Below are 117,008 nucleotides of genomic sequence, written 5' to 3'. Positions count from 1 at the left end.
GTATTCCGGATCGCGTTAATTAGCATAATTAATCAAGATTTGACCTCGAGATTGTTGTGGAGAAAAAACTGTCGTCTTTGTTGTCTCGAAGCTACTACTACATTTTCTTCTGACAGAGGCAATGTGGCATGCTGCATGTGTGGTAGGTATAATTAACGCCAAATGACATGCTAGCAAGCCGTATGGACTTAAGTAAAACTTGATGATAAACTGCACGTGCAATTAGCCACAAGTTAGGAAAATGTTTTTTTTCCCAAAAGAGCATACACACCGGTGACTGTACGCCTAATTGACCTACGTGCACCGGAGTAATTAATTATCGTAGAAGACTGAAGATTTTTAGAGTTTGAACAAAACTCCATACAACTAAGTGGGTGGGGCTAATAGGCGAGCATTTATGGGTTACAAACGCATACTGACAGCCCAGCATCCCATTACCCTAATCTCCAGCTCTCTCTCTCTCTCCATCTTAGTATTCTCCAAACTTGACCGTGAACGAGCGTACAAGTTCAGCGATAGGAGCGGGATGTGTCAAAGATGGCCTTTCTCTGGCGAACTCCCTTCTCTCCCCTTTGGTGTTCTCACCTCCTCCACTGCAACCGCCAGCCTCGCGAGCATCGAAAGGCACCAAGCATGCACTGTGGCCCCGGCAGTTGATCTCCTCCCCCTCTCTTTCGTCTCACTTTGCCCCTGCCACTATCACCAATCCTTTGTCTGGGCGCATTCGTGAGGTGCCCACGCGTGTTCGGGAATTAGGCTTTTCGCAACTAAGTACAAGTGATGTATATCCGAAATATTCCCCCACATAAGAGCAGGTTTAATAAGGTAGATTAAGCCGGTGATATGAGCTACACGTCAGATTTGATGATGATATGGGCGAGAGAAGGGAGGAAAGAGGGTGCGAGCGGACGGTAAATTAGTCGCCAGCGCACACGAGCTCCTAGACGTCTGTGCATTGCTTTTTATCAGTGTTGCAGCGGAGTGAGAGAGGGAAGGGTAAAGAAGAAAGAGATTGAGGTGATTAAAAAATTAATAAAGATATTACTTGTTTAACGTATCAACAGTTTATTATTGTACTCTCTAGCTATAAGATGACATGGTACACATTTATAGCTTGTAGCCGGCAATACTATTAAACCTGCTCTAAAAGCTAGGTGAAATACATTTACTCCCTGCACGTTCATACATGCATGTTTATTGGTTGACCGGAGAACTTTAACTATTAGTTTTTAACCGATAGGAAAGCAGATAAATTTAAATATAAGATATTAGTATAGTAATTTTGATATAAAATCTAAGGATACATCTTTTATGCTAAACTATTAGAATATTTTGAAAATATTATTGATCAATGTAGGATATATAACCCAATGTCAAAACCTACAGTTATTTGTTGTCACGGTTATCTTGTAATACCAAATTACCAATAATGTGCATACTGCATGTAAGTACATATACTACCTTTTTTTTTTCTACTGCCTCCATCCCAAAACATAAAATTTATAACATACTGTCAAATCAACCTTTTTAACTTTGATAATTAATAGCAAAAATAATTAAAAAAATCAATCATGTAAAATTGATGTTACTAGATTTATTATTAAACAAACTATCGTAATAACTCTTTTTATTTAAGATATCTTATTTTTATACTTATTGTTGGTCAAAGTAGAATCTAAAAAATTGTATCTAAGTCCAAAAATACTTATATTTTAGGACAAAGGGAGTAATAGATAACACTATTGATTTCTGATACATGTTTGACCATTCGTCTTATTCACTTTTTTAAAATTATCATGTACTTTATTGTTAGTTGTTTTATCACTTAAAATACTTTAAGCATTATTTATATCTTACGTATTTGCACAAAGTTTTAGAATAAAACGGAAGATCAAATATATGTTTAAAAGTCAAATGTGTCACCTATTAAAAAACCGAGTGAGTATATGGGCATGTTTACTTTGATGCTATTTTCAACCATATCATTCTTTGGTAAAGTTGTTAAAATTTTGGCTACGTTTAGTTTGTTGCTAAATTTTAGCAAGCACATATGAAATCTTGCCAGAATTTGACAACCTCATTAATATTTTGTCAACTTTACTAAAATTTGGCAATGCTAAAACTTGGTAAGATTGAAAATGGTATTAAAGTGGACACGCCCTATATCATGTATGGTCAGGCCATTTCCCACGCGCGCCACAATTTTTGGATTCGCCAATAATCTGTGTTACCGTGTCACGTATACACATGCATATATGCGTGCGTGATGCACGCGGCTCTCTTGCAAATATGCAAACCTGCAACGCCGAATGTGACGTTCGATGCGCGTAAATTTCGCTGATCGATACATGGAAAGCAACGTGTGTTTTGGGCATCGATCGATCGGTAAATCGCACTCGCGCGAACGTTCTAGCTAGCTGCTACGAACTCCGTTCCAAATAGTTGTCGGCATCGTTTTAATTAATTTTGATGTTTTTTTATTGGTTAGACTGTAATGAACGAAAAGTTAGTGCTTAAGTTTAGGATGCAAGGGTATGTTTAGATTGTAGCTAAAATAAATCTTACCAAATTTTAGTAATTTAGCAATATTGCTAAGTTTTGGCAGGATTTTTTATGTATTTACTATTTACTAGAGTTTAGTAAAAAAACCTAAATGGAGGTAATTTTCGACAACTTTAAAAAATGATATGGTTTAAAATGATATTAATTTGAACAACCTCTGAGACGTTTTATGAACACCAGAGTATTTATAGTTTTAAAGAAAAAGACAAGTGCTTAAAATTTAAATATGAACATTATGTAGTGACCAAAGTTTTGAGAAAGGAGGGAGTAGTTAGCAACATCTTGAAGATTTTATATATATATATAGAAAGGAACGAAACTCCAGGGTTTTCGACTCTGCGCTCGCTTCGGTCGCAGTGGTTCTGGAGTCCATCCGTTCGGAAGGCCAGCTGTGGTCTTTAGTCGGCGTTGCTTTTTTGGGATTTCTTGGTAGTGTAGCGTGGCTCTGCCCCCTCCCGCTGTTTGGAGTTGCGTTTTTAACCGTCGTAGTAGTTCCTAGCTTCAAGTCCCCCCCCCCCTTTTAGGCATAAGCCAGTCTGGCTGATTGCTTTGTATAACAAAAACTCCTTTCCTGCTAATATATTGACGTGCAATTTTTTTTGTGCGTTCGAGAAAACAAATATTCATGTTTCAAATATCGGAGAGACCGAGAGATAGATCATGTGAACTGGCATTGCCTGCAATATCCATATGTTGTTGAGTTGTTCTAACGACAATATTTTAACTAAATGTCAGGGTGTTGATGACTATTTTGTCACTAGTAAACTTCACCGACCCTTTGTTTATCTAAACCATGCTGACACGGTCTAATAGTAGGAACAAATATGATTAGTAGAATATGGTTGAAGTACACGTGTATGGCTCCAGTCTAATTAATTAGTTTTGTGATGCACGAATTAATAATCTGCCATTTGAGCTGATCTAATCTTGCAAGAATTTGGAATCAACAATCCCCACTGTCTTTTTCGTCCTGTTTATTATATTGTCACATTGAGGCCGTAACTATCAGAGAAATTGTGCTGCAATGCAAAACGACTCCAAGCCTGACGAACCTGATGCGTGATGGAGACTCCTTGGAATTAGCCTATAAGGTTTTGCTTCACTGCTACTGTAGTTGTAGCATTACGTGTTTCTGAAAAAAACCAAAAACATAAAGACAAAAAATATAAGAAAATGACCAAGGGGAGAGAGACCACACGATCGAGCCACAGGTGGGTGTGAACAATGTGTAAGGAGAATTCATGGAATATTGCATGTTCACAAAAAGGGCAATAGGGAAATTAACCAACATTTCGTTACATGTACGTATGAAACTCTCACGTAGGAAGGTGACGGTGTGCAATGTGACGATGGTTTTGAAGACACGGTTTTATTTATATATAGATCGAATACGAGAGTTATGTGTCTCCAAAACTATGGATAGTTCTGGAGACACTGTTTCGAGTACATAGAATGTACGTGAGAATTCCTGCAAAGATATATTTTTCTGTATAAATTTTGCTCATATTTCATATAGTAGTCGTCACGTCCAGAAAAATGTGTTTCTACTACTCAGGATATGGTTTAGGGTTTGAGTGAAAAAAGTATATTTATATGTGACTACAATCTTGATCTTAGAGGTGTTTGGCTCTATACTTCAGCTCAAAGGCCGAAACTCATTTAAAAGGTTACAATTTGGTTTTAAAAGAATTTTTGTCCTCACTTTTTATTACTAACTCTTTTTCATGACTAATAAAAGGAAACAGAAAAGGAATATCCAATAATACTACTCCCTTCGTCCCATAATATAAGGGATTTTGAGTTTTTGCTTGCTCTGTTTAACCACTCGTCTTATTCAAAAAAAATTTGTGCAAATATAAAAAAACAAAAAGTTGTGCTTAAAGTACTTTGGATAATAAAGTAAGTCAAAAAAAATAAATAATAATTCTAAATTTTTTTTGAATAAAACGAGTGGTCAAACAGTGCAAGTAAAAACTCAAAATCTCTTATATTATGGAACGGAGGGAGTACCATTCTTAGAAACCGATCGAATTTTGAAAATTCGAAATTAGCATGTGAATCAGATCCTTAATTATTTAATCACTATATATAGAATCACATGCCTAGCTATTTACCCTCAAAAACAAAAACAATCATGCACGTGCGCTGAACTTTGCACCGTGTTTACGCAAAAGCGATTGAATTGACGAGCCGTTACATTTTGGCTCGTCCAGTGTCGTGTTCTAACGGTAGCAACGTGGTTGCCTGAAGTGAGGGTCCTGACATATGGGCTCCAATGCTACAGAGGATGTAGATTGGGTTGCTTGCATTGCCTACTACGCATTTGAGAAACGAGCCGTCAGGTGACGTGTCTCCCAGGGATCAGTGCTCTTGTCCAGCGCGCGGATGTGCGTCGCCGAGTCAACTGTTGCGTGGCAGTGACATCTACTCCCTCCGTCTAAAAAAAGACAAACCATGAATTTCCATGTCCAACGTTTGACCGTTCGTCTTATTTAAAAAAATATAAAAAAATTAAAAAGACAAGTCACGCATAAAGTATTAATCATATTTTATCATCTAATAACAATGAAAATACTAATTATAAAAAAAATTTTATATAAGACGAATAATCAAACGTTGGACACGGAAATCTAAGGTTTGCCTTTTTTTAGACAAAGGGAGTAGGCTGCCAGGTGGCACTGAGCTAGAAGCAGCTACTGCACTGAGTATAAAAATGGAATATCATGTACATCACAAAATATAAAAACTTATAATTGGTACCGAATGTGGCACACGTAGTACTATGAATCTGAATAATTCTTAGTACTGAATAAGACATATTTTAGTACTATTATAAATCTGAACAGATCATGTCTAGATTTATAGTATGATAATATGACTCGTTTAATACTAGATTTATATATTTTGGGACAATAATTGTTTAGCGTTTGATTACTTGCTTTTCTCAAACAGTGGCAATTTTGACCATGCATGTAAGCCAAGATGAGAATCACTAGTTGAGTGTAATTATTGAGTACTTTGAGCGAGACAAAAATAATTAAGAACTGAAGAAAGTTTTTTTCGTGAACGCAATTAAGAAGAAAGTGACGTGGAGATAGAAAGTAGAGAGAGGATCGGAGGGAAAAAAAAGGTAATTACTACAGATTAAGCTCGTGTTAAAATCATGCAGAATGATAGTGATATCTACCCTCCCATCATTTCTTGGAGATTCTGCTGCCTGTAAATATTTCAAAAAGGGATCCATCCAACTACATTACATGCATGTTTCACTCATGGTCTCAGGGATATTATAATTAAGAGAATATGATACCAAAAGCTGTTTTTACAAGTAAGTTATAGGTTAATTTCAGCATAAAGAACGTTGCAATAATTCTTTTAGACAGTTAAACTTCTAAAAGTTTCTGATCTGAAGACGTATTCGCAACATTTTCTCTGAAGAAACATTAGAGAGTTACTAGTAGTATGAACTATGCATCATGAGATGCTGCAGTTAGCAACCGCAACAAAAACACAAATAACAAACTAATATATACTTAGGAGTTCATTTAGACCTTAAACATAACAAAAAGACACAATTAGTGACCTGATTGATTCTGTCCATGATGAGGCATAGATGATGATAGATCATAGATTGAGGTTGGCAGCAATCAACTCAACTGGTACGAAGAACATGGCTGGAGTTCTAGCTTGTCTCCAGTGTCCAGCTGAGCAAGTCAAACACGCATAGCAAACATAAGATTAAACAAAAATTCCCCAGGACAATAGGTGTCAATACGATGTTCTAAAATATGTCATCTCTTTGTCATTATTAATCCCCATCAGTGTTGTCACCTAACTGATCGAGCCATTAACAGTGGATTCTGCACGTAATACGGCGAGCTCAAAATCACACTGACAGATCATAGAATGATTAATTAACCACGATTTGTGACAAAATTGTTGTTACTCATTTCATTATTGGAGCTAACTAATGGACTTGCAACCAACTGATTGTGATGCCAAACTTTATAACAAACCGTTCGAAATGTCAGAGCCACACTGAATAGCAAAATACCATTTCTACTGTTGATGTCAGAGTTCTTTGGATTTAGCTCCAACTAATATAATTCTACGAATCGATATGTTATCATAAAGCAATTCAGGATAATCAGTTCCACAGACCAACAAATGTCAACACTGCCGACCAAACAGCGCAGAACACGCGGAATCAAAAAAGAAAAAGACAAGTTCTTTGAAGCAATTACTAATTCATATCCAGAAACATCAGCTGTAGTATTATGGAAATGATTAGGTAGGCATCAGTGATTCAGTGGTAATTGCGCGGTGAAAATTGCATCAAATACTGGTATGGTCAAAACTCAAAAGAAGTAATGCACACGCGTGGCTTGGGTTAGGCATAGCTGGCTGGAAAATTTTAAAAAAATAGAGCGATTTATTAGCACATAACTAATTAACTATCAGCAAAAATAATTTGAAAAATAAATTACTACAATTTTTAAAGTTACTTTTGATAGAATTTTTTAAAAAATAATACATCGTTTACTGTAACGTGCGCGTGAAAACAAAGTGGTCAGTTCGATAATTTTCTCGGATGAAGGGCCTGTTTACTTTGATGCCAAAAAAAACCTTACTAATGCTAAAATTTTGATATAGTTGCCGCCAAAATTTTGGTAGGATTTTTTATATAGTTACCAAAATTTGATAGAAAAATAAATGTAACAACTTTTTAGCAACTTTACTAAAATTTATGGCATCAAGCGAACAGGCCGAAATGAGGCAGCCGGGAGGCAACCTGCTTTGTCGGATGCCCACATTTTTCCCATTGATAATATTATATTCTATTATTCTATTCTATTCTTGTGGTTTGCTTGGCGCCATCAGATGGCAATGCGTTTGTTTCAGAGCTTAAAAACCACCATGTGCTCCGTTCTCTTGTCCTGCCTATCTATCTAACAAACATATCACTGCTCAACTCACGGGTGCTCGTGCAAGAGGCCCCTCCATTTTCAGGCACCTAGCTAGCTCAGGCCATTGAAGATCGCATCCAAGAAAGGTGCGAGAAAGAACAGGAGCAGAGACTGATCAAGATTCAGTGATTCAGAATTGGAGAGGGAAGGAGAGAAGATTCAGAGAGAAACAGAAGCAGTGTAGATTTGGATTTCTAGTCCGTTTTGTCTGAATTTTTGGTGTGTTTGAGGCACGAGGAGTAAGATGGTGGTGCAGAAGAATCAGCGGAAGCCAGGAGAGGTAGGTGAATGCTTGGTTCAGTTCAGAACAGGTTGTTCTTGGTGATTCATCTGGCAGCTTAATTAACAGGGATAATTTTGGCTAATTTGGTGAATTGGTTGTGTGTTTTTGTAGGCTTCTTGGCCCAAGGTTGTGCTGAAGAAATGGCTCAACCTCAAGAGCAAGGATTCGGAGTTCAACGCCGACGAGGAAGACGACGACGACGGGAGCGACGTTGATGAGCAAGGTACATACTGTTTCTGAAAAACAAAAAACCTCTTCTCAGATCAAATTATCCATCTGAATTTAAGTGTTCTTGAGGAGAATTTAGTTACCAGTCAGGAGTCACATTTTTTCCTCCTTCTGATTGGTTCGGTTTCAAGCAGAGAACTGCGGCTGCGACGGCGGCGAGGAGCGGCGGCGAGCCGACGGCGATCTCGCCGGTGAGTCTTATGTCTATGTGACGGTTTGATGACATTCCCATGTTTGCGTGTTGCTCTTATCCTAAAAGATGGGGAGGAGAAAAGTGCAGCTTTGGACTGTTCAGAGTCTTCAGAGTGATAGTGCTGTTGTTTAGTGCTTTGCACCAAGCTTCCATCAAATCTTGTCTCCAATCACAACAATGGCTTACCTACAATTGCTCAAAGTGGCACCTTTTCTTTTTGGATTTTGGGATCCATTCAACTGACAGTACCAAAGTTGGGTTTTGTCCCAAAATCTTCTTGGCAGTAAAAAAAAGGTTCAATTTCTAGAAGGGAAAAGAAGCTACTAGTACAAACTCTGTGTTGTCTGGCCAATGAAAATGTGGAATCCAAACAAATCAACATTTTGTACTCCAAAAAATAACATTAGGAAACTGAATTAAAAAATTATTTTTGAGAAAATGTTACATTCCACCATTGCTCTTTTTTTTAAAGAAAAACTTCCATTGCAGAATTGGCGTTTTTTTCAAGCTCAAGGCTCTTTTGAAACGCATGGATTTTACAGAATAGAATATAAATCCTTCAAAATGTTGTGTGGTCTTTATCTTGTTTGGTTTTTATTAGTTTGTATCTGTTTTTGGTTTTGTTACTTTGGCTACATATTCACTGTGCGAGTTTATTTTTGTGTGAACCTTATAATAATTGGTTGTAGCTCATTGAGTAAAGACCCGAATGTTTTATTCCATGATTAAAAAAAAATTAATCCTTCAAAAATCCCTCAATTTCAAAGGAGGTCTCAAAAAAAAAAGGAGAAAAAAAAGTTGTACAGAGTTGCTCATCACACCCTAACCATTTGTAAAAATGCCCAGATGAGAATGTGGAGGGCGGCGCGCCGTACAGGCTGCGGCGGCGAAACTCGGAGACGCTGCGGGCGCAGTACATCAACACCAAGGAGCTCAAGCTCTGCGTCGGCACCTGGAACGCCGCCGGCAAGGTCCCCCCCGGCGACCTCGACATCGCCGACTGGCTCGGCGCCGGCGCCGGCGAGCCCGCCGACGTCTACGTGCTCGGGTTCCAAGAAGTGGTGCCGCTGAACGCCGGCAACGTATTCGGCGCGGAGGACGCCCGGCCGGCGCAGGCGTGGGAGGAGCTCATCCGCAGCGCGCTGCAGCGGGCGCGGCCGCCGGCGAGTAGTCGGCCCCGGTACAAGTGCTACAGCCACCCTCCCTCGCCGTCGCGCGGGGACGCGACGGCCGCCGCCGCCGCCACCGATGACGACGAGCTCTTCCCTGGCACCGATACGGACACGGACACCAACACCGATGAAGACTCGCTCTTCAGCTCGCCGGCGGAGTCCGAGCAGCAGAACGTCGCCGCCACCCCGAGGAGGCTGACCAGGCTGAACCATTTCACTGCCGCCGCCGACGCCGCCGCCGCCATGGACGACTCCGGCGACGAGCATCAGCAGCGGACGCTTCTCAAGACACTGAGCAGGTCGGACAGGGTCGGCCTGGCATGGCCGGAGCAGCCGCTGGACCTGCTCGCCAAGCACGCCACGGCGACGGCGAGCACCACCATGCCATCGTCAAGATCCTTCCGAACCTACAACTCATTCAGGCCGTCTCGCGCCGCCGCCGCCGCCGACCAGTCGAACGACGACCTCGCCATGATCGCCGACCTCGACATGGACCTCGCCGCGGCGCGCAAGAGGCGTTCGCCGTACGTGAGGATCGTGAGCAAGCAGATGGTGGGCGTCTTCCTGACGGTGTGGGTGAGGCGCGGGCTGAGGAGGTGCGTCCACAACGTGGGGGTGTCCACCGTCGGCGTCGGCGCCATGGGCTACATCGGCAACAAGGGCGCCGTGTCGGTGAGCATGTCGATGTACCAGACCATGTTCTGCTTCGTGTGCACCCACCTCGCCGCCGGCGAGAAGCCCGCCGACCTCCACAAGCGGAACGCCGACGTGCAGGAGATCCACCGCCGGACGCACTTCGCCGGCGTCGGCATGCCGAGAAACATCTATGACCATGAGTAAGAAGCTACTAATCCGCATTTTTTTTAAAAAAAGATTCAAAATGCATCCAAATCATATCTGATCTGAATTTGAATGTCAATTGTGATTTTCTGCAGGAGGATTTTTTGGTTGGGTGATCTGAATTATCGCATCGACGTCGCGTACGAGAGAGCACACGAGCTGATTTCGACGATGGATTGGACTCAGCTGGCAGAGAAAGATCAGGTACACATCTGAAGAACAAGATTAATTAGCATGAGAGCCTCATCGTTTGCCCTATATAGAATCGTCTGTTACAACAAAAAGTTCAATTCTAAAACTTAATTTTAAAGTTGATTATAAAATATTTTAAATAGTTTCTTCTAGCATTGGGTTTTAAGTGACTAATTCTATGTGTATAAAAGTTTTATTTATAAAATTTGTTTTCGTCGCTAATAAACCGTTTTAGCTTATAATTAGCTCATAGTCAATCGATCGGGCCCTAAAGTTTCTGTGTGGCACATCTGAATCTTGCTGTTTGATCTGAATCTCTCTGATTATTATGTCTGAATAATAAATCAGCTGAAGCGAGAGCTAAGGAAGGGTCGGGCGTTCGACGGGTGGACGGAAGGGGTGCTGGAGTTCGCGCCGACGTACAAGTACGAGCTCAACTCGGCCAAGTACATCGGCGACGACCAGCGCGGCGGCAGGAGAACGCCGGCGTGGTACGTTCGTGCAGCTGCTCACTGCAAAATGCACGTCACTCTATTTCATATTATAAGTCGTTTTAACATTTTCTTAAGTTAATTTTTTTTAAGGGAGAATAGCTAATATGGTCGTTAAAGTTTCGCTTCTGGGTCATTTTAGTCCTTAATATTTTATATTGTCCAAATAAGTCTTTTAAATTCGTCATGTGGACTGAGTCCTTGGTCCCACCAAAATCGCCACATGGAAATGCCATGTCACCTTCCTATGAAAAATCTATATGATTTGTTCAATTTACCCTTACGCATAGGAAAATAAAAAACAAAAGGAAAAAGTTAAAAAAAATACATGGTATATGTAAGAGCAAAAATATACCTCAAAAGGGTGAAAAAATAGAGTATTTTTTTCCTATGGCTATGTCTAATTCACCATTATATTTATTTTTCTATTATATACGTAAGGATAAATTGGACAATTCGTCATAGATTTTGCATGAATGATGACATGGCATATCCATATGATGATTTTGGTGAACCCAAGGAGTATTCTAGGCCTTATGATAAAGTTTAAGGATTTCTTTGGACCATTTAAAAGGTTAGGGACTAAACTGATTCTACAGAGAAACTTTAAGGGCTAAAGTAGCTATTCTCCCTTTTTTTAAGTTTGATCAAAATTATAAAAAAACATAGCAGCATTTTACAATTTTCTTTTGCTCAAATTCGCACATTTTGCGTGTGTAATGCTGAGATGAGAGTGCGATTTTCTGTTTGTTTGTTTGTTTATGAATTTTGGATGATGTGTATGATCGATCAGGTGTGATAGGATACTGTCGTTCGGGAAGGGGGTGAAGCTGATGAGCTACGGGAGGGCGGAGCTGACGATGTCGGACCACCGGCCGGTGGTGGCGACGTACGCGGCGGAGGTGGAGGTGTTCAGCAGCAGGAAGCTGCAGAGGGCGCTGACGCTCACGGACGCCGAGGTGGAGGCCGGCACCGTCGTCGCCGTGCCGGACCACCTCGCCGGTTTTTGAGGGCGAGAGAGGATCGGTTTCTGCAAGGATAACTTGTAGTTGTAGCGCTCCATGTGTAAACACTGTAATCGGCTAATCGCCCATGGCCGTGAAGGATTCTCTTCTTTCTCAAGCTCACAATCCACTGGTGCATTTGCCATTTTGCTTCATACTGAGTAAACCCGGAGAAACGTTCGTGTAAGCTCATGTATTTTTTTTTCCTCGCAAAAACAAATCTCATCAATTTAACATCAGTGTAGGGAAATGTAAAAATTATATAACGACAGTATATGAAAAGTGTAAGCTCATGTATTTTTTTTCTCGCAAAAACAAAACCTCATCAATTTAACATCAGTGTAGGGAAAGGTAAAATTTATTTAACAACAGCATATGAAAGGCAAACAATCGGGAAAGGTAAAATTTATTTAACAACAGCATATGAAAGGCAAAAAATACTGAAAAAATGCACCAGCCGGGAATCGAACCCGGGTCTGTACCGTGGCAGGGTACTATTCTACCACTAGACCACTGGTGCCCTTGATGAAGTAAAACTGACTGGTAATTTTATATAGTTTGATAACTTGCATTTGCTCCTTATTGCAGGATACAGATTTGTTGTGTTGCTTTCAAATATCTAAAGGTTTCGGTAACCATCAGGTAGTGATGCCTATTGCTGTAGTGATAAACAGAGAAACACCATCAGCCAACATGCTCCCTTGTACAAAACGCAAGGTGCAAATACAACTGAACGAGTAGCTATGCATTTATGCAACCGTGCTCCAGAATGATGATTAAGCAATAGCATTCCCCAGAGTGGTCACCAGAGGAACTGAATCTCAGCACGTAATACTGCTGTAAATGTAGTGCTACTCTATACTTCAGCACTGACATTAACAAGGCACCAACAGCCGACGGCTACACCGTTGGGGTCACATGCACATTTGGCCAACATATCACAAAAGATTCAGAACAAAATTTGGGTGCTTACTTCTGTGCACCATTGCCTCATGTGCAAAAGCCTATGGTTCACAAGGAAGCAGATATGACATTTGCCAGCTACACGATACAATGCACACTAGTGATAAATATGAGGTTGCAGCAAACAAAAAGAAAAAGAAAATTCTGTGCTCCATTGTCACTGCCTACTCTTTGCGAACCGCTGCAAGGCCTTTGGCAGCTCAATCTCCTCGCTGACCCGCTGTTTCTTGTCAGGCCTCCCATTGTTTTCCTTGTGTTGCTCCAGGAACGGCCTTTTGGCTTTCAAAACTTCTTCCTCCCTCTTCTTGGCCCGCTTGCTGGCTTTGCTCCTACCCTTGGTCTTCTTCTTGAACTCGATGCTCTTGGCAGCCTCTACGGCGTCTTCCATCTCCTCCTCAATCTCCTTCTTGGTCTTCTTCTCTTTCTTCCTTGAAGGTCTTACGGTAGCTATCATGTTCGGATTAAGCATTATCGTCTCTGGCTGGAGCTTGTTAAGCAGGGATTGCACCTCCTTCTCCCTTCTCTGCTTGGAAGTCTCAACGGGGTTGTCAACAAAGGTATCGAAGTTTGGCTCACCAGATCCAGGAACAAGAATGGCAGAAAGGCCCATGGAGTGACCAATCCCCAGAACATCCTCGTAAGGACGGAACAAAACCTTCCCAATCTGGTATCCCTTTACCATTCTATGTTTCATATAAATTTTATAATCCTGTCCCCCGGTATCCCTGAATATCTCTACTTGAGATCCATTGCTGCAGGCCAACAAACCTTTCTGGCTGAAATCTAGGGATTGTGCACGTGTAGCGTAAGAATTTATAACCTCATACTTCCTGAGATCCCAAATCTTGACCTTCCTGTCAACACCTGCTGTTGCCATAAGATGACCACCCCTGTCAAATGCAATGGCTGTCACAGGGCCACTATGGCACAGCATTGTGACAAGGGGTTTCACACTGGTTGGCTTCCACATGGTAACTTTGCCACCAGCATGCCCAAGGCCAATAACAGCATTGTAAGGATTTACCCGCATAACATCAGTACGTCCCAGACCTGTCCTGTAATTTGCAACCATCTCACCAGTGCTTATATCTTGGTAATGGAGCTGCCCAAAGCTGTTTATTGATGACAAGAGAAAGTGCTTTTCCAGAAATTGGAGCTTCAACGATTTACCATGTTCCTGTGGACACAAAACATTCAGAATCCTAAACAAGATAAGATATACATTCAAATCTTTACTGAACTTTGAGAGATACCAGTATACCACATCAAAGCATAGACATACATAAAGTAAAAATTAAATAGCTATAAAGTTTTAACTTTCCTGCATGTTAACTGAAAACATGTGAAACAACAACAAAACTAACAATTTCTCAAAATCATCAATAGCTAGGCACATTCATTCAGAAAGCCAATGTGTTTACATCATAATTACCTTTAAGCAGTGAATTTCTGTGCCATGTCGATTATATATGTAGGGGTACCTGTTAAAAGAATATCACATGAGGAAGTCTAAAAATTACATGGAAAGGTAACATAAAATGTTTGACAATATTTGGAGTTATGCCCACAAATTTCATCAAAAATAGACATGGAAAACTGTGGAGATAAGCTATGTATTACACGCTAGTGAAAAAAAAAGAGTAAAATATAGAAAATATTTTAAAAACCAAATTTTGGTGTGGCTCCACCTCTGGGCTGGCCAAAAAAAAAAAACAAAGGTTCCCTGCCATGTACAGGAATGATCATCATTTCCAGGGACAGATCAATGACTTATACTCCAGTAGGGCAATCAGAACTCAGAAGGCAATTCTACCCCAGCCTACCGCACATTGCTCAATTTGCTCATCCTCAATCTATGTACTAGCAGTTCAAAAAACTGCCAGAAATTAGGCTTCTTGTTCACGGAAGTAGCATAGAATTATACCACTCCAGCAAATTTTTATAACGAATCATACAGGAAATCATGTTGCATTATTCTATAGCCTAATTGATCCACAAACCAAACCATAATGTGCTAGAAGTACTTATGTGTGTTTAAACTTTAAAGCTCTGAGCCTCTGAGCAATCAGCCTAGTTTGATTCTTGCACTGTTTGCTTCATTGACCTCTCAGTTTGTTTATATAGTCAGACTAGGTTGATTCTTGCATTTTTTGCTTCATTGACCTCTCAGTTTGTTTATATAGTCAGCCTAGGTTGATTCTTGCACTTTTTGCTTCATTGACCTCTCAGTTTGTCTACATCTTTGTCAAGACTCAAGACCAGAATATGGAACATGTTGACCTATGTTATGAGCATTGGAAAAATATTGCAAAGATTGAGTATATTAAGGAAATTACTTTTTCTGGGCGACAGCATAGAGTTGCTCATTATGTAAGAATGCCACATCGCGCACAGTTTCCCTCACCTGTGCAAATTAAAAACAGTCATGTTGATTACTATAGCCAGGGAAAAGAACTTGAAAGAATAGGGGACATGGTAGGAATTTGACCAGGATAAAGATGGTTCTGTTCTTTCATAACCAGAAACCTCTACTACAACAGAAAGTGCCATAAACGCATGGATAGAAATGCCAGTAGGAAGACGTAAAAAATATGACACATATAAGGAAAAAAAAATGCATGCTGGGAAAAGTCTTGAGTTCTGAAAAATGACCTGAAACTCCTTGACGAGTTCCAAATTCAACATATCCATCATAGCGACATGACCTTTTCGTCCACCTACTACCATATACCGGCCATTTCCCGTGTATCCTAGAGTATAAGGGCCAAGTACTGCATCAAAAGAGAAGAGCTAGTCAATCCCTCATAACTTGTTGGTTGTCATCCGAAAAGTTAATAGCAGCAAGTAGATGAAAAGTGCTATCTAGCAATTATTCCAAAAAAGATACATTGTTACATGATGATACAGAAATGAAGATAAATAAATGCTATGGTTATATATATTTAAACAAAAAAAAATCAGCATTCATCCAGATAAATAGAGCAGTGTACCCCTGCCACAATTAGAAGAAGTGAAGAAGGGGGAATTTACAGAAGAGGAACAGGGAAAGTTTTATAGTGGCTACAAAATAAGTGTATTGGAAATAAAATAATTCAATTGAAAACACTAATGGTGTTCCTTCTACACTTCTTTTTAGTTTTTTTTTAAACCAAAATTAGTAATGGATAAATTAAGCAAGATGATGGTTTCTTGAGATAGGGGTTTTCATTTATCAAGATCTAATGTAGCAGGGGAAAAAAATTAGGGCTTGATTTAACAAGCCGCCTATGATATCACAGCTTCAAAGAACAAAAAAACAGATTTAGACACTTACAAGGTAAGATCATATCAAATGGCTTTCTTGAACTCAAAAGATCCACGTCCTCCCGGAGCGAAGTTTGCTGATATCTGTACGTCTTCTCCAGACCATCATCATCAGGCTCTAAATAGCCGCCCTCGGTAGGCAAGAGCCACTGCAAAATTGGAAGCAAAAACAAAGATCAACAAACGACAGATTCTCAATTCTCCCATTGTGTTGCATATGCTCCCAGAAACATTCATTACAAGAATCAACAACCGCACCTTCTCGGTCTGAACGGCGGCTTTGGCGGAGTGTCCATAGAGCTTCTCTCTTGCGGCGAGCTGCCCTTTCAATTTCTTGTCGCGAAGAGTCTGATAAACCCAACATAAACCACACATACACATGTGAATCAAACAGGGACGCAGATTTTTGAAGAAGAAGTAGTTTAGCAGCAGTCTCACCCCAAGGTAAGCAGCCTTCCCCCGCGAGTACTTGTGCACCTTCTTCTCCATTTCATCCAGAGCCTCCTGCTCGCCCCCTTCCATAGCCTTCTGTTCAGCGGCGGGCTTGGCACTGGCCATGGTTACCTTCAACAGCGGCAGCAGCAACAGCAAACAACAAAAAACAGTCAAGAATCTGAGTGAACTTCGGTGCGCCATTGTTCACATAATATACAGATAGTAACCTAAAAAAAAGGCAGAGCAAAACGAACCGCGAGGGCAAAGACCGACTCACGAGAACAGAAGGAATCGACCAATCCAAGCTCGGATCCACACAAGCCGCGTCAGTACAGCTGAGTGGGGGTGGAGTACTAGTACGTCGTCGCCGACGGCCGCCGCCGGCGAGAGAGGAGAGTCCCTTGTCCTCGAGGAGGGGGGAGGTGTGTCTGACGGGCAGAGGCGGCGGCGGCGCGGCGAGATGGGGGGGGGGGGGCAAGAGGAGGAGTCGGCGGCGCGCGGATGTATTGGCCTAGGGTGGGGAGGAGATGAGGAGAGATAATTCGGCCCATATAGAGTAAGGAGCTAAGTCCATGGATGGAGGCGAAGTTTTCTGTGTGGGCTTTGAAGAATGAATAGTTGGGCCGTTACTCCGCCGGTTAGGGATGCAGGTCATCTGCAGTAACGGCAGGGAATGATGTTCATTTCACTTTGTCTTTATATTCAGGGAATGGTGTTCATATCACTTTGTTTAGAAGGGAGAGAGAGAGAGGGAAACCCATTTTACTGTCAACTACCTTTGTACTGTAATACACTGGTTTATACCGTTGGATGAAGATCCAACGCATCAAAACATGAGCTATTGCTAGATACTGTGGCATCTCTGTATTTTCTTCTTCAATGCAAAGGCCTTTTTAATCACGGAATGATGTTCTTATCACTCTGTTTAGAAGGGAGAGAGAGGGAGGGAGAAAAAAAAAATGTTGGCAGAGAGAGAGAGAGAAGGAGAAAACGGCACAATAAAAAAGAGAAATGCACCAGCCGGGAATCGAACCCGGGTCTGTACCGTGGCAGGGTACTATTCTACCACTAGACCACTGGTGCCCTTGTTGCCATTCAACTGAATCTTTCTTACAGATAAAGACATCAATTCTGCAGAATCTATGACCAGCGATTTCGTTTCGGCACCTTGTATTTTGTTCGTTTCAATTCAGATCCATAGAAAGATTCAGAAGCTCCGTGCTATCGGCGATGAGAGTGGGAGTGGCCGGCGAGCCTGACGACGGCAGCAGCAGTTGCAGTGCGCGGAGACTCTGCAAAGGCGCGCTGCCGCCGCCGCTGCACACATGGCACCGGAGAAAATCTCCTCCGAGAAAAATCACCCAGCCTACTGCCCTACTCCAATCGCATGATACGGAAACGAAGGACATGTTTGCAAGGAGCCGAAAGATTTTCAGTAAAAAATTGGCAGCTACGCTGCTGCTGCTACAGACACACACAATTGAGAATTCACAAGACTAGACAAAGCTATATAAAAGAAAAGGATCACAAGACATGAAAGAAGAATGCTCTGTGTGTCTGTGTGATCAACTAGTTGGATTTGGATCCCAGCGTTTGATCTTTTGTCTTCCAGTACTGATCGAACCGCTGCCTTGCATACTCCTGGTACTCGAAGTCGATGTTCTTGTTCACATGCCCCTGGAGACAAGAAACAGATACCAACCAGCTTTGTAAGATCACTAAATAGATTATCTATACACATTTGCCATTGGCGTGGCCGCTGTGTTAAGAGAGCTTACTGAGATTATTCCCCAAAGACCCCAGAAGATATGGCTTGCAAGACTGTATTTTGCAATCAGGCCAAGTAAATGTTCAACTTCCGCATCTGATGGGTTCTCACCTGATAAACAGAAGGAACAATCAAGATTAAAATCACTCATGGCACATTACAGAAAATGCAGCATCAGTATTCATTCAGTCCCAAAGTGCATTATTTTCCCTTTTCTTTCATCGGGCCAACGGTGCCAAGGTGCATCCTGCTTACCTGAAGAGCTGAGGTACGTTTGAACAAATCTGCGTTGTTCGTCAATGCCTGAAATATGCAGAGGTGTCAAACAAGCCGATTTTTTTCTCAGTGAAATGCACACAGCCATGCGCGCAGGTAGAACTTAACGGATATGGCTATCATCAGTACTGACCAGGGTATTTTGTGAAGTCCAGCACATGAGGTGTGGCTGAATGATAATCAGCAGACATCTCACAGAAGTGATTAGCAATGTCAAATGCCACAGGATTAAAACTCGCATACTCGTAGTCCTGAAGGATAAAAGAGATCCCAAGACAGCAGTTATTTACAGCAAAATATTAACAGAATATGACCTAAGCAATTGCTCCCATTCCAAGAATTACCAACATCATATGCTTCATACTAGTTCAATTATGCAACCCAGATGCAAATTTATGTTTAAATCAAGCATCAGAGCTGTTCGCCTGATTTCGGAGCATTTGTAAAAGGAGATACTGAGTCGCTTACAATTAAGGTCACTTGTCTGGTTTCTTCATATATCATAATGTTGCCATATTGCAGATCATTGTGGCAAAATCCTACTCTCTGATCAACCCCTGACAATGCAATGTCCAGCATTGCGATCTCATCACCTAGCTTCTCCAAACTGAACTGCCTAGCCTCCTCGGGCGAGCACCTGCCACGAGCTTCCTCAAGCCACCTCCTGATTCATGAAGCACAGTGAAATTAGCCTCTGGAAGGGGGGATTGCTCGTGGTTCTCGCCATTAATGGAGATAAAGAAATAGTGAAGGGGATGCGTACCTCAGCCTCTGCCACAGTGACACGTTCTTGGGTCCAGGCATGTCGAGATCGTGGAATTCACGAAGCTTCTTGGCGATCAGCGAGGATATCTCCGCGTCGCGCAGATCCGCCGGGGAGAGCGTCTGAGCAGAACACGAGGAGAATGAGCCATTGCCATTGGGAGCAGAGGAGTGATGGGGGAGAGAGAGAGAGAGAGAGTGCGTACCCTCGCGTTGATGAACTCCTCGATGCGGCCGTTGGGGAAGCGGCCGAGGAGGCGGGGGCCCTGGCCGTGGCGGGACATGCACTCGAAGGTGCGGACCTCGTCGGCGCGGTCGAAGAAGACCTCGACGCCCTGGCCGTAGATGCGGACGAGCACCTTGCGGTGGTCGCCCTCGCCCTCGCCCTCGCCGCCGCCGCCGCCGGGCCAGGTGATCCGGAACACCTCGTTGGTCATGGCGCCCTTGAGCTGGGACACGGCGAGCGCGGCGGGGTCGACGTCGCCGCCCCAGAGCTCCCCGGCGAGGCGGTGCAGGATGCGGCGCGCCTCCTCCGGGACGCGGTCGAAGCTCGCGCTCCGCTTCATGGCGGGCGGGGCGGCCGCGGCCTCCCGCGGCGGCGGGTCGACGGCGACCATTGTCGGCGGCGGCGCGGCGCGGAGGCGATCTGCGGAGGCGGAGAGGTTGAGACGTTTTTGCTTCGTTTTCGTTTCGGGGGGAGGGAATGGGAATGGGAATGACAGTGCGCCGCGGAATCGGATCGGAATCGGGATTCGTGGGAAAAGGAGGGGCAGGGCAGGAAGCTTCCAGGGGAAAATATATATAATTACGGGAGTGCCACGTCAGCTGCCAGCAGTGCACGTCAGGATGACACGTGGGAAGTAGAGAAATGAAGCTTTCATTACTCACTTTTGGGCTTCGACCAAATGGTTGAAGCAAAGCATCCCCTAGAATTATGGAAGCATTGTTGCGCTCACTCGTATACTTCTCCGAATTGTTTATTAAAAAGTACATGTACTTAGTAAATGATGTAAAGTAAAGTACAATTAGAAAAAAAATCAAACTCAAAACTAAGTTCTATTTAAATTTTGGCTTATAAATATAAGCAGAGCAAATGCATGTTTGCATAATTGAACTTCGATTTGGGAAAACTACACAAATGGTAGAGAATGGGGTGCAATTGTTACTGTGATGAATAACATTGTCCTAATTTGATTTATAGTACCGCCGGTTGTTAATAATAGTCGCAATAATACTTACGATCATCTCACTTTAACCACAAATTACTTTTAAATAATTATATTGTGATGAATGAAAACCGTATTGTAATATTTTTCGACATCAGATATTTTAATAATTATGACATAATTTTAAGTATTTTTTAAAAAGAGACAAGCAAGATGGAAAAATGGAAAGTATTTTTTATAACTTTATAGAGTTTTAAGTTTTATTACTGTTACTGCCAATTATTCCAGAACGGGGAAAAGTAATTATAGAAGACAAATGGAAAAGAAAATTCTAAACAAAGATTAGCTGGAAAACTGAAAAATATTAAGCTGTTCCTAACCACTCGTACGCACTCTCCATCACCACGTATAACAGTGAAGTACTAGTAGAGTTGTAGAGGAGGCGAGAGGTGAGTTACAGTACGTCGGTAGCCGAAGCAGACGGCGGCGATTCCGGCGGGCGGCGGGGGCGGCCACCGGAGGCGACGAGGCGGAGCCGGCAGCACTGACCAGCGCGGCCGGGTCACCGGGGCCATCGCCGCCGCGAGCTCCTTGCTGCCGGCGACCATACTAAACGTATCGCCCTTGAGCTATCATATCAAGCTGAGCAGCTGAGGGAGACGGCGAGAGATGGACGCAACTCGCTGATCTTGGGTTTTTCTACGGCTGCTTCGCCTCGCCGGCGACGCTCGTGAGGAGTTTGGTTTGGTTGGTGGTGGCAGACGAAATTGGGGCCGTCCTAGGCTTGAATATTTCCTTATGGCCTACTGGAATGCTATATTTCTTTTTCTTAGCAAGAAGTCCAAGTCTCGTGTGGCATGGATTGTTGGAATCCACGTGAGAAGAATTATCCATCCGGCGTTGGACGATCGCCGCCAGGGTTGTTGGGAATGAACAGTACAATCTCAATCAAATAGCACAATCTTATCAAGAATATCAAAGGCACAATCTGATCAAGTGCATATCTTCTCAAGCAGGACTAGGGGGCTCAAAACTGCCAGAACTCTGAACTCACAATTGGTCCTGAAGGATTCAGATTTCATGGCAGTTCGATGGATTCAGATCCAGACAACCAGCATATCAATGAGTATCTTGTGAAGCATAAGTGACGTGAAGAAAATTGTACAAAATTTCATGGTTGGGTCAACGGAATTTACAACAAACTACAGACATCAGGCACCACGAGTACGGCGCTACAACCCACACGAAAACTTCCACCGACTGAAGCCGCAAAAACTCACTCTCAATCGGCTATGTTCATCTTATCCACTCAGAATGCTTGTATATATACAAACCGAAGATCTCCCATGGCTTCATCCATATGTATCAAAAAACTAGAATGCTGAACGCAGGCCCAAAGAAAGGACGGGAAAAATTCTCACCTCACTATATACTGAACTCCTGTAAGATTCAGTCTGCCGAAAGTTGAACAAGATGGATCAAAATGGAAGGATTTACATGAGAGGGAGGTATGTACCACCATGGCCCTTCCTCAGGATTAGAGGGCCAGCGTTCTCCGGAACCTTGTCCAAAACACTATTGCATGCGTCAAGAACGTCACTAAATCCCGTTGCAAGAGTTGCCAACTGCAGCCTCAGCCTCATATCCCTCGTTCGACGGAGAAGGCTCCTGAACGATCTGCCAAGATGTTTCACCCACTCTGCAGGCAAGCCTCCGGGCGAAAGCCAGACCGAGAAGTGTGACTGGTCCCCCCTGGCTGCAACCTCCGCCCGGTAAAATCTTGCAAGCTCGAGTAGCATTGGTGGCTGCAGGGGCAGCACCAACACAAACTCAGCCACAAATTGCTCAATTAGATCTGGTTTCAGCATTTGGTTCCAAAAAACTGGAGCCCATTCCATCGGCTGATTTATGTTGTATGCTTCAGCAACAATGAGGGCCTCTTGGAACCTAGATTGTTCTACGAAAATCCGCCGAGCATTGGTTTCCGAAAGACCAATCCACAGAAGGTCAGGTATACGGATCTGAAGTGATAGGAGAGAAGCACGCGCACACGCCCGGTGTGTCCTTTGGCCAGCATCAATTGTTGAAAGAACCTCAGCCATCTCAACAAGGTGATGCATAGCCTCAAGGAGCTCATCATTCCTCCTTTCTTTGTCATATCGAGATAACCAGCTGTTCATGTATTGTTCTGCACGTGACTCAAGGAGAGAAGCAGCCTCATGCTTCATGTCAAAGTGCTTATATACCTGCATAGTATACAGAGGTTGTAAGAATGTAAAGAAACAGCCAGGAGGTATGTCTTGTCATTGTAAAAGTGAAGCTGTCAGGATCGACTAACTATGAAGGAAACTAAAGTCTCAGGTTTTCTTTTATTCTTCATGTAGATGCTAAATAAGCTAAAATTGCTCAATGAATTTTCTGTACATACTAATGCATAGATGGCATTGAATGTGCTCAATCAACAGATTAGAACTTATGAACTGGCTAGGATAAGGGCATGAAGATAGTTAGACAGAGGATAGGGCACTTGTCGTCAAATTGCGCTGACAGGGCTTCCCTGTCGAGCTAAGAGGTGTTCTGAGGTTTATTTGACTAACTTTAGATTCATTGCTTGATTGATAATATGATAAATGGGGTCGCTTTATATATAGGATGGACTGACTTGACATCCAAGAAACTAATGTTGAATATAACGGAAACTAATCTGATCTCTATCTCTAGTTTACTAACAAACCTCATATATTTCCCAACTAGATAATCTCTAGCAGATTAAAACAAGCTGTTGTTAGCACATTTTCTGTATGCACAAAAGCGAAGATGGCATGGTATGTGCTCAATCAGCAGTTTTAAGCTTTGACAAAGCATTAGGTCATCAGATATATCCACAGTGATGCTCCTTTGTGATAAATGAACTCCTTTCAGGCCATGCACTACTTGGCTTTGGACCTAGATTGGATCACACATTATGTCGGTTGTTTGATTGTATGCAGACTAATTGGATGGTAAAAGAACGTGTCTCAGACATCAATACATTTCAGAAACCAAAATTTCCAGAGAGAGAGAGAGAGAGAGAGAGAGAGAGAGAGAGAGAGATACCAGAGAAAGAGCGTCGTCATCACTTGGGATAAAATGTTTCAGTGAGGTGATAACAGCCATCCTAAACCCTCTAACTGATGCAGGTGCCCCAGTGGCTGAGTCAGTTGCAGAGTACTTTTGAAGTAACAACTCCAATTGTCCATTTTCTATAAGGATGGAAAGAATGAAGCTCAAGGAATGAAAATTGCTCACTCCAGTGATCAAGCGAGCTAAACAAGAAAAATCCCCCTCTGACACATACGACTCCACTCTATTAGCTGCAAATGTGACTAGAACATCCACTCCATCGAGACAAGAAGAAGACATGTAGAAGTGGTAGGACAGTATTAGGAGTTCAACCTGCAAAACATTTGAAATGGAAAGTTCAGAGACGGCAAGGGAACAGCATACAACAGTAAAATTCAAACCAAACCATAGTCAATCTGATGGTAGCTAAGTAGCCTGGATACATTAAGTTTGCATAAGATAACACAAACATATCAATACCAACGAAGGCTCATGCATATCAGTATTCTGCAAATTTGATTACTTTCAAGCAACCCACAGGCCACAGTCAAATGTCAGTAACTTATAGTTAACAACACTAGGAATACTGAACTAAATACAACGCAAGACTGACAAAGATGGATAACTTCTAGTTTTCAAATGAGGAAATTGGTTCTTCACTTCACTCTATATAAGCAATGGCTTAAAAAGTGGCTCAGTATAAACCTACTAATATATGATGCAAAGAATGTGGAAACTAGCAAATTCTTTCACAATCAACAGGGCACTAGCCAGCACTGGCCAGTTTAAAGCAAATACAGGTGAGTCAGTGAGTTTCAGATCTTATACAATTATAACTTGTTTCTTCCAATACTGCAGTGAAATAAATAAGGTTATGCGCAAGAGTAATAGATACTTGTTACCCATAGGCCAAAAGAAGCACGAACCAAAAAAGGACTGAAATCCCAATACTCCAAATCAACTGGTTTTTATTAAGCTGATTTGTTCCATAATTCCATAAGCCACCACTTTAAACACCGACACCTCATCAAGTTGAGTGCATGTTACTTGAGTTCCAGTTAAGTTAGTCACTTTATGAGTGGAATAAAACTGATGTGCATGTTTTTTTTTGAAATTAACAAATTTATGGCATAATCATACTGACACTAATTAAATATTATACCTTGATAATATATCAAGGGTCAAACATGAACTTTGCATAACACTGTTTGGATAAGTTATATTTCTTAGAAGATGGCATTTGCATGTATACAAATCAGTATTGTCTTGGTAACTTAGAAGATCATACAACCTCGCAAGCATGTGGTACTTCATGGCCAGTCATAACCAAACGCATCAAAGCATGGCCAATTTCTGGTTCTGATGGACATAGCTTTGCCCACTTCAAGAAGTCACTAGACCTCCACAACAGGGGTGCAGGGCCTTCTTCCTTTTGGGAATCCAGATAACCTCCACGATGTGCAGCTAAAAGCCCCTGCCAAATATTAAAAGCACATTAGACAATATATAGAATGCCTTTGCTGTTCCTCCAAAATGAAGTGTGTTTAAAGGATGGTGTAGTTGGTGTACCTTTAGAAAGGAATCAGCAAGAATTCTTGCAATGCTAGATGCAGGCATGGTGTGTGTCTCCACCAGAAATTTAGCTTCATCAAAAGAATCCTGAGCTTTCAGAGAAAGCAACTGAAGAAGTTCAATTGGCTGTTTCTCAAATGCTTCAGAAAATGGGAGTCCCAGTACTTTTGCAGTTTGAACAACTGCTGCTATTCTCCTGACAAGAGCTCGTCCACGACCCTCGCCACATTTCATGGCTAGTTTCTCCATAACCTGACATAAAAGAAAGAACAACTTGTTGTAATTTGTGGACCGTGCACTACTCAAACATTTATTACCAAAACTTTCAAGAGACAATGATAGCCTGTAATTCTGACCATGGAAAAGGCAGTAACCATGTGATCATTAATACCGGAGCACTATTGTACTCATAAAATGAATGAATCTGAGATAATACCAACAGTAGCATTCAATACCAATTTCTGTGCTAACTCTTTTGTTGTGTTTTGCACTGCAAGCAAAATATTTATTACTGTAATTTCATCATTACAGTTCAATTAGTCATGCAAACAATCAATCCTGTTATTTAATGTTCGTAATAGTCTAATAGAAAGTTCTGAAAGAAATAAGTACAATGGAAAAAAACAGACCTCTGATGGATCAGTCGTATTGCTTCCTAGTGACTGAAGTATTGAAAGAGCTTCTGGGTCAAAGCATGATAAACTGATCTCTCCATTACTGCTGTTATTGGCAACTCTTAAAGCAATATCAACAAGGACAAGTTCCTCAGGAACATACGATGGAGACAGCTTTTGTTGAAGTTGCGTGGCAGCAGTTATTTGTCCAAATTCCAGTAAGGAGAGAACAGCCTTCTCCATATCAACAGGCCTAACATTTTGCTCCCAACCGGATAAAGACACTTCCATCTTTGCAAACTCCTCTTCTGACAGTAAACTTCTTGCTTGTCCAGCAATCTTTGAGCTATTAAAGGAGTTAGAATTATCACCAGAATCATTTATGCTACTTTCAACACTATCCTTGGCAACCCGTCTAAGTAGCGTATTTGTCTTTGATCTTCGCCTTGCTCTTGTGTTATGTACGCCTTCGCCATTAGACTCAAAGAGTTGCAAATGTTGATGGAATGATGGGGTGTTGTTGTCCCTTATACCATTCCTTTCTGTTATTCTCATCCGTGGTGAACTCATACTATTGTCTATTTTTGTGATAACATCAGCTGTTTGTTCTATAATATTGGTATTGTTTCCAGTAGCTAGATTTTGAGTAACACTGGAAGGTGCATATTCTCCGTCAGCTTTACACTGACTCTCTGACTCCACGGCCAGGAGCCAAACCCTAGTCTCAATGTCACGGAGAAGATGAAGTGGATATACCCTGCAAAAAAAGTGTATATATCTGTAAGGAGATAATGAGACCAAGTACAGCAGCAATACATATTACAAAGAAGCTTACGGAGAGGAGTTAGTCATAGTTCCGCTTAGCCATTGCAAAGATAGCAGAAGTATTTCATGAAGCTCCCGTGCCGGTATCTCTTCTCCTACCGCTTCAGCGTGCTTGAGGAAAAAAGATCCAGCCTGCAAACACAATTGAATGGATATAAACAACCGATAAATTTTATACAGATAAAAGACCACATGAAGAATATATTAGGCTATTTCAGAAGATAGTACCTGTAAAGGAGGTAAAGAATATTTCATGAAAAGCGATTGACAGTGGCTCCACAAAGCTGCACGTTCTTGTGGGATATCCCAGAGGAACTCCTTCCATTCAGCAACCATAGCTTCTGCCTACACACACAGAAAAAATTCATATCAGCATAAAAGTCATAAGGGCACACTTGGTAATGTAACAGATGAAGGTACAAACCAAATACCTGTGATTCTGTCACATGATCAAAAGTAGACTCCCAAGCTACATCACTCGACTCCAGTTGTCTTGCCCAAGTTCGTGCTTCCTCCCATCGACCATCCTTTTCTAATGATGCTAAGAGGGAAGCATCATCCATGGAATCATTCCACTTGTAGGTATCACCATCTTTGCATACAGAAGGTTCAGCCAAAATTATTTTCCAATAACCTCGGCGAAAGTAAGCTGCTGAGGAGCCACCATCAGAAAAATCAACCACTGCAAGGAGCTGTAGCAAACATCTCTTCTCATAAATTGATGGACATGTCGAGAGTACTGCATCTGCAGCTTTTACAACAGTAACAGCTACCCATCCTGCCATAGCTGACTCTTCTTTGGAAGAGTTTAATTGAGCATGGGATGTTTCGTCTTTCAGTCTTGCAGAAAATGATGCCAAATGTGCAGAAGCCTCGGACAGACGCATTTGACAAAATGCCTTAAAAAGATAGGACAAATGATCATGTTAAATTAAAAAGATGGCACAAATGATAATGTTAAATTAAAAAGATAGTGCAAATGATTATGTTAAATTGAATAAACCAGTACTTTCAAAAAATGAATATATACCAACCTGAAGAGATCGAATGAAGGGGAGAAGGGAGCACGAAGGCAGAAACATTTCAAAAGCTCTAAGCAATGGTAGGAACAACTGCTGTTCACAAAGCACTGCTACCATACTTGACAAAGATGCAAATCTTTCATCAATATCAACTGGAATTTTAGTCTCTTCAGATATGGGCTTCAGTATTTTCTGCTGAACATCAAAATTTGGAAAATTAGGAGTTGCAGTAGGGCTTGGTCCACATGATGAGAAACCTGATGTGAAGCTTTCTTGAGAAGCCTCTAGGAATCGCCTTCGTTTTGGATTCTTCCTGTTGTAACGATATTCAACATTCCTACTCATGCTTGGTAATTTATTTGTGGCCTCAACAGCGGATCCCACATTTTTTGCTATTTTCGAGGAAATATCATCCACCTTGATTAATGACATCTCCCTGATGACAGACATAAATGCCAATGCAATAATATTACACACCAGTGATAGTAATGAAGCTTGCAAAATTAGATAACAGAATTTCTACAGATGACATGCTCAATGTGCTACCTTGAAGCTGTAATGTCAAGCCAAACACTTAAGCATGAGAGAGGAGTCACATCTGAAAAACAAGAAGCAATCATAGCCAATAAAGACCACTGCATTTGTTTTGCTTTATTCAGGAGGGCCTCCCCAGGATTCTTTTGTTTTTCACAGACAGCAAGAACAGAGAAAAGTTCCATAGAGTTGTCACCATCAACAGCTAAGAAAGAGGAATCACTTCCTGAAGATACATTACTAGAGGATTTCCTTCTAGCTGACATCATGTTCTTCAGAATTGTTAGTATATGAGTTCTCAATCTTGAATCCCTTATCTCTTTGGCTGCCTGAACACAAAACCAGAGAGAACAAATGAATATAGTTTTTTTTCCCATGAACTATAATCAAAATGTCTACTTTCCAAAATAAGAAACAATACCACTTCAATGACAACTTCAATTGGAAAACCTGACACCTGAGCTTCTGTTAAAAAACCAACCTGCCAAAAAAATATTGCATCAAATTAATGTGTGGACATATATAAACAACAATATCCAACATGAGAAGAAAATAATTAGTGAATACCCAGTCATTGTCATTGGCCAGTAAAGCAAGATACTTTGTACTTAATGGCAGATGGTGTGCCTGACAGAATTCTGTAACCAAATTCCAATGTTGGCTGGCTTCATTTTGCTGTGTTCGGTAAAGAGATGCATCACCAATACCATTCAAGAGCCAAAATCCACAGGTTCTACCTTCTTCTAACACTGGCAAACTTGCTTTTTCAAGGTGATGCAGAATAGCTTTAAGAGGTTGTGATGAATGTTCCCTCTTGGGAGCCTTAGAGGGCTGCTTCTGCTCCAAAACATGAAGATGATCAGACTGGATATAATCTTCTGCTAATGTTCGGGCAAGAGTAGGAGCAAGGTCAGCTCCATGGGAGAGTACATGTAGCCCAGGACTCCTCGGTGAAGATAGATCACATTGTTTATTTTGCTGAAATGACTTATAGTAGGAGGAGATACGTTGAAGTGCAGCAATATCTAGACGAAGCATGTTAGCACAGAGACCACAGAGTTCCAACAGGAATGTGCACGAAGCAACAAGAGTTGAGTCCTCAAAGTTTGTAATAGCAAGTGGAGCTACCTGATATTGAAAAGGCATAGGAAAGTGAAAAGACATCCAACAACCTAAAGCATTAAAAAATAGAAATATGACAACCTATTCCTAAATAAACAAATTAATATAAGAAGTCTTGCAAGCTTATGCTGATTAAATGTTCAATGGTTCAGTATAATAGAATCAGAAGTCAGAACTAGAACTAGAATTTTAGCATATCACACTCCCATAAAATATTTGGAATATTGTCACCTCACAAGTGCCAAATAAATACTACTAAATAGAACAGTCAATACCTCCATATGTCCGTTCACATTTACACTATAGAAGTCCAAAGTATTTGTTCATATTTGCAGGCCTCTGATTATTCAGATGAATAAAATTTGAACAATGGTGGCAACTCAGTTATTTTGGAGTTTGGACAGTGATATGATGGTAAACTATTTATATTGCAAATTTGCAACAAAAAGGACTGATGAATACCAGCAGAATAAGTATTTTAAAGTTAAAAAAAAAAGCAAGAAACATGGACATACCGATAGAAGAATAGGTCGTTCAGTTTGACTTAAAGGAGCTAGTATCAATTGTACATCTGCTTGAACACTAGACTGCACTGAGATCACTTGGCTTGCATTGGCTGATTTTAACTGTGAAGCTCTTTTACCAAGAAGATGCCTGAAAGCAGCTAGTGCTCGACCACGGTGCAAATGATGTTCCACCCTCAAGTCTTTCTCCTGAAGAGGGTAATAACGAAGTTGCTAGTTTGGGGGGAAAGAACTAGAAAACTATAATAGAGCATGCCAAACCAACTCAGAGAAAAGAACCCCAACTTCATGGAATGAATGCACTGTTGATTTTTTTAAAAAAATGCTAGTGAAGAAGGTTCAAGCTGTTTGTCTGCTATATGTGGCCTTATGCTATTTAAATAAGCCACCTTGAGGCCAACCCACTTGGACTAAGCTTGTGGGGTCTTTTGGCTTAAGTTCAAGCACCTTTACACTGGCTCCTGCTATGATGAAATAGCATCCCTTGCATTCTTGATTGGTATCGCATATAATAGCACAGATGCATGACAACATAGCATGAAGTGTTCAAATTCAGACTATAGAACAATAACATGGCTCAACAGCACAAAGACGAGGCAAGATACAAAATGACAGAAACAACATTTTCCAGGAAGGTATTTTTATATATGACGTAAGATGAGCATACCTCAAGGGAAGAGTATAGTTCTTCCTCAACACTTTTTTGGATGGATGCTTCTAAGGACAAAGCATTAGCTTCGCTATACCCTGCGGTATTGTATATATAATCTGTGACACTGTGAGTAAATAACTCTTCGGATGATGGTGCATTTGATAGCAGTTGCATTCCAAAAGGGCCCTGATCATAGATTATGGTTAATAAAACCACAAAAGTATCTCTCAAACTGTGAACAAAATCAAAACTTATGTAAACCACATGTAATGAATTAAATTACCATTGCATATCAGTAATTTTGTACTGGTCTCGATTCATGATTAGCCATCTCCTTTTAAAGTAGTAAAGATAACAAATCCAGCAATATTTCCATGTTTATGGAATAAAAACCTAAAACCCAACTAATGTCATGGGGTAGGGTTACAAAACATACAGGAACCAGCACAAACAATATATTGGTGGTAATGTGGCATGTGAGGCATTTTTGTTTGTTCACTATTATGTGTTGTCTGAAGTTAAAATGCCACAAAGCGGGAAATTTTGGGAGAAAACTCCTTTTTTTTTCATGCCAAGATATGAACAGTAACATGTCTAGGGTGATATGCATTTTTCTAGGTGGGTCAAACCCTGTGCAGTAATACAGTAAAGGCTATATTACACAGGACAAAATAAAAACCAAGGATTAAATTCGAAAGTGTTACATGCTGTTATCCAAACTAAAGACAAACCTGTTCAAATAGCTGAACTAATCTTCTAATAGACTTTGGGAACCAACATGGGAGCATTTGCAACAATGAAGTGTCTCCTCCAGCTGAGGAAAAAATGTTATAGCGCCAGCGCAAATACTCTGAAATTGGTGATTTCCCAAACTCTGAAAAGGAAATATAATTCAATTTCTGTGTAGCACATAGAAAACAAGAACATTCTAATATAAAGAAGGGAAAAAATCTGTATTTTGTTTACCATTAGTTGGAGAACAGTTTAAACAACCATACCCATCTTGCCCAAAACAAGAAGAAAGAAGGGTCTTCCATAGTGTTGGAAATTGCTGAAGGTGAGGGCTTAGATTCTCTAATGTGCACTGAGAAGATACCCCACGATTTCTGTTCACACTTCCAGTACATATGGACTTCTGAATTGGTGTTGAAGCATACATCAGGGTTGCTAGAGCAGACATTTCCCCGATTCGTTCAGCCATATCATCAACAGTGTACAGTATTTCATCTATCTCAATAGCAGCAAGATTGTTATGCCTAACCATTTCCTGTGACAGATTCCAAAGTGCATTACAAAAGGATGCCTCGTATTCATAACCTTTGACCCTGGAGAAGAGTAACCACTGCGCCCACTTGCAATCACCCTGAAAATTTCATGACAGAGCAGCTAGGTGAGGCTTACTCCTACTATAAGTTATAATGAAGAAACAACAGACAAGCATGTTAAGAAGCTTAATCTTACATCTATGATGAAAGGAAGCATGCCAAGTACTTCCCGTACCACAACTAGAGTATTGACACTATTGACCATAAATTAGCCATAACAGTATGCATGTGTCTCTAGTATCAAAGTAGCTATAACAGCAAGTCTCTACTATCAAAGTAGCTATAACAGCTGTTCCTAGTATCGGCAAGTAAGGCAAATCTTTAGTCAGATAGATGGAATAATCCGCTGTAGCTGCAGGCTAATAAAATCCTGGGCATTATATTAAGGCAGGCTTCGTGAATGCAACAATGTTCTCATTCGAACGGTGCTAGCAGTTTCTGATAATAATTGGTTTACTATTCAAGAGAATGAGCTTGCAAAGTAAGTGAGAACTAAAGTCACTTTGTACGGAGTATGCTTAGGAGGGTAGGCCAAATCTCACAGTAAAACTGAAAGATTTGGCAAGTTTGACCTTTTTGGTATTTTTCTAAAGAATATTGTAAGCCCAGAATTTTTTTTTAAAAAAAAAAACATGTAAAGGCTAAGTCACCAAGTATATATCCTAAACTAAATAATCTAGTTTATTGACAAATATCATCTGGTCATAAAGTCTACAATTGTATTGGTCATATAATTGAGAAATTAGGTAGGTGATTATCAAAGGTTCCAGAGAATACTATTGAACATCAAATAGTATCATAAACTAAAATTGAACAAAAACTTACAGTAGCTTCCTTGAGCAAAGGAATAGAATCCTTTTCAAGAGCCAAGTTACAGTAGTCCAGATAGAGGTCCAGTAGGTTTGGTGTGTTATACTGCACACAGAAGCGTAGGACTAATTTGTGTAATGCTCCGTCACAATCCTGGTGGTATGCACCATGTAGAACATCTGAACAAAGCTCTGAAGTATTAACAAGCATGCCCGCGCGGGCAAGTATAGGTATAATTTCAGTAGTGCTTTGCCAGTACTCTTTCATAAAGATATGCTTCTTTGCCAATTCCTGTAGCATGATCATTCTCATCCAAGAAGTTGATTCATGATTACACAAAGATCTGAACACTTTGACATGTGGTATTTCCATACAGACAGGTTCTATCTCTTCTGAGTCAAATAAGTACATTTTATAATCGTGGGTTGCTACGTCAGACAGAGTGTTGTAAGTAGCTTGTGAATTGTCCACATTCACTCTAAGAATCCCTTCTAGAAGTACACTGTCAGGAATACTGTCCAGGAGTTTGCAGACTTCCAGCACATCATTATGAGCAACAAAATATTCAAACTGAGATTCCCATGAGAAATGAGCATACGCATGTGCGTGACAAGGCTGGTCCAGTATTATCTATAGAGCATATAAGAACCATAAGTCCATGACTATACCAAAATTAATTCAGGCCCTACTTCAGAATTTAGCTCATTACAAAAAGCATCACACCAACAAATTTAAGGTGATACCAAACACATTTCCACGAAAGGGAAAATGAATAACACAGACCAACATTATCATTATTTCTGTGGCAACATATATGGTCAAATTGATCTTGCGATGAGTTGGAAATACATAATTATCCCATATATAGCATAACAAATTCCACTTGATTTCACAGTGATTGGACAGATCTAACAAGACTAGCAAAATTCTTTTACATTTTCAGATAAGCTACAGCACATTGCCACAATCAGAAATAAGGTGCAATCTCAATACTAACAAGCAAAAATGTTAAGTCGTGACTTACACGGTCCACAGTTCTTTGATCCCAAGCATCAGACCATATGGCAGCACAGGCCCAATAACCATCAGATAAATTGCTTTCAGAGAACTCCTTCAAATTAGTGTAATCATTCACATTCGCCCAAGAACCGATCACAGCTCCATCAACATCACCACATTCAATAGGACAGTGGTTATGAATATCGAGAACTAGTACTGGTTTATCTTCTCCTGGTAGAGTAACAATTTTTGCAGCATCGTGAATGACATTCTCCCTGCCAAGATACGTGTCCCAGAAACTGCTGCTTGGGTAAAATTGCTTTTCCACAGAGAAAAAAAAAAAAGGTTGATCACTATGAAAGCAAATATCAAGCCAGCATTTTGATCTTTTATAAATTGGAACCAAATGAACAAAAACAAGATATATTGAAATATCATAATTTTCCCAATTAGCTAAAGCAGGGGGTAGAAGCAAACCTCAATCAATGATATTATCTCCAGCATCTTCCACTCATTTGAACTCATGTACCCACGCTTCTTCATCTCCTCGGCAATTTGCCGCCTAAGTAGCCTCCTGACTGTACCTTGCATAAGTTGTCTGAGGTCTGACTCTATGTCATCTCCTAGTCTTTCCAGGGTTGCGACAGCCAATCCAGTTTCACCCTGCAGATAAAAGCATTAGATGACAGGAAATGTAGAGAGTATACATGTGTTAAGCAAATGGTATGGAGTACTACATTACCTTCATTAACAGGTCATATACGATGGACCTTCCTATTTCATGAACTTCAGAGAAAACATCTTCTGGATCGTTGGAAAATGATTCCCTCTGGCGCAATAGTTGCAGTTGAAGGACAGCCAAAGGTAGTCTACCAGACTGCAGTGCTTCTTTTACTACAGTTCTCAAGTCCAGATTATTCGTTTCCCACCGGTTCATCATATCTTTGATATTTCCTTGAGTACTTGGTATTACAACTTGATCAGTATCAATGGCATGATGCATAGTAGCACTAATAGAGGATTCAACTGGAGTTAAAGCTAATTGTCCATTGCTACCAGAAACTAACTCAAACATCGCAGGTGTTGACTCTTGCCTATCACGAGATTCTATACCACCTGATTGTCCTGCTGAAACACCATCCACTACAACAATTGGCAGTGAAGTGTTCAGTGATACTTCTGCACCTATTTTCGATGAGTTTTTGTCATCACCCTGCTACAAAATAACCACAGGATTACCAAATAAGAAGGATCATCCAAAGTACAAGTACGACTACATGTGTACAAAAAGGAATTATTATCATTTTACCATCCGAATAGAATTCTGGTTCTTTGCAGAGATTCGGCTCTGGATACTTCTAATTACCCCCAAAAGGAAAGCCATTTCATGAAGTTTTACTGAATTATCTGGTGCATCTGAGAAATAGAGGGTAAGTCTCACATAACACAAATAAAATAAATGGTGCAAAATAAAAGATCTTACCCTTATTTTGCTTAAGTAGCCCATAGCATTTGATCATTCTCGTCGCAAAGCGCACAGCTAAAACCATCAGCCTGTTTTCACACTGTAAGCTTACATATTACGAAGCTAAAAGTTGAAAGCATATGACATATTGCAGGCTTCATCAATTCAAAACAAGGAAAAGAACAGAAAGGAACATCGGATTGTAGCAAATCCTAAATAAATTCTACTACAGTTTTAAAGACGGCTCAATGCTACATTGTTTGGATGTATCTGCATCAGCAGGTGTCAGGTCTTTGTCCAAGTGCTTGACCAACAAATGATTTTCCATTTTAAGTATTGCAGAATGGTAGTATGTATCGATGTGTCATAACATGTCTATGTTAAATCAGTATTACTGTATCAAAGTATGAACGTATATCAGTTCCATTTAACTCCATTTTCCATACAAATTTTATTCTTGACCGTCCAATCACTATATTCAAATTATTTCCTGTCTTACCATTATATTTTCACCTACTGAAATTTTCTTTGACAAGCATGTTTATCACAAAATAAAATGTTAATTATACTTTGCAACCTTAGAACATGATAAACAGAAGTATTTTTAATTCAACATGAATAATCTGTCCCATTTGGAAAAATGAATGTGTCAATGGATAGTGCAACCTTGTTGCACGGAGTGTAACAGTACTACCATAGAATTGCTCTATCTTAATATTTCCGCTATATAATACACAGTCGGTGTGCATCCTCGTTATGTAGAGACCGGGAGAGTCCTCGGAACAGTTGTATCACCTTGATGTAATTGACTGAGATCAATAAAAGCTTCCATTATCTAAAAAATATATAATACACAGCCCACAATTGTACCCAGTGTGCAAATTATGCTATTCGTGGAAACAACATTTGAACTAGAGAATTGTTTATTAAAAAGGTACTCGATCCGAGAAGGAGCAAAGCTTAAAAGCTTGATTGTGTCTATGTTGGGGGACCAATGTCATTAGTTGGGTAGTAATCAAGGCACGTGATTTTTTCTGTTCTTAGTTAACCAATTCAGAGGTATGTACCTAAAAAATGTTTTTCTGCATCACAGTTCTGTAGACAGAGCAACATATTTCCAAGAATAAAGTAGAACTTGTTCCTTATTTTAGAGAAAGTACAAACTGTTTGTATCAAGGGACCACAGTTTAGTAATACGGCTAATTAAGTTGACTCATAATAAAAAAGGTTATCAGGGAATAAAATATACTTGGATGACGCCGCAACTTCACTATCACTTTCCGCCCTACTTAATAGCCGGTAGACAGATGCTAATAGCAGTTGCAAGACACCTTCTTCTGCGAGATTGACCTCCACGAGCATATTTAATGATCTAGCAATTCAGTTTTGTTAGATATTCTTGCATATATAAAAAGATCATGTCAATGCAAATTCAAATAATTCATTCAAAAAGTAAAAAAGAAAAAGAAAAAGGTAGGCATGGAACTAGCTAAAAATTAAAGCATAATAACACGAAACAATGTATATATAGAAACAATGTGCATAAAGGATGAAGTGAGAACCAAGTATATGCATATGAGTACATGACTGAAAGGAGATTCATGATAGCATGAAATTAATTGTTTCCTCTTTGTGAGTTGTGACTGGTATAAATGTAAGTCTTATTCAGTATATTCTTCCAGCTATAAATTCAGCTTTCCTCCTAGAAAACCATATCTTTTAACAATTTCCAAACACATAAGCAATACATTCATGTCCTAGTTCATTTAACTAGTTTGCTCTGTATGTATAACAAATATTTTAATGCTCTCCAAACAGTTGTAACTGTTCATTGAAATCATAAGACATGTACCACAAACATAATACTGGTATTAATGTATAAGAAACTAGGGCATAGGTAAAAGAGATGAAATAAAAGAAAAACAACAAAGCTGATATTAATGTCAAGACAAAAGAAAAGTACAAGATCTTACTGCTCAAGATCACTGATCTTTGTGTAGTGCAAGGCCAATTGCAGCCAACGTAACCTAGAGAATTTAAGGTCCCATCCTGCCAATGCAATAAGCACATAGCAGGGTCAGAGCATATGGCGTGTACTTTTATAACACCCAGCATGTGTTGAACAGAACATTGCATTGAGGCAATGCTATCATCTATCAGAATTGGATATTTCATTATATACATAAATGAGAAATAAGTACTAACAGAAAAAGGGAATGAGATCATTGCTTGTTGGATACTTGACACAAAATGATAGTAATAATAATGTAAAATGAATTATAATGTTTTAATAGTGCGCATTAATATTCAGGTATTAGTCAACCCATCGAACTAACTACTGTGAATAATAATTGGAACAGTGTTTATTCCAGAAAACGACAATTGACCAATCACCAAAAATAGAATAAAAATCCACCATATTCAAAATACTATAATATATGTTCATGGAAATAAGATCTTCATGGGTACAACATTTATCTCGCAAATATTTTAGTATAAATCGAAATAGTTTAGCTCATTTCTGATTAAAATAGTGTAGCTCAAATTTCTGTTTGCAATACACTGCAAATAAATCTGTAAGCATAACCTTAAGGAAAAATAAATCCATGAGCCAAATATTAAGAAAACGGCAGGACTGCAAGATGGGACAGGCAACCGAACATCTAGAAAGAGACTCGGGACTAAAAGCAGTTAGAATAGCAGGACAACAGACAATATGAAAAAACTAAAGATATTGCCAAGTGTATTAAAACACACCATTCTCCCAGCAGAGCCTGTCTGCAAATGCAGGTCCTTCATACAATAATGCCCTGTCCAAAACTTCTATTTGCCAAGGCTTCCATCTTGTTTCAGGTCTGTTTACTGAGGACAAATTCAGAGCATCGCATGCACTACCACCAGCAGAAGTCGGTTGCCAAAATTTGATGCCATTGTTGTGAGATGAAAAGGATGAAACAGAAATTGATGGAAGAACCACAGAAAGGCTATCCTGGGTAATCAGATACACATATCCCTGAAAGGAGCAAAGGACACACTCTCCGGTAAAAGTAGAGTCCTTCTGAAATGAGGACCTTTTAAGGAAACTAGCATCAATATCCCTCTCATCAAGGTGTAATGAAGCCATAAGAAAGTTTGTGTGAACAATTCTAAAATGCTTGTTTCCATCCGCATTGTGACTTTTAAAGATTCTCGTTAACCCAAATGGTGAGAGGCTAATTATATTCTCCTGTAATCTGCATGGTGGAAGGATCACTCTTCTTAATGGATTGGAAACTGCCATTGTATCAGGGTAAGCTAACCCATCTTTCATCGGTGTTGTAGTACTGAAACTACTTGGCCAGCTATCCACCTGATTTTCATTACTGCTACAATGTTTTCTTCTTTTCCTAGGCCTGACAACACCAGGATTGTCTCTTTCTGAGAAGTCATAGACCAATTGCTGTACAGACCGATGACAACAAAATGTTACACTCCCAATATCATGACCAGCAGCTTCCCAGGCAGCAAAACTATCACCACGATAAAACATGGAAGGCGGATGAAAGTTTCCATGCATACTGGTTTTGAAATCTAAGATGTCCTTGGCATAGAACAAATAGATTACCCCAACCTCATCTACGACAGCAAGAACAAGAGAATATGATGCCAAAACTAACCTCTTAAACATTCTTCTTGCATGATTCCCAATATAGATATTTTCTCCATCAGAAGTTTTTACAGTGGGGGTGATGCTCCCCATAGGAATATCTATATCTGTTCTGCACCGTTCAAGAACACTAAAGGAGGCGGCAATGTTACAAGTTCTCACATTCCAAATGACAACAAACCCTCCCGAGTTAAGGCATGCAAGAAAATCATCTGACAATTGGAAATCAACCCATTGTTGATTAGGAACAGCACCATCATATACATTCTGAAGGTCTGCCACAAAGTTCCACTGTATACCCCACTGATTTAGCTCAATAACAACAACCAAAATATCCTTCATGTTGCGTTGATGGACCTCACAGCTCACTGGTTCATTACGAATTAAGACCAAGCCAATCAAATAACCTGAAGAACTAGGCAAAACCTTCAAACATTCCCACTGGCAGTTGCAGGATGTTTCAGTTGTAGGAACATGACCAAGAAAACCTTGTTGGGATTTAGTATCGTTTTGCATCCAGGTCTTTGAAGGATAGTTGCTAGACCAGAACTTAATAAAAGATAGAGTAATGTCGTATATGCTAAACGATACCACCTCTGCTGAATGCGGAAGTGAAGATTTTAGAGGAAATTTGGCTTGGTATTTTCCATCAGAAACAGATCCACTGATTGTAGTCAGAAAAGAACGAAAACTGTTCTTTGTACCTGCCTCATCATCCTCCGGAACTGAACACTTAGTAGGACGCCACTCTTTCCACTCCCCATGCAAATCTCCAGTGTCCAATTTAGAATTGTCTGTTAGTGTGCTTTTGTAAGAATGACAAAACCCATGAAGTGTGATAGAATCATCATCAGATACAACAAGAACTTCATTAAAAATTGAATCCTCAAGTTGGCTAGAGGAATCATAACATTGCCCCCATGCTAAAGACTTCACTCTAGGAATAGAAGAGAAGCAATCAAAGACGACTGGACTACAGCTATCTGAGAGGGAAGGTGATTCAACTTGTGATTGATCAACATTGGTCATTGACAAGATAAGATCCCCTGGATTATAAAACCAGAATCAGTACGGAAACAACAATATAGTAAGTTAGCAGAGCAATGAAGGGCTCCAACAGGGATGGCAGTGGCAGAGAACAGTGAAGCAGTAAAACCTCACCATGGTCCGAGAGCAGCCCAAATAGGCGCCATGTAGGAGATATAAAAGCTTCTCGAAATTTCGATAGTTCAAGATGCGGTTGGGAGCTTTTCCATCTATATAACTGTAGCACAGCGGGCCCATCATCTACTTCACGAGATGTAGACATTGTTGGTAGGCGCCCGTTCACCTGCTAATGGTACCAAGCAACATTGCTTGAATAAAAACATACAAAAAAAAACTTTAGTTGACATAATACAGAAAGACTGCACAATGCACAGGAAATTGTATCGCTTGCTACTGCATATTCCGACATTACTTATTGCAGATAAAATGGTATAGCTAACTAGCCGCTACAATGCACAGGAAATTGTATAGCTTGCTACTGCATATTCCGACATTACTTATTGCAGATAAAATGGTATAGCTCACTAGCCGCTACAATGCACAGGAAATTGTATAGCTTGCTACTGCATATTCCGACCTTACTTATTGCAGATAAAATGGAATAGCTACTAGCCACTATTGCATATACTCGCCAACTAAACACACAGCCCTAAAAATGATTCGGCCATTGACAATTACAGTAATAAAACAGAACGCAATCCAGCTTGGCAGGAGCGTCACATATGGGGCATAAGCAGAACCCCCAAACATTTATGGAAAGACAAGCTGCTACTAGCACTACACTACGCATCAACGAAACCCAGAAGAAAGTGGATAGGTTAATTGGAGGGATGGAAATCAACCAAATTATCCACTCATCAAGTCCTGGAATCCACGCGCGCGGGAGGGACCGAGTCAGCTAGGGCTACGAGTACGAGAGAACAACGAGGAACATACCTCCGATTCGATCCGAACCCGAGACGGATAACGCAAGCAGAACACGAAGGCCCGCCGCGTCGCCTCCCACCTCCTCGCCGACCGCGCACGCGACGACGAGGATGCCCCGCCGCTCGGGGGACGAGGAGGGGGTGCCTGCGGGCGCCCTTCTCGCCGGCGGCAGCGCGCCGAGGCGAGGCGAGGCGCGGCGAGGCCGCCGCGGCTGGATCAGAGCAGGGAGAGGAGTAAGGACGGCGAGAGAGGTAGAAGAAAGCCGTGGAGAAATCAGAGAGAAGAGAAACCGAAGAGAGAGGAGAAGAGAAGAGGAGATGTGGCATCGCGGCCATCGGATGCCAACGCGACGCGGCACGTGGCGTCACGTGATCGGGGGAACGGAACTGGGCGATTTGGGCTTTTCGAGAGAAGCACACGGGTATTGGGTCCGATGGGCCTAAGTCTTAACCTTTGGGACTTTCAGCGTGTGGATTAGGCCCATCACCATTTCGACATGCCGGAAACACGAAGACTAAGGGCATGGTTGATTGGGTGTTTCAAGTTGCCACACCTTAAGTTAGGCATCTATCAAAAGTGTGGCAAACAAAATTCTCATCATATCTTTTGGCTCAAAAATATGTGGCAAAGTAGCAAAGAGCTGCCTCTTTGGCACGCTAAACTATAGAAGCAAAACAAAAAGGGGGCTAAGCAGTTGTGACGTAACTAACATGAGATGCGGCATCCATCCAAATAGCCCCTAAGTTTCTAAAAAATTCAGTTCTAAGTATTTAATGGATAGGTCATTAACCTAGTATTTGATTCAGTTCTAAGTCTATTGTAAAATTTAATTCTAAGTTATTACTTCCTCCGTTTCACAATGTAAGTCATTCTAGTATTTCTCACATTCATATTGGTGGTAATGAATCTAAATAGATATATATGTCTAGATTCATTAATATCAATATGAATGTAGGAAATGCTAGAATGACTTACATTATGAAACGGAGGGAGTAGTATATTTTATGATATGAGAAGTAATTAGTAATACGGAGTACATCTCACATTAAGCGATTCATTCTTTCTTATATATTTTTCGAGTGAAATGCTTTTTTTTTCACAAATCAAGTCGTCTAAGTGTAAACAAGTTGGAAGTAAGGTTTAAAAAAAGCAATTGTAGTTAAAGCAAGGGTATTTTTCATGTTGATAAAAGATAAGCCTTAGTTTTTTTTTATTGCTTGAAAGACGCACACGTGCACATCACGCTCACACACTCACAAATGATATATGATGAAGAAAAAAAAATAGAATTTTGTTGTCAAATGTAAAATATACTGGCAATGTTTATCATTGGTTACAAGATGCAGGGATGGCCGTGGGGTGATTGAGATCGAAATTTACGCGCATGGGTGGCATGATTAGTGAAATCCGGGCTGCATCATCAGCTCACGTGCTGTGATAGCTGGCTACTAGCTGCTTGCATATAATGGCAACCGAGATGCATGGTGATAAACTCATAATAATTGCTGGGGCAAGGAATATTAGCTAGCTAAAGTGCACCTGTTTTGTAATCTGAGCTTATTATTAAGAACAACAGTATTATCCGTTGCATATGCATGTTGACAGGGGTGGAGCCAGCTTGTATTATTTTATCCTAGTTCTCTAAAATTCAAGAAAAAATATGAAATTTATATGGAAACTTATTGTCCTACACATAAGACTCGAGGCCTAGCTACCCTAGGCATGGAGCCGTCACTACATATATCTTGACATAACATCTAATGTGTGCCTATCTTCGGACACAGAATGAATATCGCGCAATGTGTCAAACTGCAATGTGTATTTGCACTATGCTTGAAACTAAGTGCGGGAGAAAAAAAATTCTAAATTTGCAACAGATTAGTTATTTGTCGAATGACTGCATGATATTATATATTTAATTGAGGGTAACAAAATATTTTATAATAAACTTAATTAGTAGTTTAAACAAAATGTCTAAGCAATATAATAAATGAAAGTTAGTCAAGAAAACATATTTTTAAATGAAAATAAATAATCCACACTAATAATCATATAAGTTTGTGAAAATAATTGAATTGGGTGATTAAGCCTAGCGGAAAAACTAGCTCCCGGGTAGGGCAGGCAACCGTCCGAAGTTCGCGCGCTGCTAGTGTTTTCATTGTAGATTGTTGAAGGCTTGGTTTAGTTCCTAACTTTTTCTTCAAACTTCCAACTTTTCCATCACATTAAAACTTGTCTACACACATAAACTTCTAACTTTTCCGTCACATCAATCGTTCCAATTTTAATTAAATTTTTAATTTTGACGTGAACTAAACACACCCTAAGAAAAAATTGATCAACCACCGAAAAATACTTTTAATCGCTCACGATTTACGAAACTGCTGGCTCTGCCACTGGTTGAGCTAACATATAAACATATGGAAGTAAGAGCAAGTTTAATAGTATAGCCCACTACTAACTCCAAATCATCTATAGCCAATATAATAGCCAATTCATACAATAGTTGCTTACTATACTATTAATATCTGGTCTCACCTATCATACATACATTACGTCTTGGAGTCCGTACTGCAGCTGGCTACAGATCTGTAGCCCGCTGCTATTCTCTCCCTTCCTTTATCTATTTAAAATATTTTTATAGCTGGCTTATAGCTTGCTATTGTACCTGCTCTAACGGAACAAACTAGCTAGTAAATCGATCATGAATTCATGATGACGATCGATCGATCGAGCAGCCTAGGCAGGGTGGTACGGTGGCCATGCATGCAACCAACACACCAAGAAAAAAAAAAGGCAGAGAGAGATGTGCATCATGCATGGCAATGGTATGATGGCGCTAGCCAGCTCCATCTCGCGATCGAGCAAAGTGCACTACTACTGTGGAAAAGGTGGTGGTGAATAGCTAGGCCGACCGTGCGTGCGTGCGCGCGAGGAGTGCGAGATGGACGCGGAGCGCTTGACGAAAGTGGGTGCTAGCTAGCTAGCGAGTAGCTCGATTGATCCATCATCCATCGATCGATGGATGCACATGCACATGCGTGCTAGGCTAACTGATGGTTGTTCCGTTATCCTCTGCACGGATGGGGGATGGAGCTAGCTGCATGTGCATATGCATTCGTGCACGCCATGTCCCCCGCTATAGTGTACTCCCTCCCTTTAAAAAATTCTCAAATCCTAGCTATAAACTTTGTATTTGTATATATACATAGCTCTAGCTACATGCTCTCCCTCTTTTTCTCCATCCCATGTGTATATATGTCTTCTCCATAATTGAGTACTCATCTTGGGGGTATTTGGGAGAGAGGGACTAAACTTTAATCCTTCTCTTAAAAAAAATAAGTCTCTAGGATACCCCCTTAGTGTTTTATCTTTGGGCTAGCAAGCACTTCATGTCTCAGTTACCTCTTTAGAACAGGTACAATAGCAGACTATAAGCTAGCTATAAACATATTTTAAGTGGATAAAAGAGGAGAGATAAGAGCAACGGGCTACATATTTGTAGCCAGTTGCAACACGGACTCCAAGACACACATGTGTATGACACCAGATATTGATTTTGTAGTATATATGCTTATATGTAATTATTGTATGAATTGACTATTAAGTTGACTATAGATGATTTATAGCCAGCGGTTGGCTATATTATTAAATTTGCTCTTATAACCGTGTCATGCACTCATGCGTCCTGTGTACATCCATGTCACCATGTGTATGTCCCTGTTTCTTAAAACAAGAAAAAAAATAGAGAAACTCAATGTGCGCCTATTTTTCGGCTTGAAATGTGTCAAATTAATTTCCTTGTCGCCCATTGAGCCATTGACAGATATTTCATTCATCAGAATATCAGATGTGTTGTGCATACAACAAAATAAGAGTAGTGGTGTACAGCCAAACTCCTTGTCAGAATTTAAATATTATTTCAAAACTCTGATTCGAAAATTCACCACTAATATATATCTGTGCATCCCGCACATTTACCATTTACACTGCTGCCTGCGAAGATTTGGAGCAATTTTGATCAACAGATCGATCGATCCAGCCATACTTCGTGATGATTTGCATATTCTAGTTTGCAGATCATCACAAAATTTGCAAGTTTGCAGCCATTCATGCATATTCTAGTGCGAGTAGTTTGCCAACAAATGTGAACATTATCGTACTGATGATTCAAGTTAAGGGGATCAACCGATCAGATGTGTCCAAAAGACAAGGAATCATGTCTGGCGTTGCAAAAGGGTGTCTTTTACATCAGGTCAGCCTTTGCCATCGATGGCACTGTACATGTGGTGAGAATTATCCTAAAACATGTTAGATAATGTACTGTTCCTAGGTCCAGCCTGCCACTTTTTAACTCTTCACAGCACAGCTGAGTGCCAACCATATATGCATAGACAAAAGTGTCACAGACGTCAGCTTTCACCAAACCAAATTAAATTATCTGCGCAAACTGTATGAGCTAAATTAAATAAGAAGTTACATTCAATAAATAAATTTTTACTTATGGCCATATAGAAATATACGTGGTGTTTTCCCCCAAATACGGTATACACATAAAATGCGCACACTCACCACTGTAAACATATACACATAATATCTTTATAAGCACCAACGAAGACAATTAGATGAATGCAAGCATCCGCCCAATTTTTTAGAGCTTGAAGCCGGTTGTCCAAGTGATGAGGTTCCACCACAATGAATCTAATTAACCAGTTGAGCTATGTTCAACTCGTACGTGTGTGTGCGCGCGCGTGCGTGTGTGTATATGAAAATGGTTCTATATTCCCAGGAGTACGTACACCTGCTCCCATCCACCGTTGATCAGTAGCCACCCACGATCAACCCTGTTAGCGGAAGCACTCACCGGAACCGTTTCCATTTTTTTAAAGAATATTCTCCTAATGTTTAATTATCCCGCACTAATCGGTTCTGAACAGGTCGTATAAATCCCTTGGTTCCCATCCCATCCGCGACGGCAACAGCTCGCTCTCTCCGCTGTATTCGGATCGAGCGCTAGCTACCGACGACTCGAAGCGGAGGTACAGCACGATCCATTGGGGATCGAGCAACCACGCCGACGGCAACATCCATCGGTGATTTGCTGGGATGCGGCGACAATATTCATCTGCAGCAACACGGCGTTCCCAGGCGGTGCCGACCCTTGTGGCGACGGTATCACGGCATCGATCCATCAGCTCTTCCTATCTAGCCGTCTGCCCGTGTGGTGACGCTGTCTACGCAGAGGGGGCGGTGGCTTCACCTTGGCTGACCGATCGAAGCTAGCGCCGGTGACCTTAGCACCCGTGCAACGATCAAGGCAAGCCCTTTCTTCCTTCTTCCGGTTTTGTTTGATTAATTTTTTCCTATAGAATGATAATACATAATCTTCCTTTTTCTATTGGGTATATCTCTGTTATTGTTTGCAGACGAGGATGCAGACATGAAGTATGACGTTGATATATAGAATGATTAAGCCTATGATGAATGCATTTGTTTGGTGCATGCAGATGCGAGACACATCTATCGTGGGCATAGATGGTGCTGACAACAGAACACTCCAGCATGTATGGTCGTCTGGCGACGGCGCTGAGTCCGTGATTCCGTTGATCCAGCAAGCTGGCACATTAATACTCATTTCCCTCTCCGGCGCGTGTTTGGCGTGATCCCATCGATGCTAACCGATTTGTTAGCCTGCATGTAGAATTGTCTATTCAGAATTCAGTGCACTTCTAGCGTATTTCATTCATTTAGCTTTATTTAGAAGGCAGCAACCCGATACTTTGCCAGTGATTGACGACACTTCTTTATCAATCATTGACTGATACAGTTTATTCAAAACTAGCAACCCTACGCATACTAAATTTACGTATTGTTCTATTCTATAGAATAAGACAAAAATGGTACGTACTATTACGTGGAAAAAAAATACCTATACTACTCCCTTCATTTCATATTATAAGTTGTTTTGATTTTTTTCCTTATCAAACATCTTTATATTTGTTCAAAAAATATATTCATCAAAAACTATATACTGGTACTAACTTGAAAAATAGGTATGTACTGTTACTAAGTTAAAAAAGGTATATACTGCTACTAAGTTTAAAAACAGTGTGCACTCCTACTAATTAACTTACTATAAAAACATATATACGGCTACTAATTAAGTTTAAGAACAGTATATACTCATAAAAAGTATATACTAGTAATTGAAAAGTATGTAGCATATACTGGTACTAATTACAAGAAGTTATATATTTATACTAAGTTAAAACAAGTATATACTTCAACTAAGTTTAAAAACAGTATGTACTCCTACTGACTTGCTAAAATAAAATAGTATGCACTGCTACTTAAAGACTACTACTCTCCCTGAAAAAAGGAAGAGCTATCGTACCTAAAAAAACAGTATTTGGTCTAATATATAGTGAATCCTACAAAGAAATTAAAGCGGTACGTAGTCCTACAACCAACCAGTACATGATCTAGTCCAGTATATACCGGATTAAAAAAATATATACTGCTCTCCTAATTTAAAAAGGTATATACTGTTACTAACATAAAAAAGTATATGCCATACTAAAAAAGATCAAGTATGTACATACTGGATATTAAAAAAATTCATACAGTCCAACAACAAAAAATGTAATACGGTATACATACTAAATCATACACATAAACACACAGTATATACCGGATAGTAAAAAAGAAAAGGCATTTTCAACGTTGGTCCTGGTACATATATACCGAATATTATGAAGTAAAAAAAAGGTGCAATGCAAACGTAACTACTTTGCATGCAGCAGGCGGACTAATTTTCAAATTATTAGTTGCATGCATGCATCCCCGATTGTTAATTACATCATTTATTTATTAATCATTTTTTTGTTCAATCCGGTAAATTGGATCCTATTGGATGATCCACTATCAGGGGAGGGTGTATGTACTCCCGGAAGTACAAAACAACCATCATATATATATATATATATATATATATATATATATGTATGTATGTATGTATATATATATATGTATGTATATATATATATGTATATATATATGTATGTATGTATATGTATATATATGTGTATATGTATGTATATGTATATATATGTATGTATGTATGTGTATATGTATGTATATATATATATATATGTATGTGTATATGTATGTATGTATATATATGTATATATATGTACGTACGATACGTACGTATGTATATATTGATCAATTTTCATGACCGATTATAATCATGATGGAGTAACTATAAGGTGTTGATAATTTTCTTCAGAATGCGTGTGATGTAAAAGTTCGAGAAGACTTTGTTTTTGTTTTGTCTTAATTTCCTCGATGATAGTATAATAATGCAATCCCTTGTCTCTCCCACACCCTATAAACATCCGGATATCACACACATTCACACTCACACCTCACAAAAAAGCAAACAAGACAGCGAAAATAATCAGAGAGAGAAACTAGAGAGAGAGAGAAGAGGGAGAGATGTTCCCATCACCAGGGAGGGCGGTGATGGCGCTAGGCCACCACGGCGCCGCCCGCCAACCGCCGACCACCATGGCGGCGGCGGCCTCCTCGTCGACGACCTCCGCCGCCGCCGCCCCGGCCACGGCCACCACCACCGTCGCCTTCTCCTTCCAGCATCCCACGCCCACGCCGTCTCACCACCACCACCACCATGGCGTCCTAGGTTACAGCCCCCTCGTCCTCGACCACCACCACCCAACCACCGCCGCCGCCTCCTCGCACGCGCCCTCTCCTCCCACCCTCCACCACCACCACGGCGGCGGCCTCCACGCCGCCGCGCCTCCTCCGAGATCGTCGCCGCCGCATCCATGGTAATTACGAGTAATTAAGTAACCGTAACAACCAATCGATCTCTCTCTCTCTCTCTCTCTCCCCCCTTTTCTCCCATGTCGACGACGTTATTGCCGTGCTAGGTCTTGCGAGGAAGGCGATCATCGAGGGAGGCCGCAGATGGGGAATAAGGGCGAGGCGGCGGCGGCGATGGGCGCCATGGGGATCAACGACGCCGGCAACAACACGGCGGCGGCGGCGGCGGCGCAGCATCATCTGGGGGTTGGCGCGGTGAGGATGAAGAAGGTTGGGGGAGGAGGAGGGAAGGCGCGGCGGAAGGTGCGGGAGCCGAGATTCTGCTTCAAGACGATGAGCGACGTGGACGTGCTCGACGACGGCTACAAGTGGCGCAAGTACGGCCAGAAGGTCGTCAAGAACACCCAGCACCCAAGGTAAACTAACTAACTAACATCTCTACACATATTGATCGTTTTGCATTATGAATCAAAATCAATCACAACATGCATGCTTAATTACATCTGAATCAGACATTTATACGTGTGAAGATTTTTTTTAACGACTCTGGTCTAGACGGTGTGAGGTTATATTGATAGAGCAGGAAAAAATTATAAGATTACAATCCTGTAAGATCGTAATCAGGAAAAATAAAAAATATATACCACCACCCACACACCGGCAACACTAACACATAAAACCAGCAGAAGGCTAGCATCGGACCGGCCGCCGCTAAGCGTGACAGACCGCCGCTAAGCCAACAATGGCACACAGCCGAGATCGTCTAAAACTCGACCCTTACAACCAGCACAGAGTCCAACTCTAGTCAAGTCTTCAGGATTTAGGAAGAGAGGGTGAAGATCTCATGTGCGAATTGATTGATTAACTCCAATTTATCGCAAATAAAAATGCATATGGATGTTGCATGATCGTTTGCCTGACGTGTTTTGTGAGGAATTAAGGCTTCAGCTAGAGCTTCTGTAAATACTTCTACCTCCAAAGTTTTTTCCCCCAACATAATGTTCTAAACTTTTGGATTGAGAAATAATAAATAGCTTAATTGGTTTTATATATCTCACTGGCTAGGGCTTTTGAACTGCCATTCTTCCCATGCATGGTGTGTGACACTTTTGCTAGATAGCTAGCCAATAATCAATGGTTCCTTGTAGAAAAATACTACCTCCTTCCCTAAATGTTTAACACCGTTGACTTTTTTAAACATGTTTGACCGTTCGTCTTATTCAAAAAATTTTGTGAAATATATAAAACTATATGTATACATAAAAGTATATTTAACAATAAATCAAATGATAGGAAAGGAATTAATAATTACTTAAATTTTTTAAATAAGACAAACGGTCAAACATATTTAAAAAAGTCAACGGCGTTAAATATTTTGGGATGGAGGGAGTATATGCTAAGAATCATGAGCTCCTTAATTATGGTATGCTTTGCCAGGAGAGTTCTAACGTGTATAGCATATATATATATAGATGCACGACAGTCACTCTATGTGTGAATCTCCCGTATATATATATATAGTATCTCATTTATCTTCAGATTGTTCGTAATGAACTTATGAACTCCAAACTGAGTATGTTAATTTATATATGACAAAATAAATATTAATTCCGAATTCTGCGGTTTTGTAGTTGATTTTGTTTCTGATAGTTCCCTGTGAAATTAAATTTGAATTCATTTTTTTTATCATGCGTGATACTTTAAGGGAAAAATAATGGAGTGGAACTAATTAAAGCCAAGAATTCTCCTTCCATCATTGTTCGAGGTATTAGACAAGTGAATTAAGGTCGTCATTCTCTGCTTCTAGCTGTACTTGAGGGTGAATTACTATAACATGCATGAACTGTTTCAGAGCTCAGAACCCATATATAATATGGCCTTGTTTAGATCATGGGTGAAAAGTTTTACCGTGTCACATCAGATATACGGATATACATTTGAAGTATTAAACGTAGATGATAATAAAACAAGTTACAGATTCCGCTTGTAACCGCGGGACAAATTTATTAAGCCTAATTAATCCGTCATTAGTAGATGTTTACTCAGCACCACATTGTCAAATCATGAAGCAATTAGGCTTAAAAGATTCGTCTCGCAATTTACACGCAAACTATGTACTTACTTATTTTTTTCGTTCATATTTAATACTCCATGCACGTGTTCAAACATTCGATGGGACAGTATGAAAAATTTTGCCAGTGGATTTAAAACAGGCCCTATGTATCGTATCTTTATGTCTTATCACCAAATTCAAACTTGCACGTATGTACAAATTAACATGATTCCGAATGATGATAACATTTATTCACGTATATATTGCTTTTTTTAGTCTAGCAACCTAACCAAGTCCATAATAATTTATATATATGCATTGCATATAGAAGCTAATGCGCATATGTTTTGAGGAAGGAGCTAGTAGCTATATCCATGCTGCTAAAATACATTGTTGTTTATGAATCCCTCAATAAAATATTAAAGCAAGACCAGGAAAGTGATAAAAAAAAAGATGGAACCAAAATATGTAAGGAGAATGTTTTTTTGCTGCAATGGAAAGACAAGGATTAATAACATAAATTGATTTGCTGCAAAACAATTAACGAGCGCAGATCAGATCAAACAATGAAATTATTCATGATTAACTTGCATAAAATTACATTAATTAGGAGTAGTTAATTAATGTCAAAACAGTCGTCTGGTTTGTTGTGTATTATTGTGCTATATCGATTGTTTGGGAAGATTTCACTGACCAAAAATATACACTCCGATCCTAACTCTACTATTATAAAAATTTAAGATGTTTTTGCCGTTATTTTGGTACGTCATCCGTGTATGAGTCGGTTTTTAAGTTCGTTTGCTTTTGGAAATACATATCCGTATTTGAATCGATTTTTAATATCGTTCACTTTTGGTAATACATAAGAAATCATACAAGAAGTCTATTTAAAAAACTCACATGCTAACTTAAGATAATCGGACTTCTAACTGCAGCTCATGATTTTTTAAAAATATATATATCTAAACAAACTCCCGCAATAAATTTCATTTTAACTAAACCATATAACATAACAGTAATAAGATTAAAATAGACTTCACCTGTTGCAACGCACGGACATTTGTTCTAGTTAAATAAATATATTCCCCTTGCCATCCAATATTTATCCGTATATAGGTCGACCGTAATTTAACTGTATAGGTTTTACTTTGCACTCAGTAATTTAGTAGTGGAATACATGAATAATTCTAAGATGAGCTTCTCTACAGAAACTCACTATACTCACTAAATTGGGCAAATATGCGGTGTAATTAAACCACAAATTAGGTGAAAACTCATGTAAATTCTGACTAAAAAGTTGTCTATATTCAAAAAAAAAATCACACATGTAGATGAGGTGATGTTACACACTTTGTTTATCATATATAAAAATAACATTTTTTTTGGACAAATCATCAAGACATTTTTCTTGTTCAAACTTTATTATTTTTATATCTCACAAACGAAGTCAAGTTTAGACAAGATTTTATATATGGTTGTGTAGCATCGTATTATCTACATGTGTGGTTTTTAATATGTTTATACAATTTTTTTTATCGATCTTTACATGAGTTTTCTTCTAGGTTTGGGGTGTGCATCACATATTTACCCCCACTAAGTTTATGAAACATTTCTGGCTCAGTGCGCTTTGGTCGCAACTAGGCAACCAGAGCCAAGTCTATCCCAACCTTTCTACTCCTACACAGTTACCTTTTTCTAAAGTGCTAGTCATTGGATCTCAAAAGGGTAAAGTGTTTGCAAAGCTGGTCCTGAGATGGCTTTTGTTATGTCTGGTCCCTTTGCCGTCTACACCTCTTAAATGGAACACTAATGTAATGTAATCATGTCTATATCTACGTACCCAAGATAGACATATGTAACTAGTTTGCTTAATTAGGATATTGATGATTAATTATAAGGGTTATGTGCTATTACTGGTGGAAAAACCATCTTTACTCCTGGTTGAGAACCCCCCTTTAAACCCGATTTTCCAACCGGGAGTAAGGATCCGGGACTAAAGATGTCCATCTTTAGTCCCGGTTGAAATAACCGGGACTAAAGATACATCTTTATTTCTGGTTGGTACCACCAACCGGGACTAAAGAGACAAAGCGGCAGTGCAGGTGGTTCCTTTTTCTTTTTCTTTTTTCATTTTTATTTTCTCCCGAATCAAGTAGTCAAATCCCCAAATCAATCCGCAAATCTAACTAACATCCCAAATTCACATCACCAAATCCACATCACAATCATAACGTTACTTATGCACACAAATCAAATACATCACAATATCCTAAGAAATTACTCAAATACATCACAGATCCAAACAATGAATCACAAATTTCTAACTTCTCAGTCAAATACATCACAGTGAATCATCACAAATTAAAAAAAAAAGAAGCCGCTGCCGCCGCCGGTCGCCACGAACAACGGGCGCAGTCCAGGCGCGGCTCCGCCGGCCGCCGCCGCCCAAAGCCTCGCTGCCCGCCGCCGCGTGCGGCGCCGCCGCCCTCCGCCGGGTGCGACCCCGCCGGGCGCCACAGCTCGCGGCCCCGCCGCCGGCCGCCCGCCGCGGCCGCGGCCCCGCCACCCGCCACGGCCGCCGCCGCCCTCCGCCAGGAGCGACTCCACCGGGCGCCGCCCCGCCGCCGGCCGGCCTACCGGATAGGAAGGGGAAGCCGGCCGGGAAGGGGAGAGAAGGGGAGGAGAGGAGGAAGGGGAGGAGTTGGAGAAGAGAGTTAGAGAGGATAGATCTGAGGAGAGGTGTGAGATTCGATCTGTCTAAGTTGTAACTGTGGAGGAGAGGATAAGGGATAGGGATTATATACTACATGTTTAATTTTAGTTCCGGTTGGTACTACCAACCGGGTCTAAAGTGGTGATCTTTAGTCCCAGTTATTGACATCACCGAGACTAAAGATCCTCGGCCCCCTGACATACATCTGACAGCGGATGAACCGGGACTAAAGATCAAAATTTTTATAACCGGGACTATTGTGGATTTTGCCGGACCGACCAAAGATGGTTTCTCCACCAGTGTATCTTTCTCGCTCATATATATATATATATATATATATATATATATATATATAGTAAATTTGTTTGGTGCTCCATGGTGCCCGGGCACCATTGTTGAAATTGAGTATATATCCAATTCAAATGAGTATGAAACTTTTTTAATTACTTAGGTATTAACATTAACTACTTTACTAACTAGTTTAAAGCAAGTTTGAACTGAATTTGAACTTGTTTTTGTTAGATTTTGATTCTAGGTATATAGCATCCATACATATAATTAGTTAGGTATGTAATCATGGATTGTGAAATAAAGTTAAATTTGAGTTGTTTTGTTGATAGGTATAGGTATGAATCAAATTATTATAACTAGGTATATACTCATAATTTGAAAATTTTGAAAAATTTGAGTGATTTTGTGCATTTGATACCATGGTGCCCGGGCACCATGGTGCCCCATATGAGTGTCCTCTCTCTCTCTCTCTCTATATATATATATATATATATATATATATATATATATATATATATATATATATATATATATATATATTCTTTTGTTTCGTGGAATAACTTTGGCATTGATTGCTTGATTTTATACACAATATGCAACTATTTCCCCGGTTTTTAGTGATTACTAATATTCCAACTAACCACCAACAAATGATATTTTGCTTCAGGTAGATGATTAGATCACTCCAAAATAGCTAGATTGGGTCAGATTGCGCTACATTTGTTTCATTCTGTTCAAGAATGAAATTGATCGATCGACTAGTCCATTTCACGTAGGACCAACTGAGCTCCCATGTAGAGAATGACGTGCATCCTAACTTAGTAGGTTGAATGCTCATTGCACCATCTAACAGTCCCACTAACGTCCACTCATCCCATGTGTAGACAACAACTGTCGCAACAGAAGAAAAGCAAACTATCTTAGTAATTTGTAATCTATACTATCGGATAATTTTATGATACTGAATTAGCAAAGCATTTTTTTGTGCAGTTTAATTTATGAAACCTCCTAATCTACCTCTATGAATATACTTTTCCTTCGTTAAAAAAGAATTACCCATGGCTATAAATTTGGACACTCGGGAGTGCATTTTATTCTACATTTATTAATACCACCTCTATTTTGTTCTATAAATATGGACACTCGGAGGATGCATTTTATTCTACATTTTATTTTGTTTTGAACTGTTCATTTCCATTTATCTTATTTGATTTTTTTATGATTAGTATTTTTATTGTTATTAGATGATAAAACATTAATAGTATTTTATGTGTGATTTTTTTAAAAAAATTCATAATATTTTAAAATAAGATGGACATTAAATGTTGGACACAGATTTTTATGGATGCACTTATTTTTTTACGGACGGAGAAAGTAGTAGCTTTTTTTTTTTCCAAAATTTGTTCTAAAATGTTTGTCACTCTGAAGTACTACTCCTAATCATATTGACATCATTTAATAAGGCTGAATTGCCTACAATAACAAGTATTTTAACACGGAAGAAGTAATAATTAAAAAAATTACTCTCTGTACCAAAGTTCATTTTTTACTCATTCCATATATACCAATACAAAATATAAAGACTAGAATACTCCCACTTTATCGAATCTTAATGTAATTATTTCCCTTTTATTTATTTTTAATATATTTATTATTCTCTATGTATTTTTATAAACTCTGATATGATATAATGATTACTTAAAATTAAATTTATTTTAGGATAAACAGAAGTAGCTAGTGACATCAACGAGGGAGTATAAAGTTTGCACCTAGGTCTTGTTTATATTCCAACTTTTTTCTTTAAATTTTCAGCTTTTTCGTCACATCGAACTTTTTTTCACGTACAAACTTCTAAATTTTTCGTGATATTGTTCTAATTTTTTCGAGCTTCTAAATTTAACGTGGAGCTCGACACAGCCCTACTATTCATGCTACTATAAAATTGATGGAAATGACATGACAAGATCTATATCATCTCCTGGCAGACCACCTAGGAGCCTCTGTGCTTGTGTGAACATCTGTCTATGCGTGATGGTGATCATGACAGGTAGTGCCAAAGCATTGACCCACACAGCAGCAGACATGAACCCAGCATCCAGTCCAATCTGATTAGCCTCTTGCAATGATGCCACTCAGAAACCCTCTCCTCCCATCCGGTCCTCTGGCTCACACACCACTACTACAACACACCCATGACTTTTCCAATCGATTGGCAATCATTCTCATTTTTCTTCTACTTTCTTGATTGTCAAAACTAATACTGCAGGGTAGTATTAGTAATGGATAATCTGGTGTATCGTATCATACAGTATTAATTAGCGTCGAGATTGTGTCAACGTAACGACGATCGAGCAAATTAAGTCTCACAAATACATCTGGTTATGAGACAACTTAATTTGATCGCAACCTGTACGTACATGTGTATGCTGGTACTTCTTCCGTCCCAAAAAAAACCCAATCAAACATTGAATGTGCCACTTTTTACTACAACGAATCTGGACATATGAAACGATATTAGTAGGTTCATGCGAACAATTGTAGGTATTATATGTGGGTGTTGATATGCAGTAGAGAGACTTTAGACGGTTGAGGCCAACATATAATTAAGCATGCAAGTTCTTATGTAGAGCTGCGAGAGGATGAAAGTATAAGCGTGGTGATATATAATACTCCGTTCTATAAAACCTAACTCTTAGCTACGAATCTGGCCACATGTGTCTAGGTTCATAGTTAGTATTAGACTTTTTTTAGATGGAGGGGTATGTTCTTATTTCGAATGCTGATTTTTTTTTTCATGTTTTGCTTGAAAATTCTAGGAAAAAACAATTATGATATTGCCTTAAAGTGAATATATATTGGATGTGTGATATATCTGCTTTTTGTTGGCTGTGGGAGCTGATGGAGAATCTTTACTGTTGGGTAATGGGCCATGAGATGATGAAAAGGTGGATTTGAGCTTTGCAAAGGGCCCAAGATTTTTGTACCCTGTAATTATTACCACATCTTTCTCAATATCTATGCCCCTTAGGTTTGAGATGAGGAATGATGCTACCAGCTGGGTAGCCTGGAATATTATCTCCATGGCCTAGCTAGTTGGTGTGTCAGCAGGGTCAGGCCATGATTGAGAATTTTCCAATATCTGTCTCTCCTTGTACTTTAACATACCAATTCCTAGAATACTTGTAATCTCTCTTTCACCTGGAAATCCGAATACATAAAAACTATACTCCATATTTGTAGAGTGTAGGTAGAATAGAGTAGCACGAGCAGTACCGGGTAGAAAGGTATATCTAAGCTTTAGGACGTGCGTAGAAAATAAGGAGCACCATTCTACTAGCTAGCAAAAGCATCCGTTGCCATAACGCTAAACAGAACTACTTGGAGTATGTTATACTCCGTACTAAAAAGTTGTTTGGATGTCATCCAAACATGTATTTACTAGCTAGGCTACTAGCGACGCGTATTAGTTAGTCCCTAATTCAATACTACTCCGTATATTACTATACTATATTTTGATCTGTGCGTTGTGTTGCAAGAAAAGGCAAGATTAATCAAAATCGATTTTCTTGTTGATAAGTGATAACCTTAAAGCAAATTTACACACTCCTACGCATATACACACACACATACTGAAGTATATATGTGGTTAACTGTGTGTGTGATTGTGGATATATATTTGCATATATATATATATATATGCAGGAGCTATTACCGGTGCACGCAGGACAACTGCCGGGTGAAGAAGCGGGTGGAGCGGCTGGCGGAGGACCCCCGCATGGTGATCACCACCTACGAGGGCCGCCACGTCCACTCCCCCTCCCGCGACGACGACGACGCCGCCCGCGCCTCCGCCGAGATGACCTTCATCTGGTAGCTTGCTTCCTCTACCTAGCTCTCCCGTCGTCGTCGTCGTCGTCGTCCTTCGCCTTCTCCGACTCCGATCCACAAGCTGATGATCAGCTAGCTGGTCATATATCCATCGACGACTGCATTTCGATATCACATGCATGTGTGTGTATTATTATTATTACTATTTGCTGTTACTGTTGTTTAATTTGTCATCGTTATCATAGTTATGTTAGTTAGTTAGGCTGGTGATAATTACTTATATATAGCGCTTGTTGTACGTAGCCGAGTAATATTATGGAGTACAGTTTTCTGTAGCCGGTGGGTTATTAAGTAAATGTTTGTAGCTCTTGAAGTAGATCTCAATATTCAAACGGTTTCAACTCAAACTAAAAAAGAGAGCGAAACGGGTTAGAGTTCTCTTATGACATGGACTAGAGAGGTTGAGCGGTCTCATGAAATAGACTAGTGCGATGGAGCGGAGTTCAAGACACTAGTAATTTACAACTTTATTCTAAATCCGACTCTTAATTAAAGTTTAACTAGCATGGTGGCCCACGCAGATTGCGCGGCTAGCATCATTATATTTTCTATCATATAATAGCATATATGTTTTCTTATTATATTATTAAAATATATTACAATGACAACATAATTTTAAATTTTGCAATAACTTTTCAAAACTACTAATGTGTAATAACTACTCTAGTCTCCTCTTCTAATTTCCTTATTTTTTAATTCTGAATTTCAGCTATTTCTAAATTGTATTTCTATATGGACTCTGCATTTTTCTTTTTCTCTGATTAATGTGAGAATTTCTAGGCCATGAGAGCGAACATGGAGGCTCCTTTTTATTCCGAATTTTAGTTGGTTTTAAATTCCAATATGAACTCTATACTCTACTTCTTATATTCCTTATTTTTAATTCCAAATTTCTATTTTTTTTCTTAATTGTATTTCTATATGGACTCTATACTCTACTTCTAATATTTCTTATTTTTAATTCCGAATTTCGGTTATTTCCTAATTGTATTTCTATATAGACTCTATACTCTACTTCTAATATTCCTTATTTTTAATTCCGAATTTCAGTTATTTCCTAATTGTATTTCTATATGGACTTTAGTCTCCTCTTCTACTTATTTTTTTAATTTCGAATTTCAACTATTTCTAAAGTGTATTTCTATATGGACTCTAGTCTCCTCTTCTAATATTTTTTATTTTTGAATTCCGAATTTGAGCTATTTCTAAATTGTATTTCTATATGGACTCTGTTTTTTCTTTTTCTCCGATTAATGTGAGAATTTCTAGGCCATGAGAGCGAACGTGGAGGCTCCTTTTTCTATTCCTTTAATTATATAATAGATTTAGAAGTTAGACCTCTGTCCTGTTTGTAGGTGATGGATGAATACAAGCAGCAGTTTAGGGATCCGGTGAAAATAGTGATGAGAAAAGGCTGGACGCCCGCATGGATGGACAGCATAACTTGCGGGCTTCTCTCATGTCTCTTTCCCTCTCGATCTATGTCGATCGATCTGTCTGTACGTTGAGCTCTCTTTTCCATCGTCCAAACCCTTTATTCCTTTCTTGCGTGCATTTTATCAGTTAGCTGATCGTACCTTTTATCAGTTGATCATGAGCACGTAAGTATACTGTCTTCAGTATGACAATCATTATACGTTATTCATGCATGCATTAGTGTACTTATCTTATGTTAAGCCTGTATATATTCAGTTTTTTTTTTTTGGGGGGGGGGGGGGATGGGGGTGTTCAAGGATATATTCCATATTCTTAAATCAGGGAAAGGGAAAATTGTACACGAAAAGAAAAGAAGGGGAAAAGAGGGGGATCTATCTGTAGAGCTTTGGGCTGGGCCCAATTGATATCCACGCTGAATCTCTTTTGGGCTGAGAAATGGCAACTTGAGTAGATTGAGATCCAACTGGGCCATACAGCAGACCGACCGATATGCGATCGATGCCTTTGGATAGCATATATTAAGCATTATCTTCTGATTAAATTTTTGAGGTTTCGACATGGGGGCAAAAAGTAGATTTCGATAAAAAAAATCGAATTTTTTTGAGAAATTTGTTTCCAAAAAGAAAATTCGAGTAAAAATTAAGGAAATCCGCGTTACCAGTTCATGGGAAAGGACGAAAGGTAAACCCGGGCGAGACTAACTAATCAAGTTGGGGAATGCAAAGGTCGATCGCGACATATGGATAGCATGATGTCCAGCAACAGTTTGTGATTCATGTTTATCATCTTTTGGTTGAGCGGACAGCGAACCTATCTGTTTGCGTTGGCTAATCTGAAGCAGCTATCCCCCATTGTAGTGTACCACCACTATCTCCCAGGTGTCAGCAAAACTTTGGCCCTGTTTGGGAAGACTAAAATTATAATAAGCAGCTGGTTGGTAACCAGTTTTTTAAAACCCCTTTAATTTGAAAAAAAAATTATATAAATTTTAGAGGATTTAATTCTTATAGGATTTTTCCTATATAGTCCTTTGAATCGAAGTAATGTACCCTATGGAGCCCTATTAAATTCCTATGGAATACCTCATTTCATGTAAGTTTTGGAGAAAAACTCTGATTCAAATTTGTATGATTTTTTTTCCTACATGTCCCTTTAATTCATAGGAAAGAAAGAAAAATTCTCATAGAATTGTATTCGTGTGCTTCACATTTCAGAAGAAAAATAATGATAGATGTGATCTCTTTGTGAACTTTTCTTTATTTTTCTCATGGCACTATCAAATTACTCCCATTGTATTTCCTATGGTTTTTCATTCATATGGGAATTGAGAAACATACTATTTCAATTTATGTGTTTTCCTATCCTGCGAACAAAGGGGCCCCGAGTCTTTATCTCTTCTCAAATTCTTTTTTTTTTTGTGTTCCAATCAAACGGTCATTCTTGTGTTATTTTCTGTGTTGTTTTGTAATATTTTGTTTTATATTTGCAATATTGTCAGAATTCTATTTTTTTTCTATTTCTCTATTTTTTTTATTCTTGTGATTCAAGGGGACCCTAAGAATTTGGAGAAGTTTTTTTTTTTCCCATCTTTTAGCTTCTAGTTTATTTTTTAAACTCTAACTACAAATTCTGATAATCTGAACTGTCTGGAAGCTGGAGCTAATGGGAAAAGCTGCAGGAGCTGGAAGCCCTCTCAATCAGGACCTTGGAGTCTTTGACAGGTTTACCCATGTTTGCCTCGGAGTAATACTATAGTTAGTCAGGTTATTATGGTGGAGTATTGTGATTTAGAGTACTAAATACTCTTCCCGTCTAAAAAAATAAATCTAATATGAAATGTTTCATATCTTAATATTATGAAATTAATATGGATATGCATGTTTTTTATGGTACGGAGAGTACCTCAGTTAATTTCTTTTTTAATAATGGATTATATTAAACCTGTCCTCTACCACCTCAGTTAATTTCTTGACACTTGACAGGATCATTGTTCAAATCGCATTCAGTACAATTTATGTCATACTAGTATTAATGGTAGCAGTAACACACGGTTGGTGGCATCCAGGGGCGTTCCTACATGTATCTACCCGGTGTCTAGGTAGCTTATCTATTTCTAGGTGTTTTAGTCATATTAAGCATTATATTACTTAAAAATTAGTATATAAGCATATCAAGGACCCCCGATAATTTTTATTCTGGGTTCGCCACTGGTGGCATCCAGGCACCTGAGTTTAGCATGCTGTTTCTGCACAATTTAGTGGCAAGTACTACATACTGTACTGCACGTTTCATATGCTTAAGTATTCAGTTTAATGTGTTCAGGGCCCACCAGTAGTCCACCTTTGCAGTCTTTCTGCTTGTATTGTACTCCCAAACTACCAATCTGCTTGCTGGTGTGTTATGCCGGCGCCCATGTTTTTCTCTCTTTGTTTGGACTGTTATTGAAGTTGACCTCGTTGGAGACAAACATTTTTTGTTCCATCCACAGTGCACAGTTCACTCCAAGGAGTATATTTTGGAGGTAATAGTTCTGCTGCTGCCGCCAGCCAGATGTCGAACCAAATTTTGATTGAATTCAATCAAATCTACTATTTCAGATTTGAATTTCTCAAAAACCATTTGAACTCCTCCTTGATGTTGACCAATTTTGAGCTGGCTCGAAATCAAAAAACCAGTTCACAAATCTCAATAGGTTTTCGACGAAACTGCATATCCTGGCTAGATACTCTCTTGTAGTATGTGATCTTACAATTTTAAGTGATTGCAGATTTTAGGAACCAATTTATGTAATGATAATGCGTTTTTTTATTTATTTCAGGAACTAAACAAAGCGAAGAATCACAGGATCACAGGGAATGCAAATAGTACCCCTCTGTCCATAGATTGAGTTCTTTTTTCTAGGACGAAGAAAATAACATTTAAACTTCCTTCTTCCTGATAAAACCAACCCAGCATCTGATGCTGACATACTATAATACTACGAATCTAGACAGTTTTTTATTCATGTTAGTCTTAGCACGCGAGGAAAAAACCGGTGTGATGCCAATAAAAACCGGTGTGATGCCAATATCGCAGGGTAGAAGTAGTAGGGTGAAGGAGATACAGTAATCTCACAGGGACCAACATGACAAGTTGAGAGAGCTGGTGGGCCCCACCACGCCCATGCTACCCATCCGGGGCTAGGCATATCCATCCATCCATCCATGCATGCGCTCACAGGTGGGGCCATCCCCTCCCCTCTCGGTGGGTCTCCCCGCTTGCTTAAATTATTCGCGCGCGCCCCGGGTCGACACGCGGACGCGGGCTTGTCATCAGAGAGAAAATATCCTTTGCTCCCCTCCCATTGGCCATCATCCCCTTTCTCCGCGGGAGGAGGAGGAGAAGCGAAGGCGGATTTGTGCTCCGTGCGCCTTCGCCTCCCGGACACGTCGCCCCGTGCTGTCCGTCTATGCCTAATGGCTTTTCAGCCTCATCTCTTGTGCGTATTCACCAATAGACCAAAACAGATTATTAGAGAATAAAAAATAACTTATAGATAATTTTTTATATTTGTTCGTAGCAGTTTAAATGCCAATGTCATAAAATCAACTTCAAAATCAAATTCGAAATTTAAATTTTGACTTTTATTTTATTTTATTAGGCTAATTGATGGAGCTCTTTGGTTTGGGCTGAGTAATTATTTGCGTGGCTGAGATAGCTTTTCTCTTTTTCTTTTTCTTTTTTTTTGCTTGGATTGAATTCCTTGCACCAAACACCGTCGGTTACTTGCCGCTCCGAATCAATCCTCGAGATAGTTATAAGCACACAGCCTTTGCACATGTGTGGCCTCACAAGTCACAGCAAAAACACTAGGTAGACAACTTCGCCTCATCGTTGCAAACATAGCCAGACACTTGTCCTACTCACAACTCAGAGTAGTAGGATAGTATAATCCTCTCTTGTTCTAAAATATAGACCAGTTTGATTGCACTGTAACACATACTTCCTTCGTTTCATAATGTAAATATAAGTTATTCTAGCATTATTCACATTTATATAGATGTTAATGAATCTAGACACACTACACATTTATATAAATGTAGTGTGTCTAGATTTATTAACATCTATATAAATGTAGATAATGTTAGAATGTCTTAAATTATGAAACGGATGGATTACTAAATACAGCCGTTTGAATTGGCTGCGCTCTAGCCAGAATGAGTTTCAGCCGAAATGCATTTTTGTTTATGTGTATAAACTAGTGAAGGTAAAAAAGAAAGATAAAGTATTTCGAGACAGAGAGTGTAGTGTCTAAATGTACCATCATCTCGTCTGATGGACCGGTCTAAATTCTCATCTCACCAACTCACCTGTAATGATTTAGGCTAGTTCTCTCACATAGATAAAAATTTTTTATCCCAAAACAAACAAATATATTAGCACGAGATATGGCATAATTATTTTGCAAATCAAAGGTGTGGTGGGACCCACGTTCCAACAGTGGCCACCTGGGCCATCCTTCTCTTCACACGTGGCACCACGGGCCCACATCCCCAGGCCGTCGCCATCCACCCACGCATCCCACTTACCGCCGCGAGGTCAACTCGGGGCGAGCGTGGACGCCTGTGGGCCGTCCGATGCGGATCGGATTTCCCTCTCAGGTCCACTGCCCGCGAAACCCGGTTAGTAACTTGCGCCGTGGTAATTAAGCTAAGATTGATTAGGAGTAGTATATTTTTCTGCGAAGACGAGGAGTAAGCTAAAAGCTAGATAGTTCTAGAGAGTTCTAAAGCAGAAGGTGCTTGGATATTTGACTAGAGATTCTTAGCGTACGTAAGTTTTGGTGTGATGTCTTTGCTTTGTTTGTTTAATTATTGTTCCTTGAAAATTTTTTAATGTGCCACTGATGCTGCAACTTTGGCTTTTGCAAACGTGTGGAGAGGAGCAAGATGCATCGAACAATGTTACAGCTGGGATCTTGTAAGATTTCTATGGCTTTTCTGCAGTGGTCTAATTAGATTAACTTGATTAGAAGATAGTTAGATACTACTACCATTCAGCCATGTATGTTAGTAATTACAAACTCATATATTCATTCAACAAGTGCATGCTTGAAAGTGTGCGCATTTTTCGTCCATTCATCCGTTAAGCAAAAAAGAGTCGGGCCTAAAGTCAGTGGTTTTTATACTACACTCAGGTAATTTACAGTTTGATCAGCATACTTTGTATATATCCATACGATTACTGCTCCCGGTTTACATGTGAAAAATGAATTAATGATAACATTTCTGCCTCCATGATTGCAGGTCACGAGAAAATATCAATTCGAGTGATCTGATGGATCTATCAGCCATAGCTATAGCCCATTGCATTTCCACAAAACAACCTAATCACAAGGTGGGGGCCTCACGAGAAAGAAAGAAAGAGAGACAGTGAGACACATGCATGCATCAAACCTAATACTACTACTACTCTGCTTCTACTCTGCTTTGTTAATTACTCCATTAAGCATCCAAATTTCGACCTAATCACAATTCACACAGATCTAAAGCGCAATTAGCCAATGGGTGGGGCCCACCACGACAATAATGGACGAGGACGAGCGAGCAATTAAAATATAAAAAATGGCAACGTCGCACCACCGTCCAGTGACCTCCCATCCGTGATCCACAGCCGTCCAGCTTCGTAGCGGTGACGTCACCCCGATTGCCGTTCCCGAGAAGGTCGAGGCCGTCCGATGGCCACGTCCTTCCATCCAACGGTTGACATGCTAATCGGTCAAATATTCGGGGGTCTGACGCGTCATTAGCGATAATTATAATTAGGCCCTTCTTTTTGATGGCTTGGTTGACTCGGTGTTAGTAAAATTACATATATAGTGGTAGAACCTAGTATTGTGCACTTGTACTAAGCACTAGACTTTGTCGGCTATGCTTTATTATTGCTGGTAATTTTTTAAGGATCGAGCCTCGTAAATCCTATAATATAGCAACATAATAATAACGGATGAGATAAATTCTACTACCATAAAATGTGTTTCGTCCAATACTTAGATTGCTATATTTTAAAGTGGATGTAGTATTTTGTTTCACGTAAAAAGGTACTAGTTATTAGCGAGTGATTAATTACCTATTACAATATAAAAATGATTTATTTGATATTTTGAATAAGCATTTTATGTAAATTCTTTAAATTAAACATGCTATTTACTAGTTTGAGAAACATGCCCGCTCAGCCAAGAAGTTGAATCAAGGCTTCATGTTGGTGTGGTGTTAAGATTTTAGTTCTTAACTAGTACTCCAACATGAAGATCTAAATGCAGGGAAAAATCAAAGAAGAAATATATCAAGTATAGTATAGCAGTGTTGCATTTTAAAGCACCATTGAGAATATGCATTTTACTTGTATCATTCTCTCAATTCCTAACAACGGTCGCAATTTATTTTCGAGACAAGATTCCTAACGGCCATTTTTTTCAAATAGTCCTAAAATGTCCTATAATAATCCTATTTTTTTTCCAAATGGCTATTGTCCTATCACCACTACCCCTATTCTTGCAAGCTAAATGGATGGATATTTTTGGGATAACTGTTCGAGGGCACCAATGAATAAATTAAATTTTATAATGCTGAAAATGGGTTTTAAAATGGTATTTTTATAAAGTTCATATGCAAATTTTTTCATACAAATCACATTGTTTAGAAGCTCAAGGAACATGCAATCTCATTATCATTTAAGAGCAAGTACACTATTTAGATATAAACCAACTATAAACATATACGGAGGAAAGAAATAAAAGAAAACGTGTATTGTTGCCTCTCGAACAAGAGCCATCTCTACGTATGCTCCAACATAGAAACATTGAGGTTGTGTTTCGGGAGGTGAGATTGGAAACTCACCTCCTACGCACGTAAAATGGAGCGACACATTTTCTTATGATTAATAAACCATTTACTATTTTTTTGAAAAATAGATTAATATGATTTTTTAAGCAATTTTGTATAGAAATTTTTTGCAAAAAACATACTGTTTTTAGCAGTTTAAAAAGCGTACACGTGAAAAACAAGGGAAGTGAGTTGAAAAATTCGGGGAAAGAACTCAGCCTAAATTTGTAGAGAGAGAAAGAGAGATGAGAGGAAAATAGAACTAACCTTGTATTTTGGGATGCATGGAATAGGAGCTTATAGCAACTTGTTGACTTTACAATTAAATTTGCTCTTATCACTTTAACCGTGTACATCCAGTTTGAATACAGAGGCTAAATTTTAGTCAACTCTCTAAAAAAAAGTAATCATTCACTTGCAAAAGAAAATGGATATATACCTCCACTTTAACCGCTTACCATGATAGTACCTCAAAAACCACAGGGACCATTTCGCAATAATTTCACAACACAAGGACTAGAACCACAAAATCAATGGTGGAGGGATGCATGTTATGGCCATGGCCATGGGGGGTCATGCATGACGATCACCATGCATATATACATACATACATACATGCCATGCACCCCCGAAAATATCAAGGCCATGTCAGCAATCGCCAGGAGGCGATCCGCCAAGCCAAGCAAAGCCTTCCCACCCCCCCGCCGCACTCACGAATAAGTATCTCACCCCGCAGCTACCCCACCCGCCTCTCACCGACACGTGGGCCCACATCCCCCGCCCCCACGTGTCGGCGACCCGGCACCGCCCCGTGGGCCCCCACCCCACGCGCGCGCGCGGGTGGGAAATAGCGCGGCCACTACCACCACCACCACCACCATCCCCGGAAAAAATCTTTTTCTCGCCTCTCCTTCCTCCGAGCAGTTTCTCTCCCTCTCTCTCTCCTCCTCCTTCCCCTGCGCCTCCTCCACCGCCCGTGTCGCCGCCGCGCGCGTCTATCCCCTCGCCGCCGCCGCCGCCGCCGCCGTCTACGCCGCGTGAGGTCCGGATTGGTTGAAAGGCTGATCGAGGTAATGCTTTTTTATTTTTCCCGTGCGGTTTTAGTTTTTCTGTGCTGTGCTTGGTGGTTTTTTCTTTAAAACTATTTTTAGGCTGGTTTTGATGATGGCCTTTCTAAGGTTGTCGTGTATGGGGGGCGAGGTGGTTCGGGTGGATTTGTGGTGTTATGTTGAGGGGATTTTTGTTTGGGGGGAGAGAGTTTTGGTGGTAGATGCGGTTGGGATTTTGAAGACGTGAAAGGGAAATTAGTTTTGAAATTTGACGGCGAGGTTGAGCTGATTAGTATTGTAATAATTCGTGGCATCGGATAGATCAACGCGAGATGGATGCTTATTACTGCGAATTTCAGGAGGTTTTTGTGGTTTTTTTAGGCGAGTAGCGTTGATTCTAGCTGGATTTTGCTGCTTCGTGGAGGCGTTTAGATGTGGTGCATACGGCTGTGGATGTAATTTGTGCGGGGATAATTACTGAAAATTAATTCGCAGTAAGCTAGCTCTGCTTTAATATTTTTTCCCCTGAAACAGTAACAAGGGATCCCTTCCTCATTTCGTTAACAGTGGAAGTGAATACAGACACCAACCGATGAGCAGAGACACCTGTAATTAAACACCAAAAGAAGAACCTGTTTTGTTCCTATATATTTTCCATTTCTATGCTTTAGGTAATATACTTTCTGGTTCGGTGTCATAGTACCCGAAATAGAATCTTTGCTTGCCAAAAAAAGAAAGAATAACAAGATAGAACAACATCATTAAATTCTGTCTTAGACAATACATTTATAATCGACCAACAAAAACAGACCGATGAGTGACGTGGAATAACAAATGAAGTATAAATGTCACGAAAAACACATCTATTGATTTTGTGTGATAAGCCATAGGAGCCTACGAGGAACCAAGTGAATGGTTCTGTACACCACATCCATTAGCATTACCATAAATTTGCCTATTTCTATGATGCCTTCCTTAACATATTTATCGACATGTGAGCTTGCACCATAACTAAATGTTATGGTAAACTTTACCTTATAAATGATTGCAACATGTACCTTTTCATTTCGATAATTAAAAACGAGAAAGCTTCCACCTTTTTCCTAGATATATTTTTTCGTTTGATTATGAATTTAGTTGTACTTGACAATAAAATAATGCGCTTGTAAGATTATGCAATTTTCGTTGCATTACCTCCCTCTCTTTTCATTTGTCAGTTTTTTTCTACTCCCTCCGTTTCATATTTTAAGTCGTTTGACTTTTTTCCTAGTCAGACTTTGTTAAGTTTGACAAAGTTTATAGTAAAATTTAGCAATATCTAAAATATTAAATTGGTTTCATCAAATCTAACATTGAATATATTTTGATAATATGTTTTTTTTGTGTTGAAAATACTTCTATATTTTTCTATAAACTTAGTCAAACTTGGAAGAAATTTCAGTAAGAAAAAAGTCAAACGGCTTATAATATGAAATGGAGGGAGTAATTTTTTTTTGCATTAATTAAAATTCATGTATTTTCCTCCTTTTTTGGTTTTTGTTGTGCGATATATTACAGTGTAGAGACTCTGAAGCTCATATGGTTGGCATTGGTTGATATGATAACGTGTCACGTTGTGAGATGCAGACCCCCGTTATGGGGGTTGATTGAATGAAGTGGATAGCACTCTTATAACTTTCTTGCTCGAAGTTTCTTGATACCAAGGCAAGTAGCTTATAAGAAGATTTGGACTTTGGTGGCATAAATGGATGAACTAACTGGCGGCTTCAACATGGTGTTGATTACAGGTGCTTTTATTGCTAACTGGAGCAGTTTGTGTAGTTTCTTTCTTTCTCTTTGAGAATTCTCTCAGTTTCTTGGGCAGGCTCTTGAGCTACCAAGTATGTCAGCTTCAAATGAGAAGTGGATTGATGGGCTCCAGTTCTCATCACTGTTCTGGCCCCCACCACAGGATTCACAACAAAAACAGGTAACATTATTCCTATTTGATTCTTGTTAGAAATTCTATATGTTGAAGATACTTGCCTCAATGGGAAACTTGGTTGCGTCTCCTCTCTGAAGGCACAAATTCTGGCCTATGTTGAGTACTTTGGCCAGTTTACAGCTGACAGTGAGCAATTCCCTGAAGATATAGCTCAGGTACTGTATCTCTAAGCATATTTAGTATCTTCTGTGATAAAATCTTTCTCCAGTGTGTTAACTTTTGCACTCTTTTTCTTGCATGCTTGCAGCTAATTCAAAGTTGCTATCCATCAAAAGAAAAGCGCCTTGTAGATGAAGTATTAGGTAATTTGATCCAGTGATCAATACATGTTCCACAAACAATTGAAGAAAGAGTTTGACATATTTTTCTCATATTTCCAGCAACTTTTGTTCTTCATCATCCTGAGCATGGCCATGCAGTTGTGCATCCGATTCTGTCACGCATCATAGATGGGACACTCAGTTATGATAGAAATGGTTTCCCGTTCATGTCCTTCATCTCTTTATTTAGCCATACTTCTGAGGTAAGGCCCCTACTCTAATGGTTAGTTCCAATTTATTGGTTCATTTCTCTGTGTTTGATAAGATTTTGCCTCTGCTGTGCATTTCAATATTATATCTAAACTGTGCTGCTTATAGCTTATCAAACTACTCTTGCTCATAAAGATGCAACTTTTATGCAGAAAGAGTACTCGGAGCAGTGGGCCTTGGCCTGTGGAGAAATTCTTAGAGTTCTAACTCACTACAACAGGCCAATCTTCAAAGTTGATCACCAACATAGTGAAGCGGAATGTAGCAGCACATCTGATCAGGCCTCATCATGTGAGTCTATGGAGAAAAGGGCTAACGGTTCTCCAAGAAATGAACCTGACCGGAAGCCATTGAGGCCACTATCTCCTTGGATCACAGACATATTGCTTGCTGCACCTCTGGGTATTAGAAGTGACTATTTTAGATGGTGAGTCATAATAAATGATAACATATTATTGTTCTGTGGACTGAAAATCTGAAATCCTCCTTTCTTGAGAAATACAACCTCAATTTTATGGTGATATTGACAAGAAGGAAGAGCGCATATAATTTAAAGTTAAAACACGGAAAATAATAGAAGTATGTGAGCAGAACGCAGGAGCAAGGGGTGGAACTCATAACAAGTTCAAACTTCATGCATGTTCATAATTCCCCAATGCAAGTATGGCAAGAAAAATAGACAACTTTTAAAAGTATGCTAATGGAACTGCATGCATTGTGTAAACTTGCTTTTGTCAAGCATGTTGGAACATACTATATATTTGCTGCTGATGATGAAAAATTTGCTTGAGTACTCTTCTATTGCTAATGGACGCTTACCATTCCCTGTTTTGTCTTCAAATGCATCAGGTGTGGTGGAGTCATGGGAAAATACGCAGCTGGTGGAGAATTGAAGCCTCCAACAACTGGTTGGTAAAATCAGCAATGGAATTTTCTATCGTGAATTTTTTATAATTATTGTAACATTAATTACTCCCATGTCTTTTTATTCTGTTGAGATACCATGTGACAATGTCTACAATTGCATATTTTGCATTCTTTGGTAGATCAGTTCCCTTCTTAAGATCCCCAAAGGGAAACTGGAGTATCAATAACTTACTCCCTCAAATAAAAAAAAAGTGATACTTTAGGCATAAACACATTCTTCAAAACAAAACTTTGAACAGCAGTTTCTTTTGTAATATATTAATAAAGCATGGAAAAATTATAATGTGAAGAATGTACATTCAGGGACAAATATACTTATCATTTTTGCATGGTTGATCTTAATGTCCATAGAGAGATTGATCAGACCACAAAGTTTATTTTTGACAGGAGTGAGTATGGATTATAATAGGAGTGAATTGCAATATGCTGTGAAAGTGAGCATTTTATATTTGTTTACTACTAGCATTTGGTGACAAAGCAAATGATGTATATTGTAAATCAAAGTAAACAAGTAGAACATGTCCTGTGGCGACAAGACATAACCTACAAATTAAAGTTAGCCTGATTGTTTATTTTACTGGGAGCACATTTTTTCTAGATTCTAGAGTACATATTATTAAAAAAGGTGTGATATGTTTGCAAATTACTTTTTAATGGAAGTTTGTAAATTACTTTGAAACTTGCATTCAGTTTTTTTGCTTCCATGTTAAAACTTAAAAAACATAGTGCATATGGGCTTTATGAGCTCATACTATGCATGTTTTTCTGCATTGGAGTGGGACCTTTATCTTTTTCTTGCAACTCGGATGCTAATGCTTATTATAAACACAAGTTACTAACATGTGCTTGGGTCATTCAGCTTACAGCCGAGGATCTGGGAAGCACCCACAACTTATGCCATCCACGCCCAGATGGGCTGTTGCCAATGGAGCTGGAGTTATACTAAGTGTCTGTGATGAGGAAGTAGCTCGTTATGAGACAGCAAATTTGACTGCGGCAGCTGTTCCTGCACTTCTATTACCTCCACCGACCACACCATTGGACGAACATTTGGTTGCGGGGCTCCCTCCTCTTGAACCATATGCTCGCTTGTTTCATAGGTAAGCTCTTATGATCCTGTCCACTGTTGTACCATGTGTACTTTCCAAATGATTGCTAACATGCTATTTTTCGTCAGATACTATGCAATTGCTACTCCAAGTGCTACCCAAAGGTTGCTTTTTGGTCTTCTCGAGGCACCACCATCATGGGCCCCAGATGCACTTGATGCAGCAGTACAGCTTGTTGAACTCCTTAGAGCAGTGGAAGACTACGATTCTGGCATGCGGGTATATCATACATCTCTCTGGCTGTTGTTTCAGTGCTATCAATCAAGATGACACATCATGCAATATTATCATAACAGCACATTATGCGTTTTGAATATTTTATTGATTGTCATAGCTTTGTTTTATGTTTTAGCTTCCAAAGAACTGGATGCATCTTCATTTCCTGCGTGCTATTGGAACTGCAATGTCAATGAGAGCTGGTATCGCTGCTGATACGTCTGCTGCTTTACTTTTCCGAATACTCTCCCAACCGACATTACTTTTTCCTCCACTGAGACATGCCGAAGGAGTTGAACTCCATCATGAGCCACTAGGTGGCTATGTATCATCGTACAAAAGGCAGGTATGCAGTGTTTCCTGCACCTACTTGCTACCTATTCTGTATTTGATGTATTCAATTTCCTTTTTATCAGTTTTCTCGAAATATATGCTAATAGGCTTGTCACTAAACGGCTACATTATCCAGACTCTGTTCTGAATTTTTTTTTCATTAAGTACTGTTAGCTGCCAGATTACATCATCATGACTAAAGTAGTTTAGCTACAATATTGCAAAGCTAGATTTGTCTAGCCTCTATTGTTTTGTATAGAAAATTAAATCTTTTGGTCATTTTTTTGTAACCTTTTAGGAGTCTCTGTATGCTTGTCGTCAACATGCTATGATAAGTTTATATCAGTTCTTTTGGAGCTATGATGTATTCTTGTATATTTTATGACTGCTAGGATATTATGTTAAAACTGTTTTAAAGGTATCATCAAACAAGTTAATATAGATATTGCTACCTACCAAAGTTGGAATTTGATTATGTCGTAAAATATATGCACCCTACATGTTTTAGCTTCATATTGACTTATATTTTCATACGTGCTCCTTCAACTGCACAAAGCTGGAAGTTCCTGCATCTGAAGCCACTATTGATGCCACTGCGCAAGGCATTGCTTCCATGCTATGTGCTCATGGTCCCGATGTTGAGTGGAGAATATGTACCATCTGGGAGGCTGCGTATGGTTTGCTACCTCTGAGTTCATCAGCAGTTGATTTGCCTGAAATTGTTGTAGCTGCTCCACTTCAGCCACCTACTTTGTCATGGAGCCTATACTTGCCATTGTTGAAAGTATTTGAGTATTTACCTCGTGGGAGTCCATCTGAAGCATGCCTTATGAGAATTTTTGTGGCAACAGTTGAAGCTATACTGAGAAGAACTTTTCCATCAGAAACCTCTGAACAATCCAGGAAACCAAGAAGTCAATCTAAGAACCTTGCTGTTGCTGAACTCCGAACAATGATACATTCACTCTTTGTGGAGTCCTGTGCTTCAATGGACCTTGCGTCCAGATTACTATTTGTAGTATTAACTGTTTGCGTCAGTCATCAAGCTTTGCCTGGGGGAAGTAAAAGGCCAACTGGTAGTGATAATCATTCCTCTGAGGAGGTCACAAATGATTCGAGATTAACCAATGGAAGAAACAGATGTAAGAAGAGACAAGGACCAGTTGCTACATTCGACTCATACGTTCTAGCAGCCGTTTGTGCCTTATCTTGTGAGCTCCAGCTGTTCCCTTTTATTTCCAAGAATGGGAACCATTCAAATCTGAAGGACTCCATAAAGATAGTCATACCTGGAAAAACCAATGGTATTAGTAACGAGCTACACAATAGCATTAGCTCAGCGATTCTTCATACTCGTAGAATACTTGGCATCTTGGAAGCTCTGTTCTCCTTGAAGCCATCATCTGTTGGTACTTCATGGAGTTATAGTTCAAATGAGATTGTTGCAGCAGCTATGGTTGCTGCTCATGTTTCTGAGTTATTTCGTCGATCCAGGCCATGCTTAAATGCACTGTCTGCGCTGAAGCAATGCAAGTGGGATGCTGAGATTTCTACCAGGGCATCATCCCTTTACCATTTGATTGACTTGCATGGTAAAACAGTGACCTCCATTGTGAACAAAGCTGAGCCTCTAGAAGCTCACCTGACCCTTACACCAGTAAAAAAGGATGAACCTCCCATTGAGGAAAAGAACATTAACTCATCAGATGGTGGTGCATTGGAAAAAAAGGATGCTTCAAGATCACACAGGAAAAATGGTTTTGCAAGACCACTCTTGAAATGTGCAGAAGATGTTATACTAAATGGTGATGTCGCAAGTACTTCTGGGAAAGCCATTGCAAGTTTACAGGTGGAAGCTTCTGATTTGGCAAACTTCCTCACCATGGACCGAAATGGGGGTTACAGAGGTTCTCAAACTCTCCTAAGATCTGTACTGTCAGAGAAGCAGGAGCTATGCTTCTCTGTTGTCTCATTGCTCTGGCAGAAGCTCATTGCATCTCCCGAAATGCAGATGTCTGCAGAAAGTACATCAGCTCATCAGGGTTGGAGAAAGGTATGGTCATTCCTGCTTATAAGATACCAGAATAATGCTATGAAGACCGTCCTTGGTTGTCAGCATTCTTATACACAATGATAATCTTTGCTTTTCATGGGTAGGTTGTGGATGCGCTTTGTGACGTTGTTTCAGCCTCACCGACCAAGGCTTCAGCTGCTATCGTTCTGCAGGTCAAGATATTGTTATTGTTATATTTACATACTTGTTATCATATTTAAAAGCTTCATATTGTATGTACCTTTGAAAAAAAAAGTTCCATACTGTAGCTTCTTTTGTTCTCATTTCTTGGTTTCAAAGCATCAGCATCATTACCGATATAAAATATACCCATTTCCTCAGTCATCTTCCCCGACTCTTGTATCTTTCACAGGCCGAGAAGGACTTGCAGCCCTGGATTGCTCGAGATGATGAGCAAGGTCAGAAGATGTGGAGAGTCAACCAGCGAATAGTTAAGCTGATAGCAGAGCTTATGAGGAACCACGATAGCCCAGAAGCATTGGTGATCCTTGCTAGTGCTTCAGATCTTCTTCTTCGAGCAACTGATGGAATGCTTGTTGATGGTGAAGCTTGTACTTTACCACAATTAGAGGTAACACCTTCATTCATGAGGTCCTTAGGTGCAAATCCCAGTGAAGAATAATCAGTTCTACTTTGTATGGTTCATCTCGCTTACTGACCGGTTTATCTCGGGATCAATTACGAGCAGCTATTGGAAGTAACCGCCAGAGCAGTCCATCTCATCGTCGAATGGGGAGATTCAGGTGTATCCGTCGCTGATGGCCTCTCCAATCTGCTGAAGGCATGTCCTCTTCTCTGATCTCACTCACGTTCATGCCAAACTTACTCATCATCATCCATGATCCATCATCCTGACTGAATCTTGATATGCAGTGCCGTCTATCAACCACCATCCGCTGTCTTTCGCACCCCAGCGCGCATGTCCGTGCACTCAGCATGTCCGTTCTTCGCGACATCTTGAACAACGGACAAATAAACTCCAGTAAGCTCATCCAAGGGGAATACCGGAATGGCATCCAGAGCCCAACCTACCAGTGCTTGGCAGCAAGCATCATCAACTGGCAAGCCGATGTGGAGAGATGCATAGAGTGGGAAGCCCACAGCCGCCGGGCCACCGGGCTGACGCTCGCCTTCCTCACCGCGGCGGCGAAGGAGCTCGGCTGCCCACTCACTTGCTGACAAGGCCACACCATGACTGTCACTGCAAGCAGCTGCTGTAGGATCAGCGAGTAGGAAAGGATGACTTGCCGGTCAGTTTCCTGAGATGTGATTTAAGACTGATATTAGCTGATGTTCCCAAGCATGATACGGGGCTTGCTCCCAAGATGTGATTTTTACTTTACTTTTGGTTAATGTGCTACCGCTGACATTAGATGTTCAAGCATATGAAAACTGCTTGTGCTGTAACTTGTATGTCTGTAACGTAAAAATCTTTCCATATGGTAACCGGGGAAGCAGAGGTATATCCTTTTCTGCTGTTGTATCTATTTCCAGTTTCCTGCTGAACTTGCAAATGAATATTCAGCAATTTTCCGTTTTGCTCGTAGTTCGTGAACGTTCAGCGGTGGATCATCTGTAACTCTCATTTGTTTATAGTTCGTCACGAAAATATGGTTCCGACTTTCTCCTTTTTTTTTTGATTACGAGTGTTTTGCACTATTGCAAAAAGCTCCACGCGTTTCGACGGAATATCGCATAGGTCCTCGGACCGTCTGACACCCTGTTATGTTTCTTACGTATAACCCCTCGTCCTCAAAAAAATACAATGCGAAGAAGAGAAAATTCCGCTTATAGGGTAGCGCTGCAAATTAGAAACAATGAATATAAACGATGCATTTGATTCGGTAAATTCGCTAAATTATGCAATAACACAGCAGACAGACCCGAGTAATAATTGACAAGCGTGAGATCATACGTGTTCCATTTCCACCAAGCGCTCGGTTTTTTGAGAATTTGATTTGATGGAAAACTTACTCTAGCAGAAAAGTATCAATTATCAAAGGACACAGACTTCTCTGTTTACATTATCTATTATACAAGACTTTCTTCTAACCAATGTATGGTCTGAATATCTGTAAGGTTACAACACCTTTTAACTAGAAATCATTCACACACCAAAAGAGAGTGCAAAAAAAAAAAAAAAGGGTGAAACAATGCTCTCAGGCTCTCTGAACCAATACAGCTTTAACAGATATACATGGAACACAGCAGTAAATTCATCAACAACTAATGCACCATCCTCGTCCTCTTGATCCTTGTTAACCAGAGCATGGTTTTTGCAAGCAACAGAAAAGAACTAATATTGCAAGCACAATTACGCTGAAGCAAAGGTTGCAGCTTCAATCTTTCAATCAACACGCGGGACCTGAAGGGGACTTTCTTGGTTGTAATGTACAAGATGTCAGAAAAAAGTGAAGATGATATCGACATCTTACAAGCTTTGCATTGCGATACCCAGATGGAGAGAAGCATATCTATCGGCAATCGATGGGACTTCTCCAGCAATTAAGGTGATATCAGATCTTGAAGGCTCCGGGGGAACTAAGCAAACAAGCTGTGGGTTTTCATATGGCTCACATCCTCAACAAGCATCATGACTCATCCATGGAGGGTTCATACGAGTTGCAGTGCATGAAATTCTGATGTTGGGGAGGATGGTTGCTTTGAGCTCCAATTCCATCTGGTAGGGAGTTGATAGTGCCATACGCTGAACAATGAATCGGATGATGATTTGAGTGTAAATTTTGCCGCAATGGGTTGGGCGGAGCATTTAACACGCCGGCAGTTTGTGTTTGGCCAGTTTGCGCTGTATGGGAGTTAAGTGCATCCGTTACATTCCCAAAAGAGAACGAATTGCTTTGAACATTTGCAGAAGGAAATTGACATGCTGGCTGTGCACTTGTATGCTGCAATGACCTCGGCACCTCCCCTGTTCTGTGCTCAATCTCAGTCTGTGCGTAGAAGAGAAGCATCAGGCAAGGATTTGAGCCGCATACTGGAATAACAACAGAACTAGGGGAAAAAAAGGAAAAAGGAAAGAAAAGGGAACGCTATGGCCTGCTTATTGTACTGAATGAATTCTCAAAAGGCAATGTGGTTTTGATTTCAGCACCTTCAGTGCTTCACTAAACATTTTCATGGCTCTTATGTACATACATCTGACGTAATACTTAACTAGTACAATTGTTTCATAGTATAATCTCCAGACCCTGGCTATACAAATTGTAGATGTGCTCGAAACTGAATCATTATTACACATTCATAAAGATTATACTCATCAGACAATTCACAGTTGTAGTAGAGTCACATTTGATCCTATTGGTTAGCCAGCAATGTGTGACATGATCCACATGCAAAAATCATTCTATAAATTGAACACTAGTAAGTCACCCTGACTCTCAATCTTTGCATATGACACAAGGCATTGGCTAGCATAAATGTCAAACAGGGATTAAACTAAAGAAAAAGATAAAGACAAACTGACCTGCAGGAAAGCAACTAGATCGGCAACAGACACCTCCAAACCTTCTTGATGCTTGCTGCAAATCCATCGATAGACATTCTCCTGCCAAAATTCAGAAACAGGATTGAATCAATTTGATAATAAAATCATAAGTTCACAATATGGAAGCACATCCAAGAACTCAGACTGATGGATTTCCAACAATTTACAACTGCAGAAGCTAATTTCAAGATCAGCCGCAGCATTTCACCGAGAAACTCTCCAATCCCACCATACCAAACCACACCCATAATTCTCAGCTAAAAATTCGTCCAGAACATAAATTCCCCTATCCCCACACCAGCAACTCGAAAGAACTCGAAGCAGGATCCCATCCCCCTTCGCATCTCCGCGTAAAATCCCAAAACTAAACCGGACCCCAAGACTCAAGGCCCCAAGAACGCAGTTCTTCAGGCGACTCGGCCACCGATCGGTGGGGAGGGGAACGGGCAGGCGGAGGCCAAGGACGTACCATGGCGCGGCGCTCGCCGGCGCGGAACGACTTCTCCTGCGCGGCCACGGCCTGCCCGTACACCTGCGACAGCGCGTTGGCGGCGCCCCTGAACGCCAGGTGCATCTCCTCCTCCGCCCCCGCCGCCTCCTCCTCCTCCGGCCTCCGCTTCTTCGCCGCCGCCGCCATCCCGCCCTAGCGAGGAAGCTTCCAAACCCCCCACGTCGGCGACGCACGGGGACGAGGACGAGCCGTGCGCTGGCGCTGCCGCGGCGTGCGCGTGGCGTGGCGTGGCGTGACGCGGCGATGGCGGCGTCGTCTTATGGTGGTGGCAGTGGCAGCGGCGCACGAGGCCCCCGTGGACCGGGTGCAGGTGGGCCGGCCCAAACTGTTTGGGCCTAGGAATGGAGGCCCAAACTACATGGGCCACCAAATGGTGGCCCATTTAGAGTCGTAGCCCAACACGTCTGTCATACTGTACGGGTATAAATACAGGCGTACCATTTCGGAGGGGAGGCGGCAAGTGAACAAACCAGAGTTCAAAAATTTCCCAAAAAAAAAAAAAAGAAAAATCCGTCTCTTCCGCCTCCGACGATTCGCTGCTCGCCGGCCTCCGCCGCGGGCGCCGCGAAGCCTTCCGGTGAACTCCGGCGACGGGCGGGTGTGGGGATTCGCGGCCTTGAGGGTTCGTGCTCGCCTCCGACTCCTCGCTCGCTCTCTCTCTCTCTCCGCGGTTGCGGAGGTCGGGGGTCTTGCCGGCGGTGGGTGGGCTAGGGTTTCGCCGCCTCGGGTTCTCCGGGGTCCAGGAGATCTAGGGTTGTGAGATCAGGTACGCCTCTTACGGATGAATTCTTGCTACAGCGAGGTGACTGGTGGGTACGCGCGGCGTGATTTCGTGGTTGAATGAAATGTTGGGCTGCGGGAGAATTCGGGGATTAGGTTTAGGGGAGCGACCCGAGAAACTCAAAACTCGAATGCCAGTTTCTGAAAGGAACGTGAACGAATGAATGCTTCCGCTGGAAGTCTGCCTTTAGCACATTCGGTTCATCCCATTGAATTCCTGTGCATAAGAGTGATTTTGTTATAGTTATAATTCACAATTAGGGATCAGAACAATTATGCCCTAGAAACTTCAGAACTTAATCTTTCTAATGTTTGCTAGAATTTATGCTAGAATTCATAGATATAATTCTTTCATTAAAATCCATAGCTCGTTTTCATCATAAGAGATAGATCAGTGGGCTTTCCCATTGTGTGTAGGAACTTTGGTGCTGGTCCATTATACTAATGCTTGAATGATATGATATGTATCTGACTTTTTTATAATTGGATAAAAGGATTTATTTCTGTTGTTTGATTTTTATTTTTATGTACTAGTTGTCTGATTAGCACTATCGCTGCAAACTAAGGAATAATCTCAGAGCCGTAGCAGCTAGGTGGTAACTCTTCCCCTTGGTTAAAAAAAAAAAGATTTAGCTCTTCCATTACCAAAAAAGTTGTCTGTCTTGTGATTTTGGGCAGACTGCTAAAAAGGTCCTGTCCTCCTGAGGTGATGCTATAACCGTGCTCTTTGCAGACAATTAATGGAACTATGGAGGTGTGGGGCAAACTAATGTTGGTTTTACAATTTTGCAGGAGTAGGATTACAAAATTGCACACCAGATAGTTTTGCTGCTGAATATCAGAAAACCATGAAACCTCTTCAGCAGCGCTGTAAACCAACTGATACAGGAACGGCGGCAAAACTTGGTTGCAGTACGATGCAAAGCCTGAAACCTGGAAAATATATCAATAAATCATCAGGTAATGTGTTGGAATCTTGTTCCCAATTTCCTTTACTGTATGGTGTACCTGCTGCACTTATCAAACAAAATTAAAATTTGAAGTAGAAAATAAATGTCTGTTGCTACAATTGAATCAAGACAGTTCCATGATGTCGTTAGGTGCCCATCCATATGCCATTGTTTTTTTCGGGAATACGCAAGGAGCGCATTTTTTCCATTAAGAGAAATAAAAGTTATTTATGGAGTAAAGTACATATGCCATTGTGTAAAGTACATCTACGAGTAAAACTGGTCTCAAACTCAACATGTGCTTTACTTTTCAGGCAATGCTAGCACAAAATACAGAAGAGCTGGTGCCTCATCGCCTCAATTGTATACTGAAAAACAAAGTGCACCAAAGGATGGTAGCTTTATGGAAGCACTGTTCCATGATTCTAAGAATGTGTCTGCTCGACCACCCCGCCATTCTGGAAAGATCGCACTTCAACTGTTCCCAATAGATGAGGAGTTTCAGAAGTCCCTGCAGCAGGTGATTACTTTAGCTTTTGCAAGATTTCTATGTGTGATTATTGTATACGACCTCGTTCAGATTCCATAATGTGTGGCTTGCTCTGTATAATTAACAGAAAAACCACAATCCTTACCTGGAATTGACTGTGGCTCCTCGAAAGAAAATATCCTCAGTTCTGCAGCATCTCAACACAAAATGGGGCAATTCTCAGTGTGCAAGAGGTGAACTCATGCTCTTCCCTGACGGTACTAGGCTTGATAACATAAATGGCAGTGAGAGATGGACTCGTAGTGATTCTTGCACAGCAGCTGATGTGCATGTTGCTGTTGGCAGCCCTTCGACATTTCGCTTAAGGTTCGCTTTCTTCTCCAGACCTGGTTTACTTTACTTTTGTTTGCATCCATGCATATTGAGCACAAAACTTATGGCTGAATATCACATCTTTTTTCTTAGATATGGTTGGTTTCCACCCAATTTTGGGGAACAAAACAGTGGAGTATCTTTAGGATTAGTGCACTCTGCAGGCAATATAATCGACAACGAGCCTTTAGATCCTGTTGTCAGGGAACAGAAACAGATGACTGCTTTGAGTGAATTCCCGAGTAACTTTGCTGCACCGTCCACTGAGGCCAACACAGTAAAGACTATGGTAAGTTCAAACGTTATAGTTTTCTTTCAATATCATCAATTATATTTTGACTTGACCTAACACTGATTACATGTTTTCAGAAACAGGATAATCAAAGCAAAGAGACACCACTTTCATGGATTGACTGCATATCTAATATAAGTTTTGGAGCACTATTAGCTGAAGCTGCGCCTTCTCAAGACAGCAAGCAGTTACTTCCACAAAACAACTCAAGTCTCCAACAGATACCTCTTACCGCTGATTCATTTGATGCTTCTATTGCTTCCCTGATTGCTCGGCAACAAGCAAGTAGCCAGCCGAAGGTGTCAACTCCATCCCTTTGGGATGCAGAAGAAACGTGCCATGCATTTCCTTCCCAGAATCGAATTTCACGCAGGACGCCTGGTACAACTCCTAGCAGTTGTGGTGCAAGTACCTTGTCTGTCCTAGGCACAATTCTGGAATCTGGTACAGACGGTGAGAAGGTACCTCTATTAGCCACCATTCACTTGCTCTTCTAATACTTTTTTCTTGCCAAGGACACTATGCATTTGCTTATCGGCTTGTCTCTGCAGCAATGTTCTACTGAAGATAGAAGAGAGGAACCGAACCCTCAGGCATCACTCTTGGCCAATGATGACAATAATGTGAAGCCAGACATCCCAGTGGTACTCACCAGAGCCTCTAATAAACATTGATATGTTCTATTTGATTCTTAAAGAGCTGATCTGATTCTTATGTATCGTCATCTACTTGGTTTCAGTCTGAATCTACTGGGGAGCCAAGACTGGGAGCATCTTGTTTTCAGTCTGAATCGACTGGGGAGCCAGAAGTCGGAGCATCTTGTTCAAGACTTTTGAGTGGCACCGACAGTTTAAGTGTGAGCGATTTACTTGCAAACAGCTTGGATGCATTCCAGAAATTCTCTGTTTTCTGAAGCGTAGCTTTTATATGGAAGAACTGAAATTGCACATCTTGTAAAGATCAGGAACTAGGGTGAAACGTCGTATGTGTTTCCCAGTTCATTAGGAGATCTTTTTTTTTTTGAGGGGGCTTGCTGATCTGAAGCCTCTTGTGTAGTATTTTTCCTTAAATATTTAGCGAAAAGCACCACCTTTGTCATGTAAACCTCTGCTAATTGCAACTAACAATAGCCATATTCATCTAAAATAATCAATGATAATATTGATTGTTACTGTGTTTGCAATTTTCTGTATCGCATATTCGTATGACTAACAATAATCATGTAAACCTCTGGTAATTGCAACTAACACGCGTAATATAATTGGGTTGCCACCAATAGTAGCGATCTGCTGGACTTGTTTCACTTGGGTTCCTTACTTAGGTACTGATGGTTAAGAGTGTAAGTGGTTAACCAATAAATTCAATTATAGATTAAAACATATGGGTTTCGTGGTTTATTTTGATCTATACATGGGTGTCAACCGAGCCGCCGTTGGAAGAGCGAAATCCTCCTGCCCTGCTTCCCGACGGCATGAGTCGGGAGGGATCGCCGCGAGAGAAATCTACCAGCGCAGAGTTGCATTCTCCCTTTCCTCCTTTTTTTTTGGGTTGGGGGTTCTCATCTAATTCATTGCTGGATTCGATACTGCGGCTTCATCCTGATGTTAGTTTCGCCAGTGACGTACAAATCTTTACTCCCTCCGTCCCAAAAAGGCCAACTCAGATGAGAATGTGAGGTTTCTTTTTAAAACGTAGGAGTACTTCATACTTCAAGGATGATGTAAATCCCGCATCATTTCTGTTACTACTCCAGACACCCATGACAATTGACAGTAACGGAATTTAGTGTACAGTAACATAACATATGTTATTACTTTCTTGACCAGAACAACGGCGGTTGTGATACAAATTTTCAGAGCTTGAATGATGTGCACAACTCCTCCACGAGTAGACTTGACAAAGGTGCTCACATTTACAGCTAATTATTCTTTTAGTGATAGGCGATGTACCTGTCGAGATGCCCATGATCTCAAGATATGCTGGTTCAGTTTTTCGGAGGTGTTCAAAGGGATAGAATGTGCATGTGCGTGTTTATAGAGGTGAGTGTGCATGTACTGTGAGCACCTGCTTTTGTACTTTGTTTCTTAAAAAAAAAACATTGCATTGTGAATATTGGTGGATTAATATAATTTATCATTTCATTTTGTCAACTAAAACTTGATTGTTCTAGCTTCTAGGCTGGCTGTCCAATTTCTCCCCTCCAGCGAAGTTCTTTGGCTTGCAGCAGATATGGTGTGCCGTGCTGATTTGTACACTACTGCAAAGTCGCAATCTCAAATTAACGTCTTGATGTCATCAATATCAGAGCTTTTCTGGTTGGATATTAATGGATATTGTTGGGAGTTGCAGATTCTTTTCAAATTTTTTTAGAAACGAGAACTGAACAGAAAAATACTACAGTTTAGCAGTTTAGCAGTTTAGCCTGTCCTGTTTGATAAAAGGAATTCTTCTGACTAAGAAGTCTGAACAACCATGAACTTTCCTCTCCTTCTTGTTTTTTTTTTGGGTTCTTCTCTTGTGAATCCATGAGTTTATAGGATTCTTGAAATTTCAGGTCAAAGAAGTTTGAAAGGCTTTTGTGCAGATCCATGGACCTGGTTCGCTTTGTTTGACCATCTGATTCTTTCATTTATTGGATATGCATGCAGAGACAGAATCAATTTCAAAGAGAGTGATGCAATGTACGCAGCAACTTGCCTGGAGATCTGCATGCAACATGCTGATATCAATAGTCAAATTCGGTGTTCTGAACAACTATGGCTAATTAATACTGTTACTCTATCTTGTGCAGCTGCTGCCTGCTGGTGCCCTTCACATATTCACACATGGCCTGAATCTGATTCATCTCATCAAACTCCCCTGAAGATGATGGAATTGAATTGATCCAAATCAAGCAATATCACAAAATCAGTAAGCAAATCTTGACAGATTTACAGAGTTTCTGAACAGAATAATTTCACAAAAAAGTTACATTCTGTAATAATAAAAATGTTCATTTTATGCATAATTAGTACATGTATGGCTCCAGCTACATGAATAGCTCCGGCTAAACTGCCAAATGGTAGGGTTAACTGAAGGGGTTATAGTATGCCATTTGGCAAGAGAAAGATTAGCCAGAGAATTAAGAACTGCCGCCGCATATAAACAAACATATATATTAATGAATGAGGCTTTGGTTTTATGATCAACAGCACTTTTGGTAGGATTGGTGCTAGCCAGTAGCAATCATGATCAATGTCTTGATTCCAGAGTAATGGATCTCGATTAGCAATGATAAACATCAAGACAAACCGCCAATTGTGCCTAAGCATGCGCCAAAATGTGCTTTTTGTTGTTTAACAGAAAAGATTAAAGAATACTGGAATGATAGGAATGAGCACTCCTAATAAACTTATTTCAAGCAAACCTTACTAATTTGACCCATTGATCCATCTCGACACTCAAATTTAAGCATATGGCATCTTTACTCAATGCGAGATGAGGTCTCCTTTGGAATATATGAATATATGAATTTACATCGGCTCGATATTATTCGCACTATACAACTAAAGCCTAATATTTTTCTTGTGAAAATATGCGATAATGCATTTTTTTCACCTTTAACACTAAATTGAAAAGCTTTTTTTTGTTCCCACAGTTTTTTTAGATGGTTTTGATCCTACAGTTGATGGCACTTCCACATCGACTACGTAGGGTCTTCGACATTATGTCAACTTCCAACATATGGGCTGTGGTCCCAATTAAATCAACCCAAAAGTATTTCCTTTTTTTTTTTCTTCAAATCCTTCATAGTTTAATCTTGGATTCTGTTTGATTATAAATGTCTCCAAAACCTTCAACAATAGGTGATAAGTCTCTCTATAAAGTTTTTTAAAATTCTTCTGCTGGGGAATTTTCTTGTTTGGGGGGTAGAAATTTCTACAAAGCATCCAAGAGTAGGAAATCTGGTATATGAAGCAGATATTATAAAGATTGAAAGATTGAATTGCACATGTGAATTTGTTGCAACTTTAGAATTGGGCTCTCCACTTGTGAATTTGTGATTCACTTTACACGGCGACATGAGCCCATCACCTACCCTACTACTTCATGCGCTTACCTCTAGGAGCACTAAGGAATTTTCGATCCAGTAACACTGAAAAGAAGATATGATGTTTCATTATAGCAGAGCATAATCTTTTTTGACAATAATTTATCCTTGCAAAACATGACTTAAAGTCTCAAAAAGTGCAAAACTTGTTGAGCAATGGAGCATTTAAAATGTTGATGGGCATACTGAGAGTCAACGATTAGGTTGTTCTGTACAAGTTACAACTTAGGAGTATAGAACAGTATCTTCAAGAGCAGGAGCAGTACAGAAATGCTTCAGGTTCAATGGACTCGACTCTATATCATTTGCTTTGAAAAAAAAATTTGTATCATTTCGTGACTAGCAAAAGTAAACTAATGTTTATTAAAAATATGTTTATAACCTTTCAGCTGGTCTTCTTTCTTTGAATAGCTGAGGTTGTCCCGTCACTCGTTTCTTTTTTTATCCAGTAATTATTCAATATTAACAAAATCTTATGTGTCAGGATAAACACCGGAGTCCATGGGTGCACGAGTGCATGACTCTGTTCACCACGATTCAAATCTCGATGCCTCACGAATATTACGCATGGATCAAGATCCTCTGCAGCCAACTGCACCGTCCTGTCAATGTGGGCCCGATGGCCTCCGGGCCCACATGTCAGTACAAAGGCACGGTACAGTGACTACGGAGGATCTCAATCCTACTACGCATATATAGGTGAGTTTTCAACTATATTTTGATAAAATCATAGATGTAGATTTTAATGTGATCTGAGATGTGTAATAGTGTACGTGCGTCTGCCATGTAATCGAAAAGAAGAATATTTGTGAGGGAATATGAACCATTTCTAAGGTTAAAAGGGAAAATCTTTTGGTGTGAGAAAATACCCTCCAATTATGTACTTAACAAGGAGGGAAAAATATTAGTAGATAAAATAAATCCCCTTTGATTTGGTTAACAAAAATGTTTTTTTTTTCCCAACAAAGCAAAGGAAAAACCACCCTCCCCCCTACAAATACACGACCGCGACGCCACTCCTCCCTTCTTCTTCTCCCTCACATTCTCTCACACTCCGATCGCTCTCGCCATGGACGCCGTCGGCGGCGGCGGCTACAGCCCACGCTTCCAGCGCCAGGCCTCCTGCTCCTGCGCCCCCTCCATCTCCATGTCCCGCCGCTACGTCCGCGGCGGCTTCGACCTCGCGGGCGACTACGACGACGACGACGAGGAGGAGTACGGCTACCTCGGCGCCGGGGTGTTCGACGGTGTCCACCACGCCGACGGGAAGCCCGGCGCGGCGTCCCGCGGCGCGGGGGCTCCTGCGTCGGCGTCGGCGTCGTCGGGGCGCGGGTGCGGGACGAGGCTGAAGGGCCTGTGGCGGCGGATCCTGCGGGAGAACAAGAAGCGGATCCTGCTCTGCGCCACCGGCTGCGTTCCGGCGTCGTCGTCGGCGGCGGCGGCGGCGAGGGTGCCCTACGACGCCTACAGCTACGCGCAGAACTTCGACGACGGCGCGGCGTGGGTGGAGCCGGAGAACCTCTCGCGCTCCTTCTCCGCGCGCTTCGCCGTCCCGTCGAGGGTGCTGCAGCGGGTCGCCGTGTAGACGACGGCGGCGGCGGCGGCGATCGTCGGAGAGAAAACCGGTGGCTTTCTCGTTCTTGATTTTCTTTTTCTCTCAATTTCTCTCCTTTTCTTCTCCTCCTCCTCCTCCTCCTCCCAATTTTGGAGTCAAAAATTGTGAAAAATCATATCTGTCCCCATCTGTAAATGTCAACTCTTCCATGCATGATTCCCCGCAAAAAAAAAAAAAAAACTCTTCCATGCATGATCAGTAATTGCAGCAAAATTTATGAACATCTGCCAAATTTTGCACATACCAGCTATTAAAGCGTCTGTGTAGATATGTATGATCAGAGGCAAGCTTTAAATTTATTTGACAGCAGTAGACAGCATTTCCTAAATAATGTCAAAAATATATTTTTATAAACATGAGGATTAGTTTGCTAAGATCATCTTATTAGTTTGATGCACTAACATTTATTACCAGAAGATGGTTACTATCAGTTTTGCGTCTTCTTTAGTTTTTTTTTTTCAACGAGCTCGTCCAATTCAAAGTGAGCACATAATAATTTGCAATAAATAATGCAAGTTATTAGGTATAATAACCCAGCTTGGTCAAACATGTTTCTTGTAGATTAGGTGATGTGCCCTTGCATGTGAAGTTGATTGGACTACTCCCCTTTTCATTTTTCAATGTACCAAAATGCTTGCGAAATCGACCATATAAACTACTAGTATTTCATCAAGAGGCTGATAGTGAGGTATCCAATTTTTTTTTTAGAAATAACCTTTCACATGATCGAATACTCCATATTTCGTAAGGAGGCTGATAGTGAGATATATCTAACATTTTTTCCTGAAATAATTTTCACAGTGATCGAATACTGACAGTAGAAGCGATCCGAGCCATTGATTTGGCATGAAAAGAAACACATACTTTTCATTGGTCGAACTCTTGTTTAATTTCCCAGAAATCAGGTTGTAAATTAGTAAAAGAAGATAACAAATCTGATAAAAACAAATTTCGCAGAAATCGTTGACAAAAATGATACTATCAACTTGCGTATGAAAGATGAGGCTGGCATCACACTATAATTGCTGCCCAACCGATTGTTTGAAAGAGAAAGGTCCCAAAAAAATATATTCTTGGGGAAGCCATCTTGGTGTGCCCAAAATCAAATGCCTGTCATCTTAAAGAAAAGGCAAAGGAAGGAATCTTCAGCCTTCTGATCTTTTGCGGTTCTTTTCGTATGCTCATCATCTTGGTATGTTGGTACCATTAATTCTTCTTTTTTTTCTTCTTGAAGAGTTATAAATTGGTATTTTGTTTTTGTTTCTTTGCAAGTTGGTCGATCATGCGTTGAGCATAATAATTGATGAGAAAATAGCCATATATACAATCCCCAAAAATTCACCTATTCAGACTGTTGTGATCATGCTTGGTGATGTCAATAATCACATCGATCACTTGCCTATTTTTCAGCCAAAACCTATCACAATTGGCCACTAGACCAGTCGTGTGCTACAATTTGCTATGGTACTATTTGGTTAGGAACTTGGTATGGTAGGGAGTTGTTGTATTGTGAGCCAAAAAGGTGTGTATTGCAGCTCTCAACCATACACCCTCCTCCGTCTTAGAAAAAAAAATATGCTCGAAGTTGTTTTTTCCTAGGACGGCTCTCCGGTCTATAATACTTGACACTTAGAATCAATGGTTGTTGTCCAACATCAAATATTACTGATCGGAGGAAGTAATAGCTAATGATTTTGAACATGGTGAGTGAAGTTATGAATCCACAACTCTGCCATCACCTCAATTGGTAGTTCGGTGCTTATCTAAAGATCGCTTTTTCTTGGTTTCATAATGACCACTACTCCATGTATTCATTGAGCCCACTATGTATCTCCATTGAGCCGAAAATGTTTGATATAGGCTTGAGCCCACTCTCACTAACTCACAAGCACAATCCTAACACATTCTCATAAGCACTTTTCACTCTGTCCAAAAAATACTCAACATAGGTTAATGAATCTGGGCAAAGAGTTGTCCAGATTTATTGTACTAGAAGGGATTAAATCCCCTTTTAGATTAAGTTTTTCTTTTGACGGAGAGAGCACACAAGAGCTCGAGCCTACACTGTTCGGCTCGATCTAGCCGAGGAAATGTCAATACTATTTTAAAAAAACCAACGTTTTACCTCGTATATGAGTTCACATTTTACGACTGATGATTGACTTATTATGCTATAATAATATGCTGAATGAATGAATTTATTTTTTCTCTTCTACTTCCAAGAAAATCCGTTGCCAAGCACCTTCTTTTTCCTAGTTTTCGATAATAAAATGATAAGCACAAAAATATTCGAGTAGTTTTTATTTTATTTTTTTAGCTGAAAAAAGGGGTAGGTGGTTAGGAGCGTAGCTATATCGATAGAAAGGCGCCGCGCGTGCTCCTCCTCCTCCTCCGATTCCAATCCAATCCAATCCGATTCAGAAGTAGAGCGAGCGGCGGCTGCGGCGATGGCGGTGGCGGCGGTGCGGGCGGCGGCGGCGGACGCGGCGGTGACGTTCCTGTGGGTGCTGTGCGTGTCGACGCTGGGGGCGTCGACGGCGGCGGTGACGTCGTACCTCCGCATCCACGAGGGGATCCACTACGCGCTCCTCGTCACCGTCTCCCTCCTCTCCGTGCTCCTCTTCGCCTTCAACCTCCTCTGCGACGCCCTCGGCGGCGCCAGCTTCAACCCCACCGCCCTCGCCGCCTTCCACGCCGCCGGCCTCTCCTCCCCCCGCCACTCCTCCCTCTTCCCCCTCGCCCTCCGCTTCCCCGCCCAGGTATAAACTACTCAATCTCCTCCCAATCCCCCTCGCTTTCTTCTCCTTCGATTGCTGATGAGAATTTGGTTTGGCTTGGCAGGCCGCGGGTGCGGTGGGTGGGGCGATGGCGATCTCGGAGCTGATGCCGGAGCAGTACAAGCACATGCTCGGGGGGCCATCGCTCAAGGTGGATCTCCACACGGGTGCCGCCGCCGAGCTGGTGCTCACCTTCGTCATCACCTTGGCCGTGCTCTGGATCATCGTCAAGGGGCCCCGTAATCCCATCGTCAAGACCTGGATGCTCTCCATCTCCACCGTTTGCCTCGTCCTCACCGGCGCTGCCTACACTGGCCCATCCATGAACCCTGCCAATGTGAGATTTCGATTCTTCCTTTAGGTTTTTTTCTAGTTACTGATCTTGGTATACTATTATTATCAAAATATATCAACATCAATTGCTCTCACTTGCACGACGCTACTATTATGCAATTGGTTTTTCAAGACAACATGGAGCTAAGGATTAATTCGGCATGATGCTTACTACTATGCAATTGGTTTTTCAAGACAACATGGAGCTAGGATTAATTCAGGAGCACCCGCGATAGTTTGGTAGCTTGTTGATGAATTAATAGGAAACGGAGTCCCAAGTCATTTGTGCCAAAAACCTGAGTGATAAAAATGTTGATCGTGCATTATCTATCCCCTTTTATGGTGCTTATCAAACATGCCGTCAGGCTAAGCTCTTTTTATTTATGTTTTTTTTGCTCTTGTTTTAAATTACTAAGCAACAGGTCAAATGAAGCAACTAAATAGATGTAATTTTCAAAAAGTTCCACTCTTTACTTAAATCTCCTTCATCAGGAAGGAGTCAGTATTATTATTGGACGTCCACAGTTTTGGTTGGAGTGTACACAATAGGCATAAAACCGTTGCCAGTGATCTCATTAATTAAAAACCTTGCGTGTTTATGGGGAAAAACTATGGAAAAATAGTGCCTGATTATACTTATATTCTGCAGAGGGTAACTCAGTTAATTTCTATTTGGTCACTCCTGTCCACTTCAATTAGGTAATTTAGTGGAAATTCCTTGTATACCTCTGAAATCGAGATCTTTGCAGAGTTGAGAATGCATCGCAAATTGTTCCTGTAATTTGAATTCATGCTACTGTATTCCATTTATACATCCAGTAGGATCTGATGTTAAGTTGCCGCTCTTCTCATTTGCCCTTTTTGGCTACTGTTCCTTGTTTTCTGGTAACTAATCTTGGTTAAATATTATCTACAATTCCACAGGCGTTTGGCTGGGCATATGTGAACAATCGCCACAACACATGGGAGCAATTCTACGTCTACTGGATATGCCCTTTTGTTGGCGCTGTTCTTGCTGCCTGGGTCTTCAGGGCCGTGTTCCCACCACCGGCACCTAAACCTAAGGCCAAGAAAGCATGAGGAAATCAAGCACAAACTTCAACTCAGGAGTTGGTACAGATATTGGGTTTGAAGAACCCAACATTATTTATTAGCTAGAATGGTACAAGGAATAATCCTTTCCACCATATTTAATTCAAAGTAATTTAGGTAATTAGCTTCGGAACACCGACAAACCCAAGAGCATGCACATTAATTTGATTGGACGACCTCAATGTAATTTCAATCATTCATTGGTCTTGTTTGCTCTTGAACTGGTGGATGGTATGAATGGATATTATAAATTTATCAGTAATTAGTTTGTGTGTTCTTGTATTCTCTACAGTTCAAGGTATCAGTACTTGCTCAATCTCTCTCACTAGCACTGAGCTTGGTTTCCTTTTCGAAGAATAACTGGAGATTATTCTTGATGATATTTACCTAGAGACACCAAGTGTCAGTGCTATGCTTGTCTTCTAGAATACCTAGAATCCGAATGGAGAATGATTATGTGTTGCTAAGAAAATTTGTCTATGTAATTTACAGATTATCATAATGCCCATATGTGTATTTTGTAAATCTTTTCAACACGGACGGACACTTGGCCAGTGCACTCTTCAAATTTTCAGACCAGCTGCAGCCTACGAGTGTAATAACCATAATGAGATTTTAAAAAATCGATTGATTATGTTAGCCTGTAAGTAGGTAAGTACTACTCCATTATTGAAATAAACATGTATGATGCATGTTCACAACCACTTCTATTAGAAGCTAAACAAAAGACTTGCATACTTGCTGGGAAGCTAGATTGAAGCACCATGTCACTAGCTTTGCCATGATCCATGATAGTACATTAGTACTGCACTACTGCCAGTTGACTGGAATGCATGTGGCACCAGTGATTAGAAAGAAACAAGTAGGAAATGCAGTGCATCTCTGTCACTAGGAAGGCATTGATTTGAGCTTTGAGGAGGATAATGTGCATGATTAGTTTAGTGGCTGGTCACTGGTCTGTCAGGCTGTCACATGGGGGCCACTTTCTGTTATTAGACTTTTGATTGTTTTGCATCAGAGTTGTGGTGGTGCCACCCATGATACCCTTTGGATCCAAGTATCCATGTCATTTCCAACTATCTGCTACTTTTTTCTATGTATATTCTTTTCTTCATCAACTAACTAATGCACCATAATGATCAGTTGCTAGCTTGATCTAGCAAGTAGAGGCACGGATTGAAATACAAAGCATATTTAACAAATTTCATTTTCTTTTCTGGAAGTTATATGTAAGAGTTTCGTGAAAAAAAAAGTGGAAAGATTCGTGCGGTTTTTAAAATCTGCAAATTATGTTTTCATCCACGATGCTAGCTTGTCTTGGGTAAAGATACCATACCATATCATATATTCAATTTATGTTCCAAAAAGCTCCAATCCGGTCATTCTGTATGAAGGCCCTAATTTAATGGAGGTTTGAGAATCTTGGCGTTTGGCCGGCTAATCCTGACGAAGTGTCGTCAAACCAGCGAGGAGGATGCAATTTGGATTAGCATTTAAGTAATGTTTCTGAAGGCGTGCTGCTGGAAGTGTGTGCTCACAGGTTGTGATCTAGCTTCTCTCATGTGATCATGTGAGAAGGCTGTAATCAATGGATCTCTGAATCATCATCATCATCATCTCCTGCTGCTAATGCTGCTTTGGATACCTTAAACTTGCTGGCTTTGCTTACTCGTGGGCAAGCAGGCAAGTGGCCTCTCTCTGCACGTTAACTCTCAATCATTTGGCAGCGGCATGTAGACTTGATTTGATCAGTTATAATCTAGTCTTCAGAGATGAGCACTTTTTTGTTGAACGAATCAGCAATCTCCTGAACAACTACACACATAACAAATAAGTTCTTTGACTGATGAGCTGAACCACACTTGCATGTACTCTGTTCTTTGTTTGTTTGTTTTTTTTTTTAAAAAAATAAAAGTTATCTATTGATTTTTAGCATACTCTTTTTTTAGAGGATTTTTAGCATACTCATGTGACAGCTGAACTCGAATTATTCTTCAACCCTTTTACCACCACTTAAAGTTTCTGCTAATTTAGATGCAAACGAGTTACACTCACAACGCACACACACTCACCCCTATAAATGCACGCACGTAAACCCTACCCCTATAAGCATCTTTGAAGACTGGGCCGGCAAATCTTGGAGATTGACGAAGTCGTGGCGCCCATCTTCGAAGACTAGGTTGGCAAATCCTGGAGATTGACGAATTTGTGGCGCCTCGCTGCCGACGGGTGACGAAGTCATAGCGCCTCGCTGTCGACGGGTACATCGCCTACCACTGAAAGTACAAAGCCGTTAAATTCTGGAAAATTCGCTCCCATAGGGAGTTGAACTTAGGACCTAAGATGCTACTTAGACTCTTGTAACCACTAGGCTACTGGCCCTTTCGCGCTGTAGATTCCAGTTCTGATTATGCATTGTTCAGAGATCAAGTGCAGATAACCCAATCACTACCTTTCTGAATGATATCTAATCCAAATAGTGAAAGCTAAATCTGTTATGTCTGAACAGTTCTGAAAAGCTGGACCAGTCGAAGAGCTTCATTGATAGCCATAGATACAGCTCTGATCTGAGAGCATTTAGCCAGCTTAAGCTTGATCATTTGCTTCTCCGGGACCAAATTGATTGACAGGCTGAATTAGTCCCGGTCCCAAGCATGGCAGATGCATTTGTCCGTGGCATCTGAATCTCCTGGAGCCGACATGGAGGTTGCCTTTGTAGCAGAGATCATCTCAGTCACCAGCTAGATGATTTGTCGTGGATTATTATTGGCTTCACGTTTCAAAATAATATGATTTCTCAAAAGTTTTTTTTTTCTGTTGTATTGTTTATTTCTTTAGATCACTGGGTCACTGGATAAGATATTTAATTTTGTTTGGTAAGATAAGATATTTAGCTGTTTACCACTCCTACATGTGGCAATTAACTATTTGTCACTTGGATCTACATATCTTATACGTATAAAGGTCCACGCGTTATTGAGATATAAGTGATAAATAATTAAACTCCAGTGGCAAACAGTTAAATGCCCAAGATAAGATGCTACTACTATGCAATTGGTTTTTCAAGACAACATGGAGCTAGGATTAATTCAGGAGCACCCGCGATAGTTTGGTAGCTTGTTGATGAGTAGGAAACGGAGTCCCAAGTCATTTGGGCTGAAAACCTGAGCAATAAAAATGTTGATCATGCATTACCTATCCCCTTTTACATGTTCATCTATTTATGGTGCTTTACCAAACATGCTGCCAGGCTAAGCTCTTTTTATTTATGTTTTATTTGCCCTTGTTTCAAAGTACTAAGCAACAGGTCAAATGAAGCAACTAAATAGGTGTAATTTTCATAAAGTTCCACTATTTCCTTAAATCTCCTTCATCAGGAAGGAGCCAGTATTATTATTGGACGTCCACAGTTTTGGTTGGAGTGTACACGATAAGCATAAAACCCTTGCCAGTGATCTCATTATTTCAAAACCTAGCTTGTTGTTTATGGGGAAAAACTATGGAAAAACAGTGCCTGGTTATACTTATATTCTGCAGAGGGTAACTCAGTTAATTTCTATTTGGTCACTCCTGTCCACTTCAATTAGGTAATTTAGTGGAAATTCCTTGTATACCTCTGAAATCGACATCTTTGCAGAGTTTAGAATGCATCGCAAACTGTTCCTGTAATTTGAATTCATGCTACTGTATTCCATTTATACATTCAGTAAGATCTGATGTAAGTTGCGGCTCTTCTCATTTGCCCCTTTTGGCTACTGTTCCTTGTTTTCTGGTAACTAATCTTGGTTAAATATTATCTACATTTCCATAGGCTTTTGGCTGGGCATATGTGAACAATCGCCACAACACATGGGAGCAATTCTACGTCTACTGGATATGCCCTTTTGTTGGTGCTGTTCTTGCTGCCTGGGTCTTCAGGGCCGTGTTCCCACCACCGGCCCCTAAACCTAAGGCCAAGAAAGCATGATGAAATCAAGCACAAACTTCAACTCAGGAGTTGGTACAGATGTTGGATTTGAAGAGCCCAACACTATTAGTAGTATGACATAAATCCACGATGATTACACATACATACTGGTTACCATTCAGTTTAACTGCTAGGCTTAGTCATTAAAATAAGGTCTGGTAGTGACAAAATAAGCTCTGATGGTTAACCTAAACACATTTGACCTTACATCTCACAGTCACAGGATGTAAGCAAAAAAAAGCGATATGTTATGTGCATGATAAATAGCAGAAATATACTACATATCATTCAGTAGTACTCCATCTGCTTGCGCTTCCCCTTGGCGCTTGCTCCTACCTTGCCTGCTTCTTCAGCTCTCTACCAAAACAAAAATAAAGATGACTGTCAAAACAGTATGGTTTAAATCTGATCCCGTTGTTGTATATGCCCCAAATTAAGCTTGAATAATAAACTTTGAACATTTAAAAAGAGGGAAAGTGTGCACTCAGCAGTACTTCAAGGCATGTAGCTAATGAGGTTAGTGGCCATGGCATCAATGTAGTTAAAGGTAAATGTACAAAGGTTGCTACTGTTGCCAGCATCAGTTTAAGATTCACGTTGCACTTCAGCATGCTGCATCTTTTAGAATCAACTTAGGCTTGTACCAATAATGTATTCGGTAATTGTTTTCAAGAACTCCCTATATTCATTCATTAGGCAATATAATTCACTCAGGTTTATATTGGAGAAAAAGACTCTCAAACTAATACCCAAGCTTAGGCTCTGCATAAATTTGTGCCTCTTCGAATAAACTTAGCTCATACCAATTCTTAATTTGAAAATTACTACTATCAAAGTTCAACATGAGCCAGGTAATTTTCAGTGGTTAAGACAAGAGAAGGAAGTTTGTATTGGATAAGTGAAACCAACTATGAAAAAATTCTACACTAAAGAGAACACAACATCATCCATGTGTCAACAAATCATTTGGAAATTGATTTCAAAACCTCTACAATCATTAATTAAGTAATTAATTAGACAATTCACTCAGGTTTGTATTGAAGAAGTGAAACTTAACAAGCATTCCGCAAACTGGATATCTTAAGCTTGTCCCATATAGGAATAGTACATTGAAAGCATCATAGCGTATGGCTATAAAGTAAGAAAAAATCGATTAAAATAAGTATTGTGGCAAAACAGTAAGCCATAAATGCAAATGTGAGAATTAATAAGGGTATTGTACTTTTTGTCGACATAACAACAAAATGCTATGGAAGTTCAACATGAGCCTTGTACTGCTCATTGGTTCCTGATGTGAAGACCGGAAGAGGGAAGCTGGCACACATATGACACACTAAACTGTGTTCAATACCTCAACATAAATGGCTGGCCAAATTAAGATGTCAATATTTTTTAATTAGTTGTGCAAGTGAAACTAACTTGATGTGACAAATATAAGCGTCCACATATCACTTACGTCTAAAACAAACAAGTATAGAACAGTAAAACAGTTAGGATATGAAGCTAGAAGTACACTGGGTGGCGCTGAGGGTAGGTAGCATGCAGTAGCAAGTAAACTAAGTACCTGGTGGTCCTGTAGGTATGCAGTGAAGTCAGTGGCAATGAGATTGGGTATAAGCCACTGCAATTCACCATGTTGAGATATCTTTGTGGAGGACAGGACCTTGTTTCGCCGAATGTCGAAGCGGATCATATAATTGGCAATGGGCACCAGGTCATCATCGACAACGACGATCCCAAATTCATCAACTTGTGCAGGTACCTGCTCGATGACATTCAGAATGGTATACATTACCCCATCTTGGGTCAGGCTGAGGACAGGGGAAACTGGTACAACACATGGCAACCCCATTTGCTTGAAGCTCTCACTTGCCCACATCTCTTCCACAGATAAGGACCTGCTATCCTCCTTCCACTCCTTGAAATCAGGGGACAGAACCCATGTCTTGAGCATCACCTCATTGGGGGGGCAATGAATATCTTCCAAGCCAACCAAGGCGACAAACTTGACGGCGCCAGAGACGCAGGCCATGGAACGCCGGGCTAGTGGCATCATCTGATGGCGGAGCCTGTGATGGACATCGATGCAATACCCAGTGGGCAACGGAATGAACCCCAACTTGGGGCCATCCGGTGCCAAGATGCGGTCGCAGAACAAGATGCCCTGTAGGAGATCAACCCAGCAGATGCGGCCGCTGTCCAGGGAGAAGGCGAGGTCGATCTGGAACAAGTGTTTTGGACCACATAGATGTGCAGGGAGAGGGAGGCGGGGAATGGAGGACTTGACCCACTCGCCGCCGCTCTTCTTCATGGTCAGCGATGACCATGCGAAGATGGTGGCTTCGGGGAGGCCCAGGCCGGAGTTGGTGACGATATCGGCGAGGATGTAATCATCGGCAGAGCGGGAGTCGTCGACGAGGACGGCGGTGCGGCCGAGGTGTAGCAAGGTGGGGAAGCGAGGTGAGTCGGGCAGCGGGGGGATGGCGGTGAGGGCGTTGGTGGGGGCGTCGTAGAGGAGGTAGCATCCCCCGAGGTCATCGGAGCAGCCTGGTCGGTAGAAGCCGGCGTAGATGACGACGATGCCCTTGTGGGTGCTGGCGATGTCGCCGTCGCGGATGGATCCCAGCTGCTGCGCGTGCGCGGGCGTCGGCGACATCATCCGCAGGGAGCTCACTTGCGGAGGATCGGCGAGGAAGGGATGGGGTTCCATCGCCTCCATCGCCTCTCGCCGACTCAGCAGCCGCGCTCTGCTCCATCCGATGACTATGCCTGCGGCATCTTTCCATGTGCCGTCGGGTAACTCGCGTCCTCCGAAAAACACTACTCTCTCCAGCAACACATAGGGAGGCCTAGGGTTTGCCATGGTTGCTGCTGCTAGCTAGGGTTTGGTCCAACAAGAAGAAGATTGGGGGAATTCCAGATCTGGACTGGTGGGAGAACGGGGAAAACCCTCTCTCGGTCTCGGCCAAGAGACACAGACGGACGGACGGAGATCTGACTGAGTCGGAGACGCGGATCGCGCCGTCGCTGGGGCTGGACGGTTAGATGTGCTACTCCTCTGCTCCCAACAAAAGACACGCAAAAAGGTCTTCCTTCGTGGACCAGGTGCAGCGTGAACCGACCTCCTCCTTATTTTTCTTCTCTAGTTCAACAATTTATTTATTTATTATTATTATTAATCATTAACTAAAAATGCATGTTCAGGTAAAGGCTATTTTAATCAATTATTGTTAGATTTTTTTAATCTAAAAAGTATATGGGATTTTTATTTTGATACTATTGATATATAATTTTGGACTCTTATTGGGATGATGGTCATATTTAGAAAAAATTATGGCTTGCCATCTTTGGGATTGAGGATAAGTACTCGCCATTCCATGCTCCACTAGACCAATATGGCGTGGAGTTCACCGGTGCAAGCAAGCCCTGATTAACACCAGTAGGGTCTAACTCTTCACGATACATACCGATAGCTGGGTCTACTAAGTTTTTCTTAAAAATAATACGATGGTTTAGGCCAGTGATCTTGTTCCATCCAAGCTTTGCACCAGGGAAAAATGTATAAAGGGTTTGAGGGGTTTGTTAGGATGAGATTTCCACTATTTAAGAGCATAACAATGGTGTTGTTTGTGGTGATGTTAGCTTGGGTAGTCCAAAGGACGGCACTGGTTGAGCGGTTTAAGATGGGCAAGATTTCCATTACGGAAGATTGTTAGCTCCAATGATGCGGGATCATCAATCGGCTTATCCCTATTTGCAACCCATGCAGAAGTTTTTTGGTAACCTGATTGAACCATATTCCTTAGGCTGTGTTTAGTTCAGCGCGAAGTTTGTATTTTGGTTGAAATTGGAGATGATGTGACTGAAAAGTTGTGTGTGATGGAAAAGGACTGAAGTTTGGATCCAAACTTTGGATCTAAACACAGCCTTAGTACCACTTGTTAGTTTTCCCAGACGCTTTTGTACCTGTGTTCAAGAAGCCGAGTGCGTACCTTGCATTTTTTGAGACAAGCTTGTCATCGTTGGCCAACGTTTGGCCAGCTGAGATGGTGTCCGTCATGGCAGAATGTATCCAAAGATTCGATCTGATTTGAACTTGCTGCGATGCTACGAAAATGAGGAGTGCCATGGTGAAACTGTAGGATAGGTGGTCACTGCTCTTCACTTCTTCTTGCATTTTTATAGAAGGTAAGTGAGGCCCATAGGGAATAACAAGTTAACAACGAATAGGCCTTGTTTAGTTGGCTAAAAGAAAATTTTTAGGTGTCACATCGGACGTTTAACCGGATATCGAAAAGAGTTTTCGGGCACAAATAAAAAAAACTAATTTTATAACTCACCAGGAAACCGCGAGATGAATCTTTTGATCCTAATTAATCTATCATTAGCACATGTGGGTTACTATAGCACTTTTTGGCTAATCATGGACTAATTAGTCTCAAAAGATTCGTCTCGCGATTTTCCTCCTAACTGTACAATTAGTTTTTATTTTTATCTATATTTAATGCTCCATGCACGTATCCAACGAATGATTTTTTGGAAAACATTTTAGGGAACGGGCCTTACTAATGTTGGAGGGCAAAATGGTACAGTGATGTCCATCAGTGTCAGTCACTGATCAGGCAGCCAATCCACACGATGCCCCACCAATCAATACGCCTGCACCATTTTATGACCAGGAATAAATGGGACCTGACCAGGGTTCGTCTTACCGTTCATAACCGCACGGTGACCGCGGTTACCGGTCTTACCGCGAGGTACAACCGCACGGTTACCGTGGTTACCGGTCTTACCGCGAGGTACAGTAATAGAAAAACCGCGGTAACCTCCTTAAATTTAAATAAATTTAAAAAATAATTTGAATTTTTGATAAATTTTACACGGTTTCGTACGGTTTTCACGGTTACCGCGCAGTAACCGTGCTTATCGCCGGGGCGCGGTAACCCCGTCCTCTGCGGTTTGGGAAACGCTGGACCTGACCGCATGCCGTGGAAACTGAAAACAGACTGATCGTTTTACTTTCCCCGTCCAAAAAAAACTTTACTTTTAGAGTTTGATTTTTTTTCTCATAAAAAACCAACTTCTACCATTCTACCTACTCTCAACACGCAAAACGAGAAATTTTATCCCTTTAATACCCTTTACCTATCTATCACTCTTACTATTTTTTTCAATAATTAAGGGTTTTTTAGTCATTCAAACTCTCTACTAATTCCACCTCAGGATGTTAGGAATGAATTTTTTTTTGGACGGAGGGAGTAGTAAGGGGTGTGTTTGGTTGGGAGGTTTTGGGTGAATGGGAGATGGCGGCCCATTTTTTTTTTTTTTTTTTTTGCCTGTTTGGTTGGTGGGTGGAAGTGGGATTGGGCGGCCCAAAGAGGAATATAGCTCGTAGATGCCGGATGGGGGTATCCGGGCGATTTGCCCGGATGCAACCGCCCGAGCGGCCGGGCGAGCAGGGCGAGCGCCCGAGGTCGGGTCGCTTCACCGCGCGTCAGCGACAGCCACAGGTCAAGAGGCGAGAGCACGGCGACGGAAGGCGAGGTCGGCGGCGGCGGCTGCGGCGGCGGAAGGCGGGGATAAGCGAGGTCGGCGGCGGCGCGAGATGCGGGCGGAGGTGGCGGAAGGGGAGGTTGCAGCGGCGGCGGGGAGGGCCGAGGTCGGTGGCGGTTGCGGCGGCGGAAGGCGAGGTCGGCGGCAGCTGCGGCGGGGAGGGGCGAGGTCAGCGGCGGCGCGAGATGCGGGCGGAGGCGGCGGAAGGGGAGGTTGCAGCGGCGGTGGGGAGGGTCGAGGTCGGCGGCGGCTGCGGCGGCGGAAGGCGAGGTCAGCGCGGCGGCGGGGATGGGCGAGGTCGGCGGCGGCGCGAGATGCGGGCGGAGGCGGCGGAAGGCGAGGTCGCGGCGGCGGCGGGGAGGGTCGAGGTCGGCGGCAGCAGGAGGGAGGGACGAGGTCGGCGGCGGCGGCGGAAGGCGAGGTCGGCGGCGGCGGCGAGGAGGGGCGAGGTCTGCGGCGTCGGAGAAGCAGAGCCGCGGCGGCGGATGCGAGGCATTTTTTTTCTTTTTCTTTTTTCTCATTTTCTTTTTTTTCTCTATATGTGTATTTGTAGTATATATATATATAATTTGTGATTTGTTTGGGAATTTGTGATTTGTGGTATATATGAATTTGATGGGGTATACTCACCTCTCAAAGTGAGAGGTGACTACACCTGCTCATCCACCCTACTCCCTCCAACCAAACAAAAAATTGAATCGCCAAATCCACCTTTATCTCTATAACCAAACAAAAAACTGTATCACCATATTCACCCAACCAAAAAAATTGGATCGTCATATCTAACAAAATATGGACCGCCATATCCCATCCAGCCTTGATCGTAAACCAAACACACCCAAGATAGATTTCACACCAGGTGCCATATCCCATCCAGCCTTGATCGTAAACCAAACACACCCAAGATAGATTTCACACCAGGTTCTCGTTCGTGCCGTTGCCGCTACAGCACTGCTAGCTTGCAATAACGCTGAAGATCAGTTCTAGATTCTGTGGTAACTTGTGCATGTTGATTTTTATTTTTGTCTAGACCATCACGATCTTTGCATCACTATCCCCAGGGTCATTTTCCCAGTCAAGCCACTGTAATTCCACACAAAGTCTCCATGCCTTGGATGTTTTGCAAAGCATAACAAAAGATCTTATTAGAGATGACTATTGGAGGCGTTTGGTTGGAGAGTGGAAATGCAAAGGGTAACGGAATTAGAAAGTGGTGTGAATGGAATCAGATCGAACAAAATCCTCCTGTCCCTTTTTTTTATTGTGCGTGGTGTTTAAGTCAAGCACATCCGTCGAATTAACTGAGCAGAAAACATGTCCAATTGTGATGCAAGATCTTCAGACTTTACCAAAAAGTACGATGCCACCCTGAAATATCCCCGAGGCATGATGCCTTCTATCCTACTAGTAGTACGGATCTAGAACACCCTTTGCATACTCCGATCATAAATATTTGACAAGATTTGATCAAATTTGATTGCTAAAGCTTCAAATATCTGACCAAGTCAATGCCTAGTTTAAAATAAGAAAGAAAATATGCGTAGGTTTTCATTTAAAAGTACTGCTCATATCGTATACGAAATTTACAAACGTACTAAAATACAAAATTGATACTCAAAAAATTTTAAAAGTTTGGTCAAATTCCATCAGAGACTTTAAATATCTATATGACCATAGAGAGTATGAACGAACTATTCAGCCAGGTTGCCAATACAGTGACCAGAAAGGCAGTGGCACGAAATCTTCAGTGATCTACTTCTGGGCTCCCAAGCGCGGGCTTCCACTTTACGTGGGCTCGGACACAATACTCCGAGCTGCTGCAGGCCTGCGCGGCCCCTCGTGGAATAAGTTCACTTTGTGACCCTCAAAAGTGATCGAAATCTAATCCGTAACCTCCACAAAACCGGATATCTCGACCCCTCAACTCTTAAAACCGGTGCAATTTAACTCCTTCGGTGGTTTTGGAGGGCGGTTTCGCTGATGTGGCGCCTACGTGGCATCCTAGTCATCAAATAAATTAAAAAAATAAAGTGGGGCCCACCTGTCAGTGACTCCTCTCCTACGTTCTCTCTTTCTTCATTGCCACCAGTGGCGGGAGGACGGGGTGAGCAGCGGCGGCTGGCGGCATCGGGGCGCAGCGCGGTCGACGGCTAGGACGGCGGCGGCTCGGCCGCGGAGGCTCGCGATAGTGGGAGGACGAGGGGAACGGCGGCGGCGGCCCAATATGCTGCTCGTCATCCTTGCCCTCGCGGTTACCGGCACGGTCTCCGACGGCTCACGAGTCGCTGGACCACATCTCCATCAACTGCATCGGCGTCGGGGGACATGTCCGGCTGCCGCTTCGTCCACTCGCGCCGTTCAGCACCGACGAGGAGGGCGAGGCTCCTCGTCCCCGCTCAGCCACGGCTCTTCTTGGATAGTCCCGACTGGAGGCAGTCGGCGGTGGGGAGGGAGTGGTAACGGGAGTGGGACGATGGTGACGACAGAAGAGGAAGCTGGCTTGCGTCGGGTTCATCGGCGATGATGCCGCGTGCGCTGATCGATATTTTGCAACGGACTTGCTAAAAAGATGTCGACATCTTTTTGGGCTGATCTCAGTCGGCTTTAATGTCCGTCTGATTGCTCCACGCGAGACTACATGTCTTCGGCTGTGCCTGTTCACGACCGTTCGATTTCCTCCTGATCATCTCCTATAAAGTAAGGGCTGCATACGCTTTTGTTTTATAACTTTTCCAATGTAAAATTTAAATTTATACCCCACTTACATCCCACTTATACATCACTTACATATGTAATTATTATGTAATTTTGGGACTTACATATGTAATTTTTAAAACTTACATTATAAGTACACTAAACTTACATATGTAATTTAGGGACTTACAATATAAATACACGCCGATTATTTTTTGGTGAAAACTATGGCGTCATATGGCGCCATAAATATAGTTACTCCCTTTTGCAATCTTGAGCTTTTTAATTTCTGTTTTGCATGCATGTAGTGGCTGGCTGAAGTCTGGCTTGTTCTTTCCAGTTATGCATGTAACGAACTGCTGATGGAGATGAATAAATAGAGAAGAAAACAGAGAAGCTGCGGTGACTCAAAAAACCACTCTGTTCAGAACTCTGTTCTTCGGTTTTTTCAGTTTACTGTTCACAGTCTTACAATCTTCAGAGTTTCAAAGATTCAGTGAGGTTGAGCGTGTGAGTTGTGAGCGAATTGCAAGTTTCCTGACATGCGTTGACTCCCTCTCCACCGGCAACCACGTGGAGGAAATCAACCGGCGGGGTGGTTTCGGGGAGTGGTTCTTTGGTCGCCGTAGAACTTCGTCTCTGCTACGTTGCAGAGCTCGGAGAAGGCGTCCGCCGTGTGGTCCGCCGCGTCGTGGCCTTTGCTTGGGGAGCGGCCGTGGGTGAAGGCGACAGCGACGATGTAGAGGGAGGTGAAGGCGAGGGCGCCCCAGATTGTCACCTCGCCGGCGGCGAGGACGACGGCCACGGCGGCGAGGGAGACGAGGAGGAAAGACGCGTCGCGGTAGAAGTTCACTTTGTCAATGGTGACCCCGCGCGCACCGAGGTGGACGCCGATGATGCTGAGCACGGCAGAGGACACGAGCATCGCGCTCCCCAGCACGCCATTGAGCCCCACGGCGGTGGTCTCCCCCTCTCCCCCGCTGTAGGCGACGACGCGATGGTGGAGAGCGCGTCCGGCGCGCCGTTCCCGAGCGACAGGAGCGTCACGCCGGTGATCGCCAGGAGAGGCGGAGCAGCCACGAGAGGCCCTCGAGGCAGGAGCAGAAGTACACCGCCGCCGTGTCACCGAGCAGGTAGAACAACACGGCGAGCCACGCCGCCATCACGCCGTAGCCAAGAACCCGCCGCTCCTCACCGAACACGCAGTCGAACAGGTACAGGTAGTCGACGTAGCCACGCGGGAATCGCCGGCGATCATGGCCATCCTCCTCGGCGACGTGCTCGCACCTCTCCCCCATAGCTCTCAACCTGGAATACGCCGCCGCCATCGCGACGCCCCCGGATCCCGCCCTCCTTGGACGACGATACCACCTCCGGCGGCGTGCCGCCGCGCGGCAAGATGATGAAGAAGAAGGCGAGCAGGAGCAAGAAGGCCACGGTGACGCTGGCACCGATCAGCACCCTTGTCGCCGGCTAGTGCGGAGAACAGACGTCGACCCCATCTCGCCGAGCGCTGGCCTCACCATCGACCCATCGTCGACTCCTCCACTGCAGGGACTGCTTCAGCTCCCGCCAGGCGGTGCCACACCGCGGCCCATGCCCCGCTGGCGGCCGAAGGGGAAGAAGGGGAGAGAAAGAGAGAGAAGGGAGGGAGGGAGGAGGAAGGAGGACTGACATGTGGGTTCCACAGTTAGTGGGCCCCACATTTTTTTCCTGTGTGTGGATGACAAACGGGTCCCACGTAAAATTTTTAATTTTAATGCCATGTAAGTGCCACGTGGATCAAAGGCTCGGTCAATATTGCCACGTAGGCGCCACGTCAGCAAAACCGCCCTCCAAAACCACCGAGGGAGTCAAATTGCACCGGTTTTAAGTCTGAGGGTCGAGATATCCGGTTTTTTTGTTTAGGGTCACGGATTAGATTTCGATCACTCTTAAGGGTCATGAAGTGAACTTATTCCGCCACTCGTTGATCTCCCGGAGATTTTGGGCCGAGTGACCCATGCGGCAGAACCAAAGCTGAAGGGGAGAGGTGCCCCGCTCCCGTCCCATGAATGAACGAGTGAATGAATGGAAAATAGAACAAATCATGTTGTACACAAATAAATCATCACAAAAGATAAAAAAAAAAATCATTACAAAGATCCTCACAGGTAATGTGTACACGATTTTTTTTCGAGAAACACAATATAAACACAGATGCTCATAACTTGAGTACACTTACAGCTATAAACGCACATATGTATACCCTATTCTACGAGCACAGCTGAAAGGCTGAGCCGATACATCTAGAGATTGATGAAGTCGCCATAGACACCTTGTTATCAGTGAAACATTAATTAGTCGTAAATGCGAGCACTCATGTCAAATCTAGAACTTTAATCCCGAGTAGGCCGGTTCCACCACAAGAAACCTAGTTGAACTATGCTCACTTCACATGGTGGACATGATTTGCTAGCACAGAAGGAAAAAGGGACTAGCCAGTTACATATTTTCTTAAAGGAAAAAAGTATGAATCACCCCCCTCCCAAACTATAGCGGTCGACCGAATTACCGCCCCTAAAATCGAAAACCAAATATCGCTCACCCTGAATTTTCAATACCGGACAAAAAAAAAACCCCCTAAGCACTGTTGCGAGCAGTTTAGGGTTCAAATAGCACACGTGGCAGTTCAATCAACAAATTATTTTATTAAAAAATCGCTAGGACCCACTAGTCAGAATCTCCACCCTCCTCTCTCACTCTTCTCCCTCCCCTCAAGAACGCAGCAGCGGTGGCCAATCCACGCACATGCTCTCCATAGAGGAGTGCGAGCACGCCCGAATGGAGCCGGAGGCGAGAGCGGAGCAACTAGCGGCAAGGTTGGAGCGACCGGCGGCGAGGTCGGCGTGACCGGCTGTGAGGGTGGCGCGATCGAAGGCGAAGGTGCGGTAGTGGAGGAGGTCATGTGCAGAACAGGGAGTGGAGCGGCTCAAGCGGTGCATGGACCAGCACCGGAGACGGCCGCCGCGCTCGTCCCCCATCCTCGCCTCATGCTCCGGCGGAGGCTTGCCGCCGCCGCCGACGTCGCCGAGCGGCGGGAGCCGCATTGGATGGATCTGGCCGTTGTGGAATAGCTCAACGGTGGAGGACATCGCCACAGTAGGAGATGGGGGTGGGGGACGAGTGCATCGGCTGCCTCTGGTGTCGGTCCGTGCACCGCTGGAGCCGCTCCCACTCCTCGTTCCGCACATGGTCGCCTGCGCCGCCGCACCTTCGTCGCCGGGGAAGGAGGCGTCTCGGTGGGGCTGGACAACGCTTTGACAAACAAGGTGGAGCATGCGCTGTCGCATCCGACAATGTCGGCGAGGTGGTGTCGCTGGAGACGGTGGTGGTCACTGTGGAGGTCATGGCCACCTTTGCCGCCACACTCAGCCAAAGCAGTGCCAACTAAAATATACTCCCTCCGACGATGTTGGAGGGGATGCCAACGAGGCTGAAGAGGACTACGAGGAGGAGCTCCACGCGTCGATCCGCCTCCACCGCCGGCCAGCGTCTCCTCCTTCTCCAGCCATAGACTCAGAGAAAGAGAGATAGAGAGCAGGGAAGCAGAGGGAATGGGATTGGGGAGGGATTGGTGTGAGGAAAGAGATGACATGTGGGCCTAGAATTTTTTTTTTTATTTTGCTGACTAGATGTCACGTTGGCGACCACGTATGCAGACTCAAGTCAAAACTGCCCAACACAGTGCTGGGGGGGGGGGGGGTCATTCGTCCGGTATAAATAGTTCAGGGTGAACGATATCTGTTTTTCGAGTTTAGAGGGGTAATTCGGTCGACCGTTATAGTTTAGGGGGTAATTCATATTTTTCCCTTTCTTAAAAAATATATATATGTTACAATGCAAGGTACACGTTGGATATCACCTTCCTCCAATAGCTTCCATCATTTTGGGCATTGGGGGCATGTCAAGTTCAATGAGGCCCTCAAGAATTTGGACCACCTTACCCATAGTTGGCCGATTGACTTCCTTATCTTGAATGCACTAGCAAGCAACCTTGCAAACTCTTTTAACCTCCTCAAAGACGAAATCACCGTTTAGCCTATGATCCACAAAGCTCATGATATCCCCATCAAGGAGCTTGCGTGCGACTTGCACAGGAAAATATACAGACATCGTCATCATCACTATTGCATTCCATGTCGGGGCAATTCATCCTTCCAGAAATGATTTCTAGCAGTACCATGCCATAGCTATATACATCAATTTTCGATGTAATATGGCTACTCCACTGATCCATTCAGGCGCAAGATATTCAATAGTTTCTCTTGTTGTGGTCATAACCCGACTGTAATCCCTTTTTAAAAGCTTTGCCATCCCAAAATCAGCAATCTTATGAACAAAAGATCTATCGAGAAGTATGTTTTGTGGCTTGATGTCACAGTGCATGATGTAGTCCTGACAACTCTCATGCAAGTAAGCCAAACCTCTAGCAACTCCAAGAGCTATCTGGTATCTGGTGTTCCAGTTCAGAGTTGAAGCATTGTTATGGAACAAATGAACATCGAGGGAAAGATTTGGCATGTGCTCATACACAAGCAACCTCTTATTGCCCTCGCAACAGAAACCAATCATTCTGACTAAATTAGTATGATGGATTATCCCAATTGATCTCAGCTCAGCCCTGAATTGTTTCTCCTCGTGACAGGAACCACGGAGCCTTTTCACTGCTATAGCAGTGGACTCATTTAACGACCCCTTGAATACAGCACCAAAGCCACCTGCCCCAATCTTGTCTGAAAAGTTTCTAGTTGCACGCTGCAATTCACTGTATCTAAATGGAACAAGTCCACCACCAACATGAATATTGTTTACTGTGCGACAGTGCAACCTCTTTTTATTCCTCCTCACCTTCAGTATTACGATGAGTGCCAAGATACCCAGAGATGCAGAAGACACAGCAATAATAATACCTGCAATGGTAACTCCATCATTTCTTCTAGCTTGAAACTCTTTTGCAGCAAGGCGAATGTAAAGGATTATCTCTCCGTTGCTAGTAGCGCCATCCTTCAACACCTGTTTCAGGTTGAGCAAATCGCCATGCCACACAGAGCAACCAGCACCACTACCGAAGGAGTATGCAGTGCAGGAGCAGTAACTCAGATAAGCCTGCTCGCATTCGCCTTCGCTTGCGGCATCCGTAATCTTGCGAGGATCGAAGGGCTGCGTGGTGCCTGTCATGGCATAGAATTTATCTGTCGAACTCGCTGTGCTGCTGCTGCTTCTGTTTCCGCTACAATGTTCCAATGGAGTGTTCCTTGTGCATCCACCGATATTAATCCTGTCATCTACTACTGGTCCCAACTGCTGCCGGTTGATGATGTGAAACCCTTGATGCAGCTGCAGGACAGGGTGTCGTCGTCGCAGACGGCGAAGGCGCCGCGGAGATGGTTTCTAATAGCTCGAGTGGACGTCCACCCGTTTATTGCATGTCAACTAAATAGTTAAAAATTTTTAAAAAAATTGATAAGATAGATCAATATATAACATATCACTCCACAAACATACAAGTTCAAATTTAACTTCTATAAGTTGTAATAAAAATAACAAATTTAACTGTAAATATACATATAATAATTTGAGTTTTGTTTGTTATTTTTGTTATAATTTGTAGAAGTTGAATTTTAACTTATATGTTTGTGTAGTGATATATTACATATTGATCTATCTTGTTAATATTTTTTTAAAAAATTTTCATAGCTATATATCTATCTATTCTATTATTATTACATACTAAAAGTCCATTAAACTTCCTACAAACACACTCAAGCCGCCACGTAGAACTCCTACGAACGCTTCTAAGTCGCCACATGGCAATCTAATAAACTGGTGGACCGATTATTTCTAACTACTTCCTCTGTTTTACAATGTAAGTCATTCTAGTGTTTCCCATATTCATATTGATGATGCTAAAATGACTTACATTGTGAAACAGAGTGAGTATTAGATTTACTTTTAAAAGAAAAAAAAACCATGACCCGGCCACCTCCTCTTCTCTTGCCGCACCGGCCCACCATATGCAATATGTACGTACCACCGCCGCCTTCACCGCGTCGATCGAGGATGTTCGTGCCGACGGTGATGCGGCCGGTGTCGCCCTGCCACTCGATCGTCCAGCAGCCGCACTGGTAACCCAGGTTGTCGGCGTGGCTGCCGGCAACGAGGATCTTGGGTGCCTTCTTGGACAGCGGTCAGCGGCAACATCGGCTTGTCGCTTGCAGTCTTGCCGTTCTTCAGGAGCACCAGCGACTTCCTCACTGCCTCCCTCGCCAAATCGCTGTGTTCCTGAAACATCACAATTATAACATTTCAATGTCACAAAATCTCCTAAAAAGATTGATGCAGCAATATGATCTGATTGCATCATGGTCAGGGCGTACGTTCCTCCTCCCTCCCCGCCTATCTATTATCCCCTTCTTTCTTTTCTTTAATTATTAAAATTTTAAAATTAATAAATTTTAAATAATTATAATTTACCAAAAAAAATGTAGTCATGACTTTTAGTTACACATAAATCTTTTTTTCTTCCATATTACTGTATCCGTTAAATAAATTACATCTACGATGACAAAAATAAAAAAACTTAAATTGCGAGTAACATAAAAAAAATATATCATGACCTTTTGCTATGCCATCCCAACGATAAAAAGGTCTACAAATAAAATGGATGATAAAGATCATATCATCATATATCACTTAAAAAGATAATTAAAATATAACTGTAGTATCACACATTGATTGTAACTCTTTGAGCGAAGGCCGGGATTATATCCCATTATCTAAAAAACTGTAACATCACAAAATAAAATAATTTAATTGTAATAAGCCCTCCCAAAAAATACCTCCATTATAATGTTATCTTTTTATGAAACAAAATAATGTTAATTAAATCTACCATGAAATTATTTTGACATTATTTATGTTTAATATTCAAAGCAATCTACGATATCACAAAATAAAATATTTTAATTGTGATTAGCATTAAAAAAATATTGCCATTATTCTAAAATATCAATATGTCCAAACAATATTAATTAATATGTCATGACAAATATTTTGACATGATTATATCTTTAATAATTAAATTGAATACATTATAAAAAGAAATGATCAAATTTTTTCTTGAAAACTTTATCGATATATGTCAGTATTTTTCTCTTCAATCTTTCTAATCTTGGTATAAAGAATATAACATCTAGCATACTCGATCCATATAGCTTACCTTGCGTACCAATTTTGTATGACAGTCAAACCCATTTATCAATTCTACATACAAATCATTGTTCATTGATCATTGAGTCAAGTATATTAACGAGGTTTCTGTGTATCAAAATGACTATCCGAGATCCGATGAACACCTATGCTATCAAGAAGTAAAGGAGAATGGCAACTGACAATATAGATTATATGAAATATCATCGTATATCAGTTCATAAACAAAAATAATAACTAAATTAGGTGTATAATCTCATGGAACGAAATAAAAACTACATCCTCATGACTTTTCTTTAGATTGAAAAAATATATGTATACAACAATATGAAAACACATAAATTAAAGAACATCAATAATATACACATTACATATAATTAAAAAAACGTGGCTAATATATGTGGCATATAACCTATGTATTTATTGGTCTATTAAAACATATAATCAATTAGAGAAATTCTTGAAAAGTTTCCTTATGAAGGAACAACATTATACGTGTAATTTATCATTAGTCAAGTGGTCATGTTATTCGTATCTATCGGATTATTTATGTTGATTCACATTATAGATAAGCAGTTAGATTGAAAACAATCTTTCAAGTGTGTTAACAAATTGGAAAAAACATCAAGATGTATTTCATAGGTAGTAGTGAACCATTGTAAGGTATTTAGGGTTATAGCTAACGAGGAAGAAAAAGACTATGATACCCCTTATTAATTAAAAGGTACGTAGAATGTGGAAATGTGGTTAGGATAATATTGGGTAAACAATAATATCGATATTGTTTGGATAGTACAAGAAGTACTACTCTAAAATCCCTTATATTTTGAAACAAAATTTAACTTTCTCGGATTTATGTGATGGAATATAAATATATCTTTAATTAGATGGCATAGTTCTATTAGCTATATGTTTAATAGAAAATCTTAATTTTTATTTATCCTCAGATTCACAAAGATATAGATAGTTTAAAAGCAATTATCACTTAAAGTTTAGAAATACACATAGTACAATATATATATATATATATATATATATATATATAGTTTCATAGAAACCCAGCTTCATGGTGGAGACACACAATATTTTCTCATAAATTCAAAACTGCATGCTTTCACACAATTTTAGTTTACAATTTTTTGTGTTGCAAGGGTAATTAGAAGAAAATCATGACCAACATTCCAAACAATCCCAAATTAATTCGAATAGAGTAGAAAGGATACTTCAATAAAAAATCACCTACATAGAAACATTTGTAATAAAATCTTAAACACATTAAACAAAATGTCCACGTATATGCGTGGGCTACCTTCCTAGTTTAGATAATATACAATAAATGGGTGTACGTCCCCTTAAAACAGTTTCCCAAGGCGCCACACACCGCGTGCACCTCGCGCTGCGCGTTGGGATGGGTGAACACCGTGACCCAGTCCTGCTTGGCCTCGTGCCAGGCGAGCACCTTCCTCTGCCCGGACACATCGACGAAGCTGTACTGTACACGGTGGTCGTCGCCGACGCGTCCAGCGCGTGGTACGCGAAGGACATCTCCCGGCCATCGTCGACGAACGTGAAGCTGAAGCGTAGGTGCCCTGTCATCTCCGGCACCGAGCTGAAGTACCCGCCGCTGGACCAGTACGGGACGGACGAGTTCCAGAGCATCCGGACGACGCCGTCGCGGCCTAGCTCCATGGAGTAGACGCGCCGAGCTTGGTCGGCCTTGCTCCTCCTCGAGACTAGACGGCGGCTCTGGCCGGTGACCTTGTTGAGGCCGATCGTCGCGCCGGGGAGGAGGGTGTCCGTCGGGTGGTCGTATGTCGCCGCTGGAGACGGAGACGGAGACGTTGGTCGACGAGCTACTACGGCGGCGACGTCGCAGGAACAGGATGAGGTTACCACTATCCAGGAGACGGACGACGAGCACGGTGGGGAAAGTCCACGATTGCTTGAAGATTTGGATGTACCCCTCCTGTATCTGCCGGACGGCCTCTCCTCCGTTGTTGACCTCCGCCTCGTCCCATTCGGCCCATGCATATAATTTTTTTAAACATGTTTGATCGTTCGTCTTATTTAAAAACTTCTATCAAATGTGTATAATTATATGTATACATAAAAGTATATTTAAAAATAAATCAAATGATAGGAAAAGAATTAATAATTACTTAATTTTTTTAATAAAACGAACGGTCAAACATTTTTTAAAAAGTCAACGGCGTCAAATATTTTAGGATGGAGGGAGTATTTTCTCAGGCTGTCGTGTGGCGGTGTGGAATGGAAAGGAGAAGACACGTTCTAGATCTGATAGGATTTTTTTTCCAAATATCTGGACGTGCGTTTGCCCAAATATGGATGTTGAGAAACTGATGAACGCGGAACGCCCTTCTCTCCCTGTTCTCGTGATGAAGTTATAAGTTACAACTCTGATAACACCTGATCTGAATGCGTGACACATTTGCATATCATTAACAGAAGAGACCATCATAACAGAAGAGCATGTACCGGTGATACTTAGCTTTTAAAATCTGCCTAGTTGGACTAAATAAGAAGCATCCAAGAATATTGAATTATTGAGCTGAGCACTCATTACTAAAAAAAAAACATTTAAGAAGCAAAACAGGAAGAAAAAAAAAACATATCGGAAGAGACTGAAAAAAATCATGGGGAAATAGTGATACCACAAGAAATCTATTATATTATTAAAACAACTTTGAAAGAAGACACCAGTTCACTGTAGGGGTTAGAAATTTCCACATTAATCGGAGAAAAAGAAAAGAAGAGTCTAAGTAGGAATACAATTTAAAATAGCTGAAATTCGGAATTAAAAATAGGCACTATTGAAAGAAGAGTCCATATAAAAACCCAATACGAGATTAATTAAAATTTGGAATAAAAATAAAATAAAATCTGAAAAAAGAAAAAAAAGAAGAGTCAAGTAGAAATACAATTTAAAGATAACAGAAATTCGGAATTAAAAATAAGGAATATTGAAAGAAGAGTCCATATAAGAACCAATACTAGATTAATTAAAATTAAAATTTGGAATAAAACTAAAATAAAAACAGAAATTAGAAAAATAAAGAAGAGTTTACGTAGGAATAACTTTTAAAAAAATAAAATTCTAAATAAAAAATAAGCAATATTCATAGAAGAGTCCATATAAAAAATCAATACGATATTAATTAAAATTTAAAATAAAAATCAAATAAATCCAAAATTAGGAAAAATAAAAAATCAAGTAGGAATACAATTTTGAAACAACTGAAATTGGAAATAAAAAATAAGAAATATTAAAAGAATAGTCTATATAGAACACACTACGAGATTAATTAAAATGCGAAATAAAAGATCAAATTAATTCAGAAAATTTAAAAAGAAAAATAAGAGCTCAAGTAGAATACAATTTGTAAATAACTAAAATTGGTAATAAAAAAATAAAGACTATTGAAATAAGAGACAATCTATAACACATGACGAGATTAATTAAATTTCGAAATAAAAAATAAAATAAAATTCAAAATTAGGGAAAAAAGAGAAAATAAGAGTTAAAGTAGGAATACAATTTAAAATTAACTAAAATTCGGAATTAAAAATAAGCAATATTGAAAGAAGACTCCATATAATAACCCAATACGTGATTAATTCAAATTTAGAATAAAAATAAAATAAAATCCAAAATTAGACAAATTAAAAAGAGAGTTCAAGTAGGAATACAATTTTAAAACATCTAAAATTTAAAATAAAAAATACAAAAAATTAAAAGAACACAATATGATATTAATTAAAATTCGAAACAAAAAATAAAATAAATTCGAAAATTAGAAAAAGAAACATAAGATTTCAACTAGGTATACAATTTATAAATAACTAAAATTGATGATAAAAGAATAAAGACTATTGAAAGAAAAGACCATCTAAACCACATGACAAGATGAATTAAGTAACAGGCCAATAAAGTAGTAGAGTGGTGGCGGTTGATGGGAGATCTAAAACCTATTAATAAAACACCAAATAGAATCCTAATAACGATTAAAATAAAGGATGACGGGCAGGTCGTGAGGCAATCGGTCAGGGCGGTTGGTGGGACTTATAGAAAGTAAAAAAATAAACCCCAATGATAATCATAATTGATTTTTAAAATCTCAATGACAATAAAAATGAGAGGCAGAGGGCGGGTCGTACATGAGTATAATGGCAGCGCCGCCAATAGTTGGTTGGACTTCTAGAAAGTAAAAAATAAATTCGAACAATAGTTATGTTCGATTTTTACAATCCCAACGACAATAAAGAATAGACGGTGGACGGGTCATAGAGGAATATGGTGGCAGCATTTGACGGGATTTCTGAAAATTATAAAAAATAAAAAACCAGCTTTGAAAGGAGGCACCACGTTCGCTGTGGAGGCTAGAAATTCCCACATTAATCGAAGAAAAAAAAGAAAAGGAGAGTCCAAGTAGAAGTATAATTTAAAAATAGCAAAATAAGCAATATTAAAAAAAGTTTCCATATAAGAACCCAATACGAGATTATTCAAAATTTGGAATAAAAATAAAAAAAATCCAAAATTAGAAAAGAAAAGGAGAGTCCAAGTAGAAATACAATATAAGAATAGCTGAAATTCGGAATTAAAAATAAGGAATATTGAGCGAAGTTTCCATATAAGAACCCAATACGAGATTAATCAAAATTCGAAATAAAAATAAAATAAAATCTAAAATTAGAAAATGAAAGGAGAGTCCAAGTAGGAATACTATTTAAAAATAACTAAAATTCTGAATTAAAAATAAGGAATATTGAGAAAAGAGTCCATATAAGAACCCAATACGAGATTAATTAATATTCGGAATGAAAATAAAAATAAAATCCAAATTTAGCAAAAATAAAAGAAGAGTTCAAGTAGGAATACAATTTAAAATTAACTAAAATTCGGAATTAAAAATAAGCAATATTGAAAGAAGAATGCATATAAGAACCCAATACGATATTAAGTAAAATTCATAATAAAAATAAAATAATTTCCAATATTAGATAAACTAAAAGAGAGTGCAAGTAGGAATGAAAAAAATAAATAAATTCTAAAATTAGAAAAAAAAAGATTTCAATTAGGAATACAATTTATAAATAACTAAAATTGGTGATAAAAATAAAGACTACTGAAAGAAAATACCATCTAAAACACACGACGAGATAAATTAAGTAATATGCCTATAAAGGAGTAGAGTGGTGGCAGTTGATACGATATATAAAAACTGTTAATAAAACACCAAATAGAATCCTAATGACGATTAAAAAAAGGGACGACAGTCGACAGGCAGGCTGTGAAGCAAATAGGCAAAGCGGTTGCTGGGACTTCTAGAAAATAAAAAAAAATAAACCCCATTGATAATCATATTCGATTTTTAAAATCTCAATGATAATAAAAGGGAGAAGCAGCGGGCGGGGTGAATAGGAGTATAGTTGCAGAGTCCGTCGACGGTTGGCTAGACTTCTAGAAAATAAAAAATAAATTCCAACGATTGTTATGGTCAATTTTTAGAATCCCAATGCCAATAAAGAGTAGGCGGCGGATGGGCCGTAGAGGAGTATAGTGGCATCGTTTGACGAGACTTCTAAAAATTACAAAAAATGAAACCCAATAAGACAATAAACTCTAAAAACTTCAAGGTCCAATTTTTAAAGGTTCGGAACTTCTAAAAAGTAAAAAAACAATGATAATCATGTTCGATTTTAAAATCACAATGACAATAAAGAAGGGAGGCAGCGGGTGAGCTATAAAGGAGTACAATGGCAAAGCCGCTAACGGTTTGGTGGGACTTCTATAAAGTAAAAAATGAATCCGAACGATAATTATGTTCGATTTTTAAAATCCCAATGACAATAAAGAGAAAATAAAGTGGACAGGCTATAGAGGAGTATAATGGCAGCGTTTGACGAGACTTCTAGAAATTATAAAAACGAAACCCAACGAGACAATAAACTCTAAAAACTATAAGATCCAATTTTTAAAATTTTCAAGGAGAATAAATAGAAATAGTGGTGGATCGAGCAAGCAAATAAAAAAGAATATGACAAAAGTAAGGGGTAACAGCTGGTGTGACTTTTAAAAACTATATAATTAGAAATATGGGGATGATAAGGTTTGGTCTTTTAAAGTCTTAAGACAACGAGATAGCTATTTAATAAATTTTAAGTAAAATCATACTGAAAAATATATGATTTTATTTGGGTGCTAGCCGCGCAATTGCGCGGGCCACCCAACTAGTTTATCATTGTGCCCCCAAAAATGATGGTTTGTTTATTTGATCCTTATAAGTCATGTCAAGTCAATGAGTTGCTGCTGATAGGTTCACGTCAATTGAAATTATTAAGCATATGGGTATTATATATTTATATGAGCTGAACTATGCATATTCGTTTGATTGTGCTCGCAATTGTCTATGTCGAACCACTTGTCTTGGATTGGCTTATCCAAATCCATATAGTTGCACAAGGATATATCCCAATTATTTCCTGAAGGGCATGCATTACTATTGCAACTGCACTCTTAATTTGTAGCAATTTTTCTTGGCTGATTTGGTCTAAATTTTAAGTACATGTTTATTTTTCTTAGTGTGACCAAAATTGCGAATGCATTGACAG

General features: G+C 40.8%; 11 protein-coding genes, 2 non-coding genes and 1 pseudogene across 24 annotated transcripts; 6 read left to right on the top strand and 8 right to left on the bottom strand.

The window, feature by feature from the left end:
• The first annotated feature begins 7,462 nt into the window (after positions 1 to 7,462).
• Positions 7,463 to 12,249, top strand: LOC127765728 (type IV inositol polyphosphate 5-phosphatase 3-like). The gene is made up of 7 exons (XM_052290709.1): positions 7,463 to 7,809; positions 7,924 to 8,035; positions 8,175 to 8,231; positions 9,080 to 10,241; positions 10,341 to 10,449; positions 10,786 to 10,928; positions 11,722 to 12,249. The coding sequence occupies exons 1-7, from the start codon at positions 7,774 to 7,776 to the stop codon at positions 11,936 to 11,938; spliced, it is 1,836 nt and encodes a 611-aa protein (XP_052146669.1). The 5' UTR covers positions 7,463 to 7,773; the 3' UTR covers positions 11,939 to 12,249.
• Positions 12,250 to 12,381: 132 nt separating this feature from the next.
• Positions 12,382 to 12,452, bottom strand: TRNAG-GCC (transfer RNA glycine (anticodon GCC)). The gene has a single exon. It is a non-coding gene; the product is annotated as a tRNA-Gly (tRNA).
• Positions 12,453 to 12,655: 203 nt separating this feature from the next.
• Positions 12,656 to 17,115, bottom strand: LOC127760510 (probable U3 small nucleolar RNA-associated protein 7). 2 transcript variants are annotated; one of them, XM_052284785.1, is made up of 8 exons: positions 16,888 to 17,115; positions 16,637 to 16,762; positions 16,457 to 16,546; positions 16,209 to 16,347; positions 15,548 to 15,666; positions 15,232 to 15,299; positions 14,328 to 14,376; positions 12,656 to 14,072 (listed from the first exon to the last, which is right to left on the bottom strand). In XM_052284785.1, exons 2-8 carry the CDS (start codon positions 16,754 to 16,756, stop codon positions 13,053 to 13,055), a joined length of 1,605 nt encoding a protein of 534 aa, XP_052140745.1. In that variant the 5' UTR covers positions 16,757 to 16,762; positions 16,888 to 17,115; the 3' UTR covers positions 12,656 to 13,052. The 2 variants fall into 2 exon arrangements, with proteins under 2 accessions (XP_052140745.1, XP_052140744.1); XM_052284784.1 differs by having other exon boundaries at positions 12,658 to 14,072; positions 16,911 to 17,115.
• A 530-nt stretch (positions 17,116 to 17,645) lies between these two features.
• On the bottom strand, positions 17,646 to 17,716 carry TRNAG-GCC (transfer RNA glycine (anticodon GCC)). Its single transcript has one exon. It is a non-coding gene; the product is annotated as a tRNA-Gly (tRNA).
• Positions 17,717 to 17,794: 78 nt separating this feature from the next.
• On the bottom strand, positions 17,795 to 21,631 carry LOC127778511 (probable choline kinase 1). Its single transcript, XM_052305135.1, has 8 exons — positions 21,069 to 21,631; positions 19,646 to 20,085; positions 19,441 to 19,562; positions 19,146 to 19,341; positions 18,811 to 18,928; positions 18,657 to 18,704; positions 18,412 to 18,512; positions 17,795 to 18,310 (listed from the first exon to the last, which is right to left on the bottom strand). The coding sequence occupies exons 1-8, from the start codon at positions 21,211 to 21,213 to the stop codon at positions 18,203 to 18,205; spliced, it is 1,278 nt and encodes a 425-aa protein (XP_052161095.1). The 5' UTR covers positions 21,214 to 21,631; the 3' UTR covers positions 17,795 to 18,202.
• A 124-nt stretch (positions 21,632 to 21,755) lies between these two features.
• On the bottom strand, positions 21,756 to 41,027 carry LOC127778486 (uncharacterized). 5 transcript variants are annotated; one of them, XM_052305116.1, is made up of 27 exons: positions 40,801 to 41,027; positions 39,979 to 40,172; positions 37,929 to 39,863; positions 37,145 to 37,220; positions 36,421 to 36,543; positions 35,190 to 35,260; positions 35,016 to 35,113; positions 34,449 to 34,922; positions 34,184 to 34,369; positions 33,732 to 34,025; positions 32,723 to 33,337; positions 31,539 to 31,935; positions 31,304 to 31,446; positions 30,588 to 30,758; positions 29,912 to 30,109; positions 28,842 to 29,402; positions 28,696 to 28,755; positions 28,287 to 28,603; positions 27,753 to 28,176; positions 27,150 to 27,617; positions 26,947 to 27,063; positions 26,729 to 26,850; positions 25,909 to 26,650; positions 25,277 to 25,531; positions 24,999 to 25,181; positions 23,702 to 24,040; positions 21,756 to 22,851 (listed from the first exon to the last, which is right to left on the bottom strand). In XM_052305116.1, the coding sequence occupies exons 2-27, from the start codon at positions 40,124 to 40,126 to the stop codon at positions 22,099 to 22,101; spliced, it is 9,270 nt and encodes a 3,089-aa protein (XP_052161076.1). In that variant the 5' UTR covers positions 40,127 to 40,172; positions 40,801 to 41,027; the 3' UTR covers positions 21,756 to 22,098. The 5 variants fall into 5 exon arrangements, with proteins under 5 accessions (XP_052161076.1, XP_052161083.1, XP_052161053.1 ...); XM_052305123.1 differs by having other exon boundaries at positions 34,449 to 34,919; XM_052305093.1 differs by having other exon boundaries at positions 35,016 to 35,122; positions 40,801 to 41,026.
• Positions 41,028 to 48,174: 7,147 nt separating this feature from the next.
• LOC127782832 (probable WRKY transcription factor 13) lies at positions 48,175 to 57,778 on the top strand. 2 transcript variants are annotated; one of them, XM_052310115.1, is made up of 3 exons: positions 48,175 to 48,641; positions 48,744 to 49,052; positions 55,679 to 57,388. In XM_052310115.1, the coding sequence occupies exons 1-3, from the start codon at positions 48,289 to 48,291 to the stop codon at positions 55,800 to 55,802; spliced, it is 786 nt and encodes a 261-aa protein (XP_052166075.1). In that variant the 5' UTR covers positions 48,175 to 48,288; the 3' UTR covers positions 55,803 to 57,388. The 2 variants fall into 2 exon arrangements, with proteins under 2 accessions (XP_052166075.1, XP_052166068.1); XM_052310108.1 differs by lacking the exon at positions 55,679 to 57,388 and adding an exon at positions 57,396 to 57,778 and having other exon boundaries at positions 48,181 to 48,641.
• Positions 57,779 to 66,753: 8,975 nt separating this feature from the next.
• On the top strand, positions 66,754 to 75,590 carry LOC127782933 (protein GIGANTEA). 5 transcript variants are annotated; one of them, XM_052310235.1, is made up of 16 exons: positions 66,754 to 66,951; positions 68,620 to 68,717; positions 68,795 to 68,899; positions 68,992 to 69,069; positions 69,162 to 69,216; positions 69,295 to 69,437; positions 69,597 to 69,871; positions 70,294 to 70,352; positions 71,231 to 71,471; positions 71,549 to 71,699; positions 71,833 to 72,042; positions 72,586 to 74,082; positions 74,187 to 74,255; positions 74,456 to 74,674; positions 74,792 to 74,884; positions 74,977 to 75,590. In XM_052310235.1, exons 3-16 carry the CDS (start codon positions 68,813 to 68,815, stop codon positions 75,280 to 75,282), a joined length of 3,483 nt encoding a protein of 1,160 aa, XP_052166195.1. In that variant the 5' UTR covers positions 66,754 to 66,951; positions 68,620 to 68,717; positions 68,795 to 68,812; the 3' UTR covers positions 75,283 to 75,590. The 5 variants fall into 5 exon arrangements, with proteins under 5 accessions (XP_052166195.1, XP_052166209.1, XP_052166203.1 ...); XM_052310249.1 differs by having other exon boundaries at positions 68,783 to 68,899; XM_052310243.1 differs by having other exon boundaries at positions 68,488 to 68,634; positions 68,718 to 68,899.
• Positions 75,591 to 75,707: 117 nt separating this feature from the next.
• On the bottom strand, positions 75,708 to 78,337 carry LOC127782963 (uncharacterized). Its single transcript, XM_052310258.1, has 3 exons — positions 78,078 to 78,337; positions 77,588 to 77,668; positions 75,708 to 77,054 (listed from the first exon to the last, which is right to left on the bottom strand). Exons 1-3 carry the CDS (start codon positions 78,243 to 78,245, stop codon positions 76,695 to 76,697), a joined length of 609 nt encoding a protein of 202 aa, XP_052166218.1. The 5' UTR covers positions 78,246 to 78,337; the 3' UTR covers positions 75,708 to 76,694.
• Positions 78,338 to 78,587: 250 nt separating this feature from the next.
• LOC127766174 (TSL-kinase interacting protein 1-like) lies at positions 78,588 to 82,225 on the top strand. 2 transcript variants are annotated; one of them, XM_052291254.1, is made up of 8 exons: positions 78,588 to 78,741; positions 79,692 to 79,859; positions 80,164 to 80,369; positions 80,467 to 80,705; positions 80,805 to 81,000; positions 81,081 to 81,464; positions 81,555 to 81,647; positions 81,743 to 82,225. In XM_052291254.1, exons 2-8 carry the CDS (start codon positions 79,748 to 79,750, stop codon positions 81,914 to 81,916), a joined length of 1,404 nt encoding a protein of 467 aa, XP_052147214.1. In that variant the 5' UTR covers positions 78,588 to 78,741; positions 79,692 to 79,747; the 3' UTR covers positions 81,917 to 82,225. The 2 variants fall into 2 exon arrangements, with proteins under 2 accessions (XP_052147214.1, XP_052147207.1); XM_052291247.1 differs by having other exon boundaries at positions 78,588 to 78,885.
• A 3,888-nt stretch (positions 82,226 to 86,113) lies between these two features.
• On the top strand, positions 86,114 to 86,947 carry LOC127760125 (uncharacterized). Its single transcript, XM_052284339.1, has one exon. The coding sequence runs from the start codon at positions 86,163 to 86,165 to the stop codon at positions 86,676 to 86,678; it is 516 nt and encodes a 171-aa protein (XP_052140299.1). The 5' UTR covers positions 86,114 to 86,162; the 3' UTR covers positions 86,679 to 86,947.
• Positions 86,948 to 89,034: 2,087 nt separating this feature from the next.
• On the top strand, positions 89,035 to 91,172 carry LOC127760123 (aquaporin SIP1-1). Its single transcript, XM_052284338.1, has 3 exons — positions 89,035 to 89,467; positions 89,550 to 89,822; positions 90,743 to 91,172. The coding sequence occupies exons 1-3, from the start codon at positions 89,156 to 89,158 to the stop codon at positions 90,896 to 90,898; spliced, it is 741 nt and encodes a 246-aa protein (XP_052140298.1). The 5' UTR covers positions 89,035 to 89,155; the 3' UTR covers positions 90,899 to 91,172.
• A 3,729-nt stretch (positions 91,173 to 94,901) lies between these two features.
• Positions 94,902 to 97,877, bottom strand: LOC127760209 (uncharacterized). Its single transcript, XM_052284429.1, has 2 exons — positions 96,442 to 97,877; positions 94,902 to 95,234 (listed from the first exon to the last, which is right to left on the bottom strand). Exons 1-2 carry the CDS (start codon positions 97,738 to 97,740, stop codon positions 95,166 to 95,168), a joined length of 1,368 nt encoding a protein of 455 aa, XP_052140389.1. The 5' UTR covers positions 97,741 to 97,877; the 3' UTR covers positions 94,902 to 95,165.
• Positions 97,878 to 107,024: 9,147 nt separating this feature from the next.
• Positions 107,025 to 112,395, bottom strand: LOC127753161 (G-type lectin S-receptor-like serine/threonine-protein kinase At2g19130; annotated as a pseudogene).
• Positions 112,396 to 117,008: the final 4,613 nt, after the last annotated feature.

This window comes from Oryza glaberrima, chromosome 1 (assembly GCF_000147395.1).
Source record: "Oryza glaberrima chromosome 1, OglaRS2, whole genome shotgun sequence".
Classification (NCBI taxonomy): Eukaryota; Viridiplantae; Streptophyta; class Magnoliopsida; order Poales; family Poaceae; genus Oryza; species Oryza glaberrima.
The sequence above is the reverse complement of the archived record's forward strand: the minus strand, read 5'-3'. Positions and strand labels throughout refer to the sequence as shown.

What these genes read in the sequence shown, in the direction of transcription:
- LOC127760123 (XM_052284338.1), top strand. Translation starts at nt 89,156, where the DNA reads ATGGCGGTGGCGGCGGTGCGGGCGGCGGCGGCGGACGCGGCGGTGACG. An exon ending in CCCTCCGCTTCCCCGCCCAG is followed by an intron (nt 89,468 to 89,549) that starts GTATAAACTACT and finishes TTGGCTTGGCAG; the next exon opens with GCCGCGGGTGCGGTGGGTGG. An exon ending in CATCCATGAACCCTGCCAAT is followed by an intron (nt 89,823 to 90,742) that starts GTGAGATTTCGA and finishes ACAATTCCACAG; the next exon opens with GCGTTTGGCTGGGCATATGT.
- LOC127766174 (XM_052291254.1), top strand. Translation starts at nt 79,748, where the DNA reads ATGAAACCTCTTCAGCAGCGCTGTAAACCAACTGATACAGGAACGGCG. An exon ending in ATATATCAATAAATCATCAG is followed by an intron (nt 79,860 to 80,163) that starts GTAATGTGTTGG and finishes TTTACTTTTCAG; the next exon opens with GCAATGCTAGCACAAAATAC. An exon ending in CCTTCGACATTTCGCTTAAG is followed by an intron (nt 80,706 to 80,804) that starts GTTCGCTTTCTT and finishes CTTTTTTCTTAG; the next exon opens with ATATGGTTGGTTTCCACCCA.
- LOC127782933 (XM_052310235.1), top strand. Translation starts at nt 68,813, where the DNA reads ATGTCAGCTTCAAATGAGAAGTGGATTGATGGGCTCCAGTTCTCATCA. An exon ending in TATTTAGCCATACTTCTGAG is followed by an intron (nt 69,438 to 69,596) that starts GTAAGGCCCCTA and finishes ACTTTTATGCAG; the next exon opens with AAAGAGTACTCGGAGCAGTG. An exon ending in CTCATCAGGGTTGGAGAAAG is followed by an intron (nt 74,083 to 74,186) that starts GTATGGTCATTC and finishes TTTCATGGGTAG; the next exon opens with GTTGTGGATGCGCTTTGTGA.
- LOC127778486 (XM_052305093.1), bottom strand. Translation starts at nt 40,126, where the DNA reads ATGTCTACATCTCGTGAAGTAGATGATGGGCCCGCTGTGCTACAGTTA. An exon ending in CAGGCTCTGCTGGGAGAATG is followed by an intron (nt 37,221 to 37,928) that starts GTGTGTTTTAAT and finishes TTGCATTGGCAG; the next exon opens with GATGGGACCTTAAATTCTCT. An exon ending in TTGAAGTTGTCATTGAAGTG is followed by an intron (nt 28,604 to 28,695) that starts GTATTGTTTCTT and finishes TTTTGTGTTCAG; the next exon opens with GCAGCCAAAGAGATAAGGGA.
- LOC127760510 (XM_052284785.1), bottom strand. Translation starts at nt 16,756, where the DNA reads ATGGCCAGTGCCAAGCCCGCCGCTGAACAGAAGGCTATGGAAGGGGGC. An exon ending in CCGCCGTTCAGACCGAGAAG is followed by an intron (nt 16,348 to 16,456) that starts GTGCGGTTGTTG and finishes CCAATTTTGCAG; the next exon opens with TGGCTCTTGCCTACCGAGGG. An exon ending in TATGCTGTCGCCCAGAAAAA is followed by an intron (nt 14,377 to 15,231) that starts GTAATTTCCTTA and finishes TTCTTTTAACAG; the next exon opens with GTACCCCTACATATATAATC.
- LOC127782832 (XM_052310108.1), top strand. Translation starts at nt 48,289, where the DNA reads ATGTTCCCATCACCAGGGAGGGCGGTGATGGCGCTAGGCCACCACGGC. An exon ending in TCGTCGCCGCCGCATCCATG is followed by an intron (nt 48,642 to 48,743) that starts GTAATTACGAGT and finishes TTGCCGTGCTAG; the next exon opens with GTCTTGCGAGGAAGGCGATC. An exon ending in AAGAACACCCAGCACCCAAG is followed by an intron (nt 49,053 to 57,395) that starts GTAAACTAACTA and finishes ATATATATGCAG; the next exon opens with GAGCTATTACCGGTGCACGC.
- LOC127760125 (XM_052284339.1), top strand. Translation starts at nt 86,163, where the DNA reads ATGGACGCCGTCGGCGGCGGCGGCTACAGCCCACGCTTCCAGCGCCAG.
- LOC127782963 (XM_052310258.1), bottom strand. Translation starts at nt 78,245, where the DNA reads ATGGCGGCGGCGGCGAAGAAGCGGAGGCCGGAGGAGGAGGAGGCGGCG. An exon ending in CCGGCGAGCGCCGCGCCATG is followed by an intron (nt 77,669 to 78,077) that starts GTACGTCCTTGG and finishes GAATTTTGGCAG; the next exon opens with GAGAATGTCTATCGATGGAT. An exon ending in ATCTAGTTGCTTTCCTGCAG is followed by an intron (nt 77,055 to 77,587) that starts GTCAGTTTGTCT and finishes TTCTACGCACAG; the next exon opens with ACTGAGATTGAGCACAGAAC.
- LOC127778511 (XM_052305135.1), bottom strand. Translation starts at nt 21,213, where the DNA reads ATGGTCGCCGGCAGCAAGGAGCTCGCGGCGGCGATGGCCCCGGTGACC. An exon ending in GGACTTCACAAAATACCCTG is followed by an intron (nt 18,705 to 18,810) that starts GTCAGTACTGAT and finishes TGCATATTTCAG; the next exon opens with GCATTGACGAACAACGCAGA. An exon ending in AACGTACCTCAGCTCTTCAG is followed by an intron (nt 18,513 to 18,656) that starts GTAAGCAGGATG and finishes TCTGTTTATCAG; the next exon opens with GTGAGAACCCATCAGATGCG.
- LOC127760209 (XM_052284429.1), bottom strand. Translation starts at nt 97,740, where the DNA reads ATGGCAAACCCTAGGCCTCCCTATGTGTTGCTGGAGAGAGTAGTGTTT. An exon ending in CATACCTACAGGACCACCAG is followed by an intron (nt 95,235 to 96,441) that starts GTACTTAGTTTA and finishes TTGTTTTGGTAG; the next exon opens with AGAGCTGAAGAAGCAGGCAA.
- LOC127765728 (XM_052290709.1), top strand. Translation starts at nt 7,774, where the DNA reads ATGGTGGTGCAGAAGAATCAGCGGAAGCCAGGAGAG. An exon ending in ATCAGCGGAAGCCAGGAGAG is followed by an intron (nt 7,810 to 7,923) that starts GTAGGTGAATGC and finishes GTGTTTTTGTAG; the next exon opens with GCTTCTTGGCCCAAGGTTGT. An exon ending in AGAAACATCTATGACCATGA is followed by an intron (nt 10,242 to 10,340) that starts GTAAGAAGCTAC and finishes GATTTTCTGCAG; the next exon opens with GAGGATTTTTTGGTTGGGTG.